This window comes from Centropristis striata, chromosome 15 (genome assembly GCF_030273125.1).
Source record: "Centropristis striata isolate RG_2023a ecotype Rhode Island chromosome 15, C.striata_1.0, whole genome shotgun sequence".
NCBI classification, from domain to species: Eukaryota; Metazoa; Chordata; class Actinopteri; order Perciformes; family Serranidae; genus Centropristis; species Centropristis striata.
This window is the reverse complement of record NC_081531.1, coordinates 18169757-18292414: the sequence shown is the minus strand read 5'-3', so window position 1 is coordinate 18292414 and position 122658 is coordinate 18169757. Positions and strand designations below refer to the sequence as shown.

The 122658-nt window shown below is 38.7% G+C and overlaps 1 protein-coding gene across 4 annotated transcripts; it reads right to left on the bottom strand.

The window, feature by feature from the left end:
• Positions 1-3367: 3367 nt before the first annotated feature.
• On the bottom strand, positions 3368-121862 carry dbn1 (drebrin 1). 4 transcript variants are annotated; one of them, XM_059352454.1, is made up of 14 exons: positions 121708-121862; positions 34325-34380; positions 27983-28095; positions 25914-25988; positions 21502-21645; positions 20322-20399; positions 19104-19255; positions 18721-18778; positions 17204-17260; positions 16848-16962; positions 8309-8446; positions 7678-8153; positions 6260-6359; positions 3368-5949 (listed from the first exon to the last, which is right to left on the bottom strand). In XM_059352454.1, the coding sequence occupies exons 1-14, from the start codon at positions 121788-121790 to the stop codon at positions 5894-5896; spliced, it is 1701 nt and encodes a 566-aa protein (XP_059208437.1). In that variant the 5' UTR covers positions 121791-121862; the 3' UTR covers positions 3368-5893. The 4 variants fall into 4 exon arrangements, with proteins under 4 accessions (XP_059208437.1, XP_059208439.1, XP_059208438.1 ...); XM_059352456.1 differs by having other exon boundaries at positions 8309-8413; XM_059352455.1 differs by having other exon boundaries at positions 17210-17260.
• Positions 121863-122658: the final 796 nt, after the last annotated feature.

The window sequence follows — 122658 nt, the reverse complement described above, 5'->3', positions numbered from 1 at the left end:
AAGGGAAAACGCAGATATTTCCATGCGGTTTGGCCTCTCATTTACACGAAAACCCAGTTTTTATCACAGAAAACAATTTTTTATATATGTAAGAAGTAGAAGAACACAAACAAGCAGGTTTAAAGGTATTTTAATACAATACTGTAAATAAGCATTTATGCAATTCACAAAAGATGCATGTATTTAAGAAAAAGAAAAAATGAAAGAAAATAGGAAATGGAAAAGAGAATGTATTTAGAGACAAAAGGACTTCAGGTAATGGGGGGAAGTTGTCTTTGTTTTAGAGCAGTGGTTCTCAGCATTTTTGAGTCATGGCCCCCAAAGAATAATCAGGTTGGCCACCCTTTAAAACAACAGTGAAGAGAGAACTGCAAACTGTTGTGAACAGCTGTTCCTATGCTGTTTGTGGTGAGTTTTGTTTAGTCTTAACCAAGAGCCCGTAAGCTTTGTTCATTGTGTAATGTAAAAATAATTCCCTAGTCTAAATTATGTTGTTTGACTTTTACTGATATATTTTTTATCTTTTCTTTACAACCATCTGGTGACCCTCAGAAATGACCCAGGTTGAGAACTGTTTTAGGGAGTGATGGGGGAGAAGTTGTATCAATTTTAGGGGGTGATGGGCGGAGAAGTTTGATTTGTTTTGGGAGGGGATACCCATTTTAGGGGTTGACGAACAGATGAGAGCAGTTGTTTGGGGGTGATGGGGAGATATTCTTGTTTGAGTAGGTGACGAGGGAAGAGTTATGCCCATTTTATGGGTGATGGGGAGAAGTTTTTTTTTTTTAGGGGCTGAGGGGGGATTGTTATACTTGTGGCTGTATTAGTGAAATTGTAATGTTTCTCCTTGTAGTGCAGTAGTTAGAGCTTATTGGACACTACTAGAAGCAGTTTCAGGGATAAGGGTATGCAGGTTCCTATAGTCACTGTTAAAAATGCAGAGTTAGAAGCGCAGAGCAGGTGCAGAGCTATCTTTAATCCAAGTATTGTGGGATCCCCCCTCTGTTTCTGGATGTTAACTTCCCTCAAATCAAAATTCGTGTTGACGAAAAGGCAGAAACCTACAGGTCAGTGGCAACATCCAAGTTTTTCTACTATCACTTATTTCCTGTCAAACCCCACTGCAGCTCGTCTTCTCAAGACGTACTGAGAGAAATTAGGTGGAAGACAACCTGCAGCCTCTCGGGCCTCGATGCAGCTTGGGGTTGAGAGCCACACAATGTCACACAATGTAATCAGAGCTCATTTCCACTGATTAATGAGTGCTGCTCACCAAGTGGCCGGACCAATTGATTGAACAACCTTTGGAGTATTCCCATCTGTCAGCCTAATTATAGTTAACCCACCCGCCTTCCAGCTCAACCAACAAGTCTCTGCAACAAGCAGCTCAAAAGAAAAATGTGTTTTTCTCTTAAAAATGCTGCTAAATGTTTGATTTAAATGCACTTAAGCAAAAGGGACAAAAGCCTCAACGTTAATTGTAGAGCAATAATCAGTTTCAGTACAAGGATGAATAAAATCAGTCAGAGCTGTTATCATTAAAATACTATGATTAATCATTACCTTTATCTTTCATGGGTTGTGTCTTTTTTTTTCAAAGCAGAGAGGAAGTTAAATGCTGAAATCAAGTGCTTGTGCCTGATCAATTATGTTAAATGAGTACAGGTGGTTTGAGTTGAACATCACACCTGGACTTGGAGAATCAGTGCAGCAGTGGAAAGGAAATGCAATGGGGCCATCTAGTGGTGGCGATGTGAACAAAAAGGAAAATTAAAGTCAAACTGTGGTTCTTCTACTTAGCTCAACATCCTCCTTCACTGTCCTTTCTCTCAGGAGGTCACCGTCAAGCATCAGTTAAATGCCTTTAAAGTTTTTTAAAAAAAATGTCACTGGAATCAACTTACATTAAAGTAACAATCAAAACAAAACTTGAAAGTTGTGGTTCTAGCGTCACTATATGTCAACGAGAAGAGGAAGTCTGACTGAATTTGAAGCGATACAGACAGAAAAAGTTGCTTTTCTTTTTTCTTTTCAATCTTTGTTGTTCCATAGGTGCATCTCAATAAATTAGAATATCATAGAAAAGTTTATTTATATCAGCAATTCAATTCAAAAAGTGGAAATAACACATTATATAGATCCATTACACACAGAATGAAACATTTCACGTCTTAATTTATTTAGTTTATTCTAATTATAATGAGTATTTAATGAAAACCTAAAATTCAGTGATTCCAAAACAAATTTAATATTACAAAAGACCAATTTTAAAAAGTATGTTCAATATGGAAATGTTGGCCTCTGAAAAGTATGTCCATCTATATGTACTCAATACTTGGTTGGGGCTATTTGACTTGAACTACTGGAAATTGGCTTCTCCATCATATTCTAATTTATTAAGATGCAGCTGTAATTTTCTTGATTGTGATTTGAAGGAGAAAAAAGCATTATTCCATGTGTTTTGGAGTATATTTACCATTATTCACAGTTGTCTCAGAATTGGATTTCCATCTCATTTAACCTCACCTCCTGGTGTGTTGCCATGTTTGTTTTTTTATATTCCACATATCAGGCAGTTCTTCAGTCTGACGTCTCTGTTCTGCCCTCTGGTGAAATTCTCCAGTAACATCAAGTATGTCAAAAAAATTCAGTTCCAACATGTGGTTATCACCGTCTCTCCAAGGTAAACTTGGGCAAAACTGTATGTAACTTTATGATGTTTTAAATATATTAATATTATTTGCTATACCATAATGGGAACACAGCAGCAGCATCCTTAGCAGAGGTGGTGGGATTTAGAACTCACATAATTAGTTAAATGGAGATCAGCTGTATGTAGTTAAAATGTTTCAATTGAGTGCATTTTAAAAAATGTCACAGCTGTAAATCTGCCTGGAGCAGGTTGTCCTCAAAAAATGAGTGAAGGTGTAAGAAGGAGATTAGTGAATACATATGTAGGCACAGTAAAAGAAAAGTAACTGAATGCTGTTGAAAGACAATGTGACCTTGACCTCTACACAAACTTTCAACCTGAACATCTCGACACTTTTCAACCCAGTTTGGTCCAGATTCAAGCAAGTAAATGTTTACTAGGTGACATTGATCTGAATAATGAGACAAAATTGCCAAGTTAAATTAATACTTTTATATTTATTCACTAACTGGGCCTCATTTTACAGGATTAATTGAAATGTCGTGGATGTTGGGTGTGATATGAGCACGTCCTCTTCCTGCCACCTGATCATGCAGAGGTATAAATCTTAACACCGGGATCAGCTTGTCTGCGAACAAAATAATCAAAAGAATTTTTCCTGTCAGGCAAACACACACAGTATCCAGTTGCTCCAAACACACACACACACACAGATGTTATTGCCTAGGAGTTTTTATTTTCTACAGGAATTTACAGCAAAAAAAGACTAACACTGTTGTTGCTAATATTCAAAAAGGCCCTGAAAATCAATTCTAGCACACTTTTTGACAGGTATTAAAAACACACACACCTCCCGTTTGTCTCGGCCCGCCCCATCTCTTACTCCAGTTTCCAGGGCAACTAAATATTGCATCAATAAAAAATAAAAATAAAGTACATAGTATGTTTTGCATTGGCACAGAACAAAAGCAGTCGGGCAGCAGACGTAGGTCAGATGGGATTTAAGAATCACTTTTGGTGTTTGTTTTAAGCTGCTTGGAGTAACAGATGTCAGAGGAGTTTTCAAATGTCAAATATATTTTACTGAAAAGTTGTTCTGGTATTTGTTGTCTTGTCCCATATAGTGATTTACTCCTATCTGCACAGAAGTCTTAGGTAAAATGAACCAACCACATAAAACATATATTAGTTAAATTTTTGGGACTTACAAGGGACACATTAAAATAGTCAATGTCAAAGACAGAGATTTTATGTACGGTCATGGAAAAAATTATTAGACCACTCTTTTCTTCAGTTTCTTGTTCATTTAACGCCTCGTACAACTAAAGGTACATTTGTTTAGACAAATCTAATGATAACAACAAAAATATATCATAAGAGTTTCATTTCAGAGCTGATATCTAGCCATTTTCCATGTTTTTTTTTTTTTTTATAATAACCAAAATCATTATCAAGTAAACCATGGAAAATGACTAGATATCAGCTCTTATATTAAACTCTTATGAGCTATTTTTGTTGTTATCATTAGATTTGTTCAAATAAATGTACCTTTAGTTGTACCAGGCATAAAAATGAACAATATATTGAAGAAAACAAGGGTGGTCTAATATTTTTTCCACAACTGTATGCTAAGTAGCAGTGGTGGAGGATTCAGACACAGTTTATTGTCATACAGTGCTCACAAGCACACATGTAGATTTAATTGATTTCTGTAATTGTTATTCCTTCCTTTCTTTCCCAGACTAAACACTGGGATCTATGCATAAAATGAACTTGATCAGTGTTGATTTGATAGATCATGAACATCTGGTCCTCCATGCAAATTTAAACAAAATTAAACAAGATATTATTTGCAAACATTGTGTGGCCCAAGTTTGCTTCCAGCTGTTTCATCCCACCCTCCCTCGGTCATCAAGGATCTAACTCAGCCTCTGTCTGAGTGGGACAGTAAGGCCTAACTTCCAGAAATGAACATTAAACTGAATGAAAAAAAAATAGGAAAAGGCAGGGCTTCCTGCCTCCCAAACATCCTCGACTCTGAACAGGAACTGTGCCCGCTTTTGTTCAAAAATGGCCACATTATGAAGGGCTTGGTGCAAAAGTCTCATTGTTAGCCTTTGGAGAGTTTGCAGAAGAATCATATAAAGGATTTATTGTTTTCTTACTATTGTGCACAAGCTGAAGGTGGCTTCATGTTCATTCCCTTATAGCCAAACTCTGCTAAAAAACTGTTAACACTTGGAAAAATATCTACAGTATATTCATCTAGATTAAATGCAAAAAAATGCTTCTTTTTTTTTGCTTGTGTAAATATATAAGTGGGGTAAAAATGATGAATTTTATGGAACCAGAGAGGAGGGTTTGATTGAGAAGCTGCACTTCATCGACAAGGAGGCAGAAGAAGAAACAAAAGTGCACTGAAAAGCAAACCAGATTTACAAGCCATTTAATCTTGTATTCAGTCTTAAAATCATACAAAAAGTAGCGAAAAAGGTCAAACGGAAACACAATTTGATTTGTTTCAGGAATTCCATCTTGATATAAGACCTGATTTCTTCTGAAGTCTCATCAGTTGTTAGTGAAAGAAGTTCAGTTCCCCCAAATAAATAAAGTTTTTACCTTTTTCTGATATTGCGAGGGCTAAATACAAGATTATCTGACCTGCAGTAGTGATTATTTCTGGATATTTTGGTAGGAAGGCAGAAGAAGAAGGATGGTGAAAAAGAGGTAAGAAAGAAAGAGAGTGTAGATATACATGGCAGCTGTAATGATCCACTGTATTAGTTTTATAGGGTGTTATTAAAGCACTACAGACTAAGTGTGTCTGCTGCCGGCCACACACTGGGCTTCATTGTCTCTAATATGCAGCAGTGCGCTACGTTAATGTGTAATAAATCATTTACACAAACAAAAGTCCCCCCGCTCCCGGCTAAAACATCTGCATAGCAAAAAGAAAAAGAAGAAAAAAACAAATAAATAAAATAACAAACACACAGAAAAAAAACCCATAACTGAGCCTTCAAACCGCCTTTAACAATAACTCAAACTTTTTTTTTTCGGTGGCTACTGTTTGTTTTCCTCTAAAAGATAATACAGAAGTAGTTTGATGCAAGATTTGTTATTATTATTATTACTTTTTTTTTATTTATTTGTGTTTTGTTTTTTAGAAAAAAAATCTGTTTCTTCATGAAGCGCACTTCCTACTTCCACTTGGTCCCGTGGTGGTTTCTGATTTGCCGGTTAGTCATCGTCATCGTCGACCACGGGGTCCGTGTCCCAGCATGTAATGTCAATCTCTGAACACACACACACACACATAGACAAACATAATTATTGATTTACTCTATGAAACATAACTAGGATGTAATTTCCTGGCATGATATTGCTGATATGGAGTGGCTGAATTATATGGAAGGTTTCTAATATTTGGCCTCCCATCATCGATATAAATTTAACAGATGCAATAATAGAAAAGCAACATAATACATTTTAACCACACTGCAAACTGCAACCTTTAATATAGATCAGTACACTCCAAATAAATAAGCCCATGGTGTTGATTATTGCATTTTGGTATTTAAGAATTTAAAGTCTTTATTATCTCACCTGGTGGCTTGTTATAAAAGACCGGTGCAGGTTTAGCCGAGGACTCTTCTGATTGGCCAAATTCTTCCTCCTGTGATTGGCTAAAATAGCCCTCACTCGCCTATTAGAAACAGACAGACAGAGAGAAGGAGAGGGAAAACAACTATTAACAAACCAGTAAATATACTGGTTGGAAGTAGAACATCTTTTGTCGAGGGATAAATGGACATGACAATTTTCAAAGGGTCCCTTGGACCTCTGACCTAAATATATCTGAGTAAAAATGAGTTCTATGGGTAAATGTCCGCCTTACAAACATGCTCACATTATGCTAATCCCATGCTGTTAACTTTTTCTCATTCAGTACAAATGTTTTATTCTTGGCCCTTGTATTTGAATATCATTGCAGTACTGGAATTGTTTAAATAGGATATCACTGGAAAGCCGAGACTCTTGTTAATCCAATTATCCTAATCTTAAGCATGTGTGATGATGTAAGTCCCCACAGAAGCATTTTATTGTAGTGAGATCATTTCTTGAAACTTGACCTCACTGTATTAAGAGACATGCTGTGACCTCTAGAATAATCACAGCCTCATGAAACTTTAAAATCACAAACCACAGACCTAGAGCATTCAGAAAGTGTACAGTTTTCCGAGGTATATTGACACTAGTCGTGTTTCCATCAACACATTCTATGCACATTTTGATGATTTTAATGAGAAAAGCTTCATGGAAACACATAAAACTTTCCAGATTTTAACGCTCGCTTGAGGTATCTTTTGTCTTTCCCAATTGTTTTCCAATTGTTAAACAGGAGATGGAAACGCCTTTTCTGAATAAGTTCTGTTTCGCGACCATTTAACCCACATGACTCATCAGCTGTTTCCACTCTGCCAGAAAACCCAAAACAAAAAGAAAAAGCTGTTTTAGCTGTCAGCGTCTTCTCTCCATTTTCTCTTGTGTGTAGCCATATAATTGTCCGATGAGCAACCTCTTTTCTTGTTTTTTTTCTCTTCTTCTACTGTTTATGCACGGATTAGCCTACAGCAATACATTACACCGCCATCTTCTGATCAAAGTACGTTTATGCAGCTTTGTTTATTCGCTCTAAACCAGTTGATGGAAATGTCCCTAATTCGCATTTTCTTCAATGCGACATTTCAAAATTTCACAAAACAAATTTGCTTCGACTTTAATTGAAACATGGGTACTAAGAGAGTGAAAGAAGTACTTGTCAGCCAACTGAAAAATGTCATTGTTGTTTTCTATAGCGTTCCTCAAGGTCTTGGTAATGTGGTACTGAGGTAAAAACTTGACATATGGTTCTGAGCTGTCACATCTACTATTGACCTGTAATTTACCCCCCAAAATCGCTTATCCCCCACCCCTCTGAAATAAGGAGGTGGAATGAGAAGTAAGAGATAAGCCTGTCTGACCTGAGTCCCTTCTTTAAGCAGCGTCTCCCCATTGGTCATCAGCAGCTGTCCATCATCCAGCTCCTTTATCTCCCCGGATGCATGCTGCAGTGCATGCTGGTAGCTGAGGGTCATCTGATCAGAGGTTGTGACGTCCACCAGACTGGTGGGGTCGTCCTCAGCGGCGGTGGCTGAGCAGAAGGTTCCGTCCATCATCTCATCGAAGCTGAGGAGGGGCTGAGGCTTGGCGCTGGTGGTGGCGGTGCTGGACGGGACATTAGCGTCACCCATCAGGTCCACCAAATTGGAGGACTGGGAGGTCTGAGAGGGGTCGGGAGCGCCAGAGCTGCTGTCCCACAGGTCAACCAGGCTGTCTGTCCCGGACTCCCAAACAGAGAATCCGGCGGAGTTTCGGGCCTGCGGGGCGACACTCTGCACGGGCTTGGTGGGTGTCGACTCCTGAACTGGTGGTTTCTGCTCCTGCTTTGGCACCGAATCTGGTGGAGAATATAAGCAAAACACCAATTTAATAATAATTTCTTATATTTGTCAATACACAGTCACCAGTTATTTTGATGTTTGAGAGATGATTTACATTAACTTGGTCAAAATTGATTGAAGACACAACCACCCTTATATTTTTCCCTCTTACCCCATTCGTCTCTGGAGTCGTCATCCCTGCAGAAGTCCTCTTTGATGGGTGTGGTGACAATTTTAGGAATGGGCGACACAGCAGCCATGTTACGCTCTGTTCTTCCTTCATCGTCATCGTCGTCGTCATCATCATCCCCTAGAGGGACAGAATGGCACAACAACATCGAAAAGGTACAGAGCAGAGCAAAATCTTCCTATAACAACAAAATGGCACTTTATGAACCAGATGTGTTGATCTACTGTAACACAGAATGCTTAACTGTAAAGGTGTTCTTTGCTCTACAATTTTTATTCCAGAATTTTGACGATAATGGACACCGATCCGTTTTAGTAGTCTACTTAATTTTCAAAGGTTTTCTTTTAAGCACCCTGATTCAAAATATCGCTGATAGGACAGTGATTTCCTGATTTTCTGACCTCCCCTCACATTCTGTGTTACTTCAACACAATCAGTACAACAGACAATCACAGGAATCACATCACTTTTGTCATCACACAACCAGCAAACAGACACTGAGCCAATCAGACTCTTTGTGGATGGACTCAAGTTGGTGACATTACCAAGCTGTGTCAAACTTAAAAGTTGTATTTTGATAGACATTGTGTAGAGCAAAGTAAAAGAGGCAAAACTCTCCAAATTGCCTTTTGTACTTTGTATTGTTTGAGGACCAATCTTCCAAAATATTGCAGATTCATGTCTAGATGTTGTCCTGTGAGCAGAGGTAGTTGATTTTAACTTTATAGCTTATTTTAGCCCTGGTTTAGCCACTTTGGTCCAGACTGCAATATCTCAACAACCATCAAATTGATTGCCATGAAATCTGGTTGACTTCTTCAACCTTAATGAATTTGCTGATCCTCTGACTTTTGTTTTCTTTTAACATATCTGGTTAAATATTTCATAATCTACTAGATGTATGGGCACATATGTTGGTACAGACACTCATATTGCCCATGTGTGCTATAGACTTTGTGTTTTCTCTTTAATGCCACCATGAGGTGATTACATTTGTGATCTTGATCTTGATTACAAGATATTATGTTTCCATTAGGAACAGTATCTTAATGACCTTGACGATCCTAGCACAAAGTACCACTGTGCCTAAGTACAGCGTGCAGAGCAACTAGCATGAATGTAAACTCTTAGTCTTGTTCACCAAGGACTTTTTGTGGCTTTGTCTTATTTGATTTGACATGAGAGTGAACGTTTCATGCCAAACATTTGAGACTTGGCAATCCCATCTTAAGCAGAGTTGCGATGTAAGAAATGAATGCAACAAGCGCAGGGCACATTGCCATGCAGCACTCGTCAATTGATACCTATAGCACACAATGGACATGTCATACAGACAGAAGTACTGCAAATCAATGTCGGTAAATAGCACAGTGGCATATTAAAGGCAAGTTGTCACCAAAATCCAAACCACAATCACTACGATCCAACAAGTCATTAAACAGTCATCAAATATAATTAAACATTCATTTTGATGCCATCGATGCATATGGGACAACTTTGGGTGAGTCACAGTCAGAATGATGACCTTACATCCAGGAATACAACAGTGTCAGCAACCAAGAGAATCACTTCACACGTCAATTTTTCTAAGATGTTTTTGATGATTTCATGCTTGTTGGAGACAGACTTCCTGTTCAGACTCCAGAACAAGATTTCCCAGAGGACACAGAACACAATAAACCACAGATGAAGAAAAACTGTGTCACTTTACTGGAAACAAACGGCTGATAGAGATGTGTGACCCTCTTAAAATGCCTAATCACATCTAGATCTATGGGGTCTTGCATGGGTGGGCTCTTCTGTTCACCTCATAGCACAAGGCATAGAACAAGGCTAACTGCTGGAAGTAGAGTTTAATAAAAATTAATGTTTTAATGATAGTAGAAACCAGTTTAGAAAATTGTTAACATCCTTCCATTTACAGAAAGGGCTTAAATGTTTCACTGGGAACAGGGATCAACCGGTTCTTTGCCCACCCAGCATAATATCTGTCATTACAGCACCTACAGACATGCAGAAACATGATCATAATGGTGACAGATCATAAAGGTGGTCTGCATGATTTTGCCCAGTAGCTACATTATAGATGGTCATTTTCTACAGCATTTAGTAAGTCTTTAAAGTGTTTTTATCCAGGTTTATAGATATCTAGATTGTGGGGCTCAAAACACTTACAAATGATTTAATTTACAAATGCAACTACACCATCTCTCTATTGCACTGGAGTGGAGGCAAAAAATCTCAGAGGGAGATATCTTAAAACCTTAACAAATAAAACCAACACAATCTACCACAAGAGGCAAGTGACTCTATTTCTTTTTTGTGAAGTGATACTTAAAACTTTAAAAATGTAATTGCAGTGATGTTTTGTTAAAGACACAATCACTAGGACATTTCTGGGTGTTAGCATCGCGGCACATAGTGTGTAGCCACTAGTCACAACATTCAGGCTGTGAGGGCAGGACTAAAATAACCATAGCAACCATGTGCTAGATTGTAAGCATGCATCCACAAAGAACCTACATTAATGGCAGGAACAGCAATGAAAAAAAAAAATGTGGGTCCACTTTCACCTGCTGGTGAGCAATGTGAGTCAGGAGGAGGGGCCCACTTTGAATGCTGTGTTTACACGGACAAATCCTACACATTACACATTATATTTAAAATACTGTACTATACTTTGTACTGTTTGGTACTGCAGTTGTGAGAATAACTGTTTGGAAAACTCTCCTTGGTTGATAGATATACAGAATTCAAAACAGAGTTCTTTAACCAAGATGTAAGTTAGCATTTTAGCGCCCTCTCTCAAACTCAATGAGGATTTTGAATGTGGTTGTGGTTAGATGCCAGAAATAAGATCCGTGGTTAACACAATCTAAAGAGATGTTCACACTTTATTGTAAGACATAAAAAATGTTAGAAAATACCCCCCTTAAAAAAAGTGGTTGTCGGGGACATTAAACGTCACACGGACAGGAACTCTAGTGAGAGAATTTTTCAGTGCTCTTGCAAACTCTTGTAGATTGTAGATAAAGTAATAAACAATGTTTAAGGCCACGGTTTTGCTAGCTTGTCGGAGAGCATCTATAGCTAACGGTAGTGGCGTTGAAGTCATGTGACTGTGGTGTAGTTGGCTATAGCATAACTTTAGCTTTTTACTTCTGTTGGCTGCATCAACACTTCAAACATCATAAAAGAGATGTTCATTTGTGAAGAGTATCCTGCTGAACAAAACGTGTAAGCATCAGAAACGTGTTTGTCACGTTGCACCTTCTTTTTTGATTGTCTGTAAAGTAAAGAGACTTCTTAAAGAAAAGGCCAATCTAAAAACATTGGCAGTGATGTCAGGTGTTAGCTATTTGTAGTTAATGGGCCAAATCATACAGAATCACTGTTATGGTCTTTAAACAGAATGACAACTACTCCACAGAGATCAACACTTCCATATTCAGTCAAAGGCCAACAAACATCGGTGGCGACTGACGGGCGGCTTGACGACGTCACATACACACATTCATACGCAAACACTCACAGTTTGGTAAGTCGGTCAGGATTTTAAGCAGCAGAGTGTATTTGAGTGTGTGTATGCAGGAAGGTGGTGCAGATCCAGGATCAGAGGCATGAGATTCAGGATCAGAAATGGAAGGAGGTGATAGAAAACCAGTGAGATTCTGTCATTAAAGAAACAGCTCTTTATCCCTGTGAGAAGTACAATTACCTTGCTGCTAATTGAAAATCATAAAACATCAGCAAAAACAGAAACATTTTCAAAAATAATTCAACATCAGCAGCTGACTGGACGACATCTGAAGGATGAAGACTGAGGAGGACGACAGACTCAACATCTATAACACAAACCGACAAATAGCTTTATGGTTTACAGCCATAAAGGATATTTTATTATCTACCGGCAGTTGGTGAAATGCTTGTGTTACGATTATTTTCAAGGAGAGTTGCAAGTGCACAAGCTAAAAGGTGGGTGATCCATGAGACAGGTTTGTTAGTGACTAACTGCAAAAAATAGTCCAGACACTGACAGCATGTTGCTGCAGAGTTTTCAGTGTTTGATAAAGTTGTTAGCTCGTGTTAAATGTAACAAATGTTACTGTACTTGAACAAAAATGTTGTCTTACAGAAGTATTTGCACTTAAAGGATAATGGTTGTGTGAATAACTAATGAAAACAACTGTGCATTTGTACATGTGGTACAAGCCTCAATGTTGTTGTTTCTGGATTCTTTGTCAAGAAAAAAAAATCAGACCTGTTTTTTTCCATTTCCTTTTAGATAAAGTATGGGAATTGGCTTCTAACATTGAGAAGTGAGGGGGAGATGGAATTTGTTGTTCAGTGTTGGGGAACAGAGGCAGGGTTTGGGGGTAAATTCTGCAGGAGGTGGTGAGGTGATTTAAAGGGTTGGTGCGGTGATGTGGGGGTGTGAAAGTTTGTATGTGCTATGTGAAATGGATTCTAAGAATGAAGAGCTAAAACTGAAATGATACGGAGCTCCTAAAGTCCCATAAGGTGACATAATTTATCTTGTGTGTGCAAGATTATAACTAGTGTGCACAAGATAAAAAATTCCATGTTTCCAGGCTATAGGGTCTCCGTAAAATAATGAAAATGCATGTGGATTTAAAAATATCTTTATTTATGTTTTTCTGTTTTTCATTATACTCTTTTTTTTTTTAATGTTTTGTTTCATTAATTTATTCTAGACATAAATACCTTGAATAAACTAAACAATAAAGTCTCATCTAAACCTAGTGGAAATATATGAAGCGTGAAATATTACATAAGAAGAAATAAATGAATAAATAATTAGATAAACATAAATGGAAATTCTAGATTTTTATTAGGGACCGAGCACTAACAGTGCAAGGACCCTATTGTAATATTTATTCTATTATTTATTTAGGTATTTCAGTTTTATTTCTTTATTTCTACATTTTTATTTATTTATTTAGTTATTTCCACATTTATTTTTACATTTCTATGTACTTATTTATTTAGAAATGTATATTATTTCTGCATTTATTTATGTATTTCTATTTATTTATTTTTGGGACACTAGACATTTTTGGCTGATGCAGAAATAAATGAATACAATATAAATCAATAAATAAATACATATGAAAATCTAAAAATAAATGTGGGAATATCAAACCAGATATGTAATAGTAATAATTTTTGACTAAACATGAAAAATTTAGAAACTAATGAAAACGTAAACAAATACAGAAATGTATGTATGCGATTTATTAATTATTCCTACTTGTATCATTTTTCATCCTTCATAAAAATACACTGTGACTGATTGCTGATTAACACTTTAACACTTAAAGGGGTTTTACTGAAGTCCTAAATTCAGTATTTCAAGATTTACCCTTCACACCACTATGCGGATGTGAGCACGTTTTTTGGGGGCGTTTTGTGATTGTTTTTGTGCATGTAAACATCATATTCTGGTTTGATAGACCTGGAAAAGACCTTATTTTGGTTTCAAGAAACAATGGGCCTCATATTAGATTTTCATACTGTTATATAAGTGTGCATATAAAAGTCCTTTAGAGACCGTTTAGTCCTTCAAATTTTTAATTCACATGCAGTTTCATCCTGTATTGTTGTGATTTCAGCCTCTATATATGTGGGGAGTGATATTTGTGTTGGGGGGAGTGATAATCGACCAAGCTGCTGGTGTCCATCTGTCTTCTTCTTCTGCTGTTTATCGGTTATGTGCTGTACCTACCGGCTGCAGCGGTGGGCTGCGTCCGTGCGTGTGGCGGGGTGCGGAGGGGCGACGCCCCCCGGTGTGGGGGAGTCGGACTGCTGGGACTGTGCTGCTGCTTCAAGAACGGGCTGTCCAAACGGCCTGGCGGTCAGGACGGCACACACAGTCACACACACACACACGGACACGAAGATTCAAACACACATACACATATAACAGGGACACGAAGCGACGCACCAGGACAAAGAGATGTGGGGAAGATGGACGAGACAGGAAGACAAGACAGACAAAAAGCAAGAGAGTAGAAGGAAGACAGAAGAAGTCAGAGTCAAGACACAAGAAGTTCACCCCCAGAGAAATAGTGAAAAGCAGAGAGGATTGTGGGAACCCAATGGTGAAGAAAGAGACACATGGATAGGTGCCAGAGGAGGAAATTAAATAATTGGTTTCACAAAATGGAGAAATCAAAGAGTGGAGGAGTGGATGAATAAACAAATGAAGAAATTATTGAAATAGGAAAGAAGGAATGAGGATGGTGAACACAAATGTGGGGTAAAATGAGTGTAGAGGTGGAGGAAGAAAACCCGCAAGAAAGAAAAGAGAGAAAGAAGGAAAAGTGGTTAGTGTGGCTTTAATCAAACTGACTGCAGACAGTATGTAGTTAGGCAGAAATTAAATGCTGACGGAGTTTGTTGCAATTTATTCTCAAGTGTCTAACTTCCATCTCTGCTCCTTTGAAGCAGAAAATTGATGTTTTGGAATATTGAAGTGCAGAAAAGAAAAATATAATTTTGAGTCACTGAAAACTGAATACATGTTGGTGTTTGGATGAATCCCCTGCTTCCGTGGTTGTTGGAAATAACATTATTTTGAACTTGGTTATAAATAATAGCTTTATGATTACTAACCCTACCTAAAAGGTATAATATTTAACATTTCCACATTAAAATGAGACATATGTGGTATATTTTGATGAGTTGGGGAACTTACATTATCCCAAATATTTCCAACAATTTTCAGACACAGAGAAATCTGTAATTTTAACCAAGGTAACATCTCATTTTAAGCCACATTTTTGTAAACTTTTTAGATCTTGGTCATTCTGAACTTTGAAAGTTTTGTAACTGCTTTATTCTGTGTTTTTCTATTCTGTGTTTCAATCACTAGGTCCATTTGATGAGAGGTGGTAAAGTTGGTCCAAACATAGCCTTAAAGTGCCTTAAACATTGAGTTAGGATTTTTGGTACAATTTCACCTATTTAAAAGATGCACAGAAAAGCAAAACTCAACTCTTGTATCAAATAGAACGTATGTGCAGCCTGATTGTATGAAGCCTAAGGGACAAAAAAGTCTGTTAAGGACTTATTACTGCCCTTTAAGCTTATTTAATGCATGGTTAATTAAAGGTGACATAAATGAGTATCAACAGTTTGCGTCCTTTTCTCAGAGGACAAACCAGGCAGGATTTAAGTGAAAGTGTGGGCCAAAAATATAAGAGAAGTGAAGGTGCAACTATCCCCTGCCACTGAGATTTTGAAGCAGGGTCTTGACAAGCAGTAACGCACCACACAACAACATACAACAACTTTTTAAAAGTCACATTGAAAAGCTAAAAATGGTTAAAATATGTCACAAGACTCAAAAGCAGCCATGCAACAGTGAGAAGAGAGGCCGACCGGTGGTTTTACAGGGTCGGCTCAGGTTCATTTTGTGATTCCAGATGTGAACTTAAAGCTTTTTCCTCTTGATCATTAATTATTCTACAAAAACCTTTTGCCATATTTAAGCATCTCTGAAAATGACACATTAGTTCTGAGGAAGCAACTATGGAACCCCATTTCCACCAGTAAGAGATTGTGTAAACATTATTATGACTAACAGGATTTTTTTTTGGCAGGAATGGGCTTCCATAAGCAACAGCTGAGGAGAGGCTGAACGTGATGAATGACATGTTGATCTTGACACACGATGATTCAGACGTCATGAACCCTCCCTCCCACGGCATCCCTCTGTCCCTCCCTCCTCCCTCCTGGGGTTTCCTTCAGATGTGTGATCTCTCCAGCAGAGACTTGACATTGAACCAGGTCAGGAAACTGCTTTTAAGGGCTGCACCTGGAGGCTTTGGTGGATTTACAGCTGAAGCAGTCTGTTCTTTTAGCTACATATTGGTGGCCAGTGGAGTAAAGTCAATTCTGAGGTAGCCTAATTGTACTCGTGGTGTGGTGGAAGATGTACTCAATTCCTTTAATTAAGTAAAAGCACAAATACCACAGTTTAAATATACTCAACTACAAGTAAAATGCCTGCATTTAAAATGTTTATTAAGTAAAAGTATGCATTATCAAATGCAGAGGTCCTTATTACGCAGAATGGCACATTTCACAGTGTGGACTTATCCCACCACTGTTGGAGGAAGATATTTACTGTTAAAAAACTTTCTGTCACAATGTAATGTGCATGAATTTAGGGGTATAAAAATAATAATCTTACCTTTAAAACCCCACAGAAAAATTGTATTTTCTGACTTTCCTGCTGAGATGGCTGTGACATAAAAAACATTTCCTGTCCTGGTTTGAGAACTTTTTTAAGACTGTGGATGGCCCACAATTTTCTTTCTTTTGAGTTTTTTGCTTAGATTATTGTCCTTGTTTCACAAGAATATTTAACACATTACTATAAACATCTTAATGGATAACAGCCTCAGACTTTATAGTTTATTTACAATAAGATTTTGTGTTGCTCCAGTTTAACATGAGAATAAAGTGAACCTAATTGGGAGGTTTAAGTGTTTACCGGTCCTGTGGACGGAGACGGGTGAGGTGTCAACACTGATGGTCATGGCTCTCTCCTTCTGCTTGAAAAACTCTCGGGGGTTTCCTGACCGCTGAGCGATGATGGCCTTCGCCTCCTGGAAATACACACAGTTAAATATGTGCTATAGTGCAGTCTGAGTGTTTAGAGCTCCTCAATGTTAAGCTAATAAACAAATATTTGTGAATGTTTTAATTAAGCATAATCCTGGAGGAAGGTTCAATATTTCCAATGAGGGATACATCAAAAATAGTCATTTCTGTCCTTATAGAAGACTTCAGTTACTCCAAAAATGTGCTTTTAATTCTACTTATGTGAAGGTGCTCAGTCAGACGCACCTCTACCTCAGTCTCCTTCTTGTTCAGGTTGAGGTCATCGAGGCTCGGCTCTGATACCTGCAGGGAAGAAGAACACAAATGAAGATGCTAAAGAAAAAACAGTAATTTGAGGATTCCAACCTAAAGCAGGGGTAAAAAAAAAAAAATTAAGCTGCTTTTCCAGGAAAGTCTTTTTCAAGTATTTTCTAAGGCCTTTTCTTTTCTAAGAAAAGTCAGTTCAATGCATTAAAGGCTTTTCTCCCATTCAGTAGTTTGTGTGCTTTTTAAGCATCTTTCCTGTAAACAGAGCAGTGAATAGATCTTTATACATGAGCTTTTCCTAAAGTAGTGATAAAATGTCCTCCAAGCATCCTTACATGTTCTTGCAAACTAAATTGGCTGTTAAAGTTTGTTAGTTGCTTATAAATCTGATTTGTTGGACAAACAGTTCCATGATTCATCAAAAGAAACAAAATAAAAGTGGTGCAAAGTATCAGGTAAACACTCTGCTCTCCTTAACCTGATGTGCCAGATGTTTTATTACATACATTGGGGAAATGGTCCCCGGAAACTGTTTTTTCCTCTTGAAGAAGCCAGCTGGGAGAAGAGAGAACATTTATTTTCTTTCAAAAAAAGCCTTCAGTGCTGTTCTTCTTTCAGTGAAGAAATACTCTTCCGACCGCTGCCAGTATATAGCTTCTCAGAAGACACAGACCAGCGATGCAAAAACAAAGTATTACTTGAATCCTTTCAAGTTGGTTGGATGTCACATGATCTTGTAATATTGTGAGAATCAAGGTACTTCTTGTTGCAGCGCCGCTAGAAATTAGGATTATGATTATTTGGGGAAGCAGCCCAGTTGTTGACAACCTGTTGGTTTCTTCTCCACTTCCATCAGTAACAAATAATGCCTAAAGTTCCTTCAGAAAGGCATTCCAACTGCTGTGCTTGTATCAACTTGCCACAAAGACGGATTAAGATGTTCACAAGATAAACTGAAATATCACAGCTGTGACATGACGCAGCAGGCAGCTGATTGCAAGATGAGAAAAAAAACTACACACACACACATACATACACACACACACTGATGCACAGAACATGTTCTCACTGCCAGGCTTTAAATTTTTGTAAAGCACACGCGGCATATAATCACTCCTTCAAAAACAAACCCCACTGTCAGACAAATTGATTTCATTTTTTTGTCGCAGCGTGACAAAAACCAGAGGCGTGCAAACCGTGTCTGCACGGCTTTTTGGGAAGGGAAGTGTTGCTTTGATTGGCAAAAGATGCCGAAACAGAAATTTAAAAAACCCAATGCATAAAAAGAATCTTGTTATTTTAATTTAAGTGTTGTGAATTAGCTCAGGCTATAAATGCAGATATGTGATAAAACAAACGTGTATAATTGTACTTATGAAGTGAATGACTAATATATGATGTCGCTATTGAACTTTTTGGACACTCAACTTGTCAACACAATGCATGATTAATAACCAGCAGTGTTATGATTACAGATTTAAAAAACAAAAACTTACTATGGTGGTCTGGCTCCGCAACCTCTCTTTGGCCTCTTCCTCATCCTGCATCTTCTTCCTGTTCTCACACACAAAACACACACAGATTAGCTCATTCTCTCTGAAACTCATATATATATATATATATATATATATATACAAAAAACTCTGTCTTTTGTTATTGTTTTGATTGAGAGACCCAAAGTGGCAGCAAATTACATATTGTGCATTTAAAAATTATGACTCAATTTACATGTAAATGTCACTTATCGAAGAACATCCGTGTTCATGACAGAGGATGGGTTAAATGCAGAGGACACATTCACTGTATGCCAAAATAACTGAATCTTAATCTTTATGAGCATGATTTGATGATTTTTGTGTGATTGTTGTCTGTTCCTCACCTGTGCTCCTCGATCTGCATCTCTCTCTCGCGGTACCTCAGCTCTCGGCTCTCCTGCTCTTTCCTCTCCAGCTCCATTCTCTCCTCCTCGAAGCGCTGCCGCTCCTCTGCTGCCTTCTTCTTCTCCTCCTCCTTCCTTACCTCCTCCTCGCGCTGGAGAGAGAACAAAATATACATTAATTTCTCTGAGTATGACATGATGTCTTGAGATGTCTTGTTCAATCAAAAAAATAAAACAAATCTTTAAAAAAGTATTGTAAACAAATAACTTTTTGGTCCACTAATCAATTTATTTAGTTAATTCGTAATGTTCTACAGTTTCTGTGAAGGGCAGATCCAGTGAACCTCCTGCAGCTTAATGAAGCACGCTGTCAGTTTACATTTAGTTTGAACGTGCTGAAGGCAACACAGCTGAAGGATGCTGCAACGTCCCCTACTCCAACCACAAGTGGGATTCACATTAACTGTATATAGGCACTAATCAGTTTAAGAGGAAGAGTTAGATAAGAAGACTGATACTACTCAATGATAGCGATCTTTTTAAAAAACTATTGAGAATAAACCCTTGATTAGAAGTGACACGATGAAATGTTTCTGACAATGTAGGTTCCCTAAAAATTCTTGCACTTTATATTTTTCCTCAGAAAAAAACAAACTATAAGTAAATATAAATCATTCAGATTTATGACAATTTGAGTCAGGTTTTTTTTCAGTACTTTAAGTTGCCATTTATATCAGTAAAAACATTCCTGGCTGAGATCTGACAACACAATGACATCACCAAAGCCTGATGGGTTAAAAAGGTTAAATGATTAGCTTGTCAAACTGTCTGTTGTAAACATCCAACACAGTTTACAGACCATTCTCAGGTTTCAACATTGACTGACTGTATTCACTATGCTCTAGTTATGTGCATTAGTTTTTGTTAAATCAGAACTATGCTTAACTTTGCTTTTTTTTACTAATGATACAGGATTCGACTGTCCTTTCCCTCGTCTCAATCATACCCCTTTTCTTCTTTTATGGGTAAGGATTATTACCTCTATTTTATACTTTGTTGAATGTACTATGTGACTTTTGAGTGAGTCATTTTACTGTTTTTTGTTTTTTTCTTTCTCATTCAGACAAATTCAATAAAGTACTGAAATGTGAAACCTTTTTTCCTTCCTTCGTCTTTTACCCCCACTCACATCCTCCTTCTTTCCCCATTCACACATACCTTGGCCTGCTCCCAAAACTCCTCTCTATTGATTTTCTTCATCTCCACCTCTGCATTGGTCTTCTCGTACACTGTGCCCTGCGTCAGGGAAGACAGAGAGACACAAACAAAGGTTGAGTTTCATTAGCCACAAGAACAGCCAGGAGAATTTTACTGACCACAAGTGTCAGTTTCTGTCTTTATCTGAGAGCTGCTTTTATAGTTTCCCACAAAGAAACACTGTCAATCTATCTGACCTCGGAAATGTTCAGTGTGAACTCTGTTTTTAATTAAAAGTTGTTCCCTGCAGGTCTCTGCTCCAGTCAGTACAAATACATGGAGCTCTGTGTGTACAAGTGCATCCTTATAAATTAGAATATCATAGAAAAGTTTATTTATATCAGTAATTCAATTCAAAAAGTGGAAATAACACATTATATAGATCCATTACACACAGAATGAAACATTTCAAGCCTTAATTTATTAAATGTATTCTAATTATAATGATTATTGATTACATTTAATGAAGACCTAAAATTCAGTTTCTCAAAAAAAAATTAATGTTACAAAAGACCAATTTTAAAACGTATGTTTAATATGGAAATGTTGGCCATTGAAAAGTATGTCCAGCTATATGTACTCAATACTTGGTTGGGGCTATTTGACTTGAACTACTTGAAATGGACTTTTCCATGATATTCTAATATATTGAGATGCACCTGCAGATCTCAAAGTATTCAAATACACTAAATATGTGAATAATATAAAATATTATGGTGCAACCATAAAAACATCAGGCCCCGGTTTCACAAAGCCGGGAAAAATCTTTTAAAAAATATAAAAAAAGGTCTGTTAGAGATTCAAACCTACAGCACTTAGGACACATTAGGGCTGAATAATTTGAAGAAACAGCAATAGCCAATTAAATTGAATTTCTTTTCTATAAATGTACCACCTGTATTGATTCAAGCAACATACAGTAGCTTTGCATCAGTTATTACAAAATGAAAAAGTAAAACATGTGGCACTTAGATTGAAGTAATCCAATCACAAGTTACAAAACAAAAGTTTTATGTACCATGAAAGCAAGTTATTTCAACCTCACAGTAAGTATGTGGAAGTATGCGGCCAGACAAAGAGACAGGTCTAAAAACAAATGATTTGATATGTGCGAGTCTACTCTGTGTCTCTCGCTGCGTACCACGTCTCCTTTCTCTTCCTCTCGGGTTCTCAGACGGCTCATGACTGGACTCGCCACCGCCGCCATCCCGTTGGTCAGCCGCTGCCCGATGGCTGACGGGTCGATGTCCTCCAGACTGCTGGCATTGACGGTGACCTCCACCCCCTGTAGAGAGACAGGTATTTTATTTTATTCATGATTATCACTGTGATTCCTCTTCCCATTACCTTCTTGTTATTAATATTGTTAATGGGCAAGTTTTTGCTTCATTTGGAAGAAAATACAGCAACATACTTGCTTTCTTCGTGCACTAAGACCTTTTGGAGGCATTAGACAGATTGTTTTTGAAATCAGTGATTCAGGGTGTCATTCTTTACTATCTGTGAGACTATAACAGCCAACCTGTGGCAGGCTGCTTTCAAGCATCTCATAAAAATATTTCCAGCAAATTAATTTTGTCTACTTCTGAATATTATTTCTTAGTTTCTTTTGTTCAGACAAGGGTAAGTAGGAGATGTTTTTTTACCTGACATGTTTCGACTGACAACTTCAGTCTTCTTCAGAGGTGTCAGCTGATCGCTGTGACGTGTCTTTTTGTGGAGTTCCACAATAAAGATCAGAAGATGGGGGAATACAACAATAAACAGGGATGAAGGAACATACATGCTCTCACAAACCTGGGACGCTCTACTGCAAGGACCGACGGGGGGCGTGGTCAACCTGACAACTGGCAGGTCTTGTGTGAGAGCATGTATGTTCCTTCATCCCGGTTTATTGTTGCATTCCCCCGTCTTCTGATCTCTATTGTGGAACTCCACAAAAAGACACGTCACAGCGATCAGCTGACACCTCTGAAGAAGACTGAAGTTGTCAGTCGAAACACATCTCCTACTTACCCTTGTCTGAACAAAAGAAACTAAGAAATAATCTCATAAAAATGCTCAGACTTCTGCCTTCCAATAGGCGATTAACAGTCCCTTCATTCAAACACAACAGGCTGAAAAAGTCTGTTATACATCACTCTATCCGTTGCTTACTGAGATCTTATTCCAGGATACAGTGATAGTGATATGTATACTTGTAAAAACTGCTTTATGTGGTTGGTAACTGCACGTTTAACCTGTTTGATTTGTTAAAGGGAAATAGATAGAAAATTAATTTAATTGTAAACAATGTATTGTATCTTAAAAATACTTGATAAGTATTACAAGTATGTATTTTTTCATTTTTGATTATGGCCAACAAAGCCATTTCATGTATTAATCAACTCTTTATTGGACAGGTCTTACTAGATTTTATCAAATTCTATTTCTGTATTTAATATGATCGATTGTCTTGTATAGTAAATTGTATAGTAATATATAGTCATGTCAATAAAGTGTTTTGGGACTATGTGTGTAGGTGTGGGTGTTTAGTACCCCAAAAAGGGCCATTGAAAGCTCCATCTGTGTGTGAAGTCAAGATTGTGTGGGAGTGAGGGAGTGAGGACTGCCACTTACAATAATGACACTTAAAAACACACACACACACACACACACACACACACACACACAAACACACATTAATTTGGCTGTTGTGTATACACACATATGCATATAATTATATATATATATATATATATATATAAATTAATAAAACGTCTCCTCTCTCTAAAATCTTTTTGTCTACTTTTCAAGTCCAAAAATATACACTCACTCAGGCAGGTGCACAGGTGTGAATACACTGCTGTGTTTGACACACACTCACACACACACACACACACACACACACACACACACACTCACACACTCGGTGGGTGAGAGGATTGTCATTTGGCTCGGAGCACTCAGCAATGAGAGATTACTTTAAAAAGAGCTGGTATTAGTCATGCACTGTAACGCAAACACACACACACACACACACACACACACACACACACACACACACACACACACTTGATCCTCCTACAGGTTTAATGTGCTGAAGCTTCTTTTCCACTGAGAGTTGATTGAGTAGATGAATATTCAAACATTCTGTATGTCACAAAAAATCTAAGCAGTTTATGAAACCAACATAATTTCTTCAGATCTGCTGCATTAGATCATAATAATCATATGATGGTAACCCTCCTCCAGGAGTCATACGTGTGAGTTTAATATTTTATAATACTTCATAATATCAAACATGGTGAAATATTTAACTAACTAAGTTAAACTGATATGTGGTGTAGAAATATGTCCTTCCACTGACATTTATAATATGAGTTAAACCCAGAGACGGTGGTTAAACCAGGGGTACTGCAGGTTTAAGTTAAATCTGAGAAACGGTGACCTCTAGTGGTGTTCAGGTGCAGTTCAGACTGAGCTGAGCAGGTGAAGTTTATACCTTTAAGACAAAGCAACACAGGTTAAAGGAGTAGTGTGTAGGATTTAGAGGCAATTTACTGAATACCCCTCCCTTTCCAAGAGTGTCAGAGAACTACAGTGGCCTTCAGGTAATGTAAATATGCGAAATGCCCTCTCTAGAAAAGTTTTTGGTTTGTCCATTTTAGGCTACTGTAGAAACCCTTCAATATAAATATGAAGGGCTCATGCTAAGCAACCTAATCAAGGTCAATATAGTCATAACTAATTGGTCAGATGCCATGAGGCGTGTTTCCACTGAGAACTTCTGGTGTTTTGGCTACGCCCATTAGTTAATTCCCCTCAGCCTCTGTTCCCATACAGGTACTTTTGTAGCGGCTAACCAACGGAGTACGAATGTGATGTAAATAGTTTTGCAACACTTACGTGATTATTCAGTGACAATTTTGACTGTGACGTCATTAACAACAGGCCAACGCTTGTCAGTGGCCTTTTTTCCTTAGTCTATCGTCTTCTCTTCTTTGGGTTCTTGTTCTCAGTTTTCTCGTCTCAGTCAGTCTGCTCTGCCTATTTCTTTTAAAAATGTCTCTGTTATGTTGTGGTTGTGTCAAGTTCTACTCACGTCTCAACCGTATCCAGTCAACGTCGACTATGTTAGTGGCGGCTCAGAAAAGTACCTACCAGAGATAGGTACTTTCTGAGCCGCTAACCGACTCAGGTGTCCTGATGTCCTCACACCACCTTAAACTCAACCTGGGAAAGACTGAGCTACTTTACCTCCCAGGGAAGGGCTCTCCCACCACTGACCTCCACATCACTGTCCAGAGCACAGTGGTTGCCTCCACAGAAACCTTGGCGTGACTCTTGTCAACCAACTGTCCCCCAATGCAAACATTACTGCTACCACCAGATCTTGCAGATTCTTGCTGCATAACATCAGAGGGATCCCCCGTTTCTCACTCAGAAGGCAGCTCAGGTCCTGGTCCAGGCGCTTGTCATCTCACGCCTGGACTACTGCAACTCCCTCATGGCAGGTCAGACTGCCAAAGCCATCTGACCTCTGCAACTCATCCAGAATGCAGCTGCTCGGTTGGTCTTCAATCTTCCCAAATTTTCACACACAACACCATTCCTCCGCTCCCAACACTGGTTACCAGTGGCTGCGCAGATACGCTTCAAAACCCGCTTCTAGCTCTGGCGTATTCCACTGCAAATGGTTAAGGCCCAATTTATGTCCAGGACCTTGTCAAACCCTACACCCCTGCTCGTCCTCTCCGTTCTGCATCAGCCAAACAGCTGGCAACCCCCACCCTCCGTGGATCAACTCGCCTCAAAACCACTTCCACACTTCTTTTCTCTGTCTTGGCATCCAAATGGTGGAACGAGCTCCCCACCGACATCAGGACCTCAGACAGCCTATACATTTTCCGCCGCAGACTGAAGATGTACAGTTGGCTCTTAGAAGTTATGTACTTACTTGATTCCTGTGGTCTAAGGCTAGCACCTTCAGGTAAGTTGCTTTGGACAAAAGCGTCAGCTAACCGGTGAAGTTGGGTGGATCTTGGGTGGATCCTCTCTCCCAAGCCACACCCATAGCAGTTCACTAGAGGGAAAAGTACCTCATGGAAAAGCGCCTATTGTGTCACTATCTGTGACGTAGCCTGAGAAAACCATGTGGTTCTACGACCTGACGGAGAGGCATGGGAACCTTGTTTTGGATGTCCGTTGAAGTTGCCAAATATGATTCCTGACCAATAAAGGGCTAATCCCTAAATTGCACAGTTCTTACTAAGCTGTAGTGTACTAATGTTACTGATAAAGTAGATGTAAATATTTATTTCCAAGACCAAGTTGTGGTCCTCCAAAGCTACAGCAGACCAAGCATGTGCACATTCATACATTCACGCACACACAACCTCACAACACTTGACGTCCAAGGGTGAAAACTGTGGGTGGGAAATGTTTATGATCTGATCAAATAACTGACCAATAAGCAAATAAACATGTACATAAAACAAATCCTTAAAAACATAAAAGATATTCTGTTTGTTGTTATTGAGGAATATGTTAAAGTGTCGTGGTGGGTCTGACCTGAAAGAAGTCTGCGATGGTGGCAACGTGGCTGGCACAGGCACACTTTCTGGCATCGGCCACATCATCCCCAACCTAAGAGAGAGGAAGAAGGAAGGGGGTGTAGAGAAGAAACAGGAGAGATGGTAACCTTCAAAAAGATGCAATATAAAGCTCAAAAGCACCGGTAACATCGCAGAGCGGATGTTTTTCTTTGCTGCTTTCATTTAACTCTTCTTTCAAGTGATCATCATAACGAGGACAGTTCGCTCCACGTTCCGGTCTCATTAGGGCCTTTTGTTCAGTGGTGGTCATGTTCTCATTCAAAACAGTTTATATTATAACAGGCAGGATGTCATTTAGTAATCACGGCTCATTCAAACCATCACAATACAAATGCAGTTAGCAGCAATTACAGAGAGAAAGAAACTGTGGAAAACGGCCTCATCTCATCTGAATTCATGCAATTTATCTCTCAATAACAACATTTAACCACTTTATCTGTGTGTTCAGACAGAGAAAGGAAGAAAGATAGTTTCAATGTTTTTTCAGTATATCTAACACATTTTTGCCCTGTTAAGTGCGTTTCTGGTGTAATTCTGTTCATTTTCAATACATTTTTGTATTCATTTCTAGCGTATTTCAGCCAAGTTTGGTCTGTTTTGCTACAGTCTGGTGCCCTCTGGCCTGTTAGTGTTGCTGTGCTACATTATGACGGAGTCATTTAAATACCAATCGCTCTTTCTTTATCTCCCTGTCTCAATTTACTGTAATTACCAGATCTCTCAATCGCTTTCAGTCCTTGAAATCCCATTTCTCATGTCCGTATTTGCAACAGTAAATATATTTAAAGGGTACTTAATTCCATCACGATTATACTTTTTCATCAGCATAGAAACACAAAACCCCCCACGAAATGATCACTGAGTGGTGCTATGGACATTACATGTAGATATTGTTATAATTTATCAGTAAACAACATCAGCAAATGTGGCAAATTATATTCCAAGACTTTACAAATATGTTGAATGATTTGTTTTAAAACATATTTGTTGTTCAACTTTGCAGACACATGGGTTGGCATGTTATTAAAAAAAAAAACTTTGCTTATGAACATAAGCCAGACAGCAATTATGTTTCCCTCAAAGTTGGCAAAACTAATTAGTCACATATAAACTTAATTTCTAGGCCACCAGGTTGTTTAATTCCACCTCTCTACTTCTTTTCCACATCTTCTCTTCACTCTACCACTCTGATCTACACCCGTCTCTCCTCCTCTCTGCACTCTGTCATTATGTAGATGCACTCTCTCAGGGCGCCTTCGGCTGTTGTCAGGTTCAGAAAGCAAAACATTCATCTTAAGGCTCTCAGACGAATTCAGACTGTGTTTAAATGCTATTAACACACTCTGTTGGAGACTCTAAATGCAATCAAATGAGTTCCAAAATCACAAATTATTAATTTCTTCCTATTACATTTCCTTTCCATCATGAATTAATTGGTGGACAAATTTCTCTGGTTCTGTTACACATGTGTGCTGACTCGGCTCTTATTTTCCCTCTCTGTTTGGTCTGTTACTGCATGTTCATCACTGTCATACTCATTACAGCATGAAAGTCCACTGCTTTCTTATTGAAACCACTAGAAGTGTAAATCACAGGTTTCATCACGATATGATATTAGATCAATTCATTGCACAACAATACGATAACAGGAAACTGTCATTGCCTGCAGGTGGTGCCAGTGTCAAAATTACAGGAAGTATTAATCTTTTTACCTGCAGGTGGTGACATCAGCATTTTGCATTACATCTGCAGCCTTTAATGCTGCAGCAGCTACAGGCAGGAGAAGTAATATGATCCAATCACAGAGCTGCTGAGGCTGCAGCTCTGTGATTGGATGATGTAGAGTGAACCTGTATTTAGGTCCGGCCCATTGGTGACATGGTGTCCTTATTGAAAAAATGGTTAAATTAAAAATGTGCTGTGACCCTTAATGACCTAGATATTCTCCACCTTTGAGGACATTGTAGTGTTTATGTGTAGTGTGTGTGTGTGTGTGTGCCCTCCCCCAATGGCCCGGCGACTCACCCAGTTGATGAGGATGTATCGTGGCAGAGCGGCGGTGGGATCCTTCAGGCTGCAGAAGCCGTACATCACCCTGGCGCTGTCAAAGGTCAGTGTGATCTCTGCCAGCCCGCCTCCTGCACCACAGAGCAAGAGACTGCATTAATCCTACAGTAATGTTTCTGTTACTCTGTCCTCTATCAGGGAGAATATGTGTCACATCCAAATACACATATACACCCAGTGGTAAAATATTCAACAAGTCCTCCAACCCCTCCACAATGGTTGTTTGTTCCTACCCACTAATACTAACCATAAAAGGGTTACCTACGTTAGCATCTCCTAAAAACTGTATCAGGGTATCAACATGTACTCAAATCTAAATTACAACATTTTTAAAACATGTGGTCATTTTGTGAAATGTTACCGTTTGGTTAGATTTAGGCAAAAAAAAGTACTTGGTTAGGTTTAGGAAAAGATCGTGGTTTAGTTTTTAAATCACTACATATGTTCCACGTGACTGAGGGATTTGGAGATTTTTCCAAAATTGGAGAAAATGCCGTTTTTCATTGCAGGGACAACCGAGAAAGAAAACATTTAGTCAAGCACTGCACAATATAGAGGTACTTGAAAGCTAACTGACTATTTCTCAATGTTAGGCTATTTTAAGCTCTTACTAAACTATGTTTATTTGACAGCAGTGGTGGAGTGTACTTTTACTCAAGAACTGTACTTAAGTACAATTTTGAGGTAGATGTACTTTACTTGAGAATTTCCATTTCATGTAACTTTATACTTCTACTCCACTGAATTTTCGAAGCAAATATTGTACTTTTTACTCTGCTACATTTAGTCGACAGCTTTAGTTACTTTTCAGGTCAAGATTTAACATGAAAAACATGATACATTTAAAGTGATTAAATCTTTTTTTTAAAACCTTATCACAGTACAATAAATTGTTAAAATGAGCCCTACTTTGAGAAAATTAAAACACTGCTTACATAAATGCATCAATATTAATAATGCAATATATTATATATCTATATAATATAAAACAATCTGAGTGGGACCATTCTTCATAACAAGCACTTTTTCTGTTGATATTTTAAGTACATTTTGATGCTGATACTTTTGTACTTTTACTGAAGTAAGTTGAGCTTGCAGGACTACAAAATAGCAGTTTATAATGCATTTAAATGTGTATAAGTATTATAAGCAGTTTATAATGTCTGAGTACTGAGCACTGAAAGCCATATAAAGGTATTTAAACCAAATTTAACATTAAAATGCTTCTTCTTTGCTTCTTTATCTGTAATAATATAATAATGTGTATCATTATACAATAATTTAACTATGGCAGTGACCAACCTTTTACTCATGATACTTGAAGTAGAATTTACTTTGAATACTTCATAACTTTTTTCTGCAATAGTATTTGAAAATATAGTATACTATAGTATGGTTAGGTATTCAGATCCTGTACATGTAAAGGATCTGAATACTTCAGATCAGCAGCCATGTGTTCCAGGCTGAAAGTTTTATGCCTTAGCTTATGATCCTGTTCTCCATATCTCTGTGTAGATTCAGATGTCAGAGACGTCTTCAGTACGCACACATTTGTAAACACCGCACATACAAACACACAAACATGACTGTGGTCGACTGGTTCTGATCTGAGGAGGCAGATGCATTCCTCTGGGGTTTACAGTGCAGATGAACAAACTGTGTTTCCTCTCCGTCGCTGCTGAAATATTCACGTCTCTCTCAGGAAAAGCTGCCAACATGAAGGAAACTAAAACCGCTGCTAGCAGAAGTGGCTCTTCATCATGCAGCTCTTCAGCATTAGTGATGCAGTCACTTCACTGGAGTAGCTCCAGTTTATTCCTCTCATGTGATCACTTTTTATATTCAGGACCTCTGCGTTGATGATTACATTAGACTCACAGAATAAGCTGAGGTTCTCATCAAAAGTAAATCAAAGTAAAAACCATGCGACAAGTCCAGCTCTTGAACAACTTCGACCACATTTCTGAAGACATGTCTGAGGCTGATTTCACACAAGAGAGCAACACCAACAATGTGTTTGTTTGTTTCTCAGTAGCCTACGTTCTGTCTGTAGCTGTCAGGGAGGTTCTTCTTTAAAAAGTCAACTGTTCAAGGCTGTGGACATAAACAGCTGAAGGGGAGAAGTCAACTATGACTCCCAACATGCATTTCAGACAAACACAGAGGTTTAAATTCTGTTATGTGCTCTGTTAACTCTGTTAACCACATAATCATATAACACATCCTCAAACTAGAACTTCAAGATTTGGTTGTTTGCCAATCACTCAAAATGACAAATATGACCATACAATTTAATATTGTGAAAAAAGTCACACTAGTCGTGTTTCCATCAACGTATTTCTATGCACATTTTGAAGATTTGCATGAGAAAAGCTTGATGGGAACACCAAAATACGATCAAACTGTTGAAAATGCGCATAAAAGTTATAACATTCGCTTGAGGTGTTTTTTGTCTTTAAAAAAAAAAAAAATAATGCCCTAAATGCTCTTTCTGAATAAGTTCTGGCGTAGTGAACATTGAACTCACATGACTGATCAGATGTTTCCACTCTGTCGGTCAAGATGAGCTGACATGAAAGAACAACTAAAAGTTGCCCAATTGAATCCAATTCCTGAAGACTTCTCTTCATCTCTCCTGGGTCAGAGTTTTCCTATTAGCAACCTCTTTTAGTTTGTTTTTGTCTCTTGCTCAATCTCTACTTCTTCTACTGTTTACTGACAGATTATCATACAGAATACATTACACTGCCATCTTCTGACAAAAACACGTTTATGCAGCTTTGTTTATTCGCTCAAATCCAGTTGATCGAAAAGAGCCTAATTCACATTTTTCTTTAATACGAATTAGCTTCAAAATTTGATTTGACTTGAATGGAAATACAGCTACTGCTACAGTTTTAGGATATAGTTATTTTGGTAACACTTTCTATGAAGACTACATCTATAGTGCATTATGAGCGCATTCATAGTGAATTATAATGGTCATTATAATCAATCATAATGCACTCATAAACACATATAAAGCTTCATGATGCACTATATCAACAGTTATAAATATAGCTTATAATGACTTATAAATCCAAGTGTCTTATGAGTGCTCTTGACTGGTTATAAACTACAGGCTGACTGATGAGGCTTATAATACATTACAACTACTCATCCCCCTCTATACATACACCTCAACAATCAATTGTTATAAGGACTCATAGGATGCGATAAGTATAAATAAATGATCAATGTATGCTTTAAGTAAAGTGAGGTTCATATAGACGCATCTATAATGTAGTATAGCTAATCATGATGTTTCATTGTTGGCATTAAGTAAAGTGTAACACATTTTCATGCATTTAAAAGAAGCTATGCTGCATAATAAGTCATTTCGTCAGATACCAAATATAGAGAATTACACTAAGATTAGGAATGTAACGGTAAAGCTCAGTTTCAACCTGTAGGGGGCAATCCACGTGCATATTGGTTGATTGAGACTGTTTTAATTGCTGAAATAAAGCTTGAAAAATGTACTGTCTTTTTCTCTTTTTTTGGTTTTATTCCTTAAACTGTAATTAAATCCCAAAACCAAAGTTTTCATATGTAAACCCTTATATCTACGTATTAAGTAGTGTTGGTGATTGATTGAGCTCCAAATCTGTGAATCTTAAAAATATACATTTTGTGGACAAAATATGCACGTGGATTGCCCCCTACAGGTTGAAACTGAGCTTTACCGTTACATTCCTAATCTTAGTGTAATTCTCTATATTTGGTATCTGACGAAATGACTTATGATGCAGCATAGCTTCTTTTAAATGCATGAAAATGTGTTACACTTTACTTAACGCCAACAATGAAACATCATGATTAGCTATACTGCATTATAGATGCGTCTAGATGAACCTCACTTTACTTAAAGCATACATTGATCATTTATTTCTACTTATGGCATCCTATGAGTCCTTACAACAATTGATTGTTGAGGTGTGTGTATAGAGGGGTATGAGTAGTTGTAATGTATTATAAGCCTCATCAGTCAGCCTGTAGTTTATAACCAGTCAAGAGCACTCATAAGACACTTGGATTTATAAGTCATTATAAGCTATATTTATAACTGTTGATATAGTGCATCATGAAGCTTTATATGTGTTTATGAGTGCAGTCATAATGCATTGTGATTGATTATAATGAGCATTATAATTCACTATGAATGCGCTCATAATGCACTATAGATGTAGTCTTCATAGAAAGTGTTACCGTTATTTTTTTAGAAAAGGAAGGGTATGTTGACACACCAAAACTTCTAGAAAAATATATTGGTTTGTATTCAGATAAGTGTTACTCAATTATGTTACATGGTCTACCTATTTAACCATGTCATTTTACTAGTTGCCTGTGTTGCCAGTTTCAGACAGTCACTCTTTATACTGACACTATATCCTTACTCCTGACTTTGCTCTCATCATAATTATTATGGCCACTAGAGAACAGCACCTAACAACAGATAAGGCCATTTTTTGGGCGAGGATGATGTGAACTGTAAGCTGAAGCAAAGAATTGAAAAGCTGATAAAATCACTTCACTTGCAGAATCCAGGTCAGTTTTACATTAATTCAGTTACAAAGGCGTTTTTTATTTTTATTTTTTAGCTAAAACAACTGAACTGGCTTCTTCTCAACTGCAGCTAAGGCTAATGTGTGATATAGTAAGAGCCATTTACAATCTCAAACTGACAGAAAGAAACAAGGCTAAAATATATCAAAATAATTTTAATAACACAGGCCTATACTATGGTTCAATTATGTTTTTGTGCTGTGAAACATCATCAGATCATTAAAAGAAAAATCCTAATGTGAGGTACTAGTGTGGACAACTAGTAAGTGTGAAGGAGCGGCTCCTTCACACGTATTCTTTCCAAAGTAAGGTGAGTAAAACGTGTATTAAACACTTGGGATATGTTATTTATGGCCTGTTTAGTGTCAGTTTGTGCATTACATTTACATTTAGTCATTTAGCAGATGCTTTTATCCAAAGTGACTTACAGGAAGAGAAAAAAGCAAACAATCAAGGTATAGTGCAGCAAGAGCTATTAGTGCATCAATAAGTGCTTTGAGGAGTAGAATTATCGTGTAGTGCTAGGAGAGAAGATGCTCTCTGAACAGCTGGGTCTTCAGGAGTTTTTTAAAGGTAGAGAGGGACACCCCTGTTCTGGTTGGAACTGGTAGTGTGTTCCATCAGCGGGGAACAAGAAATGCAAAGAGTCTGGATTGCCTTGGACCAACGGGTGGCAGAGCCAGGCGCCGTTCATTGGAAGAGCGCAACGGTCGTGAGGTAGCATATGGCTGAATCAGGGCATTAAGGAGACAACTTTGTAGGCAGCATTAGAGATTTGAATTTGATGTGGGCTGCAACAGGTAGCCAGTGGAGCTCGATGAGCAGCGGTATGACATGTGACCTTTATGGCTGGTTGTAGACCAGACGCGCCGCCGCGTTCTGGATCATCTGAATCGGTTTTACTGTGCAGGCTGGCAGGCCCGTCAGGAGGGCATTACAGTAATCAAGTTTTGAGATAACTACAGCTTGTGTCAAGAGTTGAGTGGCATGTTGAGTTAGGTAAGGTCTGATTTTTCTGATGTTGTAAAGTGCAAAGCGGCATGACCGGGTAACTGAGGCGACATGACTGGAAAAGGTGAGTTGGTCATCAATCATCACCCCTTAGTGCATAAACCATTACCTTAACTGTAAATGTATCTAATTACTCATATTTGTCACTCTTAGAAAAAACCTTACTTACATAATTATATGTATATTATATATTATATATACTTCTATAGAGAAAATATGTAATCTAGTCTGAGTTATAAAGGTTATGTCCATATATATTTACTAATTCACAGATAACTTGATGCAATTATGTCTTTAAAATGGACAAAAGGAGGAAAAAACCCTCTTATATTGAGTGTGTGTGCATGAAATACGGAATATTCTCATTAAACCGTAATGATCATGCAGCGCGTCATTAACTGCAGTAATAATGAATCCAGCTCTCTGATGGCTCAGTAACAATTAGGAGACAAAAAACATGATCGTTTTCCCCCCAAAGCTACAGCAGAAACCTGCTGAGCTCATCAGAGTTGCAACCAGATGTCTGCAGCAGCTAATAACCACCGTCTCCACACATGATGTTAACATGCTTATAGGCAGCCATGTTCAATAAGACATAAAACAAAGAGAAAAGCAAGATGTCGCATTTGGGACACATTAAATTCTTGGACTAGATTGTAAAAAAAAAAAACAGTAGAAACTTACCTCCTGAGGAGGCCAGTGTCAAATCATTGCTTTCATCCTCATATGCGTACAAGGCCCTGTTAGAAAGAGAGAGGGAGAGTGTAGGTCAGGAAAAACCGACAGTTTAACCTTTATAATGTCACAGATAGGGATACACTAATCTAATACCGATCTAATTGGAATATGGGCTGAGAACTGATCTGACACCGGTGTTTAATAAATAAGCTGTATGTTGAGTGACTGGGATCTCTTTCATGTGTAAGGCAACATCAAGCTTGACTTTTTTTTTTTTTTTTTTTTTTAAGTAACAAATAAATGCAAAGATATACATTTACTGAATTGTGGTTTATTATTAAAATAAAAAAAAACTGTGCACCAGAAACTTGGAAACAAATCATTAACATTAACAGGAATTATAATTTAAGCTTTAACCTTTAAACTTGAACTAAACTATGCTATGTACTCCAGGAAATAATGTGTATAGTATATATACACAGGAAGATCAGCTCCAGGAAATATCACTGTTGTTAAATCAGAAGTGAGATGATTGCAATATATTCCAGATTTGTATTTTTCTGTATAAACTTTCAATGGGCATGAAACAGTTTGTCAAAAAATAATTTGAGTGATGTTTGACGCAACAAGACTTGGCATCAACAACCACCAACAGCGGCTTGAACATCAACATGCTAACATGCTTGCAATGATGATGTTAACCAAGTTCCCAATTTTGGTCCTTAGTTTTGCAGGTATTGAATCATGAAACAACATATTAGAAACACTGAAAATTTGATCTGATGAGGGCGTCAAAGGAAAAATTGGAGGAGCGCCAGAAGGATCCACATAGAAATGTCTGCACAAAATATCATGGCAGTCTGATATTTGTTGAGGTGTTTCAGTCTGAACCAAAGATGGCTCGACAGAGTGGCATTGACATCCATAGAGCTGTGGCACAATGCTAATTAGGCAATGCTGCCATGAATTGTGCTACAGATTGGGCTGGGCGATATGGACTAAAAGTCATATCCGGATGTGTTTATGCTAAAAATCGATATACGATATATATCCCAATATTTTGATTGCAAAGTGAGGTATTTAAGTGAACATAAATACTGTATAACAACAGGAGTACCTTTTTTAAAAATCAAAGCTCCATCAAGTGCACATTTAAAACTAAAAAATATCTTAAATAAAAATAGCATATGAAATAAAATAGGCCATTTTTTTCTGAAATAAATATATTTATATGAGAAAAGGATAATGAACATAACAAAGTAACTAAATATTACAAACCCATAGTATGGGCAGCATGTATATATAAAGAAAGACTTTTTTAAAAACTATATCGATACATGCGATATGGTCTTTTCTACATGTGTATACCAACATTGGTTGTCCTCACACCTTATTTCAGTCTTTAGTGTGTTTTCTGTAAACGGTGCAATGCTAATACACAACGCAATCACGTAACTCTCTCCGCTGCAATCCATATTAACTGATTAACTTCAGATAACGAACCAGCCGCTTCCACACAGTTGAGAAAAGAAAACAGAGGTCGACAGAACAACTGACTCCCATCGTCACCAGACACAAGTGTTACAAACCTCTTTAAGATGACTGATAGAGCTGCTTTATCTGGTCAAGTGTGTGTCTCTGTGTAAAGCAGATTATTTGGTTTGATTAATGACTGTGGGAACTCTGTCTGTCGCTGCCTGCATTAGAAAAGTGCACACATCCTTTATAAACACATACTTTTGTACGATTCAGAACATTCATTGGGATAATAAACTTTCTATTCTGACTGTAAAGGGGAGAGAGGGGCATCTTGTTACAGGATTAAGGCGTCAAACTGGTTATATCTCCAACACCAGAGGGCGCTATCTTTAAAAAATCTGCGAAATAAACAGTTTCATGTGAAACTCACTATTCTGAAGTAATTTTGCTCTTGATATGTCACTTTACAACACTTCATGTTATATTTGGTTTTGAATTGGAACTGAAAAAAGCCATAGTTCAGGATAGATTTGGGGTTTCTTTAAATCTTTTTTTTTTTAATTGGTGTATATGTACAATATGTGCTGTTATGATTCTTTTTACACAATATATAATGAAGAAAATGTTGCTTGGATTGACTTAGAATTGGTGTGAGCTATACATTTTATTTATTTATTTATTTAAAGTCAGCAATCAACTGAAACTCAACAGTGATGATGTTTATTAAGCTATTAATTTTATTCCTATTTATTCTTTATGTGCTCAATTATCATCCATGTATAACATAGATTGTAATTGGCTGACAATGTAATACATTGTTTGTATATTGTATAACAATGAAAAGTGGTGAAAAATCTGTACACAATCCACTCAAAAAAAGGTCTATTTTCATCAGCTACCATATGGGTTACCGATGAATTCCCGACCTTCAAAATCAGTATTGACATCTGTCTCAAAAATTCTATATTGGTCGAGTTCTACACAAAACCATTATAACTAATGGATATATATACAGAATAATGAAAAGAAAAAAACCTTATTATTATGCATTTGTGAACAACTACCTATTACTTGATTTAATACAAAAAAAAATTGTGATTCTGCTGTACTGAGCAGACAGTGTAACAATATGCCCCTCTCTCCAATTCTAAACCCTCAGACAGCCCTTAAAATAAGGACAACATGTCCTCACTTTCCAGTCTTAAACAAGACCAAACACAAACACTCACACACTGTAGCAGCAGTTTGTCTCAGTTTGACCTCTGCTGCCCTCTCCACAGATTTTTCTTCCCAGCATAACAGACAGAATAACACTCACGCCCACGGTATATAAGCAGGCACTCACAATATGTACTCACTGCATTATATAAAAGCAATTATATGCATGCCCACACACATCCTCGTGTCTTTACCTCTGACCTCTTTGGCTGAGGTTCAATGAAGGTGTTAGAGATTAAAGACATCTCCAGATTGGATGTGTTAGACCTCTTGCTATGACCCTGCCATGAAATCCATTAACCTTCAGGTCAGAATTTACTTATTAAAATAAAACAACAAGGTTGTAGCCATGCTACCTATATACATTATGTGTGAAACTGTCTAAGGATTCTTATATCTTACGAGTGGGGTAAAAAGTCTGTACAAGAGGGGTCGTTACCGAAATCTTTAGGGTTTATCATCTGTCAGGGTGAGGCTAATTGCAATGCATCATCTGAAAACAAACTGGTAGTTATAGCTGTCAGATAAATTTACAGTTACGGAGTAAAAACTATAATGTTCAGTACAAGAACTTCAAAAAAGTTTTACATTTACATTTCTATGGGTTTGATATAGTATTCTGACATGCAGCATGTGTTTAAATGATGGACCATCTGGTGGGTCAGGTGGAGGTGAAGAGGACTTTAGCATGTCACTACTTCCAGCTATTACATAATGGATTTGGACAAATAAAAGTATTCATAGTGTTCACTCTAATGCAGACGGACTCTCTTATTAAATCAGAAGAAGTTGAAGTGGAAACTGAAAACTAAAAGGAGGAGACAATGATCAAAATTGATTTTTCTACATATTGAATGCATGCTGGGATTGAGGTTAGATAAATTCCTTTAATCTATCAGGGTTTAAACAGGAGATTATAAACTGGAGAGCAGTGCCCTGTAGATTATTGAAGATTATAAAACTCCTCACCAAACTCCCAATCAGCACAAAAGCTCTCAGCTGCTGCATACATTGATATTGATTTATGTTGTCATGCACAGAAAGTGTAAGTGCACCTGCAGACTACAGTAAAACTACGGCTGAGGACATTTCTTTAAACATCATAACACAACCTGCTGAGAGCGTCCTGGGAAGGAGGTTGATGTTGATGAAGGATGTCCTGGGTCATTTTAAGCTTGATGATCATTCTTAAGAAACCTCAACTAAGTTTAAGTTTTGAGAAATCTCCCCTCACGTTGTATTTCTTTCTCTTCATCTCTGTCTTCCTGTCCTGTTCACCTCTGTCATATTGTTTGTGTGTTTTTTATACGTTTTAGACGGGTTGATGGTAAATTTCGTTGTACTACCCTGTGCAATGACAATAAAGGCTTCTGATTCTGATTCTTCATTTACGAAGAAGAATAAGTGTGTGCATGTGCTGAAGACCGCCACGCCTACTGAAAAAAAGTCACCTCAGAATTGAACTGGACACTATGTGTTGTTGTTTTTTTTTCACAACTACATTCATCGTTGCAGACCTCCATGTGCCTCCATGTCGGCTCAGTCCAGATGACCTCATGCCCCTTCAGCCTGAAGCTTTAGTCTGGCCACTGTCTGACATTCTGCTGACCTCATCTTCCTCTCCTCCATCCCGTCTGATTTTGCAGAGTCACTCTCTGCTTCCAACCTCCCCTCCTCTCTTTCCATGCCAGACTGTGCATTTCATTGCCAAAATCTCCTCTTTTCCAATCAGCTCTATTTATCCGTCCTCTTTTTCACTGTCAGTCTGATCATTTTCAGCCACAGGCAGCTGTTGTCAGCAAAAAGAATTGAAAAAACATGCTGAACGCTATCTGCTCGCAACCTGGCAGACAGACAAAGTTAGCAACTAGCTGATGAACAAAGTGGAGCATTTAGCAGCTAAAGAGCCAGATATTTTTTTCAGGAGTTCGTGGAGACCAGAACTTGGGAGCACGAGGGGGAGGATTTTGGATGGAGAAGGGAGTGGATTTCTTTCAAAAAGATGGAACGTCGCCTTTTCTCCCACTCCATCCAGCTCCAATATCGCTCCAGTACAGCTCACACCATGAGCTCAAAGCATGCCTGAGCCCGACCCAAAGCAAATCTGTGTATTGCACACCCACACTATTTTCTATCAAAATCAACTGTTGCGAGCTTGAGAATCAAGTTCATAAAGTGTTTCCTTTTTTTGAGTGATCAGCCTGAAGCTGCTTTGAGGAGGAGAGGTAACAAACATCCCCGAACCACTCCACTCACTAGAGCTAAAATGAGAGAACAAACAATGGAGAAATACGGTTCAAAATTGAAGCTAACGCTGCTCCTTGACTGATGGATGTGTAAATAAGCTCTTTGCTTGGACATGGCAATGTCAAATTTCTGTTTACAGCTCGTGCTCCCAAAAAAAGATTGCCAGTTTGATTTTACCTGGAGCCAATCTAAACTGACAGCTATAAATCTTTATCATTATCAGACTGATCAATAAATTAAGATCTGAAGCTGTTCTGTCCGTGAGTTCACATATTGCCTAAAAAATACAGAAAATGTTTAAGTAGGTCTTATCTTGATCATTTCATCACATATTAGAAATCTACATCTAAAAAAACCCCCACTGTTGTCCGGTTGCCTCCGATTGATGCAAAATGCATGCTGGGATCCTTTTCTAAGCCAGCTTGCAGAGGACATTTGGGATCATACTTGTTTATATGCAGGTTTTAAAATTGGCACAGTAGGCCAACTTGAGCTGCAACTTATAGTCAATGAGAACAAAAGTTCAGACAAACAAGTCATGTCATGTTACTAGATCATCTAATATGGATGCATCCCATGAGGAGATAGGCTTTGAACATCACACAGTGAAACATATCTCGGTCTATGGCAGACACTAGATGCTAATAACAGTGACTACTACAACTACTGCTCTTAATGATAAATTAATGATAAATAGAAAATATTACAGCTGATGAAGACAACAGGGTGAAAAAAACGATGGAAGAGAGAAACGAGGAAGTGTTTAAGATTGATAGAGAGACAGAGAGAGAGCATCTCACTCGCTCACTCGATGCTCTATTAATAATTCTCTTTAAAGCAGACAGCTGTTTATTATTCATATAAAGCCCTCATGACCTAGAAACCGCTCTGTGTGTGCGTGTGTGTGTGTGAGTGTGTGTGTGTGTGTGTGTGTGTGTGTGTGTGTGTGTGTGTGTGTGCAGCTGGGCATGTAAGAGGAGGAAGAGAGGAAGAAGAGGAGAAAAATACAAGAAAGCAGGTAGAGAAAAGGGGAAGGAACAATTGAAAGAGGATGAGGAGGAAAATGAAGAAGAGATTTCAGAGTGAGGAGATGGAAACAAAGATGGCACAAGGGGGAAGGGATGGAAAAAGACAGAACAAGAAAAAAGAGAATGAGAGGAGAAAAGAGGAGGGATGGAAAAAGTAGAGAGTATGAGTAGGAGGAGTAGGAGGCAGAGAGGAAGAACAAACAGCCAGCAGCAGGATAAACCATTAGTGGGGTAATGAGGGATTGAAGAGGACTTGATTAATCAATTCAACATAAGTGTGGAGGTCATAATCAAAGAACTTATTTGGACATCACTTCGACCTTTTCATGAACAAGTCTGGCTCTAGCAATATTGCTTCATCTTTGTCATACAGATAAGTGTGAGAGAACAGACTGTTCTTGAACAATTTTAAGAAAACAATACATTTATTGTCATTAGTTTTGAGCTAATTTGAATTTGAACACAACCCACATAGTCATTAAATATCCGCCTCAGTTGAGTGACAAGCTAATGATACTATAAGACAGTTACATTCTACAGCCACATGGAAATAGAACCAAAGGTTCAATTAAGAGCCCTAAAAGGAGATCATATTTATGGTTAAAGTGACAAAGCCACCTCGCAGAGGCATGAATTATGACTCCTCATGTCCAACGGCAGCACATGAAGAAATAAGGAGACATCAAAGGAAATGTAATAAATTGCACTTTGAATTGCTGCACACATGTGTAAACTGATCTTTAACTTTAATAAATCAAGGATTAACTTAAGAATAGAACTCAAGAATTTAAGGCATCACTGGTGAGCAATTGATATACAAATTATCAAGTTGTTTTCCCTTAATAGACAGCTACATATTAAGTCTATCAAGGATGTGCTATAGTCCTTGGATTAGTCAACAAAAGAAGGTCACTGTTTAATTCCAGTCCTAACCTTAACAAATTAAATCTGAACATGTTTTTGTGTTTCAACAAATGTATTTTCCAACAGTGATTTTGAGCGGTTTTTGAACCAAATCAAAAATGCTTCCTTACATTGCTTAACCCGATTATTCGACATCATGATTATTTTTTCCAACACGTCATGATAGAATAGGTTGTTTGCCAAAGAGCGTATAAGACCATTCTCTTAACATGACATGGACACAGACTGAACTCCTTGGTAGGTTTAAGCAACAAAACTATTTGGTTATGTTTAGGAAAAGATAATGGTTCATGTTGTTGAATGACATTGACCTTAATGTCACATAACCACGTAACGTGACAAATGGCTAAGTTCAAACAAAAGCTTGAATTTCAAATAAAAATTGTCCGTCCTATTGAGCATACACATACATAGAACACATGTATATATGCAGATCACAAGGTTGCACTGAATTGTTCAATGTGTATGAAAATAATGAGAATCAAAAGCTGTGGCCCTGAAAGTCATCTCAACCCAACACAGCACCTATGGGAAATATACTATATATAGCCAATGTACAGTGTGTGTGTGTGCGCGTGTGCGTGTGTGTGTGTGTGTGTGTGTGAGAACATGCCCACGCTGCCTTTGATGAGCAGAAGAATTCACTGTAGTGCTTTCAACTGGAGGCGGCACAACAGCTTTCCTCTTTAATCTGCTTTTTACTGTAGGAGGATGTGTGTGTGTGTGTGTGTGTGTGTGTGTGTGTGTGTGTGGCACTAAGTGAACTAACACTGACTTTCATATAACCGATTTTATTACGCCTATTCAGGTTTCTGTGTCGCTGTGTCAGAGCCAAAGATGTTGCGTGATGTTAACATTTATATTTCATTTGTAAGACTTAGCAGAGCTTCAATATAGTACGCCTCCACATAGTGTTCTAATTAAAGGGCAGCAGCACTAACATACAGCCTGAGAATGATGGAGAAATAGCACAGAAAAAAATTCTAAATTATATAATAGCTGCAGTGAGATAAAGAGATCACATCATTAAGTGTGTCTGGACTTAAATCATTGAAGAATCAACTTATCGCAGGTAAATTAAACAAATTAAGGTAGTATTTTAAAATGGGCCTCAAGTTTTTTAACAATTCCTTTATACTTTTATTTTCTGCCCTTCCTCCTTAGTGTTTCTCCTTCATTTGTTGCCAGTGATACAAAACATAAATCAAATTTGTTGCAAATTCACTCACACACATGAAGCAGATTGGATCATTTCATCCCTCCCAGTCCATCAAAACAACAGTAGTCTCTCAACAGGAAGAAGTTATTTTAAGCTGAAGGCTGATCCGCACCGTGGCAGACTTGCAAATCACAAATTCTCAGGACCAAGAGGCAACTAACAGAGCTAATTTTAAAATATTGCAGAAGATGAATAAACAGAAGCACGGAGGAGGAGCTGTGGCGACATGTTGGATCTCACTTACAGGAACAGGATGGCTCAGGACTTTATAAACACCTCTCTGACACAGTCTCAACAAACACGGGACAGTGTAAACTTTTCAAATCTGTTTCCTTTTTGTTTTTTCCCCAACAGAACTGCCTGTCAGAAATGTCTTGTTTTAATGGGCAAAAAGAAAGCCAACCAGGAGCCCAAAATTGGCAGGTCTGAGCAGAAAAATTAAGGGTAAATTGAACAAGTGTATTGAAAAAGTTAAATAACGTTGCAGCGTTTTGTGTGGAAGTTGCTTTCAGCTGCTTCAGATTTTCTAATTTTTGCTTTTTCTATTATTGTGTCCACCTCCTGCAAAAGCAGTGCATTGCATTGGTTTTGAGGCAGCTGCCAAGTTAAACCAACCCCACACCCTGCAGGGAGTGTCTCCATGGCAACCGGGCAGCATCCCCCATCGTTCTCTCAGCAACAGCAGTTTGTGACCTGAGGGGAGCAGCGATGTAAAGATATGGCAGGAAGGGAAGGAGGGTGAAGGGCGGCTGAAGGGCAAAACATCAGGTAATCACACAACATGCAGTGTGTGTGTGTGTGTGTGTGTGTGTGTGGGTGTGTGTGTTGGATGATGATCTAGCTGGACTCACTTCACATCTTCAAAAGATGTACTGGGTTGTGTCTGTAGAATCTCCTTCATACAGTAATCAGTAGTAATAAATCAAATCTATTGTAGTTTCAACTTAATCTTATGGAACAGAGTATATGAAATGTGCAGTACCTTCAGATTTCAGCACACACATCTCTCAAATAAAATTTTCTTCTAAATTTGTTTCTGCTGTCCTGTGTAGTTGGGCACAGACTGCAGATGGCACTGCTGATGTTGCATGCAACAATGCTTAACACGCAGTCAGGCAGGTAGGTCATATCTTTTGGCCACAGAGTTCGAAGGAGGGTATCATTTCAAATTTGCCTCATTATTGCTAAAATGATGTAGCCTAACCAATACTTATAATATATAAACATGTTTTTTACAGAACCATTATTTCCATTTAAAATTGTATAATATGTCACTTTTCCGCATTTAAAAATGACTAGGACTATGTTGTCCTTAAATTATTCCTTAAGGCCTCAGAAATCTGTCATTTATTTAAACTGTTTTGTCTGGTCACCTGTTAGTGGTGTCATAATCGGATGATGGATTATAGTCATCAGACATCTGGATTTAAAATGATCACAGAAACAGGCTGAGCAAACGTTAGCAGCAGCTTGGCTCGCAGCCCCTCCAAGACTTCCTGTGTTCAGCAAACAGTGTTGGAGACACACAGATTTATTGAAACGGTTTTGTCTGTGTTTTATCAGTTTTAATCATAGACTGTAATCAGCAGGTCTGTTTGACCCCTAGTGGCAGAAAATTATATATTGTGCATTTGCAAAGTTTCCTGCCTACTCAGCTTTACTACTCAAATGTTACTCATCTAAATGCCAGTGATAGAAAAGGAAGCATTGGAGATAAAAACTCAACCACTCCAGGCTTTTTACAGCTGTATGCACTCACTACCTGAGACACTCAAATCTCATCTCTTGCATACATGCAGAACTGCAGCCTGCACGCCAAAAAATAACAAAAAGGTCACTTGATGGCTTCCAAGCTTGCCAGTTATGGATAGTGCACTCTGTGCTTGTTAGCAAGTAGATAGTGAGATTTAAAAGCAGAGTACAGATTTCACCTACATGGAGAGGTACATGAAGAAGGAAAAAAGTCTGAAAAGGTAAAAGTTTGCAGAGACTCTCCGCTGCAGTGTGGTTGATAGTCAGACGTATGTAGAGTTTGTTGATTTACTGTGAAAACCGTACACAAGTAGAATCAGCACAAGCTCCTCAAAGCTTTTGTATGCCCATAAAGAAGGCCAACATGTCAGCATCACAGCTTATGCACATGGTTTTGGATTTATCATTTCATCAGCACGAGGGAAAATTTGAAGGCCACAGTTGAACTTAATGAATTATAAAACAAAAATGGAAATCTGTTTGGAGCAATGAGTTCCTCTTTGAAAATAACATGGGTAACACTTACAGGCATTCTTAAAACACGAGCTGAAGAACAGGCCCAAATCAGCGATTTGCAGATTTAATCATTGGGATGGCATTAAATTATTGTGTAAGACTCAGTAATTTCTGTTTATTAGATCAGTCTAACATTCTAAAGATCCAAGCGTGTAGAAATTGCACCAGTTGCCATGACAACCTGATGAAAATTAGTAGTACTGAGACTTCCACAGTCTAAGTACCGAACAAGGAAATAATGCTGACAGAGTTCAAGGTTCGAAATCTCCCTCCCCAAGGCTCCAGCCTGGAGCTGAAAATGGAAATCATCTACACTCATTCCACTTTCAGGCCACTTGGACACCAATCCTGCCAAAAAGCTCTTTGCCGCTCCGAGCTGCTGCTGTCAGCTGTTCCTACTGACTCAGTGAAGAAGAAACACAAGAGAGAAGCCAAACTGCAGAGGCTCATTTAGAAAAGAAAAATCTGACAAAGTGGAGTCAGCAGTTAACTATGAGACTGAGAGAAACTAACAGAGTGAATGAAAGACAGAGAAGAACCTTACTTACTGGTCATCTCATCATCCATCCACTAATCTGTAAAGTTTCCATATGAAAAGTTGTCAGTTTTGCAACTCTACTATGCAAGTTAATTATAACAAATGCAGTAAAAATGGGCCAATAGCCTCTTTGCATATAAAGTCATACGTCAGTGCGCTTACCAGAAGGAGGGCAACTACCAACACTGCACAAGTATCTATTATCAGCACTGTTTAAGGCTGTTCCAATTGATCAAATCAGGAAAAAACAAGGGCTACTTTTGAATCCTGAAAATACATAAAGAGAGAAAGTAAAAAAAAGATTCTGAGAAATGGTAACAGCTGTAGATCAAAATCCTCTGTCCTAAGTCTAGCTGAGCAGAGTCAACTCATGTCTAGCTGTACTTTTAATAACTGTTAAGGTTATTAAGTGTAAGTGTTGCATTAAACTATTTTGACTTCATATCGCCATGTAATTAGAATCTGCTGTGACTAAGTTATTTGTGTTATAAAGCCATGGCCCAGGTTTTAACAGAGTCACGTCACCTTTGGGATGGCTGATCAACAAGCTAGAAAATAGTCACTAAAGTTAGCTAGCTAGTAACCTGATTCGTGTAGCAGTCATTCAACACTACTTAGGTTCCCAGGTTGTGGACCCAACCACACACAAAAAAGTTTTAGACTTTTAAACATTTTCATTTGTCTCACCATGAAGTAGGAGGTTGAAGGCAATCATTTGTCCAAACCAAGAAAGTTGTGGGAAACTAGCCTTTTCTATTTTGATTGGATAACATCCATTATTGGAGCTAGAGTACGAGTCTGGCCTCAGTACCACTACTTTGAAGTCTTGCTCTTGATCTCGGGCTTTGTTGCAGTTAGAATTGTCTTGGTCTCGGCTATTAATCAAGTTGTTCCTGGTTGTAGGAATGTTCCAGTTGTACACAACATTGACTGATTTTACCAACATGCAACCTTAGAATAGTTTGGTGTTAGAAGATAAATCAATCTTGTATATAGATAGATTGTTTCTGTGTATTCTAACTTCTTAATCCCTATTAGCATTGGAAAGACACTAGTGCCTATTATGGTCTTGAACAGGACTTGATTTGCTCTGGACTTGGTCTTAACTTGAACTTGATTAAGTTGGTCTTGACTGCAGGCTGGTATAATACATCTGTAATAAATCTATAAAATCTGCATGCTGGTTCAACCCAACTAGAGACAGTGAGCATGAAATGTATTATATCTAAGAAAGCCTAACAAACTGTCTATGGTAGCATAAAATGAGTTAGGCCAAAGTGTTAAAATACACTGTGATCAAATACAGATGCAATTTTAATGTGTGCATTGTTTCTTTCCGTTATTTGTCCAAATTCAAAGCGAACCATGCTTTGTTCCCCAAAGCAAATCTAATATTTATCCTCTAGGCTTGAGAGTTATGGATTCCTCTTGGGGTTTTTAATAGCCAGAGGGAAAAGAAAAATATGTGCGGTTGAAGAGATACACAGAACAGAGAGACTGTAAATACAGACAAAGAGCTGTGAAGACAGAAGCATGCAGACAGAGAGCATTGTGGGACAGGACAGAGAGAACTATGGGGGATGATTAAGTATGCTGGCAATGACTGTTATTCCTGTGGTTGGATAACATAGCCAGATTTATTGAGCGAGAAACCTACTTTGTGACTTAATGCGAAAGAAATGAGGCAGACAGACATGACGGTGGAGAATTATGGGTAATGTTTCTGAGGGAGTGAAAAGGGGCATTAGGGAACAGCCGTGACTCCTGTTCCTGTTGGTCTGAGAATGCAGAAATGTGCATGCCAATCTGATGAGTAAGACACGAGTGTGAGTGGTGTGAAAGGCAGAGATGGGAAAACAAGACCAATAATCTGTAGCTGTGGCAGACTCGAGATGCCTTCCTAAAAATAACCCGAAATATTCCAAATCAAAGATGATATGAGCTTTCATTATGACAAACAGTGGGAGGACAAAGACAGTGGAAGAACTTAAAAATATCAGAGAGTAGTATTTCTTTTCAGCAAGGAGAAAAGAGGAGAAAATAAGGACAAAAGGATGGCTTGAACATGAGCATCTGTCTGGGCCTGCATTAAATTATAATGAGGGGAAGAAGAAGTCTCTAGTAATGGCTTCCCTTGAGTATATCGTCATTGCACTGGTGCAAAGAGAGGTGGAGGGCAGTGTGAATGAATGCAATATTACAGCCATTTACAGTTTGAAGCCTCAATAAAAAACATAGACAATCCAAACTTTTTAACTTTGCAGTGGAGCTACAATAGTATCAAATATTGCAGTAAATGAAGCTGGCCAAAAAAGTGTTTTTAAAAGTATATTTTTCAAAATGTGTTTCAGGCTGGGCTGGGTATGGTTTAAAGTTTTCGACAAAATTAGTTAATTTACTTAGACCAATTCCAGAAATATCATTTAACAAAAACAAGCCAAACTGTACAAGAACTATACCTAAGTAAAATGTAGTCTAAAACTGGAATTTATGATCAAAGAACAATTACAATTCTGATCAGATCTAATACTGGTATCTGACAGAGATGTGGACTTTTTGGACAAATTGTGATCTATACTTGTATTCAAGTTACTTTCGTTGACTGTTCTCGACAGAAAATAAATGACTTTAGACTCGGGGGGACTTTCATTGACATAACCTATGACTTGACTTGCCCAAGAAAAAAAAGGACTGAGACTTGGCTGAAAATTGGACCAAATGTTTCACATCCAAAACACCAATTTTTAACATAGAAATACTGTACATATTGGACATCTTTTTAAATACACTGTAGGCATACCACATACAATCTTTCCATTCTTTCTCTTTTCTTTTAAGCACACAAACATGGAGACACTACTCTGTGGGAGGTCATGCAGCGGTCACATCTCAAACAAGATCAACGTTAGCACTGTGACACGCCTGCTTTCAGCCAGCAGCAGGGAGACGGAGGGTGGCGGCTCATAAGAGACAGCTTTAGACAAATCTACAAGCTTCTAGAATGAAAATACTATACATTAGCCAAGATCATTTTATCATCTGTAGAAGTAGCTATTGTCTTTTACATTATGCTGAAAACTTTATATTGTAAAGCAGACTTTTTCCAAACAAGGTCCCTCAGTGCTGGAGTCACAGAGCAGCAGAAACATCAAATATGAGCATGAGTGAACTTTATCCTTTAGTTTACTGCCATCTATGACGTCATTCCTGTTGCATGTCTCCCATTGCACAACCCTACCACCATCCTTCAGTACATGCTCGTGGCTAATAATGAATTCACCACATGGAAAGAGAAATTATCTTGCCAAACCAGTAGCTGCTGAGGCAGCACAATAACTGAGGGAACATTTTCCATCAGTAAGTAAGACAAGAATTTGGTGAGCAAACCATCAGGCTCACCACTCGCCTAACTGTCTGTCTCCGTGTTTGGCTGTGGGTTCTTTGTAGTGCTGAAATTGGGAAAAGGCTGACTTGCAATTGATTTTTTAAAGGAATACTGCCGTGATCAGCAACTGTTTTGTTATGTTTGAAAGAGCTGAGAGAACTTGAACAATGGCAGCACTTTGCGAAAGGTTTGAGAGATGGCACATAAATCAACGGGTCTGTCGTTAAAAGAGTGAGGATTTCTCAAAATACTAATCTGAAACCAAAATAAGTTGCATGTCAAAGCCAAGCTTTCTACTTGGCAACAGGAATGCAAACATGAAGACTAGAAAGACCAAACAAAAGCTTAAAATCATCTTGTTGTGAACAACAGTTTTGGATGAATTAAAAAAAGAAGATGAGTTTCCTACGAAGCAGGTTGAAACTGAAAATAAAAAGTTTGGAGTTGTGGAGAAATACATCTCATGACTTAAGATGAAGTGAAACTATTTACAGGCCTCCACTATAAACTGAAATGAAACCAGTACAAATAAAACAGAGAAGTTAGATCTAACATTTACAAACAACCTGACATTAAGAAGAAAAAAGGAAATTAGCTTTGGTCCCTAAATAATAGCTTTCATTTTTCTGTTGGGCCCCAGGCTGGAAACATTATGGTCATCCATGGTGATGATCCTACTTTAACTAAAGTAGAGAAACAAGGAGTGGACATTAAAGAAATGCATCAGAAGAGGTAGAGACCACAAGCTTGGACTCTTAAGATTCCCTAAACATGGAGTCTGTTGTACAGAGAGTTCTACAATGTTCATCTACCACAGTGATGGTGTGCTACCGTACAATGTTGTTTCATTGTCCTATAGTCTCTTCCTAAGTGCATTGTAGGCTACAAAGGTTATAATCCTTTGGGAAGAATGTTTATCTACCAGAAGTTCTGCAATGTTTGGAGTATTCACTTGGCAGAGTTCAAGAATCTTTCTCTCACAGAGTTCTATAATACCCTGGAATCTTGGAAGACATATGGAGTGTAATGTTTCACAATTTAACAGCACATTCTTGTATAAGTGCTAGAATATCTGTGGAAGATAAACCTGAGAGTCAAGCACAATATATAATTGTGTTCACATTCCAAAGTTGAAGTAGGTTTCAGGGGGGTTGTGGGAGGAAGTTTCTAGGATCTCTTGAATGTTTGTCACTCAGATCTAGATTGCATATCTGCCTGAGAGGCTGTTGGCCAGCCGGGTCTACAATGTTATTTGATGTTCAGTCTAGCAATAGCAGTATAAAAAGGTGTTTTTTTCTAGTCTACAATGTTCTGATGTCTGATAAAGCTCAATGTTTGTTGGCTACAGAGGTCTGGAAATCATATTTTCCAGAGTAAAAGATGATGTTATTTTGCCAAAAAAAGAATGTCTACATGTTTTTTTAGTATAGTTGTTGGCCAGAGATATGTAGATGTTTGTCAGAAACAACCGTCAGAATGTTTAGCAGTCAAGGTTGTTATGGGTAAGGTCTATACATTTGGCTACCAGAGATCTCAATGAGTTTCCGGTGTTTGGCATACAAACATTTTACATTCTTCTGTTTCTCCAATTAATGTGCCAACTACATCTAAAGCATCCAGTTACCAGATATTTGTGATAAATTAACAATGCTTATCCACTAAGATCTTGAATGTTTGATGTCCAGACTTGACAATAATGTGTCTGTAATTCCAGACAGAAGTAAGTTTTGTTTGCCCAAGAAGTCATTCAACGCTGCCTTTGTGCAATGAAACAGAGTGTTGCAGAAGGACAGGACAGTCACAACAGCCTCAGCTGTTCCCCAAAGTCTGTCACTGTGATTTAGTCAGCAGAATGTTTTTTTTTTCTTGTTCTGGGCCCTTAGGAAACATCACATACACACATATCACCATCCCTTCCCAGGTCCTTGCACACTCGACTCACCCTAATCAGCTCTCTAGGGACCCGAATGAGGTTTTAGGAGTGTGTGTGTGTGTGTGTGTGTGTGTGTGTGTGTGTGTGTGTGTCCCAGGACTCAGAGGTCTGGTTGAACACTGACTCAGCAAGACCGAAAGCAGTGACAGACTTATACAACCACACTTCACTACACTACATACACACCCCTCACTGTTTCTCCGACTGTTACAGAGGCTCTGCATTGTTTCCAGGGTTTTATTGAGCATTCAGTATTCGTCCATCCTCAGTCTACTCATTCTCTCCTCTACGCTAAAAATGCAGAAGTGCCTCAGGAAGAAGTGGGGACACTGGTCCATTATTCCAGAAAAAGTCAAAATATTGTGACAGATAAGCTAAAATTCTCTGTTTAAGATTCTACTCAAGGTTGAGCAGTGAGAGTCTGTCTCTTTAAATACAGTAGAGATGGTAATTCAATCTGTGAAAATGCTGCAGCACTGTAGATGCTGGTAGCAATGCTGAAAATATGCTTGAGGTGATGTTGATGCTGGAGAGTGACTAATGAAAAACAGCTTAGAGGACAGAACTCATAAAGTACAGGTTCATGCTGTGCTTGGAACATACTGTTTAACAATGTCTCGTTTCCACTGAACAGTTGCCTGTATTGTAGGGGTGTAGATGGATACACAATTTCAAACTAGAGTCAAAGATAGAGATTCATGCATCTGATATGTTGCATTAGCAGTGCATTGTGCACCAGGTAAGGCAAACGCAGAAGAAATCAAACTGAAATGATGTCTTTGTCAAAGGCTTGATTAGTGCAGATGAACACCTGTTCCTCTCCATGATTGGCTGATTAGCTGCAGGTGTGGGGAAGTGCTTGACACAAGGAAAGCAGATTTCATGAGTACATTTCATCGTGCACAATAGCACAGCTCGTTTAATAAAACTTAATCCCACAAATTATTTGTGAAAACATGATCTGTTAAGCATGTCAGAATAGTATTTTGTATTTAAGTTGTTGCAGTTGCTCCTTTTCTTTTTCCTTGTGATTTCAGTTGATTTGTTGGTCCATCACTTTCTTCCAGACTGAAACAATAATTAGTATTTCTAATACTATTAAAAATACATTTTCTGCTCTGTTGCTTATGCAAATCACCAAAAAGTTTGTTCAAAGTTTGTGCACTTTTTGTCCAGTGAGTAGCAATAGAATGGTAAAAGGTACGTAGGTCCAGGTCTGACACGTAGGACCCACCAACCAACCAATCCAGGATTTTAAACCAGTTCAATGTTTGTGTCCTGTTGTTGGAAGTTATGCCCGGAAGTAAGGTTTTTTAAGCCAGATTCTTTTATTTTTACCTAACCTTAACTAAGTGGTTTTGGTGCCTAACCCAAACCAAGTGCATTTAAAGTGTTTTAAACAGTGATCGTCACACACGTGTTATCACCTGTTTGCAGCACATTAAAGTAGGTCTAGTGTTCAATCATTAGATTTACAGACAGCTTTTCATCTATTTCCTCATATTAAAAATGATTTCAAATAAAAAATCTTGGAATCATTTTATCTATTTTTTATTATGTGATATGTATTTTTTGTTATGTGGCACTGACAGGTCGTTCCAGCTGGGTCTCTCCATGGAGGCCTTTCACAGCCCTGCTTTGTGTGCTGGACGGGTTACAATAGACTTCCTGTGGCTGTGGAGCCGCCGTCTCCCCTGCACCAATCAGATCTCAGCACTGACCAACACAGTGTCCAGCACAATGTTGGGCCGTTGCCCTGTGAGCAGTGGACGAGTGTAAACAGGAGGGAAAACAGGGAATGTTTGGACGGACCTGATGGTGTGCAGAGATAGTCCTGGCCTCTGAAAAGAAACCTACAAGCTCGTTCTATTCAAAGACTTTGGTCCCTGCACTGATAAATGAGCCTGAAACAAGTTATTTTGCCTACTTTACTGAAACATACATTGAAAATGCTTTATGCAACATATTCTTATTTTCCTTTTATGGTCATGCCCTGACACTATGACCTGTGACCTCTTCTCCAAACACTTCTTCTGTTACCTGACCTCGGTTGTAATACTGAAAGCTCAAAAAAACAACATCTGTGACACAGGATCCCTGCGGTGTTGAGACTGACTGCTCGTGACCCGCAGTGCAGCAGCCAAATGTCAAATATCATTCTTGACATTCCTGCTGTGTTTTCCTGGTAAGTAAATGTCTGTCAGGCCTCCCCCATTTGTTTCAATGATGTCATACATCGCACTCACTATGCAAACTATCCTGTTTACTCTGATAAGCTAAGACAGACACTTTCAGCATTGTAAGATACAGCTGTGGAAATGACAGGCTTACATAGAAATCAGACGATGTGCAGCCTTTGAAATGACAACCGTGTGGGAATTGAGTATTGTTCGAATGTTAGCATAATGAATTATAGGGGGAAAAAAATGCCAAAAGTATTATTCAAACCACCCATCCATGTTTAAATTTCTTACAGTCAGAAGGTGGAGGCAATGGTGTTCATGCAGCTGTACCCCTCTGGACTAATTAAGAAACATATTATCATCATCATCATTATAATTAACTATACTGTTGTGCTGCTATTGTTCTTATAATTATTATTGTGAGAGACCCTGCTAATTTCCCCTTCCACGAGTCATGATCTAAATAGTCTGGGTTTATTTCTTTCACTGACTTTGTGTTTCCACACTTTCCTCCATTTTTTCTCATGAGTATAAATGCTACATGTGATTTATTCTGAAGTTAGTGTCAACAAATCAGATGAAAATACTGACACCAACAATGTGTTAGTTCGTCTCTTTCTATCTGTGGCTCTCAGCTCCAAGCATACTGGTTCCTACTGAAGTAGTAAATATTTAATAAATGGCTCACAAATACATAGTTTCAACAACCAAAAAGGCTCTATAATTTCCTAAAACATCCGACAATACTTCTGTCAAAACAAACTGTAGTTTTTAGCAAATGTTGTTCAAACTGAAGGAAATTGTGCATTTTTTAAGAACTATTTTCAGTGGCGAATTAATCCACTCATGGCGCTCTGGTGCAGTTCTACAAAGTGATGGGGATGGCCAGAGCCACATGAGTTTAATCTTTCCACTTTTCAGAAACCTCTGGGTGGTGTTACAGAGACAATCTATACTTTATATGGTTAATGTTCCAAACCTCTTTGGGTTGTGAGATATGCATGACTACTCCTCACCGGTTGCATATTTCCCGACCAGTTTCTTTTTTTTATGCGAAACATTTCGAGTAGTATCAAGTAATTAAAAAGAAAAAAAGCAATGACTATAAGGTGGTCTGAAAAAATAAAGATAATTGGGTATAACAAACTTTTGTTTCTAGTTTTTTTTTCTCCTGTTTTTCATCCTACAACCCCTTGTGGGGACCCTGACCCCGAAGTTCGGATCTTCATTCCTTCTCCAACATAAAGACGCACTGTGACTCTGTTACAGGGTCAAATAGTTCCCTACATCTCCTATTTTCCACACCGTTTATTGTTTTGAAACCTGACGTACTTGGAGGAAATTTAAGGACTATTAGGGCACTCTAGCGTAAACTAAATAAAAGGTTCAGATACTCCCTAAACAGAAGGAAAAGGTGCACTTGTTGGAGACTATTTTCATTGGTGGATTAATCTACATATGGCGCTCCAGCAGCACGGTGTATGTAGGATTGAGCCAAAATGTTATAGTTTCTGAACAGCAATGGAACTCTATGTCACAAAGGAATAAGCAATAAGCAACAGTAAATCAGGCTCTGATATACAGCTGCATCTCAATAAATTAGAATATGATGTAAAAGTCCATTTCCAGTAGTTCAAGTCAAATAGCCCCAACCAAGTATTGAGTACATATAGATGGACATACTTTTCAGAGGCCAACATTTCCATATCAAACATACTTTTTAAAATTGGTCTTTTGAAACATTAACATTTTTGAGACACTGAATTTTAGGTCTTCATTAAATGTAAGCCATAATCATTATAACTAGAAGGAATGAAATAAATTAAGACATGAAATGTTTCATTCTGTGTGTAATGGATCTATATAATGTGTTATTTTCACTTTTTGAATTGAATTACTGACATAAATAAACTTTCCATGATATTTTAATTTATTGAGATGCACCTGTACACCAAATACTTGTTCATTGATACGTTCATTGTTGGCTTTGGACTTTTGATTTCCAGTTTTTTCAATGTTGTATCTTAAAACCATGCCTCTGTTCATTCAGATGCTGCAGGCTCATCTAGATGTATGTAGTAGCCTCAAACAGAGACGTCTGTGTAGTAGGGGCTGGACTTTAAACAAAACAAGAGCATTTCAAAGGGCTTCACACACACACACACACACACACACACACACACAGACCCCTTGTGAGTCGGGATCGAACAGTCTCTGGTGGCGGGTCGGTGTGGGCTGTCGGCCAGCAAAGCCTTTCATCCTGCCTCCCTCTCTCTGTCTTTAACACACACCCTATATCTCTCTGCCTCTTTTTCATTCCCTCTCTATTTAAAACACGCTCCATTTTCCTGCCTCAGTCTCCTGCTCACTCCACCTCCCCCCCTCGTCCTCTCTCTCCTTTCTCTCTTCATCTAATTTCCGGTGTGAATGCGAGGACGGACGGCAACGTGCCAAAGTGACCCACACATCACAACATCGCACAAACACACAAACGTTACCAGACACACACAAAAACGCACACAGTACACTGATGCTGAATGTGAAGTAGGTCAGATGACATGTGGCTGGACACATTCACACAAGGCTGCAGGAAGAACAAATTGAAATACATTTGAATAAACATATTAAACACAGTGTGGATATTACACGGCTTTAACTGGAGCGAGAGGCTGGAAAATGACATTTAGGACATCTGATTCCCTCGAGTTTTCCTCCTAAAATGGATTTCTTGGTCTAACGGATAAACTGCTGAAAAACATGATTATGTCATGTGACACAAATGTGTCACTGAGGACATTATCATTTATAGAAAAGCAGAAACAGAAGGGACTTTTCAGGCAGCGGTCACACATCCTCAAACACAACACTGGCAACTATTGGCCTTTCAATTCCAATCTATGAGAGCGAAGGGGTGACGAAATTATTCACTTTTGGTGGCAAAGCAAATTTGCATTGTTGCATCGTGTGTTTCAAATTCAACTGTGGCGAACTTTGACGCAGCCTCAACCAATAACAAAGAAATGTGTTTGTAGTTGACCTTATGTGGCTTTTGAACAGACTAAAAACCAGCAAACTGATATTCCTGTGTGTCGCATCCTACACAGCACATTTGCATTTGAAAGATTTGGTTTGCTTCCTTTTTCAAAAATATATTTTTAAGCAAAACTAGCTTTAAATCAGATTTTGCCAACTTCAAGTGTAATTTTGAGTTTACCTCACTAGGCTAGCTTTTGATTCCAAACCTTCTGAAATATTTCTCCCGTGTCCAGCCTCTCATTTGCACTTTCCTCGCTGTCTTCTGTCAAAATCATATGCATAAATACTCATTATGACCTATTAGTAATGTTGGCAGGCTAACTTAAGCTGGTTTATCTTCATTGTATAACTCAAAATATGGTTAGCTGCTCCATTCTGACATTTTTTTTCTCTTTTTTTGGCGAACAACTCCTCTTTTGTTCGTAAAGCCAACCCATGCTCTATGACAATGCCGCTCTAAAGGACCGTCCAAACCAAGAGCAATAACCACAAAGATAACGTTTTTAAAAATCATTCAAACTCAAGTGGATGACATCCACTACACAATTATAATGAAGACAATGGTGAACAATATAGTTGGGATTACGATCAATTTGATTTGATGAACAATAGAAACCCTGTCAGACTCTATCCACATGTCACGTTGATTTTCTTTGTGTTCATTTAAAAGCTTTACTTTTGACCCACACATCAAAAAAGTTGTCCAGTCCTGTTTTTTCCATTTACGCTCAATCTCCAAAATCAAACCCATGTTGTTACCCTCTGACCTGGAAATACTCTCATATTCTCCCGTTTAGAATACTATAACTCCCTCCTCTACGGCATCTTCCAGAAATCCCTTTCTCGCCTCCAACTGGTTCAGAACGCAGCAGCTTGGCTTCTTACCGGTTTTAACAGACAAGATCACATCACCGTGATTTTAGCTTCTTTGCTCTGGCTCCTTGTTCGTTTTAGGATTGATTTTAAGATTTTACTGATCACTTTTAAAGCTCTTTTAGGTCTGGCTCCCAGCTATTTAACAGAATTACTGATTCCATAGGAGCCGACCCGCGTCCCTCGGGTGGCGCCCTTCTGACCGTTCGAAAGTCAAAACTAAAAACCAACGGTGACCAGGCTTTCTCGACCAGAGTGCCCCGACTTTGTAACGGGCTGCCCGAGGAGATAAGGCGCGCAGAGTCAGTAACTTCTATTAAATCACTTCTTAAAACCTACTTTTATAGACTTGCTTTTATATAATGCTGTCTATCTCACCACTCCTTTTTACTTCTTCACTTTTTATTTTTTTTACTCCTTTTACCTTTTATTTTCTGTGTATCTGAGAATGTCCTGTGATTGTTCCTGCTCTGTATCTTATTGTTTTTCTCTTATGTAAGAATTGTTTTAGCCTTATAACATCATTCTCTCTGTAATTAATGTATTATTATAATTATAATTATTACTATTATTATTATTATTCATTTAAACATGCACTAGGGAAACCAACAGTGATGCATGAAACAGGGAATCTGCCCTCACAAGTTCTTCTGGTAAGAGCGACCAGTGCTGCTAAATCTGCAAAAGATGACCTCATTACTTGCAAAGAATGCTGAAATATTTTTGGTTACTTGGTCACCTCTCATGGCCTACAAGTATAATATTATGTGCATAAGATGAGCATGACTGCGTCAATTTCACAGGATTGCGCCCTCACACTCCCTACCTGCCCACTCGCCTCTCACTGAAAATGAATTATATGGGCATCACTTGCTCCCCATCTGAAAAAACAAGTTAAAACAAACATGTTGGGATAAAAATAGATTTTCTTTGATTGGAAATGTTACTAAAACAACTACAAGTTCAATCAGGTCTGTCTTTCTCTGTGTTTTTTTGGCATTAATAGCACAGTGACATTTCCCCATGCATTGGTCCATCATGATGGATCCAGCTGTGACTGTTAGATCTGTGAAAAGAATGACATGATCATTCTCCATTAATGAGAGTTTTACATCCTGTCTCCTCCTTCTGTAAAACCACCCAGTGAAATGATGTCATGTTCCAAGGGAGCAATTGCAACCCACTCACACACATATAATAAAAGGGACTTGGTGCACACGCACAGTTGCAGACATTATGGACATCTAAAGTAGAAATGATCTCATCACCAAACACAAAAGACACTAAAAATCCACTTTCTAAAGATTTTGTTTTTTTACATTTTAATCACTGGGTGTGGAGGAATTTATTTTCTAATAGTTGGCCTACTTTTCTTGATTAACAGTATATAAAGAGCTATTACTTATTATTACAAGATCTTCAATCTAAATGTGACTGTCAAGTACAGATGACAACCAGTGCTCAGAACATCATTTCTGATTTAAATTAAAAGTTTGACAGACAATTTAATTCATGTAAAGTTATCAGTGATCATTTCAGAACCGTGGCTTATTTTCTTATGTAAAAGAATGGGAGTGGGTAGGAAAATACGCTTAAATTCGGTATCAGAAAGTATTTTGATGGATGCGTTCTGAAACTCTATTATTCAATAATTTCTCACAATACCCTAAATTCAAAAAGAACATTTTTCTCAACTTGCCTACAGGCATTTTTTGTCAACTTATTTGATCAATGCTAAGCAGATAGTTTTAGTTAGTCCTAGCCTAACCAACTGTCCTAATTTCCCATAAATCAACCAAAATAATGCTGTAACATGTTCCTGATGATCAGTTCAGAGCCTGAAGTGCTGCAGATGAATCAGTTGTCCTAAATATAAACCACTTGCAGCAGGACTATAATAAAACAGTGTTACTCTGGTGTAAGTGGCTCAGAGATGAGTAGCAGCATCTGTCCGAAGTGAACCCACACGTGTGTCTAGAAGATGAATACAGCTGCTCTACATGGATGACAAATACGTGTGTGTGTGTGTGTGTGTGTGTGTGTGTGTGTGTGTGTGTGTGTTTGAGAGTGTGAGTGTGTGTGGGTGGTAGCTACATATGGAAAAAGAAGAGGTGGAATGAATAAGGGAGGTTTTTGTGTTGTAACACCTTTTTCTTTCATTGTTGATGCTCTCATTCTGTCTTTGTGGACAAGCTTTACGTTTTTCTTTATTATCGTCAACAAATACATGTACACCTAGATCCATCTGAACAAATGTGGTGGGTCAGTTTGCCTTCAATCTATCTTTACCCCTCTCCAACATAAAGACATTATTGGTTATTATATATCATACTATATTTTATTTTACTCTATTTTCTCTGCTATATCGCTGTAATTTAAATTATGTTAATTTACTTCATTCATATTACTATATCCTGCCTTTTGAAAAATGTTAAAATGCCTACACAAGCCATGTTTCCATTAAATTCTAATTGAATTTTGAAGCGAAATTTTGAAATGTCGCATTAAAGAAAATGTGAATTAGGGACTTCAACTTGATAAGAGCGAATAAACAAAGCTGCACAAACATACTTTGGTCAGAAGAGGGCAGTGTAATGTGATGCTGTAGGCTAATCTGCCAGTAAACATAATACACATATTATGATTATGCAAGAAAGAAAAAAGTAGAAGAAGCAGAAAAAGTAAATAGTAAAGATAAGAAGTAGGTATTGAATAGAGAGACAAAAATCATTTTTAAAAATAGGTTGCAAATTTGTTTTGGCCACCCACGACAGAAAATGTGTCTTCGGGAATTTTCTTATAATAACTTATAATTCTTCTTTCATGTCAGCTCATTTTGACTGTCAGAGTGGAAACAGCTGATCAGGCAAGTGAGTTAAATGTCAGAAATGTATTCTAAAAAAGCATTTCCATTTCCCGTTTTGCGCATTAACTATTTTTCAAAAAAGACAAAAACCATCTCAAGAAAGCAGAAAAAGTTTTATTTTTTATTTTTTATTTTCTTCGAATTTTGGTGTTTCCATCAAGTCATGCAATTTGTTGATGGAAACATGGTGAATGGTATAGTAGATGGTATATTACTCCACATTTACTATACTTATACGCTACTAATCACACCATTATGTCACTTTGCTTGACATGGCACTTGACTATTGGTTTAAGTACTTGCATTGTTTGTATTTAAATGTAGACTCTTTGCATTTTATATATACTTCTAATTAATTTTTAAAACTTTACTACTTATCTGCAATTATTAATTTCCTTGTGCTGTTGAATATCCTTTCAGGGATCAATACCAGAATAATATCTTATTCCTGTTTTATTGTCCAGTAAAGGACCCAAAATCCTGGCTTCAATCTACTTTTTCTACAGCCAATTTAAACCATGTAAACTTACAACAAGACAGTGATGGCTAACAAAAAATAAATCCAATCTCATTCTCTGCCTCTGTCTCTTCGACAGAACGAGCTGCTATAGCTCGTCATCTCACTGGGTTGTTGTCCCAAAGTGACACAGACGGTGAAGAGCTGTAATTAACGGCCAGAGAACGGAGGGACTGTCTGCCCACCAGAGGCTGTCTCTCTCTCTCTCACACACACACACACACACATATACACACACTGTCAAAGAGACGGGCAGTGCCACCTGCTTCACCCACTCTTCAATAACTGAACTCAGCCAGGGGTTCAGCCACTCCACCTGAAGGTGTGAATCTCTGTCTTATTAATATTTTATACAAAGCACATGTCATATTTGAGGTCACTGAGACGTACAACAATAGAGCTAATGTTTTAGATATTTTATATTTACACAGTTACTCAATAATGAAGTGTGATAAATACTTTAAAAGTGTCAGACCTGGGTTAATGGTGGTCTCTCCCAAAGGAATCCTCTGTGCTGCAGTGAGTTTAACTCGTTTCCTGGTAATTCTGAATCCAGATTAGTGCTGTGAATGACCCACCTTGTACTGGTAAATAACTGCAGGAGTATCAATCATATGCTGATTGAACTGTGGCCTCAGCAGCAAACCAAAAATGGTGCTATTTGTGTGCATTGTATGTAGGGATGTGCTGAAAGATCAGGATCAGGACTGATCCAGGTACACTTTTCATGGATTGTGCTTTATAAAGCCAAATCTACCTTCTTGCTCATGTTAATATTTTTGTGGGAATTTCACGATAACTTTATAGCATTGGGTTGTGTGATTTCTATTCCTTGTTTTTTTTTGCTCACAGTACACCAGCTATCGAAAAAGGTAGAGTTTTGGAAAAATCCAATAATGTTGTATTTTTCTTCACACACACACACACACACACACACACACACACACACACACACACACACACACACACACACACACACACATATGAAGTGAAAAGTGCAGACCTCTGCCAGGCCATGCCCTGTCTAGCAATGTTATGTTCCAACTTCAGAGGCTTTCACAGAAATTTTCCAAGTCAGGAAGTCATTTTTCCACATGAATAAAGCATAAATTCCCAAACCCAATCGATCTTAAAGTGAGTTCAGAAGAATTGATGTATCTGCCCCATGATTTGAATTTGCTCCATTTCATGGGTTCTTCTTTGGCCGATGCTACAATTATCCACCAAGTTTCGTGAAATTCACCCCAGCGGTTTTTCCATAATCCTGACAGACAAACATGACCTGCTCAATCATGAGATATGCACTGAGCAGGACTTCTGATGTGCTTCAAATGTGCTGTATCTTTGGCATTTCTGTGCTACACTTCCAATTATTACGGTTGACAAATCCACAAATATCTGTGATATCCTCAGCTGTTCACACCTGGGGGCTAAACTTCATTTCTATTTCACTATTTTGTTCCTTCTGGTGATCAAGAAAGCCTGTGCCGAAACCACTTCGTCTCATATTATACCAACACTATAGAAAGCTAAGTTTAATTCAGAGATATCTAACGGTCAAATCCGATTCGGTAGATAACAAATAAAAAAGAACTCTATTGGGATTACTGTAGCATGTAACCACAACCATACAAGTTATCTCCGTGCAGGCTTTGACTATAGCCGGGTAGTTTGGTGTTTCTACTGAGTTTGAAGCTGTTGCCGAAAAAGGAGCTTGCATGTCCAAAAAACTGTAATCACTCAAGAAAAAAAAACAGACGGCGCCAGATCCTCCTCTGATTCAGGATGATCCAAGCTTGAAATAGATGCATCATTCTGCTGCTGACACCATCCTGGCAGGCTGGTAACGATGATGGGGGATGGAGAGCCTGTTTCAATATTTAGCCTGACATGAAAGTCATCACTCACGAGAAGGGAACAGAGGAAGAAGGAACACAGGGATGGAGTCAGCGGGAGCTAAAAATGGTGTTCCTCAAAAAGACACACTCTGTGTTATGCAAGCATCAGAATAATTCATTGAAGGTTTCCTGCTGTATCATATGTTACTTTTTAAATGACAGATAGAGAAGCAGAAAGCCACAGTCAGAGCTTCACGTAGAGAGCGGATAGTAAACTTCCACATGAGCAATAAGACAGAGAGACAGAAGAGAAAGGAAAGGATCCAAAAAAACCTCAAGTGTAAACAGGCAGGATGAAGGTTTACAGGCAGATACTCGACCACCTGCCGCTTTCTGTAAAACAGAGCGGCAGCTTATTCTGCTTGAGAATATTTACTGGAACAACTTGCTGACACACATTTGGCCTTCCTCTCCTGCTCATCCAATATTGTCCTTGAAGGGAACATACTTAGGGAACATACTTTTGATGTATATTGCCCTTTAAATGGACCCAAGTGCAGTATTCAACACAGTTGACCCCACTATTCTGACTGATCTCCCCTCAAAAATGACCCCATAGATCGATTGTACAGGCTGCAAAATAAGACCCATATTTTTTGGACTGTCCTCCACCACCTTCTAGTGGCCGTAGTAATTGCAAATGATGGTGATGTGGAGTCTAAATGACGGAATTCGTACTCGGGGCGGGTGGGTCGAACAAACGTCAGACTTTCACCCTGCAGAACAGGGTTCATATCCCATGTGGAAAACAAAACTCATGCTTTTATGCAACTATGTCACTTCCGGTAGTCATATCCTCGTTACTGCTTCACTTCCAGCATTTACGTGCATTTACTTACTTTTTAAACTGTCGGTTGTTTTGTAACCTAAAATCAACAAATCTGCATCTCCGTTTTTTTCAAATCCACGGACAATACGTGTTATGACGTGTGTTCTATCTATAGAACGCTCCACTCTGTACCACAAAACGATATGGGTTGTTTTGACAAACCCTGATATGGCTTGATATGGGTGCTATTGACAAACGACCTATTCTGTTGTTTAGGGGGTAAATGGAATGGACCTGCACTTATTCTTTTCTATTTCTATTCGCTTTTTTTATTTTCTAGTCGCTTTGCGAACACTCAAAGCGCTTTACACTACAGACTGCGCTCATTCACCCTTTCACACACACATTCATACTGGTGGCAGAGGCTACCCTTAACAGTGCCACCTGCCACCATTGGGAATTCATTCACACACCGATGAACGCAGCATCGGGAGCAATTTGGGGTTCAGTATCTTGCTCAAGGATACTTCGACATGTAGGCTGCGAACCACCAACCCTTCGGTTGGGAGGCAACCCACTCTAGCCACAGCCGGAGACTGGTGATCGTTTCTTATGGAGATCCATACCAGTTTCCAGTGAATTTCTGTAACAACATTTCCTCTGGCGTCAAATTCAAAGTTGTCTTCACATCGTTTATCCATCCAATAGTTTGGTTTTCTGGCATGTAACACCCTCCAGTGTGAACCAGAGTTAACCAACAGAGGTGTAAAAACATTCAGCCTGAACATTGTGTCTCAATGTGAACCCTTTCTCTCTCTGTCAGACTCAGCTGCAGTCCAGTTTCTATGACGCAGGTTAGAGACATGAATGAAAAGAGGCTGCTGCTGTTGCAATTATGTTGGCTGAAGCCCGCCGCTAGTGATGGAGTCCATTTCCTGCACAGTGGACAGGAGCAGCCACAGAAACAGGCAGACCCCCGCGGTCAACACTTTGAGCAGGAGTTAAAAGCTTTTGTACAGGTGAAGAGCTTTCACGTCGACATGCCGCACTCCTCCTCCTCCATCACCACTGATACACTTACTCCCTCTTTCATCATTCCACCTGTCTTCAACTTTTCTTATTTCCTTTTTGTTGCTTTATCTTATCCATTTCCTGCCCGCTCTCTTCACTTACTCTTCCAGTTCTTCTACACTATATCCTCTTTTAAACATACAGATTCAAACCAAACACATTTCTTTCTCCTTCTTAAAGTTGTGGGCCTATTTACTTGACTTTAATTTACTTTAATGATTGGTAAATTCCCCCACAATCACTATAAACTTTAAAAGGATGCTTCAGAGATGATGAAATCCTGTGAAAAGACCCACACTTACAATGTGCTAGTCACTCTCTAAATATGTAATAGCCAATTGTATTTAAAATGCCCAAAATCACAAATTAAACATTTGCCTCAAGGGCCTTCAAACAGCTCAAATGTAACTGTGATAATTGCAGTAAAAAAGTAATGTAAGTCATGTAATGTGCTCTTCACTTTATGTAAACTGGATTTAAGAGCTGTTCCAGTCCTCCTTTGTCTTCTTTAAACTGTTGAAATCCACTCATATTAAAGCAGCAATAACATTTCTCTCCTCATGTTTGCTCCCTCTCTCTCCCTCACTCTATGGCTGAGTGCAGGTTATTGATTTGCTCCGTCAATACAGGCCTGCCTTTTAACTCGGTTAACTTTGTTTATGGCTCGACTTAAACGCCTGATACTGCTGCTGCAACTGCAGGGGAGGAGAAAAACAACTTCTATGTCCCCTCCTGTCTGCGAATTACGAAAACATCAAGAACATTTATTATTTCTACAATTCTACAGTGTCATTTAGCAGACGCTTTTATCCAAACGTCATACATTTGAGAGTTCATACATCACAAGCAAAGATCAAGTCGAAAGAGAACACATAAGTAAGTGCCATGGGTTAGTTTGAGCCCATTAGGATTCAAGTGCTCTGAGGTTGGATTTTGGTCATTAAACTCTATACACACACATCCTTTATTTGTTTGTCTACGGTCTAAGGTCTACTAGTGTGTCGTTTATGTCTTTAAAAAAGCACCTGAATGGCCTTTATTATGTTTTATATGGGATTATAATCAAAATATCTATCTTTTTTTTACATTTGTTTGCATTATATTTTTTTTAAGTTGTTTGGTTGTCAAATTTCCATTTACTTCTAAATTATTTGGAGACTTGCTAACCTGTAACCATGATTTTGATTTTATTATTTTTATAATATCCTTTAAATGGTTCATCAAGTTAAATTGCCAAAAAATTAAATTCAGCATATTAAATGTATTTTTTTTTGTACAAAACAGATTTAAAGATTTCTTCTTGAGCCGTGGATAATTGTGATGGCAATGTTTTTATTCTTTTATATTTTTTGTAGACATATTGCCAGATGAATAGATGATGAAAATAATAAGAAATGTATTGTCTTATATTACCTCCTGCATTGACCCTCCATGAACTACTCGCTGGCTTTGTTCTGTCCCTCCTCCACAACAGGCAGACGCCTCCGGCTGTACTTTGCTGTGACATTCAGACTCTCGATGTCTACGTCTGATCTATTTTATAAAATGTGTCTCCCGGTTTTCCCAGCAGGGCTTGTGGACTGGACCTTTGAGTACCGGCTCCTCACAGAGATAATTGACACTCCTGCTGCTTCTAAAGCCACAGAATCTGAAAACGGCTGGAGCTGTGTCTTCTGGTCGATACTTGTGAACAGAGCTGTGGTTTAATAACCAGCACTGCAGGAGAGGCCGGACCCTTAAAATACTGCAGGACGGACACAGAGTGCGTAAACATAAGAGAGCAGAAAGCAGCTGGAGCACTGTGACTGCAGAAGTGCAGCAGAGAGATTTCTGAAGTCCTACAGCCTCTGTGGTGAACTACAAGAAAGTAATGGCCAATGAGATATGGAGGAGATGGAAATCAACCATCGTTCAAATTAGACTTGCAAACTACCCAACATGCAACAGTGCCGCTAGTTAAAAAAAAAAAAAAAATCCAATTGATGGTGCAGACAGTGTCATATATAACGCAGTGAACATATTGTATATGCAGTGAAAACCCACTCTCTGTGCAATCATCTCACCCACATATTCAGAGATGAGCTGATCTAATTTGATTGTTGTGGGCAAATTGAAAATTATGTAACGAGTACATTTAAGCTGGATAACACCTGCAATGCAGGTTGATATCACACTTGACAGGCGTATCAAACATGATCAGGGCCGGATCATGCTTCTAACATTAAGCGTGTTAAGTTCTTTCATTCAGTTCCAATAACAGTATGTCTGGAGCCAACGTGGCCTCGACATGAGGGGGCACATGTCAGCTATGGCTGAACCTACAGCGTGGCTCCATTTGCTCCTTTCAAATTGTCACTGAAAGGCTTTCTATGAAGGATTTGTTGGCTGGTGTCGAACAGACGTCAGACTTTCACCCAGGACAACAGGGTTTGTGTCCCCCCCATGTGAAAACAAAAGTAAATGATTTGATTTAAACATCACTGAACTGCAATGCATCATGTTTTTATGTGACTATGTCATGTCTGTCACGTCATCCTCGTAACTACTTCCCTTCCAGCATTAACATACATTTATTTACTGTTTAAACTTTCTTTTATAACATCTTACCAGCATGATTTTTACCCTAAACCTAGATCAGTGGTTTTGTAGCCTCAATTCAACAAAACTGCAGCCTTTTTTACAACCGCAAACCATATGTGTATGTATAAAGACGTGTGCACTATTTTTCAAATGATCTGCTCCGCTCTGTACCGCCAAGCAAAATGCTCATATGAGTAATTTTGACAAACACTAATATGGGTCGTTACGGGTGGCATTGAAAAAGGACCTATTCTGTCGTTTAGGTTTGGGCATCTTGGTTCTCAAAGATTAACAGCAGCGCACATGCCTGTTAGCCACCCTACATTCGACACTATCAGAATAGAGATGAAACCAATTCCTAGAGGAAAATACAAAGTCCAAAAACTTTGCTGGAGCCAGTCAGAGTTGAAGGCATTGAAAGAGTTTAGTCCTGACAGAATAACAACCTGAGTTGATCCCAGACATCAAGTGCTTTTTATCGTGCACCTGCTTATATATCGTTTTTACATTGCATAATCCTAATTTCCCCGGCCATCCTGGTAAAAAAACAAACCAAATTTTCAAATTCGTCACATTATCTGAATTTGAAACCAATCACATACAAGGCCTTATGGGTGGAGCAGAACACCGGAGTTAGCCCAAAATCATTTTTTTCCTGGCTTGCCAATTTTTTAAACCCCTCCCCCACCTGTTTTAACCCTTTAGTTCCCTTCAATTTGATGCTTCTTTTTAATACTCATGCATGTTTTTCACACAGAATCATAATATATTGAAAGTTTACTTGTGTTAATACAACACTCAATAAGCTAGAGAGTGACTGGAGAGAGGGACATTCTAACACAATCATAACACAGGTGCCAGATTTTGTGAATAAGAGCTTCATGCTGTTGCAAGTGTGTGTGTGTGTGTGTGTGTGCGTGTTTGTGTGGGTCAGCCAAATGTACACACCAATAGCAAACAGCGAAGAAGATAGACCCAGAGCAGGGGAAACACTAAACCACCAAAAACACACATCGATGTAGCAGCTACAGGGTGCCTTGTGTCTCAAAAATCAGAAGCTGAGAAGTGTGAAAAAGTGGAGATTTTTGATGACCTTGGGGCTACACACCCACGTGGGGCCCAAAGGTAATTTGTGGACGCCCAAAAACGCACACAACAAAATATCAAGAAAAGAGAAAATACAGGCAGGGGGCAGGATCTCTGCAGATACAGAAACCACTTCTTGTGGGTCATAAGTGATGATTGTGAGGGAATATTTTTGTATTGAGTCTTTACATTGTTTTACTTTTTTAAATGCTGCATATTATATCTTTATGTGTATTTATGTATTTCATTCAAAACTCTACACTAAGTTTTCAATAACAGCCTAATTAATGTACCTGAAGTTAGATCTGACAACCAGATACACAAAGAGCTTACCAAAAAAACAAAAAATGCTTTTCTTCTTCCATTCATCTGCCTCTGAAAGTCTCCTATTAGCTTCAAATATGGATATATGGATGTTCTGCACACTTTCTTCTTAATATTTACTCCCACTGAAGTTGAGTTTTCCTGCAGCAGCAGCAGTTCGAACAAAACCTGATTAACTGAAATGTCCAAACATTTCCAAACAACTCCACACCCTTAACTTTCACTGGAATGCAGCAAACTTCAAACGACTCTTAGATGTAATCTTCAGCTGTGAGAGCAATAAAGTTCAGCTCAGCTACGCCCAAACACAAACAGAGAGGTCAACCTCTTACATCTGTACTTACTGTGGATGTCTCTGTGTGTTTTCGTGCAAAAGAATAAAAAAAAGAAATGTCTTACCTGATGGGATCAGACAGCATCACAGGAGAAGAGCCAACATGGAAGAGAAGAAAGAAGGAAGATCAGACAATTTCATGACACTGAAATATGAACTTGTTTTGACATCAGATTGGACTTACAAATATATACTTTGCATGTATATGACACAACTGACTTTCATCAAGCAAGTTAGTGATTCTAGAAGATTTACTTTCACTGTTATTGTGAAATATGCAAAACAAGACAATTAGGTGAATATGCGCTTCCCCATTTAACTTCAATCGGATCTCAGAATCAGTAGATTTTTATCTTGTGGGGATGAGATACAAATCCTATCTACAGTTTGAAGATTAAGTAAATATTACAATTATTATACAACATGAGCTAAGTTATAATACTCAGATACAAAACTACTAAAAACAAGACAACACTGTTCATGTGCTTCAATTTGGCTTAATTCCAAGCAAAATATGAAGCATTACTTAAGTCAAAATGAGAGAAATCCTCTCATCTCAACCAACAGGATCATTAAAGCCCATAAAGTCTGATGAAGCAGTGATGCTTGGTTTTTCCTCTCATTAACAAAGACTCAACATGGCGGTGTCAGCATTAAGTCTACTTGGCACGTCGTTACAGAGAACCAGCAGTTTCCTTGGACATCTTGTCATTTAATTTCGCTATAGGCTGAAACCTGATGCTGCAGTCTGTCTTTTATTTGTTTTCTCTTTGCCAGAATGGTGCTTCAGAGATAATAAAAGTAAAAAAAACAACAACCTTATCAGTCAGAGAGGCTTGCCGGAGTCTTTACTCACAAACTGACCAATCAAATTTCAAGAGTCAGGAGTTAAGAGCTGGTATATGAATGTAGAAGTGTTAGATCGCATAGTGGCTGGCGTGTTTTTATGTACAGGTCATGTGATTGCACAGTGTTCTAGCAGCAAGCTAATGCTTACACTCCCACAACCTCATTGTGTTTAAATCTGTTAGGGACACCTTGTGGATAGTCAGCACTGACTCAAGATGTCATACAACACATCAAAGTCCACCTCTGTCTCCTAAAAAAACAAAATGTGCACTATTCATTTGGAAAATAATTAACAAGCAAGCAAGTGTTCAATCAACATAGTGAGTTCCAGAAAAAGGATTGATTTGTTTTATCCTGAAACTAGCAGAGACAGCACTGGGTGTAAGATAGACACTGAAAGCACTTGATTAAGGTTGGGAAGAGATTGTGTTGCAGAAGACAGGAAGTGAATACTTTTTCAATATTCAAACAAAAAGATATTTATTCTGGAACCTTAACTAAAGTGTTTCTGAATTTAACTGCAAAACATAATCCACACATCTTTTTCTCTGAAGTTTAGCAGTACAATATAGGGAATGGGTAGAAATGGTCCTGATAGGAACCTAAGTAGAAATATCTTACCAAGTCTATATTTAACATGAGTTTTGATGATTTTAATTTAGGTTTCAATCAGATAAAGTTTTTTTTTTTAATCACTCAGAGAACCTTGTATTTTTAACATTCCTGTCATAGCAGTTTTAATAAACCACTAACTTATTTAAACCTAAATGTATGGGTCTCCTTCATATTACAGTGCAAGATGAGGGCTAAAGAACACACAGCATTAGTAATGTAACAGGACAGAAAGGGGCAGAAAAACAGCTTGTGCTGATCAAACAACATGTTTAGAAGAAGGATTCAGGAGAGGTGTGCAAAAGAAATGAAGTTGTCCTGAATTAACTGCAGTCATAGAAAAGAGACAGGATGACTCTGCTCTGCTGAGAAGAACGCAGTCATCACAGCGACTCTCATTTCATTTCATTCTGACTTTTCTTTGTCGAACAGCCAAGAGGCATTATGTGCACTTCAGAAATAAAAGCAGCAGCACTGGCACAGCCCTAAAGGAAATCTGGAAATAAGATGCACTGACTCCCAGAGTAAATGTGGGTGGATCGTTTAGCAACAGAGAGGCCTGCTGAGTGGGAGGAACCACTCAAAGATTACAATATCTGTCTTAAATCATCCTGTTCTGCTTATTCATCCACAATGCAAGACTTACTGGAAGCCCATATTAGCCTGCTTTATCAAAAAAATATTAACAAGACCACATTATCATGGCATATATTTCACAGTTCAGTGAAGTATGGACAGTGTCTGTATGTAAAGAGTTAGATAAAATTATTAGGTTTTATGTGTTTGCATGCAGTTTCAAGGTTTGTTGAACAGTGAGTTTGGCCTTTTTTAGCTTAGCTTAGCTCATATAGTGGATGTCTATGGGATCCAGTAGTGGCACTAACAATGTAATGTCTTTCTATGTGTTAACCAGGCATATAAGTTTGGGAGTTTGGTCATAAATCAAAGTAAAAATAAGTAAAATTTTTACCTAACGGTGCCGCTAGAAAAGTCCAAGGGATCACCAATTACAGATCATCCTGAGGGAATTCTTAATGCCATCCCTGGAGTCAGGGCTGTGGCTAAAAATGCACATTCACTGGTTCAAGCTTCTCAAATGCTTTTGTCCGTGTTACATAATTGTAGATTTCATTTTTCTGGATTCCAGACTGCTGGTTCAAAGGGGCGGAACTAGACAAACATTCGGGGGTTAGCCCAAACCCTGGGGAAGATTTATTTTCTCTATTTACGGCATCTGCATGCATGATATATCAAGCCATTTAGATAATACATAATAGAGATCATAGAATGTTTAGAAATCTGTACATGGTTTGGGAGAAACATAATAGATACCATGGAATAAAAAAGTAATTTGGTAAAGCCTAGATTATATTTTGTATCTATTGTTCACCAACTGTCTTTATTTTTCTGAAACAAATATTAGGATGACTAATTTTCACTCCAACCCCCTACAACCCATTTAACATATATAGTTGAAAACTGTACAAAATAAAACAGCATTGTATGGTCACTATTGACACACAAATGGTCGGGCGGTATATGGGCAGCTCCACTGCCCAATTACTGCTGGGCACACTTTGCCATCCAATGACAACACTAGCACAAGATGGCAGAGTATTTGAATGTCTATGGTATGAGCACTTGACCTAAAACCTCCAGCTATAACCTGCAGCTACGAATTATTCGATCACGCTGTGTTTGTCTTATGGCAACAGTGTCAATGTCATGTTATCTATGAAGATCAACATGCTCGATTTGATAAATAGATGTCCCACATTCACAGCCGCATCCATTCACACCTCTGAGCTGCCATATGTAGACCAAATGGTCCAATACGGGTAGACTCATGGCCGGCTGCCTTCATACAACATGTCAGATCCTTGCAGACATATTTTATGCCATTATGTCACATTCTGTGAAGAGAAACATTGACTACGTGGACAGAAAAACATTTATAACAGATCACATTAGCCATTAGGTTTTATACAACGAGGCATTAGCTTCAGTAGTGCTGTTAGCAGGAATAATTCATCTCTGCTGACGGAAGGAAAACCCTGGTTATTCCCCCAGCAGGGCAGAGTACAGTAGATTAGAGCAGAGAGAGTCGGTGACCAGAATAGGAGAATGTGTGTCAAGATGTTTTTAGCTGGAACACAAAATGTGAGTCAGGCAAACCTTGGCCTGCTGGGATATCACGTCTGCAGACATAGATACAAGGATAAAGGGATAAAGGAGTGGCTGCGGGGGGAAGGTTTCATCTGTATGTATGCAGTCTTGCAGCTTGGATTTAAGTGTTTCCTCTCAGCTCAACAAAATCAATTCAACTATTTTATTCCAGCCCCACAGCAACACCATCTAATGGAAAAATCTGTGTTTTGGTCCTTTTGCAGATTAGAGGCTGTCATCAGACAGTGAGGTGGTGCTCCATCCCTGGACACCACATGGGGTCCCAACATGCTGTTTTCCCTGCAGACAGATGGCCGCTCCCTGTTCCTTGCAGAGGACAGAGGGCCAGATCCTGTTTGTTTTCTTTCTTTACGTCTGTAATTGTTGACCATGAGGAAGAGGAAGGCCTGCCAGAGTCCAGCATGACAGGATCCTGCATCATCTGCTCCAGCACTCGTAAGAGCAGGACATGCTGTTGCTTCAGATCATCAGCATGTTGTTGATCCTCTTGTCCACACATCTCTTTCTGTCCTACATGTTCCTCTTAGCAGTAGTAGTGCTAACCATGACAGCAGTACGAGTAGTTTGTGTGACAGAGACAGGAACTGCTTTACATGCATGTCTTCTGGGACTAGTCAAGTTTCAGGTCCCCATTAGCACATTGCAAATGAATCAGTTGACTGTTGATTGTTTAATTAACACGTTTTCCTTTCAAAGCCATGAAGTGAGTTCTAACATAACCAAAGACGGAAGTCCTTTTAATGCTTAGAATTAAATATTCAAGCTGTGTGGCACTGCATGGCCTGCCTGTCGCCAGCTTATTTATTTTTTATTGAAGCAGGTCAGAACCTGACACTGCAGTATAGTACTCCATTTTATTCTCCTAGGACCCTCACTTCCAGCATATTTTAAAAATGCAACAGAGGAGAAGAGGTAGGGCCTTGTGACTAGAAAAATGTGTAACCACTTCATGGTGTAGCAGAGATATTAGTGTGCATTCATTTTCTGCTGCATGAAAAGTCACTAGAAGCCCATTCTACAACGGCTTGAAACATTCCCATTCCTATGGAAACCTATGGGCGAAATCACAGCGAAATCCATGTTTCAAATAGCCTATGGGTAGTAGTGGTAGAGGTAGCACAGTAGTACTAACAGCTGCAGCAGGGGCACTATTGTAGAAGAAGCAAAATAGCAAGTGACTAGCAGTGACTAGCTTATGTCGCTAATTGTAATCTAAGACACTGAGGATTATCAAAATGTTCAAAATGAATGGTATATACTATAAACAATTTGTCCACTGCGAACTGTGAAAAACTAGCTTTAAGTGGAAGTAAAACACTGTTAACAAGTAATGTCAGCTAATGTGCTAGCATGCTAGCTAGCTAATGATGTATGCTTCTACTCCTTAATTGTAATAGAATAGTCACTTTCACCATTGTTCATTTTAGAAAGGCCCCCACAAGAAGATATGTTCTTTGTCTTAATTATCAAATTGACAATGGGTCATAGGTTTCTGGCTGCCTGTGTTAAGTACTGTTAATGTAGCTAGCACATTAGTGGTCCTTCGTAACGTTAGTTGAACAGTGTTCTACTTCCACTTCAAGTTCGTTTTTTCACTTTTCATAGGAAGCTAAGATACCTTACCTTACCTTGCACTACATTGTGAAATTGATCAATACCAGCAGGAGTAGAAGCATAACCAAGTAGAAGCATAATCAAGTAGCGTAATTAGTGTGCATTTAATTTTACGGTTGTAGTACAAGAAGAAGCGGAAGTAAAAGTAATGTAAAAGTAAAGTGGCTGTAAAAGTGCTGCAATAAAATAACAGCACCAGTTATCTGGTAAATAGACTGTGTCTCCATGATGTAAGTGTGTGTGACTGATCACTTTCTCTAATTATCATAGTTTACACTGTATACCCAATGACAAACTTTCCGCTAACCATAATATCCCTTAATGTGAGAGAATACATCTTAAAACCAAAAATTAACAAATGGAAAACCACTCTGACTGTAATCATCGAGTCACATTTACGTCACATAAAAGCATCACTTAATAAAATAAAGTGCATCCAGAGCTGCAGCGTTTAAAAGTATTATGCTGAGGTCACACCGTGTGAGACACATTTAAAATGATGTTTGGCTTAAATGGACAAGTAATTACATTTTTCACTTAGATTCACAGTATTGGAGCTATATAAATAAACATTTTATGACAGTTTAGAGATGCCAGTCTGGCTTTGTGATAAAGAATATCTATATATCTATAAAATGAGCTCCTGAAGCTGCAGTCATTCAAAAATACAAGAAAAGTTGTCTGAAAGATCTTGTTTCCTCCAGAGGGGATTAACCAACCTTTCCGACCACAACACACTTACAGCTGTTTTCTATTAGGTTGCACATAGTATCTAATGTGATTTGTCAGAGGAAAAGAAAAAGACTTAAATCACAAAACAGATGTTAAGATAGGAGGTGATTCCATATGCAGAGATCATGTTTTCTTAGTATATCCTCTATTAACAATTACAAATGAATAGATAAACATAATTATATGCATCATGTATCTGCCCAAATTTTTATTTAAAAAAACCCCCATACAAACAGCACGAGCCAGCAGCATCAAAAGCAGACACACGTGAAGGTATCATCGGCATAAAAATAGACACTGCGATGTTCAGTTGAAAAATAACTGCACGAGAGGCTAAATAAATCCTTTTGGGACACTTTTATTAATCATCTGGGGATTTTTACTTTTCGTTTTATGGGAAAAAACAATACGGGTTGAAACCAATACCGTATTCTGTGAAATATTACAGTATGCGAACACTGGACATTACTCAGACATAAATATTGTTGTCTTTTTCTGTAATGCTTTACATTCTATTTCTCAGTCCTTCATCTGCATGTTATTCTTTGATACTATGTACGTTCAGCAGTTTGAAAAAAATAATTACAATAAAAAAAAGACAATGACCAAGACAGCTAAGTACAATACACAAGTTTGCCTGCAGTTCAGAGCACAACAGCCTGAGTGCTCTGTGACGAAACAACAAAAATTTGTTGTCATTGTCATATAAGAGATAGTAGTACTGTCCAGGTGTCCACTATAATAAAAAAGGATACAAAAATGCACAGAAAATCCATGTATATAATCACCAGCAGTTTTAGGGTGTATTTTCTCTTTAAGACATACTTTTAATGTCTTTTACCAGTGCTATTAATAGCTGTCTGTGAACAAAGCTGGGATAATAGCTCAATAAAACTCAAGTGATTTGTAAAGGCTGCATAGTTCTTGTGTTTGTAGGTCTGTCTGGAGGCTGAAAATAGTTTCTCTTCTCTGTCACACAATCTTTTCTTCTACTTCTCTTGTAAAGTTCTTATGATATCTTAAATTTCCCAGATGTCTTTCCAGCCGAACAGAAACAAAGATATCACTCAGCGTTCACTCAGGAGATATATCTTTAGTCAAAAGCCAGTTGAAAAGGTGTGTGTTCAGCGGATGTTTAAAAGAAAACACAGAGATGATGGTGAGCAATGTGAACACTATTATTCCACAGTTTAAGTGCAACAAGGGCAAATAATCATCATCTGTTGAAAATCTGAAGTTAACCTCGAAAAAATATTTTTTTCTGTGTGTATCTTTGTACGTAGAGTAGTAGGTCAGAAATATTCCTCAGAGCAAATCCATTAAATGCCTTATAAGAGATTAATAGAATTTGAACTATATTCTGGAGGCAATGGAAAGCAAATGAGAGAATCAAAATTGGGGTAATGTGTTCTCTTCTTGTAGCTGAAAGCCATGCATCTCATTTTTGAACCATTTGAAGTTGATTTTGTGCTTTTTTACTGAATATAGAGAGTTTCAATAATCAAGACGGGATGAAAACGATGATATGAAGAGCTTTCTCTACATCAGATGCAGACAGAAATAATTAGATTCAACCCTTTGTACTTGGTTTTCATCTTCTTGGTTCTGGTTCAGGAATATCTCTTAAATTTATAAGTGTTTGATGTGCATGAAGCCAAGTTAATTTATTGTTGTGAAATGATTATGATATTAACTTTTGGTCAGCTTTATTCCGCGCTGTGTAAGATCAGAGCTGCTGGGATGTTTCTTGTTCAAACATACAGAACAACATGTGCTGTGTGGTTATGGTAGTGTGTGTGTGTGTGTGTGTGTGTGTGTGTGTGTGTGTGTGTGTGTTGCATGCCACACTTGAAAAGCTTTTTGATTGAGTCAGTGTGACAGATTTATGAATAAGAGGCTGGAAATCGGATGGACAGAGTTGAGCTTCCTCTCCCAGGCATTACAATGTCAACTTTAATGTGAGCTATTGTCGTGAAGTTTTATACAAAACAAGAATGGACAGTAGTTTACACTACGTTATATGTTTCACATTGGTGAGCAGGTTTAGGTTACACAGACAGACAGTGGAGAGGAAAAGGAAACAGAGGAAAAGAGCAACAAAAGAAATGAACAACAGCCCAAAGAAACTCTCCGACAGCTAGCGGAGCGTGACAGCATCGAGATCTCCTGCTGCCTTATCGCTCTGCTCCAGACCTCGGAGATCACTCTGATACGTAAACATCTTTGATGCTCATTGCTGCATAAACTCCAGCATGTGCTCATCATCTTCTCAGTGTGGCTGTACAGCAGGGTCAGAGCACAGAGAAGTAGGCCAGGAGAAACCCTGCAGCCTGAGAGGGACGCATATCAAACACACTTCAGGTTACATATTCCTGAAAAGTTTCTCGGATCAGATTAAGTTAATCTGACAGATTCACAAATAAAGAGGATACGTTTTCTGATATTCTGTATTTTTCTTCTAGTTAACGACTAAACCTGATGCAAGCTGACATTTAGCAGCTTACTATCATCAAATCTGAGTCAAAAATGACATATTATAATCATCAACGTTGAAATTCATCAGAACACAATGAGTCTTTTATGAAGTTTCCTAATGAAAATGGCAGTAGGCCCTACAGAGTTTGTTTTATTTTTTATTTTTTTGCAAAAGTTTTTGGTTAACACATGAAGACAAAGTTCTCAAATGTATCTGTGCTTATGTCCAGCTCAACATTAACAGTAACTATACCAGGACTAACAGTAAATAACAATTAATGCATAATATGCCTTTAAGGTAAACACAGTGCAACCAAAGTCAAAGAAAACCCTTGATTAAGTTTTTTTTCCCCTGCTGTTTCTTGTTGATATATTTGCATTTTTTTCAGCACTGTGTACACTATTTTTTGCAGCTCTATGCCCAAAAGGTGACGTCCAGAAACATCACAAAAACAGCAAAATAAGAAGAAAAATGCAGGTAAAGTCTCAGCAGATGCAGATTGTAGTAGTGATGACTGAGAGAGATTGTGTTTGTATGTTTGTTATGTTCTAAGAAAATTCTGCATAGCATATCTTCAATAAAGGACAGAGAGAAGGAAAACTTTTAATTTGAACGAAGAATAAGTAAAAAATACCCCTAATAATTAACTGTTGTAATACCCAAGTCCAATAAGTTCACTGGTGAAGCTGTCTGGTAGGACCAAGGGGAATTTATTACGTCAAAAGAAAAGCTTCTGTTCAGGAGGAAAATGGAACGCTCTCTTCAATCTCTCTCTCCCTCTCCTCCACTCTTTTATACTTCTCTCTACCTCTCAGATTCAATCGATAACTTTCACTGAATAGTTTGTACGTTATTAATCCCTGAGGGGGGAAACAGCACCATTAGAGAACCAAATAAAAGGGTGAAGATAAAACTGCATTAGAGGGCAGCAGGGTGACACAGCGTTTGTCCTTGAAACAGAATCAACTGAAGTGCCCCTGAGCAAGGCAACAGCTGCCGGCTTTATCCAGCCGTGTCAGAGCGTCTCATCATCAGCGCTGCGTCAATACTGCTGACGTTATCTCACCCATAAAACATGGGGATTACTTTTGCTGACTGGAAGCAAAATGTCAATTTATAAAAGTAATGAGCCGCCAGACTAGAGATTAACAGACATCTTCAAATCAGCTGCTTTAGCAGAGAGCTCCTGTCTGCTAATCCCTCCAATCTGTGATTCCACTCTGATAATTAGATTAATGGAGTGACGCTATGTGTCTTCAGGCTGCTCAAAACAAAACCCACTGACAGAGAAACACACCCACAGCCTGATTCCCCCGGCAGAACACTATAGTTACTTTCAGCAAGTACTGTACTTACATACAATTTTTCTTTTTTGTCTTTAATTCTACTTCATACTCAGGAGTGAAAGCATATTAAAGTTCTAGCTGCACAGCTATTAAACAGTAACAGTGATAATAATCCAGTAATATATATGACAAATATAACACACTGAATGGGGCCATTTTGCAGCACATTCTGCTAATACTTCTACTGATCTGTGGTGTGTTTTTACACTGTTGTAATGCTACTTTTACCTCAGTAAACAATACAATACTTGTTCCACCACTTCTCATTTCACACATTTTCTATCTAGACATTATAGCTCTGTGTTTGCACAGCGGGTGTGCGGAAGCTCAGGACTCTGAAGAACAAAAAGAGAGTTGTCCATTGCAATGTGGAAACTTTTAACACAATAAGGTGTCACCCGGCCACACAATGCATAGGCCAGTCAAATATATGCAACCAAAAAAATTCCAGTAGATTCCCTTGTAATGTGGAGAGTCTGGATTTTAGTTTATCTTCTCACCTTTACCTGCTGCAACAACACGCCAACGCAGACTCATGTTTATAACACCTTCAGTCTTTTTCTCTCCTTTCTATCTTTGATTGCAGTTCAATCAGCCTCACACCTTCCAAACTTCCAAAATAAAATTTTGTTTTGCAGTTTTGGACGTCGCACTGGCAACTACTTTTGTTTCTTGCTTTTCAAGATACATTTTCAATGTCTTTTTTTAATCTTAAATGTATTTATTAGATATTTTTTTTATGTTTACTTTGTCATGACTAAATAAAGTTGCATTTTGTTTCTCACAGGACATATTTTCACCTGGTCCCTTTCAGTATGTCTCCCCCTCTCTGTCTCTGGTGTAACCTGGTTTAGCACCTTGGTTTCTCAGTGGGAGTCTGACAGAAATAGAGTGAAGTGTGGCAGCCTCCTGCAGCCTGAGTCTTTGTTTACCTGCCTGTCTGACTCTGTCTGTCACACCGGACATGTTCAAGGGGGATTTATCGGAGCTCTGCACTGTTTACTGCTTCAGGTGGCGCCTTATGTTCAGGTGAGAATGACTGCAATCGTGTGGCACCGAATCAAGACGCTCAGGTTGCAGGCATGGTTGTAGGTTCTGTTTCAGCATTTGGTTGACTCAATAAGCAAACCTTGCCTAAAAGAATGTTGAGTGTCAAACACTCCGTTTATTGCATTCTGGTCGGCGCCTCCCTTCTGCTCTATAAATGTCAAAAATCTATTTATTTCTTTAACACGTGCCTGCTGCAGTAAGAAGCACTGTGCAGCTCCATGGGATGTGTTGACAGATTGTTTTTTTCTTATTCTCTCACTAATTTGCAGCTTTGGCTGTGTCTGACGTTCCAAGTGAAGCCTCAACATTGCATCTTTTTCTTGTTCTATTGCTTTTGAGATTGCCTACTGCACTCAACTTTACCAGAGGCATTGTCTATGGGTTGAATTCTAGTGGTTGTTCAAAATAAATGTCCTCTGCTACATTTATTGGGGACAGTGGCAGTCAGGGGTTTATGGCTGAGAATATGATTGTTTCAGTACTTGTAGACCAAAGTTGAAGGTTTTCAAAATCGCCTCAATTTTATCCAACAATTTTCCTGGAATCCCCATCTAGAAGCCATTATAGGAACTGAATCTTGAGGCATATTTGGCTTCCATGTTCAGTCACATTGGTTCCATCTTTAAGGGGAACCAATTCAAGATTCAGACCTAAGAAAACAAACATGATGGCAAGAAGCTTTATTCATAATGTTGACATTCAAATTGGAAATCAACATTTGAATCCTGCGCTATGCTACCAGCGCTAGGCTAAGTACTTCGCCAGTCGTTTTTTGAGGGGGTGATTTTTGCCATTTTATTTTGCTAATTTAATGATACAAGTTGTTGATTGTTGGAAAGAAGAGAGAAAAATAAAATCAGAAGGTATACAGTTGTGTTTTTTGTTGTTGTTCAATGATGAAAATAGGGGTAAGAATATTTTGTGAGTTTGTTTTTATGTATCAGACTAAATGTAAAATGTAAAAAAAAAATGGCATCACAATCTCCCACTCAGTCTTCTACCTCTCTGATAGAAGGTTAAAAAAAAGACATAGAAAAAAGACACAAAAAGAACCCCCTTGTTCTCTTCTGTTCCACCACATCCATTTTCAATTACAGGTACAATTGTGCTGGGTTATTTTTAGCCTACACTGGATATCTATAGCCTCTTTTCTAAAGCATCTGTCACCGCTGCTGCTGCTTCTCCTTCACCTTTTCTATTATTTACACATGCATTTACATTTACGCTTTTTGCACTGATGCTCTGATCCAGTGTATTTTTCCACTGCAAAAGTAATATAAGCTTAATTTTTTTGTTGTAGATATGAGCAACCATTGAAATGGTTAGAGCAGGGGCAGAGCTGCAGTAAACCGGCTCTATTCCCGTGACATGTGAGTGGTTATGTGGGAGTGAAGAGGTGTCGGTGCAGAAATAAGAGAAATTAGAGCTCAGACAGGTTTTATACTTGAAGATAGGAGAGTTATTACTGCGAGAAAATCAGGGAAATGTAGAGAAGATTTAGTGGAAGTAGGATGAAGCGATTTGTGGAAAGATGAGTGTCCAGTGAAGGTAGGGAAAAGATGAGAAAACACCAGCATGAAAAAATATTCAGCTTTTTTTCTGAAAACCTTTAATTTGGATGTTTTTCTACTCTAAACCAAATTCCATTAAAAACACCTGTGATACTGATTTTTGTATTCTTTTTCCACACTACAACACTAAAAATATCATCGATGTTCCCTGCAGACAGAAGTCTTGAGGAAAGCCAGTCGAATTTAAACACAGAAGAAAACCATCAATGCCAGCTTATAAAAAACAGTCTAAAAAATAAAAGAGCCGATATTTTTCACAGGCATTTAAAAATTCTCACAGTGATAACAGAGTCAAGTAGCTCCGAACAAATTTGAGGGAAATAAATCTTCGAGTCAAGATTTGAGCACCTATGGGAAGATTTATAAGAACAAAACAAGACTGTGATGCTTAACTTTGAGAAGTTTCTCATTACAGCTCACATGAAGCATGAGTTAAAGTACTTTTCTTGTGTAAATTTGTATTTGAAAGTTAACCTTTAGCACATTAAAGACAGGAAACCAAACAAATATGACACCAGCTAGCGCATGCTCTTAATTTGCATTTAGATTATGTTCAGAAAGTTTCTCCGCTGCACAAGGGTGTCAGTGTTTCCATCAATTAATTTCTATGCACATGTTGAAGATTCACAAGAAAATCTTAATGGAAAGACCAAAATTCAATAAAATTTTCCAAAATGTGCATAAAAGTTTTTACGCTTGCTTGAGGTGGTTTTTGTCTTTTTCAAAAAATAGTTAACATGCTAAATGGGAGATAGAAAGGCTCCTTCTGAATAAGTTCTGACGTAGCGAACATTTAACTCGTGTGACTGACCAGCTTTTTCCCCTCTGCCAGAAAACCCAAAAGACCTGTTTCCAGTTTCAGCCTCCTTTTTGACATTTTCTCTCCTGAGTGGCCAAAGTTGTCTGATTAGCAACCTCTTTTTGTTGTTGTTTTTTCTCTCTCGTGCAATCTTTACTTCTTCTACTGTTTACTGATGGATTAGCCTACAGCAGTACATTACACTGCCATCTTCTGATGAAAGAATGTTTATGCAGCTTTGTGTATTTGCTGTAAACCAGTTGATGGAAACCTCCTTAATTGGCATTTTCTTTAATGTGACATTTCAAAATTTAGCTTCAAATTCGCTTCAACTTAAATCGAAACACGGCTACTTTGTGTTGAAAAGTCGTGGGGACATAAGGGCTCAGATGAGAAAAATATTTTAAGTGGGGTTGAACATATTACATTGTATCTATGTGTATGAGGTCAGAACAGATCACTACAGTGGATCGGGGAAAAACAATCCAAAGTGGCACATCGAAGGGGCATAGCATTGGCTGCTACAGAGGCGATAATATAAAAACACTAGTTCTCATTTCTTGATTCAAGCTATTTTTTCAGAAAATGTTGAACAAGTTATGCCTTTAAAAAGTGATAGGGACATGTCCCCAGGGTCCAATAGTGTAACAACGATGTTGCTGAATGTGAATTCATAAAAACATCTGAATTCATCCAACAAGTTCTACACACATTTCTGTCCACCAATAGCTGCACAGCAACAAAGTTAATCTGTAATTCTGAAACTTTTAATGTCTGTAACTACTATATAACAGGTGCAAATATTACTTTTACTGGCCAACAGAAACTTGGATCACAAACATGTTTTTTACTCATTTTAATGAAGGGATCTGTGTGTTTGACAAAGTCTAAAATAAGTCACTTTCACATTGCTCAGCAGGACACAGTATCAGATTTTAGAGTCAATACTTGCAGCCTATTTTAGTCTCCTCTCTGTCTGATATCCAACACCAGAATTTGCAACTTCCTCAAAACCATCAAGGATGTCCTTGTTTTGCAGTGGTTTGGCAGCTTGCAGACTCTTTCTTCAACTAAAAATAAATGGACACCACTAAAATGTTTCATTGTGAAATGACAAAGTATTTTAAATTAATGATGCCCTTGTTTGACAAAACATCTCTTGACAATAAAGTTAAACTCATGATACTGATGATATCTAACCTATATTGTATCTGGAAGCTTTTTGTTAAAAAAAAATAAATATTCTGAAGGCCATAATAAGGTTATTAGTCAATCAGATAACAGTTTCATTCTTGCATTCTAGCATAGATGTACAAAATGTTTGGAATGACCTTTAAAATGCTGCAGATATCTCTTCATGCAATGTGTGTGTGGATGGTGGAAATCAGGCACAAACTGTCCCAGAGTGCAGAGTAAGCTTCATATTTTACATAATAGCATTTTCCTGTGTTGCGCTCCAGCTCCATGCTTTGCCAAAATAGAAAAAAAAACATAATCCCTCTCAGTGCAGTGGGAGTTTGTGTGCCAACAAGCCGAGGAGATGAAACCCCCTCAAATGACAGAGAGGAAAAGAGGCAAAGCAACAAAACACACTTCATTACAGGATTTAAAAACTATTAAAAATGAATGGGGGGGGGGGGGGGAGTCTTCTTTGACTTTGAAATGGAAACAGCTCTTTTATTAATGCCCTCACCTCTAATTTTTCTTTCTTGACTCAGTATTTCACTCTTCTGAACCTAAAGGAAGAGTTTTGACCTCTGGGTCACTTGTTTTGAATGTCACATTCACAAATTGTTTAAGAAGCCTGTTATTCTACAGCATGTTTAGTGTTGACTATAAATGCTGTGTGAAACCAACCGTGAACTTTGCTTATTGATGTGACTTAACAAATGCACTTATTGTTACCCAATCTATGATCTTTTCCGAAACCAAACCAAGTTATTTTGTTTATCATAAGCAAGTGTTTTCAATTCACAATATTTAAAACTGCGACTGGGAGGAATAGAGCTTCATGGGAATGAGCTCTTAAACCCGGAAGTGAGTTAGCATTTTAGCGCCCTGAGGTCCGTCCTCTCAAACTCAATGAGGATTTTGAATGGGTTGGTGGTTAGATGCCTGAAATAAGGTCTGTGGTCAACACAAGCTTAAGAGATATTTGCGATTTGTTGTAAGTCATAAAATACGTTAGTAAACATCCCCCATTGTGAAATTTGGAGTTTTTACATGCCCTTAAAAAGGTGGTTGCTAACAAGTGGCTAAATGAGACTACAGTGGTTGTCAGAGACATCAAACGTCATAATGCCAGACACTGACGTGTGTTGTAGATTACAAATTATGTTAATAAACAATTTATTAGGCTACAGATTTGCTACCTTGTTAAAACCGCTGGTAAGCTTATAGCAAAAGCATAGGTAGTGACGTTCAAGGCATGCAACCGTGCAGTAGTTCGCTATAGCATAACGTTAGCTTTTTACTTCTGGCGGCTGCATCAAACTGATTTAAAGTGGTGTTAATTTGTGAAGATTATCCTGTCGAATAAAACGCGTAAACATCAGGAACGTGTGTTTGCCACAGAGCTTATTTTCTGCCATGATCCAAAAATTCCATTGGCAAATTCTCAAAAAATTCCATGAAGATGCTACTTCCGGGTTGGCCTACAGAAATAAGTCATTTCGTTTGCTCTCCATAGTTTGGCACATAACTCCAACAACTTTGCTTCATACACAAATAAAGGGTAGTATCAATCTTCTCATCTAACCCTCCCATTCTTTAAAGAAAAGCATTCAGACTTGATTGATGGTTGTGCAGTCCTAAAATGCCACTAATGTTGACCTTCCTCTCTCTCTGCCAACTCTGATGTTGTCCCTCTGGTCAGTCTTTGTCTAGGCCTTGTTTGGTCAAATCTGGTCCCCTTTTAGCCCAGAGAAATACACAAACCGAAAAGGACAATAACGTCTGATCATTTCTAATTTCCATAAAGTTCCATAAATTATATTTGAGGAGTCATTTTATAATGAAGAGAATCAAGGGACCGGACTAGGATGTTGAAGGTCAACACCATTGATTTCGTTTTTAGCCTCAGCTTGTCCACTCCTCTGAAGACGCACAGAGTGGACAAATGTCTTTGACACATTTTTTTTAAAGTCTCAGTTATACATCCATCTCTTTTAATTGTAAAATTGAGACCTGTTGGACATTTGGTGCAGGCGTCACTCGTCATCGATGCTGCATTGGAGGAAGTGACACGCTGACAGCTGAGAGACCCACTGACCAGAAACAGTGAAGGAAAAAAGGAAGATTCTGACATTTAGTTTGCTCTGAAAACAGGAAGAAGACCACATATATACAGTTTTGCTTGCGATACTGTATTGTAAGTAAGCAACAGGAAATAATGAGTTTTTGTAAGCAAAACTAGCATCTTTTTTAATGTGAGAAATAAACTAGACACATGATCTTTTCGGGGTGCTTCTTTTGTTGTCTTTTGGTTTTTAATCTCCAGAAAAACACAGCATGAGAATCCACCCAGTCTTTTAAAAACTGTTTCTATAAGATTAATTTGTAACAAAGTTTCGGGAGTTTTAAGACAAGTGCAATGTTGTGACAATCCATCTAATAGTTTCACTCCAAAACTACAAACCACAACCTCATGGTGACACAAGAAGAAAATGCCAGTGGATCAACAAAGTCCATATGGTTCATCCTCTTGGGACCATGAATATACATATATTTCATGGGAATCCTTCAAATATCTGATGAGATATGTTCAGTCTGATTCAAAGCTGTGGACCAGCTAACCATCTGACATTGGTGCCATCCATTACGCAATGCCAGAAGGACGAGATTTTGTGACTTCAAGCTCCAAGAAAAACTTACTTCCCACAATGCAACTGGATACCATCTCTCATTAAACTACATGCAATATACAAAGGGTACTTTCTACATAGCATCTGAGCTCCTGTAAAGTGTTGTAGAACTGCATGGCGTTCTTGTACGAGTTAGCTTATCTGCATATCGTATTTGTCTCTGATGTTAGAAGTGTTTTGTAGCTGTGTCATGTTGTCAGGCATAAGGGGAGAGAGGCAGCAGGGTTAGCTGTACCCCGCCAGCACCCAGATGGTCTGAGAAGGATGTGTGAAGCGTGAAAGGAGGGAGGAGGATGAAAGAAATACAGTGGGAGAATATTATCTGTCTCTCTCTCTCTTTGCTTTACTGGTAAGTGTTGGCTCTGAATACATCAAAAAGCCTGTGAACCCCACTAAAATAATAAAAGACTGTCATGCTTTTCTGCCCACAAAAGGCAACTCAATTAAGCAGAACTCAAATAAAAGATTAATACTCAATAAAATATTAAAAGCAAAGGGATAAGAGAGAATGGGGTGTGTACAGAGGGGTGTAGATCTCTCTCCTCTGGCTTGGACAGGACTTGGAACAAAGCTGTGTACATTGGGCCGTTATCATGCTCAAATAGCTGCAAGGCATCGGGCGTCAGAGGCTGACTTATTGGAAGCAAACAGCCGGGGAGAGAAAATCGCCAACTGTGAGGAGCTGCAGACAGAAGACATCTTCCTCTGCGCAGCAGGCAAGAAGAGGAAACATACGAAGGGTTTCCAGCCAGCTGTTTTCTTTTTAGTTGTTGTATTGTGAAGCGAAATGCTCATTAATTGAACTGCTGAAGCAGAAACACTGAATGGAAATCAATACAGTTTTCTGACAAAACAGTTTCACGCTTGCTAAAAAACTGAAAACATTTTTCTTTTGGAAGATATCAAAACAAGTAGGCTTGTTGGAAAATGTGAAGTATTAATATCTGTAAACAATCCCTGCACCAGTGAGCAGATACCAGCTTTGTTTGTGTGCTTAACATCTCTGCTGTTTATGAAAGTTGACATGTGGTCTCATGGCCTTCAGACTGGAGGGCCATCACATTATCACTGTGTCCACACTGCAGTCCTGTCAGCTGCAATAAATCAGCCTTCAGTAGAAGCGTAGATCTACACATACAGTACTTCTTGGCCGGGTTTAATCCAAACTGCATTTTCTAGACTGAAATCTGTAAACCCACCACCAGACAGCCATGTTGACTTTTAAACAATTGTATCAGGACTGGGCAACCAAAAAACATTTCTCAGAGAATGGTGATTAAATGAAGTAGCTATATATTGGTTATTTTTACCTTAAAGTTATCAAACAATTCTTGATTTGCCCATCCACCAAATACAGCAACATCAGCGCTATCCGTCTCGTCCTTTTTCTGGATGAATGTAAGTCCAATATTCACTCTCTTTTAGCTCTAGTTTGGTCACCACCAGCTACTGCAAGGGATATCTGGCTTTTTGGCTGCTAGATGTTCACCTACTAGTTGCTAACTTGGACTGTATGCACCCAAACAACACCTAACATTTTCAAAAAAGTCAACAATGTCATCCAATTTGGAATTCTTAACTCATGGTGCAATGTTGTCTTTTGAATTGTGTGCACCGTTTTCCATATCATATCCAAAACCTGCAGAGTCCAGACCAATAGTAACAATGACCTCACCCAAGACCCAGCAGGGGCCCATGCAAAGGTCCATAGGCACCTGAGAAATGGACTTGAGGGAGCAAATGTGTGTTTTTGCATTTCCACTTTTTGGTCATGCAACTAACATTTAAGCTACTTGGGATCAACCATATATCTAGATATTTCTCAGTTTATGAATTGAAAATTAAATTTCCCATCCTAGCCTGTTTTCTCAAATGACAATGTTCGGAGATTGAAGCCGGGACATTTGGAGTTGCCCTTCCAAATATATTGGATACAATAGTAGGTTTCCCACATCAGATGTGTTCTAACCTTCCGGGTGCAGGATGCAGGACATTAGCAGACACTGAAGAACATCAACAGCTCGATAAGTGCTGAATTTAATTTGCAGTTTGCACAGCTGGATGGAAACATATGGAGAGAGAGGAAGATGTAGAGGAGAAAGAAGAGGGTGAGACGAGGAAAAAAAGAAGAGTGATGCACTGCTTGTATCCAGGCAGAGGCAGAAAACCTGTGAGGGAACTACCCACAATGCCCCTGTGGTCTCGCATAAGCTGCCACCCTCCCTCCTCTGAAACACACACACACACACACACACACACACACACACACTTATGCACACACCTCAATAAGGCAGAGTGCTTAACTCAGCAAACTGCAGGCCAAGCTGCTATCACTCATGTTTGTCTCTTGGCTCACCCTCTTGTTTTTCAGTATTTTCTGTCTCAATTTCTGCTCTGAGAGATGCTGTTTATGTAATGTAACATTATAAACTCACTTTTAAATGGCTCATTTTTACTTATCAAAATATTTGACTATTGATATTTGTTAGCTGCATGTTTGTTGAATAAATCGAAACAGCATTACGTGCTTACCACAAGTAAAACAATACTACTACTTTTTTTGCAGGTTTTTACATGTTGCATAAAGTAGCCTCATATTTAGAGAAAATAATAATGTAGCCCGATCATATGACCGGAATAAATTTATATAGAAAAATACAGTATGTAGATGTGAGTGGATGATAGACAGACATATGTCTTTGTGAACTTTAAATTTGGCGATACAGAGATTAGCTTAGTGACTTGAGCAATATTTTGGTGGTTAAACGTTATTTTAACGGATCAGACGGGACTCTGCTGACTTAGAAATGAGCTTATGATTAGCTCATGACTGGTGTGACTCGCACATGATTATGGTTGCTTGGAAAAAGGTGACTCGAACATGGCTTTTGGGGCACAGACATTACTTTACTGACTCAGACATAAATTTGATGACCTAAATGTTTGATTAATGACTTGCACATAACTTTGGGAACTCCTGCATGACTCTAGGCACCCAGATATGGCATTTGTGTCATGGACATGACTTTGATGACCAGAATGTTAGATTAGTGAGTTGAAGATGACTTTAGAAATGTACAAATTACTTCAGCATCTCATGGGTTTGGTGAGTTGGACATTTTTTTTGTTGGACAGATATTACTTTTGACTTTGGTGACTTACGGTTCACTTGGATTCACTGGGGACTTGGGACTTGACTCAGACTCAACGGACTGTGTTGTTTATTTACGTAATCTATACGGTATGGCCAATGCAGCGCATCAAACCCTCAAAGTGGAAGCTAATGCTAAACACCTGTTGTGGTTTTGTTGTTTTCCTGGCAGGACTTTCTGTTTCTTCCAGACCCATACGTTGGTCAGATCCCTGTGGTATCGTGTCGGCTGGTATTGGCTCTGACATCAAAGTTTTGGTCTGGCAGCAGCATTACCGCTAGGAGCAGCAGAGGTATGTAGTTGATTTATCATTGCTATCAGATAGACAAACTGTTCTGTGCTGCACTCGGCTGAAAACCACACCGAAACAAAACTGGGCTGCTGGGAGCAAACAAGCTCACAGAATAGAGAGTATGGACGGGAAGACAGAATGAGGAAGAATTTGGAGGGGGTTTTCACCATACAGCATAAACTGTGAGATGATGTCTGACTGTGCTGCTGACTAACACTGACATAAATACCAGACAATGGGAGGTGGATAGGCTGTACTGCGGGACTGGAGGTCATTTTCTTCATTAAAACCAGGTCCAGAAGTAGTGTGTCAGTGTTGAAGAATCAAAAACAATGTCAGCTTTTTTAAAATTTCTTCTAAATATTGATGTCCTTGGGCTGATGATAGGAACTGCACAAAAAAGTAAGAAATAAAAAGCTAAATGAACAAAATTAGACTTTTGAGTAACGGATGCAGTATAAAGAGCGAGAAAGTCTGTTATCACATTTTTGTTCCATCCACACTCAAAAAAATTCTCCCTGTTTTTTAAGTATTTCTCTTGCTTCTCTGTCAGCTGTGAGGAGGGACAGAGAATTGTACTGGTAAATAAAGCTTCTCAGTCGTTCCTGTCTTTTGGGACGAAGCTTTCACTCCTGCTGGGAGCGAGCGTGTGTAGCCAAATCTTGCACTGCAGACACACTCCTGCCATCCCAAATCCCTGTTTAATACCAGGACATGACAGACTAATGGAGAGGGGAGGGAGGGAGGAGAAAGAGGCACAGGCTCTCCCCAACACGCACAAATACACTCAGCCTTTGGCAGGGCACCTGAACAATCCCCTTAACATCAAACAGCGCTGCAGACAAAGCAACACGGATCCCTACTGCAGCACATCATCTTTCTGTGGAAAGTGGGAGGAAATGCCTTGTTCATATATTGTTACAGTAAAATGTTTTACTCTTTGTGGAGCATGGGGAATATCTTTCATGTTATTGAACTTCCTGTGTCAGATGGGCAGTTGGTCAAACCTTTTTTTTTGTCCCTACTGTCCTTACCCATTGAGATCAGCCAATCTTAGGTTTCTGATTGTGAACATTTAGTGTGCTTTTAACCATTAAAATAGTTAAATTTAATTTGTTTTGTACCCCGAGGATCAGCTTCGGCCATCATGACCCAATATTGTTTTATATTCTTCCTGAAAAAAAGCTTGGAAAAATATCTGCTGATTCATTTTTTGATGATCAACTAAACAATTACTTGAGCAAATATGACAGTTCAGTTTCTTTTCACCATTAACAGATCACCAAGATGAAAACCTTTTGTTTTCAAATGCATCTAAAAACTGCCTACTCTGTTGTTTAGGGCTTGTTGGGATTTTCGGTCCACCGAAGTACAACTCTTTGCATATGACAGTCTTCTCTCTGCTTCTGCTATCACTATCCAAAAATGTATTTAACTGTCACATTTAATTTATCATAATAATGCAAAATATACAGAAGCTATACTTATTGATTTTAAATTTTGTTGAAAACTAGAAGGGCATTGATCCCGTCATTCTGATGTGCTCTAAAATGTAAAAGGTTCTTCCTTGGTCTATGCTACACCTTTCCACCAAATATGATGAAATCAAGGCAGTAGTTTTTCCCTTATCCTGCTGACAAATAAACAAATGAACAAACTTAACTGGAAAATAAAACTCCTAGGCAGAGGTAACTCTGGGAAATGATCATTTGGTGAACACAAGGTTCACCAAATTTTTAGAATTCTGGATTTTTAGAACGAAGCTCTTATGATCTTGTGCCTCTGCTTTAACACAAGAAACATATTTAAAATGCACTGCACAGTTTGTGTTCCTGAAAGTGCAAAATATGTTGATCTGAGATGATATGCCTGCAGCTGAATCCACTGAGAGGGAGAGAGGGAGCCTTCAAAGGCTCAAAACAATGGAGGTGACCATCAAACACCATCGGAGCACAAAAACCATTCACAGCTGCACATGCATGCACACATGCAGGCATCCAGGTGGATTTGAAATGGTGTGTGTGTACGTGATGGTACACAAAGGTTTGAAACCAAACACACAGTATTCAGTCATCCATCCTCCTGTGTGTGTTTTGGTCTGCCTGAGGCTTCAGGAAAACACTGAACAGTGATTCCCTCTCTTTAGTCTACAGGGAAAGAAAATTATCACCCTGCAGGTATGAAATAACAGGCTTAGAAATGAGATTTTTCTCCTGTTTCTGGGCTTTGTTTCATGATCTGTACAATACATTGAGTATGAAATCAAATTTCAAATTGTGAGAAATTATATAACTTATCAAAAGCAAATGAAAAACAAAGTGCAATATATATACATGACCTTTCATGTCGTCAATTCCAGTAAAATTACAGAAACTGATCGAAACTGACTTTTTTCTTTTTTACAGCAGTGGCAGACAGACATGAGGATGGAGGGGATCAGCTGTCTGGATGCACAAAGAGGCAAAAACAAATCAGGGACATGTTTCCTCTCCAAGAGACAGCATAAGCTAAATCATGCAGATTCAGTCTTGTCAACAAACTGGAGGGCAAACTGGCGCTTATGCGTTCCACATAACAAACTGAACAACCTCCTGTCTGTTTGTTCTGCCACAGATAATATGCTTTGTGGAAAACATAATTGCTGCCTGGATTGGCAACAGTTTTTTGTTGAGTGAAGGAGGTGCTACGTGAATATACGAAGGAGGCTGGGATGGATGGGGGGTGAAGAGTCAGACTTTGATACAAAAAACTGGGGGTTCAAGGAAAAATTGTAGTTTTGATTAAATGTTAAAGTAAACACCAAGTCATGACTTGTGTTGTTGACTTTTTCAATATTAAACCAAAACCACCATCTTTCTCAAACTTTTCTATAGTTTGCTTTGAACAGATATTGTACTTTTAAATTAGATATTTTGGTAAAACCAACAAAATATGTTGTCAGGGAATATTTTTGCAGAAACAACAAAAGTAAATTAACACTAATTCTGTGAGTAACTTGATGACAGACCAAAATTAAACTTGGCTTTCGATGGGTTTGTGAACTCACAAAAAAACTTGATCAGGTAATTCCTACAAATTTGTTTTATATATAATCGTAATTATTAGGAGGCAGGGTTACCTGATGTATTTTTAATCAATTGAATTCAGAATTTGGGGGAAATGTCAAAATTCAACATTTGAGGCCTTTTTTACTGGAACCTTTGCAGATTTCTTCTGTTAAAGATGCTGATTATTTTAAGTGGCCTGTTTTCCTAAAAATATGAAAATATCATGGGATGTAGCGAAGCCTCTGCAGGGTTTTTTTCAGTGTGAAAATGAGACAAATTATCTCCTCAGAGTTATATCATTTATTGATTAAAAGGAGGCAGACAGAACATCAGGGCAGTCATTGGACTGTAGCTGTTAAATAGGGGACTGCTGACTCTTTATGGACAGCTCTCCCAGTTTGATAAGTCAAGCTGTGCTCAGCTGCATGTGTGCCAGCACGCCTGCCAGGGCTTATGGGATTGGATGGAGGGAGACAGACAGAGGCGGAGAGAGAGAGAGAGTTTATGACACTGACATTTACATTGACAGTGAATGCACTTGAAAAGCTGCTTCAATCTGAGTGCAGTCAAACCGCAGGATGGCTTCACTGAAAACAACTACTTCACTTGTTAAAGTGGCTCCAAAGCAGTTACAGTTGCTCTGTAAATAATTATCTGTCATGTCACGTAATGCAAAATCATGTCACTTCTCACAAAACAGTAATCCTAATAATTCCAATAGTAGGAGATAGAGCAGTGGCAGTTTGTGTTTTTGTTTTAAATTGCGATGGTATACAGGTTTCATGGTCCGTACCGGAAACCATGCGCGCAGATGGCACTAGGGATGGGAGGATATGTCCCCCCCAGATTCATAGTGATCCTGATCTGTCCCCCCCACTTTCCCTACATAAGGTGACAAGCATCGCTGGTAAAACAGAGGATTAAAATTCCATTAGTTAGACTTATTTACATTGCAGCGCACATAGAGAGTCTGGCGTTTGTGTGGTACGGCTAATGGTGCGTTCAAGATCTACATGAATGTCAGAATTTAAGTTGCAACTTTTCACGTTCCGACTTTCACCAGAAGGCGTTATGGTAAAAACACATTAGACCCGCCTTCAAAATAAAAGCAAACACATTTAGCTTTCAAAATAAGAGCACTTGGATGTGTTAGTAGAGTCCACCACAGAATTTACAAGAAGACTGTCAAAATATCATGCCTTAAATGAAAAAGGAACCCTTATTGTCCCTTACAATAATTCATTAAGAATATGCGATGATTAAGATGGAATAGTGGCATTAGAATGTGTGAGAGGCACCAAATTTAGGCTTTTAGGGCAAAAAAATTCCCGGCGGAGCAGGCCCCTGGACACCCCTACTTCGTTTGGGTCCCCCCCTCATAGTCTCAGAAAAACCTGTGGGAAACACTGGCTCTAGTGGCTTGACAGACTGGACAGACAAGAAATTGCCCAGATAAATGTTGAAATATTGCGAAGGTGGAAATTCTAGCCTGGCTGGATCACACAAATCTACTGCTAGTTGCTGGGTCTATGACGGTCAGTTGGAAAATTTTTACACAGCCAAAAAACATAGGCATAAATTATACTGACTGCTAGTGCTACAAGTTACTATTACATTTCGGAGAGGCACCAGTCTCCTCCAAATGCTGCATATTCCTTTATTTTATGAGCTAAAATAACACTGTGCTGTCACTGATACTGAGTTAACAGTGCAGCTTTGCTCAGTCTCTCTGTCCTGATCCAGGCTACAGGAATTAATCATTGACAGACACTTTAATAGTATTACCACATGTGGAGAGAGAGACAGAGAGGGGGGGATGGAGGCGAATGAGAGATGAATATGTATGAGTCAAATGAGAAAGAGAGACGTTTGAGGCACAAAGAAAGGAGAGCAGATAGGACTGAACGACTGTACATGCTTTCAAATCACTGTCTCCGTTTCCTCACTGTAACCCACATAACTGAGCAAGCTGCTGGGCCTCAGCCCCCACACACCAACCTCCAGTGTATGAAAACAGAAGTAGCAGCATCTGCAGGAGAAAAGAAGTATTCACTGCCATACTGCCGAGGAGATGAAACATACTGTTTATTTTTAGTGCAAAACGATGAAAAGATGTCTTATTTCTGTCTCATTGTTCATCACTCCTGTTGATTTCAAAATTGAATTAGAATGCATGAGATTTATGAATCGTCAAATATGTACAGTAAAAGTCAATGAAGATTCTGTGTGTTGTCTGCTGGTGATATAACATGGTACTACTGTACTTTGTGAGCAAGAATTTACTGGGAAGATTATGAGGAGTCATCTGCAAAATCATGTCCTCCACTGCAGTCATATACATTTTTGCACTGTATTCGTCATTTATCTCAGAAAGACTAACATAGCTTTGTTTGTTCAGGCCGAATTTAAGTTGCTACAGCCGCTAACTGGCGGTTTAGTAGTCTGCTGTACTCCCACTAAGTCTCTTAGCAGTGGGGGTGAGGCGGAGGGAACCAGGGTGTGCTCGTAAGCTTGGGTAGACGAAACAATACTTAAATCCAGTTTTTTACATTGTTTTTCCCCATTTGAGGTTCAACTCAACTCACACTTTCATTGTGTCATACTGTTGCACCCTCCTCTTCTGCAATTATATCATGTTTTTTAACTGCAGAATTGGAGCCATTGGAGCATTTATCAAGATTTTTTTCTGTCGTTCCTCTTGGAAGATTAATTAGACTGTTGTTTGTTTCCTTTTTCCTACTGACAGTCACTATTGGTTTGTTTTCATCTAAAACAAGCCTTTTTTGTGCCTAAACTAAACCCAACTACAGTCATGAACGAATGATGAGACAAGAAAACACTAATTTGGGTAGAAATAAGGACTTTTGTTGTGCATACAGATGGGTCTGAAATTCAGCTGGGGAACATGAGCTCATAAATAGTTACAACAAGATATATTTTTCCCCTTCAGTGCTCCCACTTACCCATACCCTGCTATCTGTGTGTGTCAGACAGTGTTGGACTGAATCATGCTTTGGAATAACAACCTACCGCCACATCATCCCACTAAAACCCAAATCTGAGCTGCTTTGCTGCCTCTCAACTTCAAAAACGACCGATGAAATAAAGTGTAGTCTTTGTATGACCATGGCCCCCACCTCTCCGTCAGTTTCCTGACTGAGACTGTCTCAAAAACCAATCCGTCAGTTAAAGTCTCTCCTCCTACAAACTCAGTCTCTGCTTTCATTAAAATTCCTTAAGATTCTCGCATGTTAAACTTATTAAAAAGCATTTTCTTTAAGAAAAAAACTATATGAAACAGCCTGCACCTCTGCAGAGCCTTTAAGCCGTGCTCTGTTCCATAAATCACTTGATATCTTCTGTAAATCCCTAAGCCTCAGCCATCATCCAGAGAACATATGATATGTGGAGACAGAGACAGGCCTCAGCAGAAGTGAGCAATTCAGCGATGGGGGGATGGAAGCATGAATACGGGTTTCTTTCGGTGGATTATAGCACATTTTTCCACCTGGAGTTCATTTATAGACATGTCAAGCGGAGGGAGGCTTCCTCTGCTACGGCATGATATTCTGGGAGAGAGAAAAGAGCGAGACGGAAATGGAGCAAACTGAATTTAATTATGGTGAAAATTAAGCCAGGCGAGAGGAAGATGAAGAGGAAGAAGCAGATGGATAATGATAAAAGAGAGAGAAGGGAGAGAAGTGGATGGAAATAAAGAGACGGAGCTCGGCTTCCAGGGCATTTCTGTGTGTCGTTCATCACACAAAAGAGCAGAGAGACGGGAAGCCGTGGTCCCAGAGCTTCACAGAGCCTCCACTAAATCACACAGAGGTTGATCCCCATCTGACAGAGCTGAGAGGAGAGTCTGAGATCGATGGAGAGGCACGAAAACATTTCATCCATCACAGTTTAGTTTTCAAATAAAACACCAGTACCTGTAAGCTGCTGCAGGCTTTGTTTATTATCACGTTTATTACTGCAGGTGTCTTGTTAGTATTCACAGCAACAGAAAGCCCAAATGATGAATGTTAATGTCAAGGTGGATGTCTGAGTCATGTCGCCCCCACTTTATGTGCAAGGGGGCAAGAGATTAAAAATGGAACGCCCTCATTGCAGTCTACACAATACAATACTTTCAAGTGATGAATCAAACTGTGCATCAAGCTAATGTCAGCAAGACAAAAGGATTTTAAGCAAATTATTAAAATATCTTTGGTAATATCTTCAATAAAACAATGCATAAGAACAAAAGCTTAGCCTCCCAACTCTTAGACTGAAACCTGACTTTTGGTGGTCTCAAACTGGAGGTTCACCACCATAGCTCCATCAAAGACACTCGGATAACACTCGGATAAAATTCTAACCCATGCATCAGTAAAGAGGTGAGTGTGAGTGCAAAAAACGAAAAAAAGTATGTAAAACGCAACAATATCATCATATCTTGCCATTTTGGTAGACACCACCAAAACCTTGTCAAAATAATCTGAAAAATTTGCTCCTGGCTGAGAAAATTCATGTGAACGCCCCCTCAAGTCAAAACAATAACTTGGAAAATAAGCAAAATTCTGGAACGAAACTTTCCGAGTTGGTATCATATTCGGCAGAAATATTGGCGCATGAAAGTAAATGTTCTTATGATGGTAAGCTTACCCAAATTCAAACTAGTCTACCTACAACAACAGAGCAAGACTCCAGAAGAGAAGAAATCAAGCATTACCATCACACATCACTAGATCATCTAGTCATGAATAGGGATTGTAGTCAGAGCAGCTCCAAGAACGGATTTCTTCTCTTCTGTAGTCTTGCTCTGTTGTTGTAGATTAGTTTGAATTTGGGTATGCACACTTCCTGGTCCTGCACCTAGCCAATCACTGCAATGTAGTCACAAAATGTTACAAAATCTTGAAGGTGCAGGATCCTATGCAAGTAGTCGCATAAAATATATATATAAATATATATTGATATATTTTTTAATGTAATATGGAAATAGACCATATAGCATAAATCAATATAGTTATTTTTTTCTTTATATATAAATGCTGCCCTTACTAGGGTTTGTCATATTTAGTTCTTTTGTAATGTTCGTTATTCTTTTCTCATAAATATATTTATTTCAGAGAAAGATTGGCCTACTTTATTTCATAGGCTAATTTTATTTAAGATATTTTTTTAAATGTGCAATTTATGGAGTCATATTTGACTTTGACTTTTGCTTTCACTTTGTGATAAAAATATCGGGATATGTATCGTATATCGATATTCAGGCTAAATATATCGGGATATGACTTTTGGTCCATATCGCCCAGCCCTATTATAGTAATATAGTAATTGATGAGATATTTTGTTGGATTAAAATGTTTGATCTATAGATGGACCAACATTAACTTACAGTGGCCCCACTCCAGTGTACACTATCAGTACAGTATGAAAAACACAGGCACATTAGACAGCAGGGAGGGAGTGTGAGTGATAAACAAATATAAACTAAAACAATAAAGAATTGGATAGACAGGTGCAGAATATTTTTAGACTGAAGAAAGTAGAGTTGAGTTCAGCGTCATGTCAAAACGTCAACTTTCTAAATAAAACATGCTGCTTTCATTCTCTGCTGCTGAGTCAGACATCGTTCACACTAACAGAGCTGGTGTTTCAGTTGTTTCAAGCTGGAAACCAAGCAACACATCAGCAGGAGTGTTAAAACAGGCCCTGCATCTCGCAATAAAAGGATTTAAAATAGGTTTGTTATTTCACAGCACTGGCAGCTCCTTAAATGCCAGGCATGGAAATAATTAATATTTCACAGGCTGATTATTCACCAAACGGGGAAGTTTTTTGCCTTTTTTGGAAGTTTTAGTTCCTGCACCACCTAGAGGAAAGAAAAGGAACAGCAGTTTGTCTAAAATCTGCCAAAAAATGATATTCTTGTGTCATTTTTGAACATTGCTGAAATCCTCAAAAGATTTTTTTCTTAACAGTTCACGAGCAAATGGGTGTATTAGCAGTTTAGCTTTTGAATTCATGTTTTAAAAAAGCATATATCTTCTATCATTAAATACTGTTTACTGGTCTATTTTGCTTTCACACCACAAAAGAAGGAGAAGAGTCTGAGCGGTTGTTCAGTCCAAACCAGAGTTTGATCGACAGCTTTCACACCAACCCAAACAAACCGAACAGGCAAACACACCAGAGTTTGTTTTAAACAAACACAAGAGGTGTGAAAGCACCCTGAGTGACTCATTAGAGAGGATGTTTTTGCCGATTAAATGCTGTATGTAAGGACAGAGGAGAATATCTGTCCCATCTGGCGTCTGAGCTGTAAATGTCTCGCTCTAAGTTGCTCTGGACTGTCAGCTGTAGTCTGATGTCTGAGATGTGATGGAAATGCAGAATGGCAGCCAGAGTGCCACACTGGATTATCCCCACCGGTCTGAGTAATGACAATTATAATGCGGATGGATTTTTATTTTGTTTGACAAACACCTGCAGCCAGGTGAGTCACACGGCACGGAAATTCACAGTAAGCACCAATTTTGTGATGCAATTTTTTAGGCGTCTAGGTATCAACTAACAGCTGCTTCAAAACAATTTAAAAGACAGAATATTATCAGTTAGGATCAGGCCGCAACCATTCTGGTCAGAGCAAAGAGGCAAACCAGGAAGACAATGGTCTCAATCGCTAGTAAGAAATCTTCTTCAAGACAATTTCATGTAGTTCAGATAATGGCCCCATTTAGAAGAAAATAGAAGATAAAGAATCGTATGATTTGGGGCGTGGCTACCTTTGATTGACAGGTCACTGACAAGGCTAGCCATCATCAGGAGAGAAGCAGAACAATGCGTATCCATGGCAACATGTCAATAAAGGTATATATAACGTTATATAGATATAAAAAACGTTTACCGGTTTGGTCTTATAACTTTGACCCTTTCACATTGTATTTTCACTTAATGACAGCTTATTTTAACATTTTATTCAGTAAAAATGTCTTGTTCAGCATTTGGTTGGACTAACAGACACTCCAAGGAGTCGCTGTTAATTTTTCTTAGGTAAGTAACATATATTTTGTTTTAGTTTTTTGCTAGCCAAAATGAACATCCCAGTTAATGCTCCAGTTCATGCTAACATGAATTAGCAGCGCCAAGTTGAGGTGTAGAGAGGCGTGTAGTCAGTGTCGTCAGATCCCTCTCGCTCCTCCACAGTCCAAAAATGGTCTGCTCCCCGTATTGGAAACAAGATGGCGACGCAAGATGGCGAGGAGTGTAACACTGAACTCAATGCTTCCAACGGGCCACAAACCAATGGGTGACGTCACGGTCACTATGTCCATTATTTTTTAAACAGTCTATGTTTAGGATACTGCAAACCTTAAGAAGAGTGAAATATTGCTTTTATATATACAAACTAAGGTGAGATGCAATTTTATTTCACATTTAGCTGAGTAGTTACTTTTTGGGTCAGGATGTAACATGGAACACATATGATCAATTAAAAAAGGTTTAAGTCAATATGACTTCAATCTTGACAACATAAAAATGTGTTAACATCAATGAATTAATATTTATATTTCAATAATTTCTAGAGATTATATATAACAGTGGGTGTGGTCAGTTTGCATAAGGAGTACTTTAATTTTGGTAAATTGTTATGCATGCTATTTGATCAAGATCTTGAATATCTTGACTTTTACTTGTCAAGGGGTACTTTTATAGTTTGGTATTCCTTCTTTAACTTGAGTAAAAGACCTCAGTACATCTTCCACCACTGGCTTAACGCCTGATTAATACATTTTGTACTTCTGTCTCTGCATTTAACAAAATAACTTTAGCATATGAGGACTAATAAAGCTGTAGGACCAGGTTTGGTTTGTCTCTGACTCTCAGTTCAGCCTGATTAAACAGAAACAAAGATTTTAATACACTTACAGGGGAAAAGGGAGCAATCACAATGAACCGGACCACCTCGTCTGTGGTTATCGCTGCAGCTAAAGCGGAATCAGATGGAGAGAGTCGGTTCTGGAAAGTAAACAGCTCTGTAGTAATTGTTAACACAGGGAACGGGCAGCCGGCCCGCTCAGTCAGCAGGCTGCACACACACACACACACACACACACACACACACACACGCACACACACACACACACACACACACACACACACACACTCTTCCAGGAAGGAGGCTGTGATACAGTAGGTGGACAGTATGAGTGTGTGTGTGTGTGTGAGAGAGGGGGGCAGAAGCTTTCCGATCAAAACAACACTGGTAAACTGCGCCCATGTAAGGCCACTTATCTGCTTCCTCTGTGATGAAACATACAGCAGCAATTTGTGCTCAAAGTGAACGAGAGCAGAGCGAGAGAGAGCGATGACCTCATCATTAGAGGAAGAAAGAGACCAGACATAATACTGCTTATCAGATCTTTGTATTATTAGTTTTGCACATTCCTTAGTAAAGCCCACCAGTTTATCTGTTAACCCATATCAATCGTCAGATAAAGGCCTATTAAAGGAATATTGGTATCTGTTGGTAGAAGCATATATATTGTCCAATATGCGGCCATTAAAAAAACGATATACATATTTTTTAATATCAAGTTTTTTAATATTGCTTGGGGTGATTTAGTAATGGTGTTAGCTATTTATTTTACTCTTATATGTTTTTTAAGGCAGTATTATGTATAATAATACTGATAATACCAAGGCAAACTTATTATTTGTAGGTAAGATAGCACTTAAACAAGAAGTCAACTAAGAGAGCACTAAAATCAGTAAGATTATGCAGTTGAAATTTGGAATAATAAGTACACTAGTTAACAAGTACACTAGCTAAATGAAAACTACTCAACCTTATCAGGCAGTCCCACGTTTGACATATCATCATATGAGCCAACAAGGTAATCTTAGAAACAGATTAAACAAAAAAACTATTTTGAATTTAAAATGATGATTTTCACTAAAAGATAACAAGTTTTCCTGATCCACCCAAATGTTCTGCACCTGGTAGATTAAGTAATTGAATTAATTTAATATCTGGAGGGTTTAACGGCCAAATGTCTCTGCCAGGCTCGTACTGAAAATCTTCTAAAACCTTTCACCCCTGGCTGTGAAGATTAGACTGGGATTTTCTGGTCTGGCTCAAGGACTGTATCTTGGTGATGTTCAGTTTTTTTGTCCTGTGAGGCCCAGACTCTGATTTTTTTTTTTATTAACTGGAAGACAAAAAGCATTCAGTCTACTGCTCTGGAAGCCAGAAACTGAAGAACAGTTGTGATGAATTTATTGTCTGTATATGAGAAATATTATCTGGCTGTCTCTTTCACATGGAGCTGGACCAGTTTGGAGTAATCTGAACTGTATTACCTCCATTGGGGGTTCACAGTGAAGAAGTCTGAGGGTTTACAGTAAAGCCCTACTGTAATATTAACTGTGTGCATGGAAACAGAAGAATCCACATATCTCTTCTGTTCAGGCTTGAAGGGTAGCTGGAAATAGTTACTCCTCACCTTTGCTCAATACACTAAAATTTATTTTTTTATTTTTTGGGTGGATTCATTTTTGAATCTCAGACCAAATAGTACAGCTGTGGAAACTCAGCTGTGTGTGTGTGTGTGTGTGTGTGTGTGTTGATGTCCTGACCTGCTACAACCTTCTGTATCGAGGTATCCCAGCTGCTGGCTGCTAAGTGGCCTCAGTGAATTGCTGAAACCCTTAAATCAGTGAGTGGAAGTGGAGGAACAGTCCCAGCTGTGGAGAGTGGAGCCTCGCCCCTCCAGCCTGCAGACATTTATTTCTTCCACATGTTTGGTTTTTGTCTCTGGATGACACACGGCTCTTATTGTACTGTTCGGAGTTTGGGTGTAGATGATGGTGCTCGTCCAAATCCACCATGTGTTAGTTCATCAGCTAATATTCCTGATGTTTCTGTCAGTGTGTGTGTGTGTGTGTGTGTGTGTGTGTGTGTGTGTGTGTGTGTGGCTATTGTCTCACTCTTTAAGTGAAAGAAAAGATGTTGACCCGGTTAGAAATAACAAACCGTTACTCCAGAGTTGAGAAACAAACAGTGAAGCTTTAAAATGGTTTAATGAATGGTGAACTTATATTATTTTGCAAACTACAATGTTAAGTTGGTATAAGCCTTAGATTAATGTATAAGCATTTAAAGCTGAAATTGAGGTACTGAAAAAATACACCTATCTATGACTAGCTTTACATTTTAAGCTACTGGTTAGATAAAACAAGCAATTTCAGTATGTCTTGGCCTCTGGAAAATTGGGATGACCATTTTCTGAAAATTCATGGACCAAAAAATGTGTTGCTTACTCAAAAAATAACTCACAGAATAATCAATAATTTCAACTTTTTATTTTTTTATTTTTTTACAACTATTGACATATTGGTATTTTCCCCTCCCATAAACAAACAAATTTAGCCAGTAAACAAAAGAAAATTAGTCCTGACCAAACTCTGAACTTTAAAGTGAAATTTTGGCGCTGGATAAATGCCTATAACTCAAAAATGTAACTGAAGATTGTTGCTTTGAAATTTCACATTTAGTTTCCTCAAGCTCTTTTTTTGCAGTGAAATGCTCTCAACAAACCTTAATGACGTTTGACTTGTTTAACACGCTGTCTTAAAGGATTAAAGAGTTTGTTTGTACTTAAATTGCCATGGATAAAGTTCAGCCGAGGAGAGCTCTTTAAAAAACCATCTCCATGGTGGCACGTCATCTCACAAAGAAACAATGAGTCTTGAAATGTTTGTGGGGTTTTTAAAAAATAATTGTATTGGAGCTGTAAAAATGAAAACTTTGAAGTGCAGATGATCCTAATAGGATCTAACACACACACATACACACAGACTAAGTCCGATATGGCCTCTTGTGAACAGAACTGCAGTATTTACACCCCCCTCCATTGACCTCTTTAGCTACTAGTTTCAGTTTCTATCCCTTCCCAAATCCTCATCAGCTCCCTCTAAATCTCCCCTCTCCCATCCCCCATCACGCTAACTGCTCCTGTCTGCCATGCTGCTTTCATTTCCTTTTTCTTTCATTTATTAGTGTATTTGTGAGCTGTTTCACATTGAAATAAAGTCACTGATGTGCTGTTAAAGTAATGGCTTGATGTCAATCTAGAGCAGTGAGTCCCGAAGACTGGGTCACAACCCACGCATGGGTTGCAGGAGATTTTATTTGGGTCGGATTTCTTGCATAGTGCAAAAAGCAAGCAGGCCCTCCCATCACACATCACGTTACATATAAGAAAAATTATAATCATGGATTGTGGATGCTCAGATCAATCCACTCAGACAGTGATACGCAATGTTTTACTATTATATATGATATTCTTGGATTACTGTGTGTTGCACTCTACTTCTTAAGATGTTTATGGTGTGCCTTTTTAGCTTCTTTATATACTGTTTGAGAATTTAATCTTCATATTATATTGTATTATTATAATAATCATCATGTAGCACCCTGTCCTGGGAGAACTACATATTTGTTGTGCATATCAATAAAACAAAGCAGCAGAAAAACAACAAAAGAGAAGAAGCGAGTTTTGCAGCTGAGATTTAAAAAAAAAAAAAAACCCTAGAGGCCTATAGAAGGAATCTCCCCTCAATAAGCAACAAAAAGCAAACATAGATCCAGAAAGCAAACATAAAGTAAGCAACATAAATCCAGCAAAAACATCAAACATAAGTGCGTCCTCAAGGTTAATTCCAGACAGTTTGACACACAGTACTGACCACACACACACACACACACACACACACACACACACACACAGTGACATTGCAGTCATCGTACCCACTCATAAGCTCTCAAACAAAAACAACACACAGAACAATCAAACGCAGAGATAAGAGTGATGTTGTTACACTCTCTCTCTCTGTCTGTCTGTCTGTTGCTATGTCTCTCTCCCTCTCACAGTCCCAGGCAGTGTCGGTGTGACTAAGAGGTCCACAGAGGACAACACTTGCCTCGGTCCCTCCATCCATTGTTTACACACAGAGATAGAGAGGGATGAACTGTGTGTTTTGACTGCTTTACCATCTGTAGGTGCAGGTTTGGGAAGAACAGAGGAACATGATGGGAGCTCCAAGGTCTTTTTATGTTAGTTCTCGACAGGAACGGAGAGAAAATGTTGCCAAAACTATAATGCTACCTCTCAGCCAGCACGATGAAAAAACAAAGGAGGGGCGTGGCAGAAAATAAAAAGTACAGGAAGAGGAGAATTTGGAGAAAAAAAAATCTCAAGTGCATTCCAGGAATCAAGGAGACTTTGAGGAGGCACTCTCAAGAACAACAAAAAATCTAACTATGCATGAATAAGATTTCTGTTTACGTGGTGCAAGAGAAGTCGTAACTTGACCTTCGGTGCCAACAGTTATTTTGTCATCATCTCTCTGCAGGGGTGAATGGCCCTAAAAACTCTTACAGCCAGAGTCCACTTTGTGCAAAGGTTAACTGGTTTAAAAAAACCATTAGATTCCAGTCTAGAGGTCAGATGAGAGGCCCGCTAACAGAGCAATGGAGCCTGAACTACATTGACTTCCAATCTGAATCCAGTCAAAGCTCTGACTGGCAGCAGCAGCTTCAGGTCTGATGGCTGTTTATTCAATAAAACGACAGACAAAGTGGTATTAAGTCTCTTAGATTTTAAACTGCCACCAGTGTTTCAAAAGAGGATGAGGTTAGCTTCAGTCCAACTTCTTTCCCAGCTTTCCTCGTGTTATAATGATCAGTAATTCAAATTATTGTGTGTCTTATGGGAAATCACTACAAATTAGAGGAAAAAAATGAAATTAAGTTTATAACATGACTGTAAAGTTAGGTCAGAGATTTGCTCACCCTTTACCAACCACCATTGTTTTTAGGAATGTTGGCTATTTGTCATATCCAACTGGAAAGCTTTGAAACAGAAAAACGTATAGGCCAAAAAGCATTTTATGAATGCATGAATGACATGAATCTACAGGCTTCTGAAAATGTGCTAGTTTAGCATGTGACTAAAACACAACCTAAAGTGTATCAGCTCTGTAATAAGTCACATTTAAATAAGAACTAGGACATGATTTATGCCACAACTGATTTATTAGCTATATTAGCAGCTGAAATTTAGATGCATTTAGTTTGTTAGAAATAGGTTATGAAAACCAGACAGGATAGGGTTTGGTTTTTATAGTATAGTGGTTATTTATAGTTGTGCCAGCTACAACATTAAAGTGATGCTAACACATAAATGCATCTGTAGCAGTGTTTCTGTCAACAAATTTTTATGCGCATTTTGAAGATTTGCATGAGAAAAGCTTGAAGAGAACACCAAAATTCGATAAAACTTTCCAAAATGCGCATAAAAGTTTTAAGCTCACTTGAGGTGTTTAATGTCTTTTTAAAAAAAAAAGCTAGTGTGCTCAATGAGGGATGGAAACACTTTTTTTCGAATAAGTTCTGACGTAGCAAACATTTAACTGTGGGGCCAAAGTTGTCCAATGAGCAACCTCTTTTGTTTTCTCTCTTGCGCCATCTCTACTACTGTTTACTGACAGATTATTCTACAGCAATACATTACACTGCCATCTTCTGAAGAAACTACATTTATGCAGCTTTGTTTATTTGCTCTAAACCCATTGATGGTAAGGCCTAATTGCATTTTCTTTAATGCAACATTTCAGTATTTTGCTTCAAAATTCACTTCAACTTTATTGGAAACACGGCTGCTAATCCAGGAATATAATTTATATATGAAATGGTAGAGGTGTGGGAAAAAATTGATAGAGCCTAGTATCGCGATATTTGGCATGGCTATATCATATCAATTTATGGCCGGCAAGAATCGATATTTAGCGTCAGTACTTTTGCCGTTTTGAATATAAATTTCACTTTATATCACTTTCACAAGAATATACTGGAGATACTGGTATCAAGAGAATCTACAAGATCTAAGGAATCTATAGGCACCATGAGCGTCAGGATATTATGTCGGGAAGTTGACGAAATAATGCTGCAAAGTTACGATGGTTTTAGCTACATGCTAAAAACACTGGAACCCAGGTATGTGACTCCGTTCAATTTGACTGAATACTTTGTTGGTCAGTCTGTGGGCTTGACTCTCATTGTGGAGGGAAAAAAGACTGAAGTGGGATGAATAGACTGACAATGTCTCTTATTTCACAAAACAATTCTTGATCAAATTTAATTTTGTCGACACAGAATGCAGTTAAACAGTTAAATCGCAATATATTGTATTGCAACACTCATATCCCATAAAATCGTATCGTCGGGCCTCTGGTGAACCCCACATCTATGAAATGGGCCTACTTTACTACTTTTACTGTTAGTATTTTAAGTATATGTGGATGCTAATACTTTTAGCATTTTTACTTAGGTAAGATAAACACAGTACGTAAACACAGGACTTTAACTTGTAACAGTATTACTACTTTTACTGAAGTAAAATGTCTACAGTATATATGTGGCTCCTCATAATTTACTGTGATTCTGTTCCTGGATAAAATAACTGTGTTTTAATGGGCTGTCTTACTGCCTTGGTCCTGCATTGTTGTTGCGGATGTGAACGTACAGCAGCCACAGTAAGACCTCAGGAGACCAGAGGACACATCTGCCCACACGTGTCAGTATAAACACAGCTACACTTCTGCTTACTTTTGACCTGAGAAAACTGAAAAAGATCAACAGCCAACAATTCACCACACACACACACAAGCATGCTTTAGTCTTTTCCAGCTTGTTTCAGCTGTGTATTCACAGATAGCCTTGAGTCCTTTTCAAACAGCGAGGCTCACAACTTCACTCAAGGCTGACGCACACATTCAAAGAGTGTCACACACTTCAGAATCATTAACTCCCCAAAAAACACTTGTAATCACAGCTTTCCTTAACCTCGCAAAGTCATCCATCAATTTAGTCTTTTCTCTTCTCTTTTGTCAGAGTGGACTGTCAGGGCCGTTGATGAATCTGACTCATATCATCATTTTAAGAAGGCTCTACAATACATGATTGACACTGCTTCGGATTTTCAGACAGGAAAAAACAGAATAAACTGGCCACTAAATATCCTGATATTCTGAGCAGACTGGGGGAGTGAAATGACTGCAGCATCACACCTGGCTTAGTCATCTCCAACACCTCCTTTATGATAGGGAAAAGGGCAGGTATTCCTCAAAACGTTTGCTGGGTCGTTGATACAGTCAGTTTCTGATTGGCCGCATCAGGTATTTTGTATTCCAGACTTAAAACTCATAGCTAGGGATGGGTACCTTTCACATTTGAATCGATACGGTACCGATACCCGGTACCTGGGAATCGGTACCGGTACTCAACGGTACCAATTTTCGGTACTTTTGCGTAACATATTTATTTCTCAAAATATAAACTTTAAAAAATATATCAAAACAATATAAAATCCAGGATGAGCAGTGCTTTATTGTTGAGTGAACATGCATTTTGTAACATGAAGGTTGCAGTGTTATTAAAGAATGCAGAGGAGCGCTCTCAGGTGGCAAAGCACGGAGGAGAAAAAAAAAGTTGCAAGTGCACGTGTGATTTGTTGTGATGACGTCGTAGCTGTGCGGCGCAGCACCGGTCAGACAGTATTGTGGCCATAGCATGATGGAATAAACAAAGTTGAGTCGGGCTGCTCTGTGCACATATCGAGGATGACGCAGGAGTCTGAGGGATTTAATTTCAGCGAGGCAGTTTGGAGTTAAGTGGCAGGTAATATTCCTGAGTTGAAGAGCGGAGTATTAGCGGAGGACCGGAGATGCAGCAGCTAGCTGCTAGCTGCTAATGAAAAGTCTACGGATGAATGGAGAGAGCAAACGGAGTAAGGAAGGTCTAATCTGGAGGCAGACGAAGGCCAAGCCCGGGTAGAGACATTGGAGAGATAGCAGCTGGCGGCTAGAAGACCTAGAGCCGGCTGTTGGTCTCTGTTCCGCGGTGGAAGAGGGCAGCAGTTAGCGGCCGCGGTGAGCAGACAGGACCAGACGAGGAGGTAAATACATTTTAAAAAATAGTGCGATCGTCAGCACGCTTGTTAATCAAAGACGTCAAATGAAAACGGGTTGAAATCAATGATCAGTTTAAAGTTAACGCCGTTTAGGTACCGAAACATGGTACCGTTTGATTTTACATGAATCGGTACTCGGTAGTACCGACAGAATTCGGTCGGTACCTATAAAAGTACCGAATTCGGTACCCATCCCTACTCATAGCTACAACTTAATTTCAGACTGGTCTCCCCTAATAAACACCAATATAGGGTGTTTGTACATGGAACAAAAAACGACCACATTTACAGACGACTGTCCACCACTGCCGCTGTCTTGCTGATGTAGTAGTAATGACTGACGATGATGCAGAGCTTCAATGGTCGATATTACACTTGGGGCGAGGGGTCGAATAAACGGCAGACTTTCACCCAGGAGAACGGGGTTTGTGTCCCGTGTGAAAACCAAAGAAAACTTGCGCTTTTTACGTAAGTTCCGTGGCTCACGTCACCCTCGTAACTACTTCACTTCCGGCATTTATGTACATTTATTTATTGTTTAAACTGGCTTTTATAACGGCTAACCAGGACCTAAACCTAGGTCAGTGGTTTTGTAACCTAAATTCACCAAAACTGCAGCCTTTTTTACACCACAAACCATACAGTTTGCAGTGAAGTTAAATATTTTGCGGTAAAAAGTTATAGTGTTATTTTGTTCCATCTCACTAGCATAATGTTTGACTGTAGTCTGTAAGTGTGTGTGTGTGTGTGTGTGTGTGTGTGTGTGACCACATATTTGTACTACACTTGGCAGATTAACTTGAACAGCCTGTTCATCTAAATCAGACTTATGCTGCACTCCAAAGCAAAGAAAAGTGACATTTCCAGCTCTGATCCGACTGAGGTGATCCAGTCAAAAACATGGCTAAATGTGTTTATTACACTGTAGAAACCTGCTGTATGTTGGGAGCTTTAAGGAGTTTCAACATCCAGAATGAAATAAAGAAGCACTTTATTATTAGAGTGATTTCTTTCTGTAGAGAGTATGAATTCTGTTGCTGTGGTTGTAAATTTAAATGTGTTCTATGTGCAAAAGCGAAGCTAAAAATAACAGCTGACTGACTTCTCTTTTCTGGCCAATTTAATCTCCCTCTTCTTCTCTCCATGCTGTTATGAAACTGCGAGGGCAGAGTGCAAATGATTCACACACACAGGAAAAAATTCTGAAAAAGCTTCGAGGTTACAAACTGCAGTGCTGCCTTGTTGAACTGAAAACCTTTAACAGCAACAGCAAGATGACAGCCTGACACCCGGCCTGACAGTGTTTCATTTCACTTCACTGACTCAACGTTTTTATTAAGAGGACTGTTCATTTAATAAAAAACGCTGGCTTTTGGCTCAACAGGGTGTTATAGATTTTCCTGGTTGAGTGACATTAACCTGGACTGACTCCTGTGTTGAAATATCAGAAACATCATGTACGTTTTCCCCCCTGAGCCCCAGAGTTTGTGACATTGTTTTTAGACAGAAAAAAGATAAGTATTTGCTAGCCTGGGTTTGAAATGGAAGGAATCCAATCCAAAATGACAAGAGTTTGGAGTTAGTAAGGAGACCAGAACAGCAGGTTGGAACCAGGTGGGAAGAAAAACACAAATATTGACCAGAGTACAAATCAGTTCAATAAATCATGTCTCTGTCTCCACGGAGGAAAACATCCCAATAAATTCACCACTGACATCAGAGCCGAGCTTAATCCAAGTGCAGACCCTCCCTGTTTCCAGATATATGAGACCCTCATAGTTTAAAAAATGACCATCCCTCTGCACCACCCACCAGCTGGATCTCTACAGAGCTCCATAGTGTACAGTGAACACAGAAAACCTCCAGTATGTGTTGCCTCGGGGGAGTTACCACCGAGTCCACCTGGTGCGAGTCATCCTGACATTTGATTCATCATCTTAGGTTAGCATGTATCTGAAGGAAAAACACCCTCTGTACTGAAACCAGCACCACATGCTTTAATGAATCTGCAGGTTAAGGATGAGACCAGACACCCAGACCAGTTTGTTCTGCAGAACCAGAATAGCCACAGGCCTGTTTGTTTTGTTCTCATGTGGGAAGAGCATAACTGATGAATAAATGATGATCTTTAACAAATTTAGGTTGCCTGAATGCCAAAGTCCTACAGTAAAAAAACAAAAAAAACAACCATGATTAAATTTTTGAGACCATTATTGACTTGACATAGAGTATTAGTGGCCAGCTGATATCATATGATATCAAACCAGCATTTTATAATTAAAATCTCTCAAATTTGGTTATTGAAGAACTGTGATCAAAATATGTGTTAAGCTGTATTGTGTGAAATATAAACTTATCATTGCCTTCTGGTCGAAAAACCATTACATTTTTTTGATATATTTTATTGCTGTTTGGTCAGCATAAAAGCCAATATTTATACAGTGCTGTATATCTGCCTATTTAATTTATTTGTTAAGCTGTAGTGATAAAATCTCAACCCATTTGTTGGACCAATCTGCATATTTCAAGTGTCCTTTTCAGCCATATTTTGTCATTAGGAAGTTGTTTAAAGCCTTTTTGGAGTTGTGAATTGCAAAACTCACAAGCAATTAGCATTAATTTACAGCTCAAGGTGACCTCTGGTTTTAGTATGGAATACTAATAATATTGTAAAAAAAAATTCTGTGCAAGTTCTTTAACTTTTTCCTGTCAGCGGAGGAAGATATCAGAATCAGTCTTTCAGAGCGTCCCTGTGAAGCCTGAGGCGTGTCTGGTTTTTATTTGCTGGTTTCATCATCTGGACTGCAGCATAACGTCACCCTCCTCATTCCTCATCATGAAGCTGACCTCGGCCTGACACGTCGCCGTCCGGCCCGCAATCTTGCGTTTCTCTGAGACATTTTCTGAAGGTTACAACCCCATTATGGAGCTGCGGCGACTCGCCAGAAGAGAAGGACGTGAGGTAGAGGTAGATAAAATGGAGAGAACAAAACAGGACAGGAGGAAAAACAATAAAGAGTTGTCAGAGTAAAAGCTCGTCCACACATCTTGAAGTAAGTAATGTTAGAGGCTTTGTTACACAGTGGCTACTCACAGGGTTAGTTACTGAACATCTGTAGCTTGTGGACTAATGGCAGACATGTCAAAGTGGGAACATATTATCTGTATTTAAAGACGTATTTGTACCATCAGGCCCTGTCTCGTAACTGTAACTCTGCCTCTCTACTGCTCCTAAATATAAATGTGAACAGCTGGAAGAGGTGGAAAAATAGGAAGTAAATAGAGAACAACAGATTTGAGAAATAAGATAGAAAGAGGAGGAGAAAGGGAAGGGAAGAAGAGCAGGTCATCAATACAAGGGAAATTATGTTTAATTTTCTATGGGAAAAAGATAAAAGATCTCAATGAATGCCTTCTATGTCTGAACGCTAATGATGAACTTTAGAAAATGTAGCATTGATTTTTTTTTTTTGAAGTCCAACAACTGCATCAACCGTTAACATCATCAATTACTTAACTCAGTTTTTCTCAGTTTCTCAGTTTTTGATTCCTCTGTTTTTAATTGTTTTTGTAGTTTTATCTTTTTTCTGTAAAGCACTTTGCAACCTTATATATATTATTAATAGTTTAATATTAATACGTTTACAGTCATTATTACAAAAATAAATTAAGAATCAATATGATACCAATACCATTATTCACAGTATACAAAAAGTCTAAGTAAGATGTGTATATATAAAAACATTTAAGTAAATAGGATTAAATAAATGAATAAAAAGTACAACAGAAAAGCAATATCACAACAGCCATTGTATGAATTGAACCTATTGTCACGAAATCTAATTATTTAAATCAACCAACAAAAGATGACTCAATTAGCAACATGAATGATGATTTATAGCATTATAATTTTTATTAAATCAGGAATCTTTTTTTTTCATGTCAAAATAGGGAAAAATGTTGTTGTTTTTTTGTCATTTTCCTTTTTCCATATCACAGGATAATAAAATGAATACATAAATAAGTGTTTTTTTTATGTAAAGGTCTGCTCTCTAACCTATGACACACATTGGTCTTCATTTATAACTTATAATAGAGTACAGTTACAAACAGAAAAAAAAGTGTAATCGTTCAATATGCCATGAAACCTAAAAGAAGAAAAACTTAAAATAAGCACAGCCTTTAGCCAGCCTTTTCCTGACTGAACACATGTAACTGAAGATGCTATCAATGTAAAAAGACAGAAGAATAACTGCCCAGGGAGATGATATCAGAAAGCTGAAATGAAGGTAAGAACCTGCTTTGCATGTTGCTCTACTGAACCCTGCTCTATATACATCAGAGGAGAGTGCAGGCAGTGCTGAGAGCTGTCAGTGCACCGTGCAAGAAAAACATGTCTACTTAATGCACTCAATGTCATTTAATACTTTACATGGCTTTAATAGCTGCGGAAGAAATAGAGCAGAAACAAACGAAAGGGGGAAATAAAGAAAAGTTGGATGGTTCTGGCTGGAGGTCAAAGGTCAAACCTGTACGCATCTAATCAGTCTGAACACGCGAATGGTTCTGAAATAGGAAGCTGACTGGAAAATGTCTTTCCTCAGAGGATCCATTAATAATATGTGCTGTCCTTCACTGGCACCAACAAGTCTACAACAAGACAAAATAATCAATGACACTGGCTGAAAGGTTTCACTGTGCATCCAGCTGGGAAGATTTTACCGTACGACATCCAAGTACAGTATGAGACATTTTTCCTGTTTTTAATATGTGTATATTAATTTACTAAGGCGCAGAAATACAAGCTACGGCCACCTGCAACTAATAAACAATCAACATGTGACTGGTTGGGTAGCATGATTTCTCATGATTTTATACTAGCACTGAAATAGTTATTCGATCATTCAATTAGTCGATCAACAGAAAATGTACTGATGATATTCCCACAGTAATATGTATATGTTCACGATAAAATATGCCATTTGTGCTGGTATAAATTATAAAATGCAGTTGATTAATCAAAAAAAATATTCTGGAACAAATTTGTTATTGCACTTGGGGGTCTCATCAGAAAAAAAAAGACATGCTGACTTTTTAGTCTCTAATCAAGCTCCAAAAACACTTTGTACTACACTTCCAACAATGCAACTCCATAGCATCCTTTGGTAGAAACACCCATAACATTCACACTCGTGCCGCCAGTTTGTAACACAGACATTGTTATATATTTTCCAGTCTCTAAATACAACCTGATGTTGATGGGGGTTTTTTGACATTGAAGAAATATTTTCTCCCATCAAACCTCACTGTCACTGGTCAGCACTGAATTTCTTTATCTGGCTGTAGTCCCTTTCACACAGGCACTGCCAACATGAAGTTATATACACATTTAGAAATATTCAGTGTAATGTCTGATTGAGCCCATGTGTGAATCGAGTAGGTTATTGTCTGAAAGTGGGTGTGTTGATGGTGTTTCTGTCATGCAGCTGATGCAAAAAATACATTTCTGATAAGCAGAAAGGATGAAGGAGGGTCATACACATGGAAATTCCAAAGAAAATGTCTAACTGGAGAGATGACAAGATTCTGGAATTTATAGGGAGCGAAGGAATCCATGTCATGTCCTGCCTCCTGCACGCTCAACACCCCTGTGTTAATGGTGTTGATGGTGTTACACAGTGTTCGGGCATGCACCGATTACATTACCCACATTACATTACGTTCTAGTACCCATGTTCATCAAATAAAAAAAACGAATTTTTCAAGTGTGTTATCAATACTTCAATGAGTGGATGCCTTTATTATAAGTGGAAAGTGCACTCTCTCCCCAAGAATGACAATTCTGCTCTGCAAGGATGGAGCTGCTGCCAAGCCACAGCCCATAAGAAAAAAAATCCCAGGCAAGTTAATTAAAAGAAAAAGCAGGCACGGCCACAGCCACATCGACTGTTCCTGTTCCGTTTGGTTCAAACGGGGAAAGATCTGTCCAGTGTAACCAATAACAGTGGCCTTGTCATGAGTTTATTATAAAAATGTCCTCACTGTGGCATCTCCAGAGAATGCATCTGATATGTACGATCATCTGTTGTGTGCTACGTAGTAGACCCTGTTTCCATTTAGCAATAACATGTGGTCTTAGTGATCCGAACACAAGTGGACAGCTCTAAATACAGGTGAAAACACTGTCAGGACGCATTGATGACGCGTTGAGATCGGATGTCAAAAACCACATTCAGAGGTGGTTCAGGCCGCATGTGTCCATATTCAAATAGTGGTGAGAATGGCTATGTGACTTTTGTCTTGGGTGTGATTCAGCGCACAATGTCTTGAGTACATATGTGAAAACGGCTTGTGACTAGGCCAACTGTTCCTTGAAAAATTTAATCGTCCAGCACCCATCCCGCATTGAGCTGAAAAGGGACGCACTTTGTCCCGTATTACTGTGAGAGTTAAAAAATAGTCAGTAAAATGCAAAAGGAAAATGAATAACAGGGGGCTTTATATGAAAACTTACGGTAAACTATGCAGCATGCAAAAAAATATGCATCTAATTCAATTCAGGTTTGAGTCAAATTGTTAAAAACCGTTTCACTCACAAAAAAAGGGGCTAAAAAAATTCACCACGCCAGGAAGGGTGAGGGCAATCGGGTCGGCCGGCCCTACCAATGAGCTGTCCCTTATTTATTTTTCAGGGAGTTGGCAACCCTACTGGCTTCATTTTTTCTGTGGATGTTCAGCGATCCAGGTGGGTGACAAATTCAAATAATTTAAAATAACTTATCTGCATAAATGTGTTCTCCTCAGGCCTCCTGAACAGCTCCAGTGTTCGTCATCATAGATTCTTTAAGTCTCTCCAAGTGCTTTGATTATGTTGACTTATCCTCAAAGGTTTTCATTTGACATCTAGTGACTTATTTTTAATCCTTTAACCATTTCCTCCTTTGGAAGCATCTATATTCAGTACACTTTACACTCAATTGTCCAGGTTTTTCTTTTTCATTCATGACCTTTCTTTGTAAAGCCACCACCAAAGAACACCGGGAGCCCAGAGTGCCAGAGTACATGGCCTGTAGCTGTTTTTCCAAGCAGTGTTTTGTTTTTCCTTTGACCTCACACAGCTCTCGGTGCTACGTTAAATGACCGACCTTGAGCCCAGATGTCATCGTGAATAGAAAGCTTTCCCAGGGGTGAATAAAGAAAACTGCATTAATAAATGACTAGCAAGGTAGAATAATGTGAGCAAGGAGAAACACTTCATGAAATGAACAAATGCGTCAGACGTGACGGCTCTTTGTCTGAGGGCTTCAATTAATGAAACATGACTCAGAGTTCGCCGACCCTCCTGCTCGGCTCCTCTTACCGACAGTTTCTTCTTTTGTCAGGCTGGCAGAGGTGACTCGTCAGGTAATGGCTTCCTCAAACAGCTGGAGGGGTCAAGGGTCATATGACAGCAGCCCTGGGCCAATCGGCGACCGCAGAGCGCTCAGCATTCCTGAAGGTCTGCGGATTGTTTGATATTGGATAACCCTGATTCAATCGCTGCCCTTTTTTTTTTACAACGTCCCCTTCACTACTGTCTGACATTTGTGGTTCGAGAGCAGACGCTCTTTTCTTCTCCCTTCAGGCACTAGATGAAATAATGACAACTCAGTCAGTCGCATCTTATTATTCCTCTGCTGCTACCCAGCTCACATTTTGACATTGAATTCAGCAGCACTGCTGTAAAACAGATATAGATGTCCGTCACTTATGCCTGCAGTAATTTGAGGCTGAATGATGAATGAATATAACCAATAATATAATTTTTTTAGGGCAGGTTTTCAATAATGTCCAATGAACCATACCTTCATATTTTGAATATGAATAAGCACATCACCGTTGATTTTTTGAGCAAATTGGTTAATGGAAAGATGGATTTGAAGTCCCTATGCAGCCAAACTGTAGCCGTGTTTCTATCAATAAATTTCTATGCACATTTTCAAGATTTGCATGAGAAAGCTTGATAAAAACAACAAAATTCGATTAAACTTTCAAAAATGCGCATAAAAGTTTTTATGCTCGCTTGATGTGTTTTTTTTCTTGTTCGAAATATATTACAATATACAATATTATTATTAATATTAATTACGATATAACAATAATGAGCTAAATGGGAGATGCAAAAGCCGAAAAAGTTCTGACGTAGCAAACATTTAAGTCACAAGACTGATCAGCTGTTTCTGCTATGCCGGTCAAGACGAGCTGACATGAAAGAAAAATTATAAGTTGCCCAATTGAATCCAATTCCATTTTCTCTCGTAGGTGGCCAAAGTTGTCTGATGAGCAACCTCTTTCTTGTCTCTTGCACAATCTCTTCTTCTTCTACTGTTTACTGATGGATTAGCCTACAGCAGTACATTACACTGCCATCTTCCCACCAAAGTTAATGCAGCTTTTATTTATTTACTCTTAACCAGTTGATTGAAATGTCCATAATTTGCATTTTCTTTAATGCAACATTTCAAAATTTGCTACGACTTTAATGGAAAGACAACTATTGAAGGCCAAATGCTTCCTCCTGCGACTGGACCACGCCACATGAGGTTAAAAAACAGTAAGCAAGCAGCATACTTTAATTAACCAACTCCAATGCAAATCATCCAGAAGGGAACGTTTGTACCAAATCTGATAGTTGTTGATATATTTCAGTTAAAACCACAAAAATGAACCTCATCTTGGCAGTAGAGCCAGATTCAGAGGATCACCAAAGTCATTAGAATCAATCCTCTTTGGATCATGAATGTTTGTATAAAATTCCATGATAATCCATCCCATAAATGTTGAGATATTTCAGTCTGGACCAAAGTAGGGACGGAACAACACTGCCATGCGACCAGCATAATCAGAGAGTGTTTTTTAGATCTGAATAAGCTCAAACAACCTTCCTCTATCAAAGTATAAAACAAGCCTTATTTTAATAGAGTCCTTGTCAGGATCACTCTCCTCGTTATCAGTGGAGACGGAGCTTCACCTTTCTCTCTGGTTGAGGACATGGCCGACTCATCCGTCATCTGGATCCCTCCTGCTTGTTATCACTTGAGTTTCGACATCCTGCTCTCAAACGCTCATAGCTGATGGCGTATCGAGGGCCGAGCCGGTCAAGGCGTCCGCATCCACGTTGTTGGCAGACGAGGGAGAGAGCCAGACAGAGCTCCAGGTTTGAGTAACAAGCTGCAGGACGGCGGGGCGGTGGACGTGTGAGTGAGCGAGACAGAGATAAGGCCCATTCACAGGGACACCCATTATGTGAGGATGTCATGTAATTAATGAATAAACCTCAACAGCTTTGTGCTGCAGAAAAACAGTCAACCCTCCTGATTGATTCCTCTGCTCCCACAAAGACAGCAGCGGACACAATTCAAACCTTTACAAGATAGAGAAGACGCAGCAGGAAATGTAGATGAAGAGGAACATGTGGAAGATGTGAAAGAAAAAATAAGTACATGCAATTACGTCTGACACTAACAAGGCATTGAATTTAAAAGTAATAATTGTTTTGTCTCAAAATAAAGAGGTTCTGTCTGATCTTATTTCATTTCAGGCCAGCAATTAGACTAATAAGCAATTATTTCCATTGCTTATTAGTCTGCAGATTATTTTCGATCATTAAAAACAGTTGCAATTTTTCACCTACTAACTCGACTAACATTTCAGATATAAAGCTCTGACCTATTTAAATCAAAAACAAATCAAAGGCCATGGGACCGCACTAGGGCTCCACAGAAAAAGTTGTATTAAAATCACAATATGAACTAGTGTAATATGCACATTGCAGAAAAGCTAAATATTTGTAAAAGGCAAAATGTGTCAAAATACAATTTTGAATGAATTTTCGTGGTGCTGCAGAAATGTCTTGTATACTACAGATTTATCCTCACAAAAAGGATCATTTTAATATAAGTTTCAATAAAAATGACAATAATAAAACTATCATTCACTCCAATATCATGAATCATTTTGCAAATGCAATATCAGTCTAATTATTCACAGTCAGATATTATTTCCAATTTGAGCAGCCTAGACTACTTCTGCACTTATCTAGCATTAACAGCACTTAGATGGATAGATGGGCATATCATTATTAGGACACAGGGGGGTGGAGGGTGTTAGGAAGGGGTGTCCCGTGTTGTTTGGGGTCAGTGGTATTTGGAAGTCTCTGCCTTTGTTCAAACCTCATCAAGTGTGAAAAACGGGGCCAGGCCTGAGGCCCACTGCATCATCTCTCTGCTCCAGCAGATCATCCGACAGAATAAGCAAACATTTGAAAGGAAAAACATTAACCTTTGGGTTGATTGTTGGCAGCTGTCACTCACATTAGCAGGTCGTGGTGACGGATTGAAACAGGGTTACGATGGCAGAGTTTAAGGAAGCCCAAAGAGTCAGAGGTTGAAAGCAAGGCATGAAACAAAACGGGGGCTGGTATACATGCGGCAAGGCTGATGAGGGAAAGAGGAAACAGGTGAGAGAGTAGGCCAGAAATGTCAGGTGATTGCAGGGCAGTGGAAAAGGCATAATTTCCTGTCTGCATCAACAACTTAACAGGCAGTTAACAATGACGTGTTTGCGTGTAGAGTTATAACACAAACATGCTCAGAAAGAGACAGAAACTAGTCCAGGACTTGGTACAGACATTGGACTTATTTCATTAAATACAAAAAAAGGGGTTTTGTAAAGAAAACCGTTTATATTTCTTCAGTATATAGAGGTATCACAAAAATGTTTCATATATGTACTAACACTATGTACATAATATATAACACAGATTCATATAAAACTCAGATTCACCAACCAGCTCAGATTTTGGGATTTTTTGCACTGTAATATAGCCATTTATCTCTTTATTTATAGAGTTGCGACTTAAGACTTTTTTCCACATTGATAATTCTGCCAATGCAATTATTAAGTATCTAGACCGGAACATCAGAGCTGTGTCCAAACCAGAATCAAAAAAGAGGAACCCAAAACCAAAACCTCCCCCAAAACCACCACGGCTACAATCTGAAAGCAGAACCACTACGTGTGTTTTCAAGTCAATTTGACCTCATTCAGACTAATGACCGGCAACAGATGGCACAGGTTCGCATTTCATATAAGATGGTGACTAGAGAGTGTTTGGCTCCTAACAAATCAAAACAGGATCTGTAACCTGACCTGAAACCGGCAAAACCTCCAGTGATTTGGAAATAAGTGGTCACTCATCAATCACATGTCCTGTACATGCTGTAAAGTCAATAACTCCACTTAAACCCAATGCATCCATCTCTTTTCATTAAATGAGAGATGAAATTGTGAAAACAATGTTACAATGTCAAAGGGAACCTACAGAGAATTATCAGCTACATTTGTAGCTCCACATGGTTTTAAGGAGCTTTAAAGTGAGCTTCAGCTCATTGCTTATCTGTCCAGCCCCCAACTTCACTGTTCTGGTTCACCAGTAATGCTCTCATAGCGTTGTTTTCAGAGAAAAAACTGTAAAAAGCCACAGCACACGACCTGCTCAGCAGCAAACAGCAGACAGACACTGTTAGAGATTAGCTGGTAGGAGTTGGTAGAGACAAAAAAGCGCTAAGAGTAAATATTGGATTGATGTTGATCAGGTCGATACAAATACAACTCCAATTGAATGATTATAGTGCTACTGGATGTATAAACAGTGTAACAGCTCTGAAACTGAGACTGAAAACCACCACACAACGACCATGGTCGAGTATGCAACTTTGCTAACAAGTTGCTTACTGGTATAGTTTTCATCATACCATCTTAAAAACGAGACATTTGTCAATGTTGTGTTCACAACTTCAGCTGCAGCTCCCAAATTGCCAAAATCAAGAAAATGTATTAAAAGTTATTATTTTTGTTTTAAAGACATTGGGCAATCCCATATACTGTATAACAACTGGACGGCACAACTCCACTTCCTCACACTTTACAACAGTGAAGCCAAAATATCCCAGATATGGCCGCTGCCATCTTGAACTGGTGACATCATTTGGAGCCAGATTATGCACGGTAGTGAGCCACGGTATTGAGTTCTCACCTAAAACAACTGCTGACCCAATCAGAGATCAATGCTAGCTGCCCATCATGATGGTACACCACCTTTCTATAGCATCAAATAACTAATTCAACAAAACTTGTTGAAAAAAATGTACACTTGAACATACACCAGCGTGTTAAGAACTACCTTAAATGACAGAAACCATCTTTGGGTTCATGACCTATACTGCAGCCTGCCACCAGGGGGTAAGTGAGATGTTTTCACTTCCCTAACAGGATGCTATCAGGCTCTTCATCTTTATATACAATCTATGGGTAATACAGGAAGACTGGCATACTGTGTAACCAGCTGTATCTGTACCAGTGCAGAATGACATCAGACACCGGACACCACAACTCCAGAATACTAAGAAATAAAGAGAGCTTTCCCTGGTGGAATTAGGCTCAATCAGCATTGTGTGAACTCATTTGACAAGGCCTTGAATATAACAAATGTTTATTTAATTGTAAAACTCCTGTAGTCCAGCTTTACTCTGCTACAGTAGTGGCTGCTGGCTTATCATGATCAAGGACAACAGGTTACAGTTTAACTCCAAACCTACAGTGCTGCTCAAAGTCAAATATTACCTCCTCTAATGGCTTTTACCTGCTTCATTAACTCTTAAAAATTGCCACAGGAGGGACATAATGGCACCAAAACCAAACCATGTTAATAGTCCTATAAAATCCCTACAGGTAATGGCACTCTTTTTCCTTTAGCATCACTTAATGTACCTATAACATTCCTATTGTGGGTTCACATGCTGGTGGGAAAGTCCAACATCTGTGCTAAACATCACTGCATTTGGGTGCTGTTGTGTCGGAAATGATAAACCTGGTGGTCCAGAATTGATTATTTACTAAATATTAACTACTTATTCTACATGTGCCTAATGCTTTTATCAGCAACCAAGCAATCCACTGAAAATAGCTGGATTCCCATATTAGGAAACAATTTTCTTTTCCAGCTTTATTATCCAACTTTGTCTGACATCAACATAAAATCCCCACATGTGTAAGCAAAAGCACCATATTTGTTGGCCTTTCCAAATTCTTGTTTCATGAGGAACTATGGCATCCTGATACTCTGTGGTTTGAGCACAGTGATTTCACTTTCACATCCAATATTTCAGCAGGTTTTTTATTGCCACCTCTAGCACTATTTTTCGAGCGAGGAAAGGCCACAAAGGGTGATGATGGAAGCTCCCCTCCCCTCTTTCCCCCTCCCACCCGCCGGCCTCGCCCCTCGTTTGGGGATGCAGGGGCTCATCAGTATCTCTGGACCAGGCACGTTCACCCCGGCTGCACACACACACACACACACACGCACACACACACACACACACACACACAACTGCATAGCTTTGAATAAAAGGCTGAAATTGCTTCCAGCTGGCTGTGAGTAAACCTGGTCCCGACTGAGAGGAGAAACTGAGAGGAAACAAAGCGGTCCACTTGCACAATTATTTGTCCAGTGCGCACCAATGTGCACAGCAGCGCACATGCCCCGACTCTGCAGTGCAGTTCAGTTCAGGCTCGGAAAACCTGCTGCTCTGTGATTTACAGCCCGAACACAAAACTCTCACTTTCACCGCTTGAAAGCTTCCTTCAAAGCTTAATGCGCTTAATCACGAAAAGAAGATAAACTGTCTTGACGGTGCGTGAAGCAGTGGTGAATCTGCCCGGCCTGTATGTGTAGTTTTCACCACTATGGGGTATGATGATGGTGATGATGCTGCACGGTGCGCCCCTGTCCTGTCCTGCCCTGCGCATCCTCAGCGTGCACCAACCCGGACAACAAAACCCCCGAGGGAAGCCCGGAGAGCAGCAACGCATCGAAACCAGGAGAAAGAAGCGATAAAGAGAGAGAAAGAGAAGGGGGAGAAAAGAAGGGGTGGCTGGCCGGCAAGCAGGACTCACCAGTCGGTGTCCGAGGTCTCGTCAATGACGTCCTGGTAGGCGGTCAGCAGGGCCAGTCTGTTCTTGCCGAGATTCACAGCCATGTTTCTGTCCCTGCAAGCATCCAGACCGCTGCTGATGGAGAGAGACACGGAATGAGACTACGGGGAGGACAGAGAGGAGGAGGAGGCTCTGACTGGTGGAGACAAAGAGACGTTCACGGTGTCCGAGAGGTCCTAGCGCCAGAATAATAACTGCTCAACAGTCTGATGGGTCCTAGTGCCGAGAGAACTACTATAACCTTTTATATCAAATAACTTAACATGGCATTAAAGCATGCATGGGGATAATACTTTCATTTATGACTGTAACTGGATAAAACACGGCGTTTCCTGGAAAGAAGTATGTAATATGGTGGGAATTTATAAGGAAAAAAGAGATAGTGTTCCCAGTGCTGGGGGCTTACTTTTAAAACCACTACATATTACTGAATACATGACCTAAAATGTAATTTCATCAAGTAATATATTGTATACTTTGGATTACTTTAGGGTTAATTCAGAATCGTATCATAATTTGTCTGGTAGTTGTATTTTCATAGCAAAACACATTTCTGACAGTGTCCTTTACACAGACAAATTTTTGCACTTTAGATTTTAGAGCAAATAAAATAAAAACAAATTTGAAGGGTGAAAGCAAAATAATTCTTATAAATAACCTTCCTGTGATTTAGATTGGCTCCAAAATGTAACAGGCTCTTCATTTACCCATGCATCACCTTTCCACCAAATTTCATGAAATCAGGGTGAGCCAGCGGTGAGCCCGCAGTGAGCCAACTCCGTTCAGCTATCCCACTTAACATATGTATGAACTGAATTTCATAGGTATGCCATGAAAGCGTGTCCATTTATGTACCATACATTAAGGGACGAGAGTGAAGACATATGGGCTTTGACTCAGGAGATCGGTGGT

Coding starts and splice junctions, on each gene's coding strand:
- dbn1 (XM_059352454.1), bottom strand. CDS start 121,790: ATGGCTGTGAATCTCGGCAAGAACAGACTGGCCCTGCTGACCGCCTAC. Junction 16,963..17,203: donor AGAAGGAGACTGAGGTAGAG/GTGCGTCTGACT, acceptor GTGTATTTCCAG/GAGGCGAAGGCCATCATCGC. Junction 8,447..16,847: donor CGTCTCCGTCCACAGGACCG/GTAAACACTTAA, acceptor CTGTCCCTCTAG/GGGATGATGATGACGACGAC.